At 47.0% G+C, this 144,179-nt stretch overlaps 1 protein-coding gene across 18 annotated transcripts; it reads right to left on the bottom strand.

The window, feature by feature from the left end:
* Positions 1-60,207: 60,207 nt before the first annotated feature.
* Positions 60,208-141,612, bottom strand: tle3a (TLE family member 3, transcriptional corepressor a). 18 transcript variants are annotated; one of them, XM_067971304.1, is made up of 21 exons: positions 140,584-141,612; positions 140,274-140,371; positions 139,858-139,921; positions 139,157-139,201; positions 113,760-113,822; positions 111,388-111,492; positions 98,329-98,358; positions 95,208-95,412; positions 91,763-91,779; positions 80,870-80,989; positions 78,912-78,962; positions 77,643-77,795; positions 73,235-73,367; positions 72,032-72,207; positions 71,843-71,919; positions 70,407-70,656; positions 69,296-69,543; positions 67,171-67,318; positions 64,974-65,124; positions 63,768-63,844; positions 60,208-62,710 (listed from the first exon to the last, which is right to left on the bottom strand). In XM_067971304.1, exons 1-21 carry the CDS (start codon positions 140,605-140,607, stop codon positions 62,603-62,605), a joined length of 2,343 nt encoding a protein of 780 aa, XP_067827405.1. In that variant the 5' UTR covers positions 140,608-141,612; the 3' UTR covers positions 60,208-62,602. The 18 variants fall into 18 exon arrangements, with proteins under 18 accessions (XP_067827405.1, XP_067827409.1, XP_067827407.1 ...); XM_067971308.1 differs by having other exon boundaries at positions 72,047-72,207; XM_067971306.1 differs by having other exon boundaries at positions 95,208-95,409.
* Positions 141,613-144,179: the final 2,567 nt, after the last annotated feature.

Genomic DNA, 144,179 nt, shown 5'->3' with positions numbered 1-144,179 from the left:
AGTGCGATGGAATACTCCCCACTTGCCTGGATGGGTGCAGTTCCAACAACACTCAAGAAGCTCGACACCATCCAGGACAAATGCAGCCCACTTGATTGGCACCCCATCCACCACCTTGAGCATTCACTCCCTCCACCACCAGCACACCGTGCTTGCAGTGTGTACCATCCACAGGATGCACTGCAGCAACTCGCCAAGGCTTCTTCAACAGCACCTCCCAAACCCGCGACCACTACCACCTAGAAGAACAAGGGCAGCAGGCGCATAGGAACACCACCACCTGCACGTTCCCCTCCAAGTCACACACCATCCCGACTTGGAAATATATCACCGTTCCTTCATCGTCGCTGGGTCAAAATCCTGGAACTCCCTTCCTAACAGCACTGTGGGAGCACTTTAACCACATGGATTGCAGCGGTTCAAGAAGGCGGCTCACCACCATCTTCTCAAGGACAATTAGGGATGGGCAATAAATGCTGGCCTCGCCAGTGGCGCCCACATCCCATTAACGAATAAAAAAAAACTTGCATTTATATAGCGCCTTTAACGTAGTAAAACATCCCAACGCGCTTTACAGTAGCGACTATCGGACAAAATTTGACACCAAGCCACATAAGGAGATATTAGGACAGGTGACCAAAAGCCTGGTCAACGAGGTAGATTTTAAGGAGTGTCTTAAAGGGGGAGAGAGAAGTCGAGAGGCGGAGAGGGTTAGGGAGGGAATTCCGGAGCTTAGGATCTAGGCAGCTGAAGGCTCGGCCGCCAAAAGTTGAGCGATTAAAATCAGGGATACCTAAGAGGCCAGAATTGGAGGAGCGCAGAGATCTCGGAGGTTGTAGGGCTGGAGGAGTTTACAGAGATAAGAAGGGGTGAGGCCATGGAGGGATAAAGGATAAGAATTTTAAAATCGAGGCATTGCCGGACCGGGAGCCAATGTAGATCAGCGAGCACAGGGGTGAGGGACGAACTGGATTTGGTGCGAGTTAGGATACAAGCAGAGTTTTAGATGAGCTCAAGTTTACATGGGTTGGGGGCAGGGGGCGGTGGGGGGGAGGTCTGGCAGGCACCGGCAAAATACTAGGTCTTGTTCACAGTCGGCAGTGCACCTCTATGCTGAGCTGTCAGATCGATGAACAGTTCCTTTAAATTCTAGCTTCAAACTAACATCAGAGACTTTGCATAGCCATTGGGCACACTGTGACCTGCATTCAAAAATTTGCATTAATTCATGATGAAATCTTGTGGACTGGCTGTTGTGTATGGGTTTGCATGTTTGGACAAAATTAAACAGGGATTATACGGAGTTATGGAGTGGAATTGGAGACATGCCCTGTATATACGTGGGCAATGAGACAGGGAGCAGTGAACGCACTGAAATCTCTTGGGATAGAATTGCATTTTAAGAGTAGCTCATAAGTCAAGACTTCAACACAGTTGGAATACTTGTGAAGACCTGCCTTTAAATGCCCCGTCACACCTCTTGGGCTGTACGTCACGGCTAGAGAATTACTTTTGAGGTGCTGTTACCGTTATATAGACAGATGTGAGGTGCAGATGCCGGTGATGGACTGGGGTTGACAATTGTAAACAATTTTACAACACCAAGTTATAGTCCAACAATTTTATTTTTAATCCCACAAGTTTTCGGAGGCTTCCCCCTTCCTCAGGTGGTGTGGAAGGGGGAAGCCTCCGAAAGCTTGTGGGACTAAAAATAAAATTGTTGGACTATAACTTGGTGTTGTAAAATTGTTTACAATAGACAGATGTGACAGCCATTTTGCATACAGCAAGGTCCCATAAACGGTAATCAGATGAATGTCCAGATAATCTATTCTTGGTGGTATTGGTTGAGGGACAAAAGTGTTGGTCAGGACATCAGGGAGACTCCCTGCTCTTTGTCAAGTTCACCCCTCACCCCCTGAGCTCGCTGACCTACATTGGCTCCCGGTCTGGCAACACCTTGATTTTAAAATTCTCGTTCTTGAGAGGCGAGAGGGTTCCCCACTGAGCCACAGGTGACACCTTGTAATATTTCCCCATTATCATACACAATTTGCCATGATAAATATGGCGTTGGAGGTGGAATCAGTCTGGTCGTCCTGTGTAACACATCATGAATTTATGAAAGTAACACGTGTGTGTACGCTGTCACAACACACAGCGAGTGGAACAACCGTCTCTCCCCCCACTACAGGTCACCTGGGAGCTTTCAACAGTCATACCTTCAGTTAAGGCGCACTTGAGTTAGGCACAGAGCAAGGCTTCGAAATCAAATGGGGGATAAGATTTGACAGAGATACATGTGTGGGGGCTCCTGTGTGGGAATGCAAATGAGCCAGACGTTTTTCTTTCCCGCAGGCAGCCTGTGGCTGACATTCTGTCCCAGAAACAAAATGGAAATGAGAAGGTCGGTGATGGGAATTACAAAGCCTCAGTGTGCCTCTTGCAAATTGATGGCAAATAGCATCTGCACTCATTTGGTTATTGGCTGAAGGTGACTGTTGAATGGCTCTGTACAGCACTCGATTGCTCCTGGCCAGTCCTACAGCAGGTGGCCGCTTGTTCTGATTTCTCTCATTCCCCTCCCTCTGCCCCTTCTACAGTTAGCCTTCAAGAACCAGTCCAGTAGGCCTGCTGGGCTCTGCTGGATACCCTCAAGACGGGGCTGCCTAGGATTCCCATTTCTGACTTGTTTAAGCAGTGGCTTAATAATTAATAATTGAGTCAAGAACATGGGGACATAATCTTAAAATTAGAGCTAGGCCATTTAGGAGTGAAATCAGGAAACACTTTTTCACACAAAGGGTAGTGGAAATCTGGAACTCTCTCCCATGCCCCGTCCCTATCTCTGTAACCTCCTCCAGCCCCTACAACCCTCCGAGATCTCTGCGCTCCTCCAATTCTGGCCTCTTGCGCATCCCCCCGATTTTCATCGCTCCACCATTGGCGGCCGTGCCTTCAGCTGCCCTGGCCCAAAGCTCTGGAATTCCCCCCCTAAACCTCTCCACCTCTCTACCTCTCTCTCCTCCTTTAAGTCGCTCCTTCAAACCTACCTCTTTGACCAAGCTTTTGGTCACCTGTCCTAATAATCTCTTTATGTGGCTCGGAGTCAAATTTTGTTTGATAATCGTTCCTGTGAAGCGCCTTGGGACGTTTTACTACGTTAAAGGCGCCATATAAATGCAAGTAGTTGTTGTTGCTGTGTTGCCGGGCAGGCTGCCTCGTTGCCCATGGGCCCAGTTGTTCGCGATAAGGCAGCTGTATCTCTCCCAACCCCCCTTCTCCGCGCTGCCCACCCCCCCACCCTTGACGAATTCAGGGGGTGGGGGGGTGTGGAAGCCCTCTGAACATCTGGAGCTGCCACGTGGCACCTGGGTTCTGCCCAAAGCTTTCCAGCCAATCGGAGGATTGACAGCGCCAGATGTGCCTGAGCAACTGCGAGCTGAGTGGAATTAATTATTCAAGACGGAGTGTTTGTTGTGTGTACAGCATTGATTAAAAGCTCAACAAGTTATTAAATATGCAGGAGCCAAGCAACTGCTGGAAGGGAGTGATTTGTAAAATTGTCCAGAGTTCAGCAAGATGGGAAACGCCATGAGGGAAGCTGTAATTGAAAAGCTCGCGTGCAGTCTGCAACATTATCTTAATTATTTAGTCGTTCTTTACTTAATTAACACTGCACGAAGACTCGAAATGGCAAAACAAAGAAAAAGGAGAGCAAAGTTGTGTCACAAGTGATCTACATGTTGAAAGGAACACACATGAGGCCAATTTGAACGAACATGATGACTATTGTAAAGGCATTCCGCTGCTTTCAATTAAGTAAAATTAGTCTTTAAGATACAACCTAGTGACGTGGCATTAAATCTTTAGTGCAGAAATGCTTCAGATGAGATGGAAGAGGAATTAAAAAAGAGGCAGATGGCGTCAAGCCGGCAAAGTGATAGCTCAGTGTTTGCTAAATTCAATTCTGGGAGATAGATTAACGCAGGTATCTGTTATCTTTGTGCTGTTTAGACAAAGTATTTTTGTTTTTGGCAGTGCTCGTTAAGGTGAAGGATGCCACTTTCTGCAGATTCAGGAAAATTTCCTTCCATTTGCCTTCAACGTACCCCGAAAACTCAACAAAATTAATCTTTGCTTTTCCGTTGAGAGACATGAGGGAAATGGGCAATGAGATGGCAGCGGGATTCCTACAGAGCAGGGCTACACGGAGATGTGGGGGTGGGGTGTGTGTGTGTGTGTGTGTGTGTGTGTGTCTTTTAACTGATTCAGCGCTCTCATTTTTGGTTCCTCTGATGACAGCACTGAATATGCTGTTTATGTTTCCACATACATGCGGCAACAACAACTTGCATTTATATAGCGCCTTTAACGTGGTGAAACGTCCCAAGGCGCCTCACAGGAGCCACGTAGGGAGATGAAGGGGCAGAACCTGTGCGGAGTGACGCAGGAATAATCGCTGCAGCTCCTGTGAAATAAATTTACCAACGTACTTGCTGCGAGCTCGACTTGCGAGATTTTTGAACTTTTAAAGAATCGTGCGCAATCGACCCCAAGGTGTCGCGTGGAACGGTCTGCGAGAGAAGAAGACACGCCCACAAAATCTGTCAGGAAGAGAAGTCCCGCCCACGAGCAGGCAAGCAGAGATCATTCATTTAAATTTTTTAATTTTAAAATTTTTTTTTTATAACTGACCAAAAACTATTAAAATAAGGAGTAATATGAGACTCCACATTTTTAAAATTTAATTTTTAGTTGTTTGGCAGTCATAAAGAGTTACCGTGCTTTTAAAACTTAGTTTAGACCTGGTATTTTTCAGCGTACCTTTTGGTGGCGTAATTAGTTACGTTCCAGATGGGCGGATGGGCAAGTTTATGATTTTTCAGTGATTTCTATGACTATAGGGTGCAAAGACCCTTTAATTCGCAGCTATCAATTCAACGGCGAACTGATAGGGACGAGTTCACGACTTCTGCATTTTACTGCGCGTGTGTAAATGCAGCAACTTTGCTCCTTCGATTCGCCATCAAAAGCAGAGAGTGCTGTTGAGCTCTCTTTCGGGAGCAATTTATGCCCCATTAGGACAGGCGGGGTCAAAGAGGTAGGTTTTAAAGGAGCGTCTTAAAGGAGGAGAGAGAGGCGGAGAGGTTTAGGGAGGGAATTCCAGAGCTTAGGGGCCCAGGCAGCTGAAGGCACGGCCGCCAATGGTGAGGCAAAGGAAATGGGGGGGATTTGAACACAAGGATAAGAATTTTAAAATCGAGGCTTTGCCAGACCTGGAGCCAATGTAGGTCAGCAAGCACAGGGATGATGGGTGAACCGGACTTGGTGCGAGTGAGGGTACGGAGGGTGGAAGGTGGGAGGCTGGCCAGGAGAGCATTGGAATAGTCAAGTCTGGAGGTAGCAAAGGCATGGATGAGGCAGGGGTGGAAGACGGGCGATGTCACAGAGGTGGAAGTAGGCGGTCTCTCTCTGCAAACTGGGATGAGTGGGCTCAAGTCCATTATCTCTTAGGACCCATACAGAAAGTAGATCATTCTTAAGGCTTCCCCATGCTGGTTTGTTCCTTAAAAGTCTCGCATCTCATGGTGGGCTAACAGTGGCATTTGATGATGAACCTGGCCTTGAATGATCTTAGATTGCCATGGGAGCGAGAGAGAGAGAGAGAGAGTGAGAGACAGAACTGATTGTTTCAGCATTCACTACAATGGCCCAGAATTTGCTGTAACAGGGCAACGAACGGTGCCTGCCGTTAGTTAGACTTGCCCGTACCTGCTTAATCTCGATGATACTTTGCCTGGCAAGTTGCTGAGAGTGCGAGCTGATAACGTCGCAGCGAGGGAAACAGGGCATCTGGGACCTGAGTGAACGGGGCAAGAAACTGGGTGTCTCCCTAACCAATCAGTTGAAGGATTGTGAAATTAGCAGTGCAAGGAGTGAGAAGGAAGTGTAAGATAGAGTGAGTGAATTCAATGTCAAATCAGGTACAGAAAGAGAAATAAAAAGAGGGAAAGAAAGATTGGATTAAGAGAGAGAGGAAAAAGAGACAGAAAGGAAATGTAAAAGATTTAATTAATTTTTTTTAAATCACCAACAACAATTAAAACCTGAAGGAATGAGACTCCACACTTGTAATAGTTAATTTCCAGCGCCAGAGAGGTTAACTGGCAGTAATTAACATTTATCATGTCATTTAAAGGTACTTAGACTGAAATGGACAAGAGTTAACTTTCTGTTGCGAGTTTAGTTCGTATCCATCAGGAAAGTACAGCAACTTCATGCCGTTCGATGCATTTCAATGATGAGGCAGACAGCGAGGTGTCGTTTTTACGAAGCTAAGGGGAGGAACGGCACATCTCGGACAGCAACTTCTGGATTTCCGGGTTTAACCGCCCAGCTACCCCTCGCCTGAAGCTACTGTAGCATTTACGCATAAATAATGCGAGTGCCATCAGCATCACCGTTATTTTGACAGCAAATTCTGGGCCGTTATAAAAAATAGTATTGGTGAGGGCAGAAACGGTTATAAAACGCTGCATCTCTTGGTTGGACCTCTTCAAAATGGGGTAAGCAGAGTTTTTAATCGGTATAATTAGCTATGTCAGCGATGATCGTTAATTTTTTATGTAGCTCTGCATTTACCAACCTCACAACTCTCCAGAGAACAGCTTCATTTTTCCCCAAATGCTGAAATGACACTGAACAAGCACTTAGCTAATCAATAGCAAAACCTCATGTGGGCCAGTTAGAGCCCAGAAGCTGTGATGGAGCCTTTGAATTCACCAAGGCCCCAGAGGTACAGTCCTGGTAAGTAAGAACAATCTTGAAATGTAAAAGACTGTTAAGTGGTGCACTTACATAGAACCTTATCACACGCCTCAGAGATATCACAAAGCGTTTCGCATATAATGAATTACTTTGAAATGCAGTGACTGTTTTGTAGTTGAACAAAGCAGCCATGTTGCATATGATAACATGCAACTAAAACAACAACAACTGGCATTTATATAGCGCCTCTAACATAGTAAAACGTCCCAAGGCGCCTCACAGGAACGATTATCAATTAAAATTTGTAAACAATTTTACAACACCAAGTTATAGTCCAGCAATTTTATTTTAAATTCACAAGCTTTCGGAGATTTTCTCCTTCCTCAGGCAAATGTTTCAGGATCTCCTTGAAGCCTACGCATTTATACATATTGAACAATACATGGTGTTTACAGACTGCCCCTGCAACTGCCCGTTGCCAAGGCAATCACCGTGTTCAGACAGAGAGGTGTCATCTGCAGAACCCCCGAATACAATTAAAATTTGACACCGAGCCACATCAGGAGATATTAAGACATGTGGCCAAAAACTTGGTGAAAAGAGTTAGATTTTAAGGAGGAGAGAGAGGTAGAGGAGAGGTTTAGGGAGGGAATTCCAGAGATTAGGGCCTAGGCAGCTGAAGGCACGGCCGCCGATGGTGGAGCGATTAAAATCGGGGATGCGCAAGAGGCCAGAATTGGAGAAGCTCAGAGATCTCGGAGGGTTGTGGGGCTGGAGGAGGTCACAGAGATAGGGAGGGGAGAGGCCACGGAGGGATTTGAAAACAAGGATGAGAAAACATAAATGAATGACCATATAATCTATTTTTTGATGATGTTATTTGAAGGAGGAACATTGTCCAGGACTCTCTGAATAATCCCATGGGATCACTAACTAACATCCATCTCAACAGGCAAACTGGGCTTTGACATACATCTCATCCAAAGGATCCCACCTCCAACCATACAGTGCTCACTCAGTGCTCAGATTATTTGGTCAAATCCTGAGTCAGGGTTTGAATAAGTCAGGAGTGTGTGGCCAACACTCAAGAAGCTCAACACCATCCAGGACAAAGCAGTTCGCTTGATCGCCAGCCCATTTACCACCTCAAACACCACCCGGCGCACAGTGGCTACAGTATGCACTATCGACAGGATGCACTGCAGCAACTCGCCAAGGCTTCTTCGACAGCACCTCCCAAACCCGTGACCTCCACCACCTAGAAGGACAAGGGCAGCAGGTGCATGGGAACACCATCCCCTCCAAGTCACACACACACACCACCCCAACTTGGACACGTATCACCGTTCCTTCATCGTCGCAGTTCCGTGGGCAGTTCCGTGGGCACTGGGCAATGATGGAGAGCTCCTTATCCCAAGGGTGCTGAGGTCAATTGTAGAGTTGAAATGGCTCTCCTGCTGAGATCAGTTAACTTAGCACAGACTAGGAATTGAACCTGGAGCCATCTGGGCCTGTATGGCTCTACTGCACACTCCCTTCACCAAATGGGTCCTGGTTGGGGGGGGGGTTGGAGAGGGAGCTCTGCTAGTTTTTTTTAATAGTAGCCATGATGTGGAGATGCCGGTGATGGTCTGGGGTTGACAAATGTAAGGAATCTTACAACACCAGGTTATAGTCCAACTGTTTTATTTGAAAATCACAAGCTTTCGGAGGCTTTCTCCTTCGTCAGGTGAGCGAGTGTGGGATTCCATGGAAGGTTATTGCATTTATAGTCAGAGAACAATACCTGGTGATTACAGATAATCTTTCCAACTGCCCGTTGTCAAGGCAATCAAAGTGTTCAGACAGAGAGGCGTTACCTACAGGACCACCGAATACACAAACGGCCAGAACAAAAAACAGACAGAGAGAGAGAGAGAGAAACATCCGAAAGGAAGAGAAAGACAGAGGATGACCCGTTGTGTTAAAAACAGATAACATTTTCTCGCTGGTGCGGCCAAGTTCCGCACCCATGAGGACGGCCTCAACCGGGACCTTGGGTTCATGTCACGCTACACGTAACCCCACCAGCGAATAAAAGTTATCTGTTTTTAACACAACGGTTCATTCTCTGTCTTTCTCTTCCTTTCGGATGTTTCTCTCTCTCTCTCTCTCTGTCTGTTTTTTGTTCTGGCCGTTTGTGTATTCGGTGGTCCTGTAGGTAACATCACTCTGTCTGAACACTTTAATTGTCTTGACAACGGGCAGTTGGAAAGATTATCTGTAATCACCAGGTATTGTTCTCTGACTATAAATGCGATATCCTTCCAGGGAATCCCACACTCACTCACCTGACGAAGGAGAAAGCCTCCGAAAGCTTGTGATTTTCAAATAAAACAGTTGGACTATAACCTGGTGTTGTAAGATTCCTTACAGTTTTTTTTAAGGATATTATTAAACTAGAAAGAGTGCAGAAAAGATTTACTAGGATGCTACCGGGACTTGATGGTTTGACTTACAGGGAGAGGTTAGACAGACTGGGACTTTATTCCCTGGAGAGTAGGAGGTTAAGGGGTGATCTTATAGAAGTCTATAAAATAATGAGGGGCATAGATAAGGTCGATAGTCAAAATCTTTTCCCAAAGGTAGGGGAGTCTATAACGAAGGGGCACAGATTTAAGGTGAGAGGGGAGAGATACAAAAGGATCCAGAGGGGCAATTTTTTCACTCAAAGGGTGGTGAGTGTCTGGAACGAGCTGCCAGAGGCAGTAGTAGAGGCGGGTACAATTTTGTCTTTTAAAAAGCATTTGGACAGTTACATGGGGAAGATGGGTATCGAGGGATATGGGCCAAGTGCAGGCAATTGGGACTAGCTTAGTGGTATAAACTGGGCGACATGGACATGTTGGGCCGAAGGGCCTGTTTCCATGTTGTAACTTCTATGATTCTATAAATATTGGTCAGGAAACTGGGGAGAACTCCCCTGCTCCACTGATCCTAAGTGTTTTAGTCAAATTGGGGAGATGCTCGACACTTGTCCTTATCAAGCATCCACAATAATGAATTGGATGAAGCCACAAGAACACTGCCCAATCATACTTCATAGGTGTCAGCCGTGGCTCAGTGGGTAGCAGTCGCACCTCTGAGTCAGGAGGTTATGGGTTAAAGGCCCCACTCCAGAAACTTGAGCGCTTAATCTCGGCTGACACTTCAGTGCGTTGTGCTGTCGGAGGTGCAACACACTGAAGATGTTAAACTGAGGCCCTGTCTGCCCTCTCAGGTGGATGTAGAAAATCCGGTGGCACTATTTCGAAGAAGAGCAGGGGAGTTCTCTCCGATTTCCTGACCAATATTTATCCTTCAACCAACATCACTAAAAAAAAACAGATTATCTGGCCATTATCACATTGGTGATTGTGGGATCTTGCTGTGCACAAATTGGCGGCTGCACTTCCTACACTGCAACAGTTCAAAATTGGCCGTAAAGCACTTTGGGATATCTTGAGGTTGTGAAAGGCGTAATATAAATGCAAGTTCTTTCTTTTTCTTTTTACGTAGAGGGCCTCGGTTTAACGTCTCATCCGAAAGACGGCATCTCCCTCAGTACTACACTGGAGTGTCAGCGTGGATTATGTGCTCAAATCTATTTGTGAAGCTTCTTCCTCAGCCCCACCTCATCTGAGACATTTCCATCCCTCTCCACACCTCCCCACCTCACCTCAATTTGCCCCCAGACTAAACAAAGATGTGTGGGACGCAGATCAGAACAGAATCACAGATCAATTACCTAGCTTTATCCTACCTCTCCCATCCTGTGGAGAAAGCAGTTTAAACAATCACTGCCTTTTTTGCAATCCTTCTGAGAGGGTCAAAGGTGCTGTCAGGCCACACCTAACTGGACCACATGAGATTTATCGAATTGCGAACCCACAAGAACTATCTCTTTTCTCTTTGTCAGTAACGGGAGCTAAAGTCGCAAAGTAAGCTGCTGGGGTTCCTCCGCAAATCCATCGGCTTTCGGAGAGGCTGAACAAAGGGCAGTCCACGCCGCACCCCGCAATGCCCCAGGGTCAGGTCTCGGCAGTGACTCTCACAGCCCACGGCGAGGCTGGAGGGCAACTACAGGCCTGATGTCGCGCCTAATGCATCAGATAATGGGATTTTCCACCTCGGTTCTGATTTTAACTCTCTCCCTGTCTCCGCAGCAGAGCTTATTTCAATACGTTTCTCACCCCTTTTTACAACACCCAAGTAAGTCATCAGGGTGTTGTAAAAAGGTCCAGCAGTGAGACTGAGGAAACTCCAAAAAAAGCCGCCACCCAGCAGCAGAAAAAACGTCAGGCTTGCTTTTAGTTCGATAATACCAGTTAAATGCCGCAGTTAAGAGAAGAAATTACAGAGAAAGATCCACATTTACATGGTTATTCCAACATTTTGTGGGTCAAACAATTTCTGCTAGAAATGGTTTCTGCAGAATAAAAATTTTATTTTCTTCACCTCAGCAGAGACACAGGAGAATCTTTCACTCTGACCATGAAATAACACTAAAACTACCAAATCAACATTGAAGCACCAATACTGCATGTTGGTTCGCACACCCAATCCTGCTGATTGATTCTCTCCCCCCTCACACTTCTCTCTTTGCGAGTCCACACACGCGCTGCTTGCCCTCGGATACTCCGCCCAAGCGGTCGTCCTTCACATTGGCAGTGAGTCTCGGCTGGCTATTCGACCACATGGTGCATCACAGTCCATCCCAATCCCGTCCCTGCCTGGCTTTCACACCCTCACACCGCACACTTCGATCGGGGAGGGGGGTGGGGGTTGAAGGAGAACGATCAGGAGCGGAAGCTGCTTTCTCCTGCCTAATTTAGGCGCGCCATGGCCGCTTGTAACTCAGCGTGGACCAGGGCTGGAACCTGGGACCGGTTTCCTAGGTCTGCGGGGGGCCTCAGCTACTCACCGGATAAACTCAATGGCTCACTGAGGGAGGACCTCACCTTAAATTACTAAAATTAGTATTGAAAAATAGTTTTTAAAAATAACCACCAGGAACCCGAGCTGTGCACACAGCCCACTCCACACCCCCCACCCCAGTCCTCCAACACCCCTTGCCCCAAGCCCCGATTCTCCCATCTGGCTTTTTATGAGAGTGTGATGGTTTAGGCCATTTGTAAGCAGACAGAGAACTGATTGACTTATTAAACATTTATGACTCTGCCCAGGAACAAGTCTGCAGTAATTCTATCTGTAAGGGATGAGACTGCATCTTCCTGAGCACTGAGAGCAAAGTGAAGCAATGAATAATTCACACCTCTTTAAAAAAAAAAGGCAACAAATACAAGGCGCTCGTGTTGCTCTACGCTCGTGCCTGGGGGAAACCTCTCAGAAAGTATCGCGCCTGTCTGCATTTCGGGCAAAAGCCTGGCCAGGGTTTAATTTTCACCTCGGCCTATCTCTTTCAGTTTGTCGCCGATTTTAGTGGGCACCCACTTAATCGTACAACACACCTGCACTGTCGGAGGTGCCGTCTTTCAGACGAGACGCTAAACCGTTGCCCCCGTCTGCCCTCTCGGGTGGACATGAAGGATCCCCCTCCCCCCCGGCACTATTTTGAAGAGTTAAGAAAAGAAATAGGAGCAGGAGTAGGCCAAACGGCCCCAAGGGCCTGCTCCGCCATTCAATAAGATCATGGCTGATCTTCGACCTCAACTCCACTTTCCTGCCCGATGCCCATATCCCTTGATACCCCTGACCAATATTTAACCCTCCACTAAAATAGCCTAACTGGTTATTTATCTCATTGCTGTGCACAAATTGGCTGCTGCATTTGCCTACGTTACAACAACGACTACACTGCAAAAGTATTTAATTGGCTGAGAAGCTCTTTGGGATGTAATTGGGACTCGAAGTGATCTATAGGAACGTAAGCTCTTTCTTATTAGAGCTGGTTTATCTCTCTACCGACCACAGAATGCAAAAAGGCATGTATATTCTGCAAGGGATACCAAGGCAGGTTGAAACGCTGAAACCATGGCGATAAGGCTTCAAAGTCAACTAAGTATCAGCCGTATTCCCATGGGAATTAATCCCTGCAGATTATACTCCATCAAATATGGTATCTACATTGTTGTTACTGGTCTGCAATACAGTTGGGCCTTGTTTCCCCCTCCTGTAAGATCAATAAAAAGCTGACTTAAGTTGGATTGGGCCTAATGACTGAACAACCGCCCAGTAATACTCTTAGCAAAGAGGCTGGAGCTTGCAGGATTTAAGAGGGAAACTTTTCATTTGGCCAAAAAAGCAGAGATGAGATTATGGAGCGAGCTCATTCCCTGCTCTAAATTTGGCCTTCAGTTTTCAGAAAGAAAATTGTTTTTTATTCTCACTCAACATGTGTTTCAAAGATTAAAGAGACTTTCGCTCACGAGGCTTAGAAAGTACATTATAAGAGGTAAGATGTAAAACACCGAGCAGAATGGTATTAAAGGATTTTTAATCCTTTTTATTGAATAATCAAGAATCTTAAAGGCTAGAGGATATTGAAGTGGGGGATTGTAATGCATTGTGGTATTTGATCATGTTGGATCATTTTAAATTATTTGGTTATAAAGGGCCCGATTTTAACTCTCCCCGCCTGGGGGAAACCGGGTGGGGGGGCAGTTAAAATTAGGCCAGTCACTTACCCCCTCCGATCCTGCTGCTTTCCCTCCATGTCTTTTGAACAGGCGAGCAGGACACCTGTCCCACGCTGGTGGAGACCTCTTTAAATATGCAGATCGCGGCCCATTCTGCTATTTTAGTCGGAAGCCTGAGGGGGAGGGCAGTGATGGGTTTATCCCCGCCCCCCAGGCCAATCTGCTGGGAGGGGGATCAGAAGAGGCCCAGGCAGATAAGTTTTAATATTTTAATTTAGGTGCTCCTCTGGGTCTTGCAAGGAAGCATTGGCCCTCAACTTACTCCAGACTCCCCCTTCCCTCACCACCCCCGCCCCCCGATTGCCCGCAGAACTCCCCCGCCACCCACCTACCTGACCGCCAGGTACCGTTCACCCAGGTCCCTGGCTGTCTGGACAGCTGAAGACACGGCCGTCAATGGTGGGGCGAAGGGAGCGGAGAGGAGAGTAAATCAGTTGTGATATAAACAGAAAATGCTGGAAACACTCGGCAGGTCGGGCAGCATCTGTGGAGAGAGAAGCAGAGTTAATGTTTCAGGTCTGCTCTTCTGTCCGACAGTAAATCAGTTTTTATTGTTGTTGTGATATTAGCGTAAAAAGGCTTAATACCATCTCATGACATTCCTCTATTCGCCATTTTAACCCTGTTTTGATTAAGTTCCCGTGAAGCGCCTCGGGACGTTTTTCCTACGTTAAACGCACTGTATAAACACATGTTGCTGTTGTAATTTGGAGGCAAATTAAATTCTCTCAACAAATATAGATGAAAGAAAAGAGTAAAAGGGACAGACTGATCGATAGAGCAGGTTAGATAGTCATATTGGTGACATTAGGGACAGGCACTTAACAGGATGGAATAACATTCCCCTCTCCACTATTTCAATGCAAGCATTAACCTGCTCATCTTAAATTGATTGATGTCTCTCACTGAAGTAACCCACAATGGAAGGTAATAGGAACACGTTAAGTGTTCCGCAATTAATATCGGCAGCAGTCATTTCTGGGTTAGTGAATTTTATTTCGGTTTTACTATGTTAAAATTGCACGCAGATTAGAATTCCTCTGAGGGGATTTTCGTGAGTTCCATAAAACCCGATTTGAAAAGCTCATTGCAAGGAAGAGTTAATGGCTTTTCCAGGCAGAAGACAAGGTCTTAATGTTTTTTTTATGTGGGACACATTGTCTGGTGTAAATTATACTGCACAAGTCTCTAAGAGGATTGGACAGATTAGACACGTTATGTAAATCACATGACCCAGTCAGTTCGGTTACAAACGCTGGGAGACAATTTTTAAAGCTTTAAGATTCTTTTCATGTTGTGTCACAGAAGTTTGGCTGGCAAACATTCTTCACTTGGTACAAGGCAGCATTCACAAGCAGTGCCCAGCAATTATCCTCAGACACAAACATTGCTCAGCAAGGCAAAGTTGAGAATGTTATAGCATTAAAAGCTAAAACATTGGTGGATGTAAATATCTCTCTGGTACTCAATACAGAAACGGGCTGTGACCACGGTTACCGACCCCACTGATCTTCATTTCATCAAAGACTGGTTGACCAAGTCAAGGTCAAAACGTACAAACAAACCTGGTACCTCAAGGAGGAGAATCACATCCTCGCGTCAATAATCACAGCTTTGAGACTTGACATAGGCTGACACTGCAGTCTGTTTACTGTAAGTGGGAATCATTCTATCAGCCACGGTAATATCTAAAATCAATAGGTCTAAACTCTGTATTTATATAGTGCCTTATCATGTCTCTCAGATAGGTCGTTCGGAGATGTCTCAAAGCACTTCACGCAATGAGTTATTTTGAAGTGCAGAGATTGTTTCTTATGTAGGCAAACGCAGGAGGTATTTGGTGTACAACAGCAGCTCGCATTTATACAACGCCTTTAATGTCGTAAAACGTCCCAAGGCGCTTCACAGGAGCGATTATCAAACAAAATTTGACACCGAGTCACATAAGGAGATATTAGGACAGGTGACCAAAAGCTTGGTCAAAGAGGTAGGTTTTAAGGAGTGACGTAAAGTAGGAGAGAGAGGTAGAGAGACGGAGAGGTTGAGGGAGGGAATTCTGGAGCTTGAGGTCTAGGCAGCTGAAGGCACGGCCGCCAATGGTGGAGTGAAGGAAATCTGGAATGCGCAAGAGGCAAGAATTGGAGGAGTGCAGCGATCTCAGAGGGTTGTGGGGCTGGAGGAGGTTACAGAGTTAGGGAGGGGCGAGGCCACGGAGGGATTTGAAAACAAGGATGAGAATTTTAAAATTGAGGCACTGCTGGACTGGGAGCCAGTGTAGGTCAGCGATGGGTGAATGGGACTTGGGGCGAGTTAGGACACAGGCAACAGAGTTTTGGATGACCTCAAGTTTATGGAGGGTGTAAGGTGGGAGTACAGTACAGTAAGATCCCACAACAGCAGCATGGCGAATGACGAGATAATCTGGTTAGTTGGGGATGAATATTGCCCATGGCAGCTGGGGAACTCCCCTTGCTCTGCTTTGAATCGTGCCATGGAATCTTTTGACATGTTCCTGGAAAGTGCGCGTGGGCGGGCACGGGCTGAGAACAGGAGCGGGCTCGGCTGCGATGCACTCCATGCCTGAATAGCCCGCTGACACTCACTGCCAAACCGCAATGATGAAGAGTGGCTGCTGGCAGAGTGGTAGCAGAGCCTGTGGAATGATTCTGCCGGCACGAGTCACAAGAAGAAAAATTGTAAAACAAGGTCCTTGCCAAGATATGACTGTTGTCTGAAGATCTTTGCTTGCAAGCAGAAAATTCTTGGGACTGGGGAAGTGGGGGAAGAAGCCAAGCAAAGCTCGGGCAATTGGATGGAGAATTAATCCAGATGACACTCTTCTGCCCTCGAGAGCAACAGAGGCAGTGGCTGGGGGCTTCCTGGTACAGATGACACCATAATAAAGTCGATGTTTCTGCTTAGACAGCAGATGGTTTGATTAACCGCCAAGGAGAGTGGCAGGAAATACACTTCTCTTCCAATTAAAAATAGACAGTTATTTCCTCTACCTCATTTTTAAAAGTTATGTTCTCTCCCCTCATCAGCTTTGGTTCTGCCCCTCCCTCCCACGCCATGTCCACTGCCTGACATCCCACTCCCAGTCGTATTGGCAATTGGTTTCCCCGTAATGTGTTACAGGGGCTCTTTAAGGAAAGAACTTGCATTTATATAGCGCCTTTCACGACCTCAGGACATCCCAAAGCGCTTTACAGCCAATGAAGTGCTTTTTGAAGTGTAGTCACTGTTGTAATGTAGGAAACGCGGCAGCCAATTTGCGCACAGCAAGATCCCACAAACAGCAATGTGATAATGATCGGACAATCTGTCCTTCGTGATGTTGGCTGAGGGATAAACATTGGCCAGGACGCCGGGAGAACTGTCGGAGAGTGCTGCACTGTCAGAGGTGCCGTCTTTCGGATGAGATGTTAAACCAAGACTCCGACTACGTTACAACAGCGACTACACTTCAAAAGTACTTCATTAGCTGTAAAGCACCGTGGAGGTGAAAGGCGCTATATAAATGCAAGTTCTTTCTTTCTTTATTAACCAGCGAGCACAGGTGGATTTCTGTTGCATTACAACATCTGTCTTTCGCTACGTGAGGCACAGGAGGAGATAAAGCAGCTCATACACATGGTGCTGTGGTATTAACTTCAAGGCAATCACCTTTTCCTTGTGTGCTTCAAGCCTCGTTGAATAATTGAGTGCGAGTGAATTATTTACCAACGACATCACGTTCTCAAGAGGTGCACATTCTCAATGCAAAGGGCACAGTGCCAGTCAGTTACCGTGTCTGCAGGATCTCACCAGGCAGGTGCCACGCTGCAGTTTGATTTGCACACTCTGCGATACTGTGTAAACTCAAATGTCTGGTTTTATTCAAATTCCTTATCAGTAAGGCTCCAGGACAAAGGAATCTTGTAATCATTGAGTTCTTTATCAAAGCGTAATACACATGCTTAGTGTCAGAATGAACTGAACACAAACTGATGTCGCCATTTGCAAATCACCCTGATGCAACATTGCTTCTGAGGGTCTACATATCAGACAGATGTTTTACTTATTTTGTATTCTCCTCTCTCATTCGATCTTCCCAGACCAGACCAGGCAACGTTGTCAAGTTGAGAAAAATTACTTCTTTTTCGCTCCCAATTTCCCCCCTTCCACAGTAACTTGCATTTATATAGCGCCTTTAACATAGTAAAATGTCCCAAGGCGCTTCACAGGAGCGATTATCAGACAAAATTTGACACCGAACCACATAAGGAGATATTAGGACAGGTGACCAAAAGCTTGGTCAAAGAGGTAGGTTTTAAGGAGCGTCTTAAAGGAGGAGAGAGAGAGGCGGAGAGGTTTAGAGAGGGAATTCTCGAGCTTGGGGCCTAGGCAGCTGAAGGCACGGCCGCCAATGGTGGAGCGATGAAAATCGGGGATGGACAAGAGGCCAGAATTGGAGGAACGCAAAGATCTCGGAGGGTGGTAGGGCTGGAGGAGGTTACAGAGATAGGGAGACTTCTCACTAGCATCCAGTAAAACCCTTTCCAGACAATGATATAAGATGCCCTATCTGATGGAAGGTCACCGACCTGACACATTAACTCTGTTTCTCTCTCCACAGATGCTGCCTGACCTGCTCAGTGTTTTCCAGCATTTTCTGTTTCTATTTCAGATTTCCAGCATCCGGAGTATTTTGCTTTTGGTAAAAGATGCCCTTGTTTACAAGTAGCCTGTTGCAGATTGATTATGAGTTGTATATTGGTATAACTTTCTATCCGTAGTTAAATATAATGTGTGTGTACTGACGGTCAGTGGTGTCAAACAGAGCTCCACTGGATGATTAAATGCACTGTGTGCTGTGGGATTTGGCCTTAACAGGGCAGAAGGTCCCAGGGTCGATTCAGTCGCTGTTCCTTATTACCTCAAACATGAAACTATCCAACATCAGCAGCCACACAGAGCTGCACTTTCGTAACTCCTTTATAAATATATTTAAAGAGAGTCCTTGTGGTGACATCCATTTGCAATTCATTTTTCCATAACATTTGCATTGAGACTACAATCCATAACGGTTCATCTGCTCACCAGGGGCTGAGTGACCAAGAGGAAAATCAGTAACCACAGAAAGAGGAGTCCTTACAACTGGCCCTGTGGGCTGTGCTATTTCCTGTAGGTGTGGGAGGACTGGAGGGAATGAAAAGATTGTTCAAATATGCAAAGTACTTCGAGCAAAAGTGGTCGGGCAGTTGTTTGACTAATCAAATAACTAAACCTCAATGGTCCAACGCTGTCTCTTACGTCCTTCCTATCTCCTGTCCTTTGTTGTCGAAAAGAATCCTGTGAGCTTCCTCAATGGCCCACAGGGTAAAACAACGGCATGGTGCAGTCCAGTACCACGGACTGTGTTGATCTCAGTCAAGCTGGCCTTGGGGGCATTAGGGATGGGAGGGGTGCTGGAATTAATCAGGAATCCTGGTTTTGTTCAGTATCTGGTCATTCTGGAAAGTGCCTGTGTGTGAACTCCAAGTGAAGACGGGATTTGGGCTTGCTCACTGTGGTGGAATAGCCTACCACTACTCATTGTCCAGGCTCCTGGGGTGAGGTAGGGACCAGACCTGGTCCCTCCCTGCGTGGCACAGCTCAATTCCACACAGGACAATGCCTCGGGTTGCCAACTCTGATTGGGCGTATTCCTGGAGGTTTCCTCACAAGACCTCCCGCCTCCAACCGCCCCGCCCAGTCGAACAGCCTTTTTTTCCCCATCTCCAAAAGTTTTATGACTAATAAACAAAAAGTGTTCAAAGATAATGAAAAAAAAAACATACCATTTTCTTATTGCCCCTATGGTTTTTTCTCCCTGGGTTTTTGCTCGCAGAGGCGTCCTGGAGATTAATCTTCAATTCCTGGAGACTCCAGGACAGTCCTGGAGTGTTGGCAACCCCCTATGCGGCGGGTGGTATCCCATGAAGTGAGTCTGTCTGCCTTTAGTTGTTTTGTACACTAGGCCGTGTAGTCTAATGCCGGGGCGGCCAGCTGCAGGTACTTGCAGGGTCGCACTGGGGAGACAAGAGAAGGGATGGGGAGAGGGGGAAGGGGGAGGCTCGAAGTTGTTACTCTGTGCTCGTAATTAGCTGAATAATTGAGACTGATGCCTCCCAACAGTCTTCTCACTATTCCTCCTTCCCCTTTAATTTTTATTGATGGGTTGGCATGGTGACTAATATTCCGGTGGCTACATTCAGGGGAAGCCTATCAATCAGCAGCTCTCCTTGGTGTCTGCGCTTAATGATACTTTGTAAGCCCAGCACAGGCCCTGAAAGACGCCTCGTCGACTAATCCTTATCAAAATGCAACCGCCACTGCAATTAAATGCTTAGTAATGAATTAGTGCAGCAAAAGCCCTTTTCAAAGATGACAGTTGAGATACTTTACTTTCCCAGAGCACATTCCCTTCACATCAAACTGGAGCCAACTCCCGTCTTAAATTTAGCCTCAAAAGCAGCTGTTATTTTTTTTGCCCTCCTTACCTCACCCCCCTCACCGACCCCCCACCCCCCCACCTCGAAACCATCGCACCCCACCCCCTCTGTCAGCCTTACGTTGCACAGACCAGGCTTGTATTCCCTCGAGAATTGAAGTTCGAGGGGCGATCTAATTGAGGTGCTTAAGATGATTAAAGGATTTGATAGGATGGATAGAGAGAAACTATTTCCTCTGGTGGGGGGGAGTCCAGAACAAGGGGGCAGAACCTTAAAATTAGAGCCAGGCCGTTCAGGGGTGATGTCAGGAAGCATTTCTTCACACAAAGGGGAGTGGAAATCTGGAACTCTCTCCCCCAGAAAGCTGAGATTGATAGATTTTTGTTGAGTAGGGGGAATTAAGGGGATACAGAACCAAGGCGGGTAGATGGAGTTAAGATACAGATAAGCCACAATCTAATTGAATGGTGGAACAGGCTTGGAGGGGCTGAGTGGCCTCCTCCTGTTCCTGCGTCCTTATTTTCTTCTCACTGGCTTTCAGGCCCCACCCTACGTCAACTCCGATACTCTGCCACTACTCTGTCCTACCCTGAGTCCCACTCGCCCATACACCCTCTCCTCACTGAACTCCGCTGACTCCCTGCCCCTCACTCCCTGCCCCTCACTCTGCTGTCCCTCACTCCCTGCCCCTCACTCCGCTGACCCTGACTCCCTGCCCCTCACTCCGCTGACCCTGACTCCCTGCCCCTCACTCCACTGACCCTCACTCCCTGCCCCTCACTCCACTGCCCCTCACTCCCTGCCCCTCACTCCACTGACCCTGACTCCCTGCCCCTCACTCCGCTGTCCCTCACTCTGCTGGGAGGAGAGGGGGAGAGGAGAGCAGGAGGGGGGAGGGGGCCGAGCACAGGCTGACTCCACATTAAAGGAAATCATTTCTTTTAAAAACACACCTTCCAGCGGTCCCTTTAAGAACCACGGACTAGGCCTCATGTGGAACAGGTAATCCCGAACGCAGCTTACCTGGCACCTGCCTTAGGGCAAACCAATTTGGGTCCTAAATATATGCGTTAGGCCCCTTTAGTCACATACTCGCAAAGGTTAAATTACGAGGAGCGATTACACAAACTAGGGTTGTATTCCCTGGAATTTAGAAGATTAAGGGGTGATTTGATCGAAATTCTCAAAATATTAAGGGGAACTGATAGAGTAGATGGAGAGAAACTATTTCCGCTGGTTGGGGAGTCTAGGACTAGTGGACATAGCCTAAAAATTAGAGCCAGGACTTTTAGGAGTGAAGTTAGGAAACATTTCTACACACAGAGGGTGGTAGTAGTTTGGAATTCTCTTCTGCAAACTGGAATTGATGCTAGCTCAATTGTTAATTTTAAATCTGAGATTTTTGTTAACCAAAAGTATTAAGGGATATGGGGCTAAGGCGGGCGTATGGAGTTATATCACAGATCAGCCATGATCTCATTGAATGGCGGAACAGGCTCGAGGGGCTGAATGGCCTCTCCCTGTTCCTATGTTCCTATATTCAAAGGGTCTAACGTCTGTTTTAGGCGGCTACCGGGGATGCCTCTACAGAGCCCGAACCAATATGGTGTCGGACGTGTTTCTGATGCAATTCAGGCGCAGGAGGTTGGCGCCCTAAATTGGACATCTGTGCACCCCCCCGTTTCCTGCCCAGAGAGTGAGGTCAAAGTCCACCGCCCACTGTCTTCAAATCTCGCCTCTGCCTTTACCTTAGAGAAGTGAATACCAGCAGTCCCTCCTGCCCCTTCTCATAGAATCATAGGCTTGTACAGCACAGAAGGAGGCCATTCGGCCCATCGTGCCTGTGCCCACTCTTTGAAAGAGCTGTCCAATTAGTCCCACTCCCCTGCTCTTTCCCCATAGTCCTGCCAATTTTTTTGGGGCTCCCTCTAAATTTTGCCTCAGCCTCCGGCACCTGCCTCCCACCCCTCGGCACAGGGTAGGTTTGGGAACTCACCTTGTGAAGAACGGTACCCAGATTTGACCGTTCTGCAGACCTCGCTTATGGAGGAATAGTGACCTGTTGATGGAGCCATTTCCCTTGGGCACAGGAAGCAAAATGGATACCAGAAGCCTCATTTGCATTTAATTTACATAAGTGCTTTAGAGCTATTGACAGAACCCACACTGACCATTTCAGTTTGTTTTGAGGTGGGGAAAGGGTATTTTTCACTGCCCCTCCTCTCTTCTCCTGAGGGCATTGACTCCTCCTGGGATGTAATTCCAGAGGTGCCCACTGCCTTCCAATGCCTCACTCAAGTGACTATTCTTCACGTGTAAGAGCCTGGACATTGGGAGTCAGCAGAGGGCAGGGAGAACCACAGACAAGACCTGATCCTACCCTTACCCGTGTCAGCCGTGGGTCAGTGGTAGCACTCTCAACTCTGAGTCAGAATGGTTGTGGGCTGAAGCCCCCACTCCAGAGACATGAGCACATTATCCAGGCAGACGCTCCGAGTGCAGTACCGAGGGAGTGCTGCACTGTCGGAGGTGCCGTCTTTCAGATGAAAAGTTAAACCGAGGCCCCGTCTGCCCTCTCAGGTGGACGTAAAAGATCCGGTGGCCACTATTCATTGAAGAGCAGGTGAGTTCTCCCCGGTGTCCTGGCCAATACTTATCCCTCAACTCATATCACTAAAAACAGTTTATCAGGTTATTATCACAATGCTGTTTGTGGGATCTTGCTGTGCGCAAATTGGCTGTTGCGTTTCCTACATTACAACAGTGACTGAGCTTCATTGGCTGTAAAGAAAGAGTTTGCATTTATTTAGCGCCTTTCACAACCTCAGGATTTCCCAATGCACTTTATTTACAGCCAATAAAGGGTTTTAGGCCGTCCTGATGTCGTGAAAGGCACTAAATAAATGCAAGTTCTTTAATTTTCTTTACCCGATGTCCACGCACTGCAGGGTAGACATCAGGAACGCGTATGCCAACTGCACTGCCCCTTTGCCTCCCGAGCTAAAACAGCACAGACCGGGGATCGAACCTGGTGTATTTGCTGCCTCTCTGGAACCGTAATTCCCAACTGGATCAACAGGGGGAGCGCGTGTGCGTAGTTTCCGTTTGGGGGCGAGATTTTTCTGCCCTTCAGATGCACAATATCCAGCCGGAAAGAGGGAAATTGGGCCCCACTTGTGTTTTGGATTTAAAGCAACAGAGCAGGTCGGTGAATTAAAGACTCACCTCAAACTAAAATAAGACGTATAATCAGTAATGCTCCTCCCTCTGTAACCTCCTCCAGCCCTACGACCCTCCGAGATCTCCGCGCTCCTCCAATTCTGGCCTCTTGCGCAGCCCCGATTTCCTTCGCTCCGCCATTGGCGGCCGTGCCTTCAGCTGCCTCGGCCCCAAGCTCTGGAATTCCCTCCCTAAATCCTCAACTGAGTTCAGTTCCCCTGGAACAGAATGCCCTGTGTGACGTCGCGACAATCATTCAAGGGTCCTGAGCGAACAGTCGTTAAAATCTGTACTCGCTGTGTCTGTAAGAACTTGGCCAGATCTGCGAACGATGGTGGGGAGAGTCAGTGCTCGAACCCCAGCCCCAGCTCCTCCCAGACTGACTTCCATTTGTGTATTATTTTTAAAAAACAAGATGTTATTTTATCTTCTAGAAGATTGGTTTCTTTTCCTCTCCTGAAGACGCGGAGTTGGCCGGGGGGGTGGTGGGGAGGGGAGAGTGGGCGGTGGTGAGGAGAGGGGAGGGGATTTTTCCGAGTTCGCACCAGGAGACCCACCCGTCACCCGCACGGGTTAGAGAGCCTCCCGCAAAATCGGCCTCGCTGCCTCCTTCCATGAGTGCCACCTGCTAGCTCAACCAAGCGGCCATTTTCTCACGCACGAGCCTATTCGACCACGGGAGGCATCACAGTGGTGCCCGATCTTGTCCACGCACCCTCCAAAATGGGGCCACTGGAGAGGGGTGAGTATCAGAAGCCCTGACTGATGTCTCCCTGCCATGCACCCAAGAACCTTTGAGACCGACCGTGGTACCCTGATTGAGATCGGCACTGAGGTGGGGTGGGGGGTGGCGGGGGTGAAGAACGGGACCCCTCGGACGAGATGCCAGAGGTCCCCTGGGGCCCCTAGATGGAGCTGCAGCGAGAGTCAGCGCTCTCGGGAGCACAGAGGAGGGGGACGTCGCGGGGGGGGGGAAGAGCTCTGCTGCGTTATCGCTGCCCATTATCAAAAGTTGGAGCACGCAAAGCACCGAGGTCAGAAACCCAATGAACCCTGACCCTGCTTCTCGGGATTTGCCGGGGGTTCCTGCCTCCAGATCCCAGGAGATGGCTGTGAACGTCAGAGCCTGTGAGGCGAAATGCTTTTGAAACGCTCTTCAAAACTTGCGTGATTTCTTTTTTTAAGCCCGATTGCCTTCACCCCACCATGGGCGGCCGGGCCATCAGCTGCCTGGGCCCTAAGCTCTGGAATTCTGGAATTCCCTCCCTTAACCTCTCCGCCTCTCTCTCGCCTCCTTTAAGATGCTCCTTAAAACCTACCTCTTTGACCAAGCTTTAGGTCACCTGTCCTAACATCTCCTTAAGTGGCTCGGTGTCAAATTTTGTTTGATTGCTCCTGTGAGGCGCCTTGGGATGTTCTACTACGTTAAAGGCGCTATATAAATGCAGGTCGCTGTTGTTGTTGTTGTTGTTGTTTGTTGTTGTTGTGGTTGTTGTTGTTGTTGGTTGTTGTAGTATGCCTTGAAGGAGGGACAATCGCTTTCCTGGGGTCAAACTGAGAATTCATAGAAATAGGACTAATTCTTACGTATGTCCGTACAGGCACTGTATCCGTGTGGACGGAGCAGGCTGACAGAGGCAAGCGGGGTCTCCTTTCCGTCCCCGGAGCTGATAGACAAAGGCTCACCTTACAAACCGGGCGCGCAGCCTCCCCCACCGCGAGTCAGCGTGTACCAGGATTCCCAGCACACGCTCCCAGCTGGCAAGTCTCCTCGTTGGGAGTGCGATTTCATAAAATGACCCATCCAGTGCAGGAGCTGGTTAACGGTTAACGAGGGGCGGCGGCGGCGGGTGGGAGGGCGAGGGGGGGGGTGGGGGGGTGACTAATTTTCACTTCTGTCGCGAGGCGCGAGATGGCGCGATAGCGAATCGGCCGCCCGCTTTGCACCTCTCACGATTCGCTCTTCTCCGCGGGGGGGGTCCGTGGAAAGGAAAACCGGGACAGGTGGGACATGGGCTGCGGATTCACTTTGTTAAAACGGCCCCCGACACATACCGCCTGCGTGTGGCCTGTTGACGTCCAACAAGTTTAAATACGCACAAAATTGGATTGGGCCCAGTGTTGCCAACCCTCCAGGATTGTCCTGGAGTCTCCAGGAATTGAAGATTAATCTCCAGGGGAGAGAAACCGTCGGGGTCTTAAACAAAATTTTCGTTTTCTTTCAACACTTAAATTAAATTGGTTATAAAAACATTGGAGATGGGGAAAAAGGGGCTGTTTGACTGACAGTCAAGAATCACCCAATCGGGTAACAAAGAATCTGTTCCCTTTTGGCCATGGGAAGGCAGCGGGCCTGGAGGGTAGATCAATGGCGGGAGCGTGGGGGGCAGGGCGGTTGGAGGCGGGAGGCCATGTGATGAAACCTCCAGGAATACGTCCAACCGGAGTTGGCAACCCCCTCTAATCTGACCCTAAGCAATAACCAGCAACCCTTGAAACCGTAGATCGCATTTCACTTTCAAAAGCAAGACTTGAAAGAACTCACATCTCCGGATCGCCTTTGACGACCTCAGGACGTCCCAACGCGCTTTACAGCCAATGAAGAACATTCTGAGGCGCAATCGCTGTTGTAATGTGGGAAAGGCGCTCGCAGTTTCTTGCAACATCTGCGGTCCTTTGACGGGAAGAACTAAAATAAAATCGTTGGACTATAACTTGGTGTTGTAAAATTGTTTACAATTGTTAACCCCAGTCCATCACCGGCATCTCCACATCATGGGAAGAACTAACTGTGAGGAAGTGTTTATTACAAAATAAAACAATTTTGGTTTGCTGAGAAAGAACAAGCCAATTCGAAATAAGACGATTCAGTCGTCGAGATTTTTTTTTTAGAAATGAGGGATTTAGGAGAAGCAATCCTTAAATTAATTCTGGCACCTTCCATCTTCGCTGCATGATAATTCCTTACAGCTTCCCTGAGCCTTGATACACTGCAGGTCTGATCTTGTGTTTGCTGAGGCTTTTGTGCTGCCTTGCTTATGAAAGCAAAATGTATGTAAGGTTTAGGGCCTATAATCCTCCTATGTAATCACTGCTCCCTGCAGACACAGCACAGCACAGTACAACCATTCTGCAAAGCTGACAGCATCAGATTAGGAACCAGAAGTCTCCCCTTCTTCATCAAAGGTTTCCTTATCTATCCATGACAGGGGAAACAACAAACAACCATACAGCCTCAAAGAGGCCTAGTGTTTATTTGGTCACCGCAGGAGGTGAGGGGGGAGGTGGGTCATTGGGGAAACTGCCTCAGACAAACAGGCACTGGAGCTGCAAGTTTCCTGAGGAATTAGGCAATATGTGGTCAGGAATTGTGAGAGCTTTGGCTGTAATGAACCAATGGCACTTCTGGTTTTTTTTTTGTCTTTCAATTGGTTTTGTGAGGTTTTTGAAAGGGCATCTGAGGATGAAACTTTTAAAAAAAATGTCACGAAGAAGGGAAGAGAAAAATCCCTCTTTTCAATCTGAAGGGATTATTCTAATTACTTTGATTACGATAGATCTGACAGATTTCTCTCTCTCTCTCTCTCTCTCTGTATTGCCATTAGTAATCTGTCCAAGGAACCCAAATCCTCACTGGGGATTCGAAGGACAGTTTAAGTAAACACTGAGGAACAAATGAGGCTCTGTGCTAGAGCTACACGACCTTAGGCCGTGGCCTTAATCAGGGGGAATCTACCACGGTTAGGCCGAGAAACGGGCCTTTTGTCCCAGGCTGAATGGGGGGGGGGGGGCTAAATATCCCTTCAAATCAGAATTTGCAGTCTTGTGAGCGCATAGGCCTGAATCCTTTTGACTTTTTTGAGATGCTAATGCAAGTGATTTTCCGTTCTTTATGTGAGCTTGGTGAGATGGCATGTCATGCTGGGCCTAGCTGAATTAAATGGAGAATTTCTTGGCATTATAGGTGCTTTCCTGCGCCCCTCCACCCTATTTATTAGGCCCTGTTATTTCATTTCCCCCCGCCCTGCACTCTCTCTGTTTTCTCTACCCACAGAGAGAGACAAAAAAAGTGCAGATGGTTTATTTTTTTTTTGACCCTTTATGTCTCTTGCTGCAAAAAGCTACATCAGTGCAGGAGCTCCAAAGCAATTCGCTCAAGGACTCTGTTTGTTTCTGTTGATGAGAGCTGTTAATTTTTGCACAGCAAGTCTCATTAGGCCTAAACCACCAATTAATTCCCTTTGTTCTTGTTAAACGGCTGATTCCTAAAACATTTCTTGCAGCAACAATGAGCTGCATTGTGCTGCCACTCATGTGCCCTCTGGCAATTGGCAAGAGTGTGCGTCGCAGGTAATGCGCGGGACGAGGGTTCCAAAGGGTTTGTTTTTTAAACAAAGGACTCGCTTAATTTTCCAGGCAAAATCCGAGCACGCAAAGCAGTTCATTAAATACGTACAACTTGCCAGGGGAACAAATAGTCAGCAGAGGATCAAGTGTTCTTGAGGCCCTCTAGCTAAGAATCACCCAGCTCATGGTACATATGAATAGAATCGAGAAGCACTTTGAAAACAAAAGGGAGCTAGAAACCAAAGCGGCAATTTTCCTAACTATTTAAGTGTGTTCAAATAACGCTTTTGTCTGCCTTCCATTATGTTTAAGTCTGAGGTGGTTCAAGTACTGAGTCCTGAATTTATGGGTGGTTTTATGTTTACAACGCAGGTCTATGGAGTTTCCCATGAGGCTGAATGATCTGGATTTCTTTCAGGTGGGGTTGGAAGGGAAGATTCTGCTCAGCCTTTCCCTTGGCATTGTCCTCCGTCGTCCTATTGAGCAACTCTCATGTGGAGTAATATTACGGTAGTATTACAGTGGACAGAAAGAAAAGTAAGAACTTGCATTTATATAGCGCCTTTCACGACCTCAAGGCGTCCCGAAGCGCTTTACAGCCAATGAAGTACTTATTCGAAGTGTAGTCACTCTTGTAATGTAGGAAACGCGGCAGCCAATTTGCGCACAGCAAGATCCCACAAACAGCAATGTGATAATGAGCAGATAATCTGTTTTAGTGATGTTGGTTGAAGGATAAATATTGACCAGAACACCAGGGAGAACTCCCCTGCTCTTCCACAAAATAGTGCAATGGGATCTTTTATGTCCACCTGAGAGGGCAGACGGGGGCTTGGTTTAACAGTGACTACACTTCACAAGTACTTCATTGGCTGTAAAACGCTTTGGGACGTCCTGAGGTTGTGAACGGCGTTATATAAATACAAGTTCTTTCTTTTATAAATGCAAGTTCTTTCTTTCATAACGTCTCATCCGAAAGACGGCACCTCCGACAGTGCAGCACTCCCTCAGTACTGCACTGGGAGTGTCAGCCTGGGTTTTGTGCTCAAGTCTCTGGAGTGTCGACGCACTGTCCCACAGGCTCCAACATCCACCCTCCCAGTAATTCACCCATAGTGAGTCTTGACAGGCTGTTCATACATGGAGGCCTCACTCTCCCACCTGACCCTGTCCTCGCCCAATTTCCAGCAGGCGTCACTGGATAGCAATGGGAGTGGGAAACCTTTTCTGATTTTTTTTTTGTTTCTCCTTCCCTGGGATCTGGCAGTCTTGATGTCACATGACAAGAAGTGCATCAGCAGTTATGACAAGGGTGCTTAAAAATATCTTGTCACCTGACACCAAGAGATAGTCACAAGGAAAGAGAAACACTTGGATTTACGTAATGCCCTGATCACACTGACCAGCAACCCCCTCGAAACATTTCACATACAATGAGTAACTTTGAAGTCCAGTGACTGTTCAGAAGATCATAAGATAGTTACAGAGGAGGGAAGCTATTTGGCCCATCTTAATTCATCCACCCAGAGATATCCCTAGAGAGGGTACAGGGGAGATTTACAAGGATGTTGCCAGGGCTGGAGAATTTTGGCTATGAGGAAAGATTGGGTAGGCTGGGGTTGTTCTCTTTGGAACAGAGGAGGCTGAGGGGTGATTTAATTGAGATGTACAAAATTATGAGGGGCCGAGATAGAGTGGACTAGAAAGACCTTTTTCCCTTAGTAGAGAGGTCAATAGCCAGGGGGCATAGATTTAAAGTGATCGGTAGAAGGATTAGAGGGGAGCGGAGGAAAAATGTTTTCACCCGGAGGGTGGTGGGGGTCTGGAACTCGCTGCCTGAGAGGGTGGTAGAGGCAGAAACCCTCAATTCATTAAAACATTACCTGGATGTGCACCTGAAGAGCCGTGACCTACAGGGCTACGGACCAAGTGCTGGAAAATGGTATTAGGCTGGGTGGCTCATTTTTGGCCAGCCTGGACATGATGGGCCGAATTACCTCCTTCTGTGCCGTAATTTTTTTACGATTCCATGATTGTGGCATCCAATTGTTTCTTAAATGAATTCCTGGGTTTTTTTTTTGCCTCCTCTGCTCTATCTGAAGGTTCATTCCCAACCTTGATCAGTCTTTGTGTGAAGAAGAATTTACGAAAATTACTTCTCACCAATTTGAACCTGTTTTCCCCTTGTCCTACTCGCGGGGTTTAATTTAAAGTAACATTGTTATATAAGCAGACATGGTGGCCATTTTGCACACAGCAAGATCCCACAAACGGCAACGAGCAACCGACAACAACGGCTTGTGTTTATATAGCGCCTTCACAGGAGCGTTAACAGACCGGGAGCCAATGTAGGTCAGCCAACGTTCCTCTCTACAAGCAAACAGGCAGACAGACTAATCCCAATACCAGTAAGTTAATGGCATGGGTTTTCTCTATCAGGAGCTCAGACTAGAGTCAGTAGCAGGCAAGAAGCTGATTGTCTTTTATAAAGAAGGTATCAGTAGTGTTCCTTCTTCCAGGCATCGCTGGCCAGAATGATGAGTTCGATAGGAGGGGACGTTAATTAGGTGTGAGCCAATTTTTCTCCCCCCCGCAAAGCTTTAATTATTACGTACCCACAGTAATAGTTAATCACCAATTTACAATGCAGCTAACCTAAGCTTAACTTTTTAATGAGGGTGTTGTTGAATATTTAATGAGCTGGCTGGTACCAGGGAGGGAAACTTATTTTACATCGAAAGCTTCACGTGATGTACGAGCACCGTGCATTGAGAGCCAGGGGCAGCAATATACCACTCAATCCAACTTTTAAGCGGCTTTAGCTGATCTCAGCTGGGGTGGAGGTACCGTTGGCATCAATAGCACCGAGCCAGCGAGAGGAATATCAGCCAAGGATTCTGTAAGGTGCCATCTTTCCAATTTTATTCCCCCTTCCTTTCCCCAAGGTGCTGCTGTTTGCTCCTATAGCAGTTCCATGGGTACTGGTCACCCCCTGGTAGCTCATCCATAAGTGTGGGCCAAGACAGTGTGAATGTTGACAGGCTATTCGACACTGGCAGCATCACATTTTACCCCTATTCTTTCTTACCCAACACCCACGTAGAAATTACAGCACGAGTAACCAGATGGTCATCAGGTGCAGGAACATTCACTGGTATACAACTCCCTGCAGAGGAGATTTACCTGAATGGCTCCAGGGATGAGAGACTTCAGTTATGTGGAGAGACTGGAGAAGCTGGGGTTGTTCTCCTTAGAACAGAGAAGGTTAAGCAGAGATTTAATAAAGGCGTTCAAAATTATGAGGGGCTTTGATAGAGTAGATAGGGAGAAACTGTTTCCACTGGCAGGAGGGTCGGTAACCAGTGGACACAGATTTAAGATAATTGACAAAAGAACCAGAGGGGAGATGAGGAGAATTTTTTTTTACGCAGCGAGTTGTTATGATCTGGAATGCACTGCTGAGAGGTGGTGGAAGCAGATTCAGTAGTAACTTTCAAAAGGAAATTGGATATCGACTTGAAAAGGAAAAATTTGCAGGCCTATGGGGAACGAGCAGAGGGAGTGGGACTAATTGGATAGCTCTTTCAAAGAGCCGGCACAGGCACGATGGGCCGAATGGCCTCCTTCTGTGCTGTATGATTCTATGATAGCCCAGAGGCACTGAGTCCAGTTACAGTGCCACCCCAGACGAGATCAACTAAAGCTTCTTCTATATTGGTTTTCGTGGTGTGCTATTGGCGCCAACTCCCATTGCAGCCAATAGCAACCTCAAAGTCAACTTTATTTTAAAATAGTGTTTTTTTTTCCTGGGGTTTCCTCAGCTGCCAGCCTAACAGTGCGACTACAGAGTTGGGGAGGGAGGGAGGGCATAGGGATAGCCCCCTCCCAAAACAAGATCCAAAAATCTTAAAGCCACTTTTACATTTATCCCCACCACTTGGATCACAGGAGAGCGACATCAACAACAACTTGGATTTATATAGTGCCTTCAACGTAGTAAAACGTCCCAAGGCGCTTCACAGGAGTGTAATCAGACAAAACTTGACACTGAGCCACATAAGGAAATATTAGGACAGGTGACCAAAATCTTGGTCAAAGAGGGAGGTTTAGAGGAGGAGAGAGAGGTAGAGAGGTGGACAAGTTTAGAGAGGAAATTCCAGAGCTTATGACCTAGGTAAGACCTGCGTACGGTTCTGGTGCCCTTATTTAAGGAAGGACATACTTGCATTGGAGGCAGTTCAGAGAAGGTTCACTAGGCTGATTCCGGGTATGGAAGGGTTGTCTTATGAGGAAAGATTGAACAGGTTGGGTCTATACTCATTGGAGTTTAGAAGAATGAGAGGAGATCTTATTGAAACATACAAGATTCTGAGGGGACTCGATAGGGTAGATGCTGAGAGGATGTTACCCCTCATGGGGGAATCTAAAACTAGGGGGCATAGTCTCAGAATAAGGGGTCGCCCGTTTAAGACGGAAATGAGGAGGAATTTCTTCTCCCAGAGGGTCGTGAATCTTTGGAATTCTTTACCCCAAAAAGCTGTGGAGGCTGAGTCATTGAATACATTCAAGGCTGAGTTAGACAAATTTTTGATCAGCGAGGGAGTCAAACGATATGGGGAAAAGGCGGGATAGTGGAGTTGAGGTAAAAATCAGATCAGCCATGATCTCATTAAATGGCGCAGCAGGCTCGAGGTGCCGAATGGCCTACTCCTGCTCCTATCTCTTATGGGCAGCTGAAGGCACAGCCACCAATGGTAGAGCGATGGAAATCAGGGATGCACAAGAGGCCAGAATTGGAGGAGTGCAGAGATCTCGGAGGGTTGGAGGAGATCACAGCAATAATCCTGGGCCCAAGTTCCCCACATTTACAGCGTCAAAAACCTTGCCCTGATCACAATGGCACAATCACTCAGTGTGCGTGCACAGGGTGCGATTCTACCTCTGGGATAAGCGAGGTGGGTTCCAGGAACAGAAAGAGCTCGGGCCTGTATGTCACCCGCCTGCCGTCTGAAACACAGCTGCGTTTAAGTGCCCAGGAGTCAAGAGTAGAATGGCAACAGATTGCTATTATTTTTCTTCGAGTGATTTGCAGCACCCTGGAGGAGAGCAAACACTACACCTCTCAGTAAATATGTCCATAAACAGCATGCAGACTTTTATTCCACTAAGTACCAATTCAGACCAGCAAAGCTTAATTAAAGACAATTAGAAACTTGTTGTCATAATAGCACTCCTCCATTAAAGTGCGGTATTTGCATATGTTGTATAATTAGTATGCAGTTATAGAGTCAAGGGGGGGGCAGAGGATAGATATTAACTAATGTCATATGTTTTATGGAGAAGAAACCTCCTAATCAGCTCACTGGGTACATGCACTACTGGGTGTGCCTGAGGAAGGGCCTCGGGTTTTGATCCCAGGCCTGTGCCGAGTTCGCTGTTTTCAGCCAGGAAAGTATTAGGCCTCTGGGCTAGGGCGGGCGGGCGGGCGGGCAGTGGGGGAGGGGGTGGAAAATCAGTCAGGGTTCCTGTTCCTGATTGCAATCGAGTGACTCCTGCTGGAAAATGTGCTGAGAGACGAGGACAGGGTCAGACTCGGCCGAGATGCTCCTACCACAGTCGAATAGTTTGCCGGCACTTACTGCCTAGGGCTCAGACATTGCCATTTGGGAGAGGTAATGGAAGGCCACCAGGGTGGAATTATACCCCAGTGCGAGTCAGCACCATCAGGAGGGGAGGGGGAGACGATTGAGGCGAGGGGAGGCGCGGAGGAGGGGGTTAAATGGGTCATGTCCCCAGGATAAGAGATGCTCTCGTTTTGAAAGCAGAAAGTTGACGGCATTTACTCGAAGCACATCAGGAAATCAGATTGGGGACAAGTGCTCATAAGCTTCTAAACCATTAGCTCCACACAAACACCATGCCTTAAACAGCTTTTTGCTGTATTTTGTAAAATGACAATAATGTTATCGAGTGGAACGCGATTAATAATATTGAGTCAATTCCACTTAAGCAGAATATTCTCCATCAAACAAAGGACCTCTTAACTAAATTGCTTGTGTCAGGAACCCACCTTGCTGTTGATACTAACTGATTCTAATAACTGTCTGTAGCAGCAAATAGCTCTTAAAGGGGAACCGTCTTAAAGGGAAACCGTCTTTATTTAAAAAACCTCTTTTGTTTGACAAATGCTGACATAAGGACACAGTTCACGATGACGTGCTTTAGGAACAGGCAAGGCCATTCGGCCCCTCGGGCCTGCTCCAACATTCAATCAGATCATGGCGGATCTGTACCTCAACTCCATTTTCCCGCCTTTGCTCCATCTCCCTTGATAACCTTACCCAATGAAAAAAATCTATCAACCTCTGTCTTGAAAGCTCCAATTTTCCTCCGCAGCCTTTCAGGGGAGAGAGTTCCAGGTTTCTTAATTGCTTTAAGGAAGTGTCAATGCACAGAACGTTATTGGGACAAACATAATGTTCTCCCTCGGTGCATTTAACACAGGGCCCCTTTTAAGCCTGGCGATGAGTTAGGCCAGAAACATTTCTCTCTCCACAGATGCCAGCTGAGTGTTTACAGCATTGTTTTTTGTTCCAGATTTGCGGCATCTGCAGTGTTTTTGTTTTTGCCCTTTTCGAGCCACTTGCTTTGAAAGACAAGCACTTCAGCAAACACTTGCTCACTGACCCACTCACCAATTGATTTTATTTTTTAAATCATGCTTCCCCCTGCCTGAAAAGCCACTTTAATGTTGCTCTTCAGCTGTCGTTTCCCAGAGCTGCAGCCGGCAGCTAGAGGAAGCTACAACTGATGGATTTTGTTTGTCTAGGGGTCGAAAAGAACTGGTTTTCTCTCTGCATCTCAGGGTCTGCTCTCAGTCCAATGCTCTGTCTCATAAAAGCACTGCAATAGTGACAGTGTGATCCATGCACGTGCCCTCGATGATATCTTGATGCCATGTCACTGCTGATATGTCCCGGTCCTGTGTATGTTTCCTGCGTCGCTACGTCACTAACCATCCTCTTGTTCAAATCCCTCCATCGCCTCGCCTCTCCCTATCTCTGTAACCTCCTCCAGCCCTACCACCCTCCGAGAGCTCAGCACTCCTCCAACTCTGGCCTCTTGCGCATCCCCGACTTCCTTCGCCCCGACATTGGCGGCCGTGCCTTCAGCTGCCTGGGCCCTAAGCTCTGGAATTCCCCCCCTAAACCTCTCCGCCCCTCTCCCCTCCTTTAAGACGCTCCTTAAAACCCACCTCTTTTGGCCAAGCTTTTGGTCACCTGTCCTAATGTCTCCTTATGTGGCTCAGTCTCAAATTGTGTTTGATAATCGCTCCTGTGAAGCGCCTTGAGACGTTTTACTACGTTAAAGGTGCTATATAAATGCAAGTTGTTGTTGTTGATGGGGTAATTACCTTGTGTGTGTGCGGTGGGCGATTCCTCACACTCCCTCAGTCGTGCACTGCCCCTCTAACAGGCGTTACGGTTTGAAAGTTAATTCAACAGAGGTACGATATCAGGATGCTCCCTCTAGACTGGCCCTAATCTTTCAACGGGGCTCCTTCACTCTGACCCTCCCACTTGGTGCATCATCTAAAATCGGGCCTCCGCTATGTTGAACTGAGATTTCTCCACCCCCTCCTCTCCTGAATGCACCGACTCTGGTTTGAGGTATGAAGCCAGCAGCTCCAGTACCTCAGCTAAGTAGCTGTGCTTCAAGCGTATGCCCGGACCATGATTGTCAGCAAGCTATTTGACCATGGGGGGAGATCACAGTCCAATCCTACTCTTACTCAATATCCACGCACCTTCCCACTTTCAAATGGAGAGCCATGGTGGACTTGAATCCTTTCTAGCCCAGGGGCGCTGATCCTTCTTGTAGAGCCTCTCCCCATCTCTCCCCAACTGGTTAGCCCTGATTGAGATTTGACCAACTCAGCATAGGCACAGGGGCCAAACCTGGGACCTTCATGTTCTGCATGGCTCAGTTACACACCAGGTAACGCAATTAGCAGCTGACCCATTGGAACATCACACAAGAGAGATTGTTATAGTTGGGACTGAGACGATTTGTGCACGCCCAGGTGAAGTATAAAAGCATAAAATAACCTGGCAGTGACACAGGGAATTTCATCCAATTGAGTTATTTTGGTGCTGAGAGGGTTCAAAAAAAAAGGTTTGGAAAAATATATAATATCATCAGCGACATAGTAATTAACCCGAGTTCCAACAGGAAGCTTTATCATCTCAACTGTGTGCGTGTTAACTCAGCTTCCTTGAATGGCCGGGCTGCGTTATTCCCACTAGGCCTTAATGCTGAGGGGTGGGAAGTGGATGGGGGAAGAGATTCAGCAGCCTTAAAGAGAAGAATCGTCAGTGAGAGAGAGGGGACAGGCAGCAAACCCCACACCCGTGGAACTGTAGACTTTCAGGAGAGGATGTGAGAGAATTCGAGTGGAATGAAGTGTTAAAAAGTGAAGGTAACTAGCATTGGTAACAAAACAGACCTGGGATTTATCTTGCAGCTGATAAACGGACCTTCCTGGTGTGTACGGCTCACTGGGGGATGTATTAACCAACTGAGCCATGTAGGGGGGTGTTCATACCAGTAATTTATAAGAAACCAATGTCTCCATGTGTTGGAGGAGCACGCTAGCCATGCTGGGAAACCATCTGATAGGAAACTACAACTAAATAGAGTACAAAAGCAAGGAAGTTATGCTAAACCTTTTATAAATCACTGGTTAGGTCTCAGCTGGAGTATTGTGTCCAATTCTGGGCATCACACTTTAGGAAGGATGTCAAGGCTTGGAGAGGATGCAGAGGAGATTTACCAGAATGGTACCAGGGCTGAGGGACTTCAGTTACGGGGATAGAAGAGAGAAACTAGGATTGTTCTCCTTACAGCAGAGAAGGCTAAGGGGAGTTTTAATCGAGGCGTTCAAAATCATCAAGGGTGTTGATGGAGTAAATAAGGAGGGACTGTTTCCACTGGCAGGAGGGTCGGTAACCAGAGGACACAGATTTAAGGTAATTGGCAAAAGAACCAGAGGGGAGATGAGGAGAATGTTTTTTACGCAGCGAGTTGTTATGATCTGGAATGCATTAACTGAAAAGGCGGAGGAAGCAGATTCAATGGTCACTTTCGACGGGAATTGAATAAATATTGGGAGAAAATTGCAGGACTATGGGGAAAGAGCAGGGGAGTGGGGCTAATTGGAAAGCTCTTTCAAAGAGCCAGCACAGGCACGATGGGCCAAATGGCCTCCTTCTGTGCCGTTTCATACTATGATTCAATGAAACTGGTGGAAATAACAGCGGGACAGGGCGGGCTTTTAGATTGCAGCCAGAGCTCTCTCCCGGTTGGTTACCACCACTGCCCATAACATCAACTCCATGCCCGCAGACAAACATTGTGTTCAACCAAAATGTATTTATCTGCAGTGCCAGATAACTATTTCAGCAATATCCCAAAATACTGCCGCGCGGATTTGGCAGGATGACATTTAGTGCTTCTAAAAGTCGATGTGGTTGTTTGAGTTTAAACTGCAATCAATGCGACAGCAGTAATTAAATGTACCATCTGAGGAGGTGTATCTCGAAGCAAGCCAGCCACAGCTGGCCAATAAATACATTGTGCAAGACTTTCCTGCCTTGTGTACTTAGTGTGGATTATTGCTCAGCACGCTTCATTGCCAGTGTGATTAAACTGCTATGTAAGCTCTCCGCAATGAGTTACTTGGAGTATTCCTTGGGTGTATAAAGCATTTGTCGGTTCAAAGAGGGACGCCATCTCGAAGCTAATCCGAGGTGAAAAATTAACCGAAGCCTCTTGATCATTCAGGGAAAATCGTGCACAAAGTTACTTGCTGCTGGTTGGTCTCAAAGTTAACTCTTTCCCTCACCTCCCTGTCTGAATCCACTCTTCAGATAAATTGGGGCTAAAAGGGTTAATTTATGAGGCTAGGTCGCACAGACTAGGCTTGTATTCCCTCGAGTATAGAAGATTAAGGGGTGATCTAATTGAGGTGTTTAAGATGATTAAAGGAGTTGATGGGATAGATAGAGAGAAACTATTTCCTCTGGTGGAGGGAGTCCAGAACAAGGGGGCGTGACCTTAAAATTAGAGCCAGGCCGTTCAGGGGTGATGTCAGGAAGCATTTCTTCACACAAAGGGGAGTGGAAATCTGGAACTCTCTCCCCCAAAAAGCTGTTGAGGCTGGGGGTCAATTGAAAATTTCAAAACTGAGATTAATAGATTTTTGTTAGGCGAGGGTATTAAGGGTTACAGAACCAAGGCAGGTAGATGGGGTTAAGATACAGCTCAGCCATGATCTAATTGAATGGCAAAACAGGTTTGAGGGGCTGAATGGCCTTCTCCTGTTGCTATGGTTGGACTCCATTTGCAGGGGCACCTCACCCTCTGGCACCTTAATCAAAGGTGGCCAAGTCTTCGTGTGTGACCAAGGTAGTGGGCGTCGGCATTCTATTTGACCATGGCGTGCATCACAGCCTAGCCTCACCCGACACCCACCCGCATACCATTTCCTCCTAGGGAGCAGGCGAGGGGAGGGTGGGGGTGTGGGGAGGGAGCGAGAGGAGAGAGCAAGGGGGGACAGGGGGGCAGGGGGGCATGGGGATCATGGAGAGTGGGGTGTGGGGGAGGAGACATTGGGAGAGGACGCTGGGAAGGAGAGGGGGCATGGGGAAAGGGGCATGGAGCATGGGGAGCGGGGCATTGGAAACCCCTTACCTTCTGGGCTCATGCATGATGGAAGGGCATTTGAGTGAGGTACCAGAGGTGCCCATAGAACCACTTGCTTCTGGGGATCAGCATCTTCGCAAGACAAGAGGAGAAAATGGTCAGGAAATCCACATACAAAAATAAAACTGTCCCCTGGCCTGTAGTTCTCTAAATTTCTTGTTTCGTTTCCATGCTTGAGAGAGACCATTCCTCCCTTTGTTGCTGTTTACTAATCTCCTTGTTCTTTCTCCCAGTTCACCTTCTGTGCCAGTTTTCTGATGCGGTCTCACCTTGCTTAACGCACACCGCCTTATTTACGTAACACCTGGAGAACAAGGAGAAGCCACTGGTTAAGTCTGCACATGATTGCCCGTTCTAACGGCCCTGTTAATAATACTTCTGGCACCGTCACATAAGCCGTGAAATGCAATTTATTTTCCCTGCGGCAATCCGGGAAGTTTTGGTAATAAAAGGAGAAAGGGCAAGCTGGAATTTCGAGCTCAACGGGAGAGGAAAACGCGGGCCGATTTAGTTCATGGCAGGTGGGATCAGAAAGGACTGACTTGGCTACAGCCCAATGAGGCCTGGTGAGTGACCACGGTCGCTCCTAGTTGTTACCTAGCAACAAGTTTATGCTCTGTTGAAAATATCAAACAGCTATTTTACACTTTAAAGTCTCTTTGTAATTTGGTCTCAAGTGAGGTCGCCAACTCTGGTTGGACGAATTCCTGGTGGTGTTGCCACATGACCTCCCACATGCTCCCGCCATTGGTCGCCCGACACGTCCATCCTCCTGATGCCCCGCCTTCCCACGGCCAATGAGAAAGAGAACAGACTCTTTGTTATCCGATTGGATGGTTCTTGACTGTCAGTCAAACAGCCTTTTTTTTCCCCATCTCCAATATTTTTATAACTAATAAACAAAAGCGTTCAAAGAAAATAAAAAGAGCACAAATTTTTATTGCCCCTATGATTTTTCTCCCCTGGTTTTTTGCTCACAGCAGTGTCCTGGAAATTAGTCTTTAATTCCAGGAGACTCCAAGCCAATCCTGGAGGGTTGGCAACCCTATTCTCAAAGCCAGTTATGGCCTGGGCTATTCCAATGCTCTCCTGGCCGGCCTCCCACCTTGCACCCTTCGTAAACTTGAGCTCATCCAAACCTCTGCTGACCGTATCCTAACTCGCACCAAGTCCCGTTCACCCATCATCCCTTTGCTCGCTGACCTACGAGTTACACTTGTTTTCAAATCCCACCATGGCCTCGCCCCTTTCCTTTCTCTCACCTCCTACAACCTTCCGAGATCTCTGCGCTCCTCCAACTCTGGCCTCTTGCACATCCCCGATTTTCATCGCTCCGCCATTGGGCGGCCGTGCCTTCAGCCGCCCAGGCCCTAAGCTGTGGAATTCCCTCCCTAAACCTCTCCGCCTCTCTACCTCTCCTCCTTTAAGTCGCTCCTTATAACCCACCTCTTTGACCAGGCTTTTGGTCACCTGTCCTAATTTGGCTCGGTGTCAAATTTTTGTCTGATTGTGCTCCTGTGAAGCGCCTTGGGAGGTTTCGCTACGTTGAAGGCACTATATAAACGGAGAAACTATTTGCTCTGGTGGGGGAATCAAGAATGAGGGGGACATAATCTTAAAATTACAGCTAAGCCATTTAGGAGGGAAATCAGGAAGCATTTTTTCATACAAAGGGCAGTAGAAATCTGGAACTCTCTCCCCCAAAATTCTGTGGATGCTGGGGGTCAATTGGAGCTTTTAAGACTGAGATCGATAGATTTTTGTTGGGTGAGGGTATCGAGGGATATGGAACCAAGGCGGGTCAATGGAGTTGAGGTACAGATCAGCCATGATCTAATTGAATGGCGGAGCAAGCTCGAGGGGCTGAATGGCCTCCTCCTGTTCCTAGGATTCCTGCTTTTGATTGTTATTCAGCGTCCCCCATTGGAACGTGCCCCTGGATGGATGTTGGGTGAGGACAGGTTTGGGCCCAAATCGATGAATAACTGCTGAACCTCTGTCTGTGGTCACGCAGGAAGAATGGACACTCGGTGAGGTATTGGACAGCAAACCCTTGTATATGGTTCAACATGAGGAGATGAGGGGAGAGCACTGGGGAAAGGGAAAGAAATACTATTCTAATTGATTTTAGTGCAGTGGGCTGCACTCACTCTCTCACTCACTCACACGCACACACACTCACACGCACACACACTCTCTCACTCACACGCACACACAATCATGCTGTCTCACTCACACACACTCTTTCACTCATGCACACACACTCACGCTCTCTCACACACGTACTCACACTCAAGCTGTCTCATTCACACGCACTTTTTCACTCACGCACACACCCTCATTCTCTCTCACTCACACACACCCTCAGCCTCTCTCACTCACACACACCCTCATTCTCTCTCAATCACTCACACACACCCTCAGCCTCTCTCACTCACACACACCCCCATTCTCTCTCAATCACTCACACACACCCTCATTCTCTCTCACTCACACACACCCTCATTCTCTCTCACTCACACACACCCTCAGCCTCTCTCACTCACACACACCCTCACTCTCTCTCACTCACACACACCCTCATTCTCACTCACACACATCCTCACACACACCCTCATTCTCTCTCACTCACACACACCCCCATTCTCACTCACACACATCCTCACACACACCCTCATTCTCTCTCACTCACACACACCCTCATTCTCTCTCACTCACACACACCCTCATTCTCACTCACACACATCCTCACACACACCCTCATTCTCTCTCACTCACACACACCCTCATTCTCTCTCAATCACACACACACACCCTCATTCTCTCTCAATCACACACACACACCCTCAGCCTCTCTCACTCACACACACCCTCATTCTCTCTCACTCACACACACCCCCATTCTGTCTCAATCACACACACACACCCTCAGCCTCTCTCACTCACACACACCCTCATTCTCTCTCACTCACACACACCCTCATTCTCTCTCACTCACACACACCCTCACTCTCTCTCACTCACACACACCCTCATTCTCTCTCACTCACACACACCCCCATTCTGTCTCACTCACACACACCCTCATTCTCTCTCACTCACACACACCCTCATTCTCACTCACACACATCCTCACACACACCCTCACTCTCTCTCACTCACACACACCCCCATTCTCACTCACACACACTCACTCTCTCTCACTCACACACACCCCCATTCTCACTCACACACATCCTCACACACACCCTCACTCTCTCTCACTCACACACACCCCCATTCTCACTCACACACACTCACTCTCTCTCACTCACACACACCCCCATTCTCACTCACACACATCCTCACACACACTCACTCTCTCTCACTCACACACACCCCCATTCTCACTCACACACCCTCACTCTCTCTCACTCACACACACCCTCATTCTCTCTCACTCACACACACCCCCATTCTCTCTCACTCACACACACCCTCATTCTCTCTCACTCACACGTACACAGAGCAAAACAAGACATAGACGGAGTGAAACTGGTCTTCACCAGTAGCACAAAATGGATTCATAGCGAATCAGCAATACATTTTACACACACACACTCACACACAGACACACACACAAAACAACACACACAAGGATTATGACAGAATTTTTTTGTAACTAATTTAGAATTAATAACCATTAAATCACACAAGCACTTGCATCAAATGCATGACAACTTTTCTCTAATTACATTAGTTGTGTCATATACGATCGTGTTATTAACATATATTAGCATAGATTTCAATATTTTATACATGCTTTAATTAGTACTAATCAGGAAGGGTACATGCTATGAAGTCTTTCAGCCTGTAATGGATGGCAAGACATGGGAAGAGCATTGCTTTATCGAAACTACAGTGGTGTTTGTTATGATGTGAGATACAGCTGAGCACAAAGCAGATGCTGGATAGTAACACTGCTCACCCGAGATAATCACAGCTCCAGTTAGTAATGTTAGATGTTTAATTTCATCTCTGGGTCTCTGCATTCCTCCATTTCCGGCCTCTTGCACATCCCCGATTTCCATCGCTCCACCATTAGTGGCCGTGCCTTCAGCTGGCTAGGCTCTAAGCTCTGGAATTCCCTCCCTAAACCTTTCTATCTCTCCTCTTTTAAGAAGCTCCGTAAAACTTACCTCTTTGACCAAACTTTTGGTCACCTGTCCTAATGTCTCCTTGTGTGGCTCGGTGTCAAATCTTTGTCTGATAATCGCTCCTGTGAAGCGCCTTGGGACATTTTACTAGGTTAAAAACACTATATAAATGCAAGTTGTTATTGTATGTCTGAAGATTCCTCGCATTTCCTCAGCTTATCAGTTTCAGACAGTTGGGCTCCAAAGGACTGAAAGTTTTCAAGCTGTTTACTAACCTTTAACTGTCAATGGGAATCAGGGGGAAAACTTTCCAGTGGTTGGAATCATACCTAGCACAAAGGAAGATGGTAGTGGTTGTTGGAGGCTAATTATCTCAGCCCCAGGACATTGCTGCAGGAGTTCCTCAGGGCAGTGCCCTAGGCCCAACCATCTTCAGCTGCTTCATCAATGACCTTCCCTCCATATAAGGTCAGAAATGGGGATGTTCACTGATGATTGTACAGTGTTCGGTTCCATTTACAAACCCTCAGATAATGAAGCAGTCTGTGCCCGCATGCAGCAAGACCTGGACAACATCCAGGCTTGGGCTGATAAGTGGCAAGTAACATTCATGCCAGACAAGTGCCAGGCAATGACCATCTCCAACAAGAGAGAGTCTAACCACCTCCCCTTGACTTTCAACGGCATTACCATCACCGAATCCCCCACCATCAACATCCTGGGGGTCACCATTGACCAGAAACTTGACTGGGCCAGCCACATAAATACTGTGGCTACAAGAGCAGGTCAGAGGCTGGATATTCTGCGGCAAGTGAATCATCTCCTGACTCCCCAAAGCCTTTCCACCATCTACAAGGCACAAGTCAGGAGTGTGATGGAATACTCTCCACTTGCCTGGATGAGTGCAGCTCGACACCATCCAGGACACAGCAGCCCGCTTGATTGGCACCCCATCCACCACCCTAAACAGTCACTCCCTTCACCATCGGCACACCGTGTCTCCAGTGTGTACCATCCACAGGATGCACTGCAGCAACTCGCCAAGGCTTCTTCAACAGCACCTCCCAAACCCACGACCTCTACCACCTAGAAGGACAAGGGCAGCAGGCACATGGGACACCACCACCTGCACGTTCCCCTCCAAGTCACACACCATCCCGACTTGGAAATATATTGCCCTTCCTTCATCGTCGCTGGGTCAAAATCCTGGAACTCCCTTCCTAACAGCACTGTGGGAGAACCTTCACCACACGGACTGCAGCGGTTCAAGAAGGCGGCTCACCACCACCTTCTCAAGGGCAATTAGGGATGGGCAATAAATGCTGGCCTCCCGCCCACATCCCATGAACGAATAAAAAAAAAACTAGCATTCTAATTAATTGACTTCAACTTTTCATGCTGGATGTTGATGTTAAACAGCTATTTACAATAAAGAACCTGTGGATGGGCTGGTCGATGAATGAAAGGAGTCACAGATTTGCTGAAGTACACAGGATTACTCATCATGTAGACAATGCAAAACTTTGTTGGCTGATAGATACTGCCTGAGACAGCTAATTAAACAAAATTATTTTCATTAGGCCTAACCTGTCAAGCTTACGTTCCGTTTAAGTCAACTCATTGGAAGTATATTAGACACCAATATAAAATCTAATAATAACACACTGTAACTGCAGAGAAACATTTTTTAAAGGAAGACATTAGCATTTTTATAGCACCTTATTACAATTCTTATCAAAACACATCACGCACAATGAATCACTTTTAAGTGCAGTTAGGTAAGGAAACATGACAACCATTTTGCGTGTTGTAAGATCCCACAAACAACAATGAGAGGAATGAGAGAAGGAACTTGTATTTATATCGTGCCTTTCACGACCTCAGGACGTTCCAAAGTGCTTTACAGCCAATGAAGTACTTTTTGAAGTGTGGTCACTGTTGTAATGTAGACACTTTGCGCACAGCAAGGTCCCACAGACAAATATGAGATAATGACCAGATAATCTGCTTTAGTGATGTTGGTTGAGGGATAAATAGGCAGAGCATGCTCAAAGATGTAGGAGGTCTGACCTCAAAGTATTCTTGATAGAGTTTAGGTAACAATCCTAGCAACAGCTTCCCCGCTGGCTCTATTGTTAACCACATGGCCTAGTTTGGAAGTGACCTACAAAGACCGGATAGATCTAGGTCCATTCCTCCATCTAAAGACTAGCCGGCGTATCAGTGGACACCTGATGCCCATGGGACTGGACGGCAGCTTGTGATAGAGCCTTCGGGAAAGGAGAGGTGGACAAAAGAGATAACATGGTAACATACTGCAAAAAACATCGTTCGCCATGTCTTGTGATGCAGTTCCTCCTCATTTTCAGATGGTCTGGTCCTTGCGTTGTCTCACCAACATCAAAGTGCATTCTCTAAAGAGCTGTACTCAGACATAAACCTCTCCACCTCTCTCTCTCCTCCTTTAAGACGCTCCTTAAAACCTACCTCTTTGACCAAGCTTTTGGTCACCTGTCCTAACATGTGGCTTGGTGTCAAATTTTGTCTGATTTACACTCCTGTGAAGCACCTTGGGGCATTTTACTACGTTAAAGGCGCTATATAAATGCAAGTTCTTTCTTTCTTTCATGCGTCCGATTATAGCGAGGGAGAGGACCTCAAAGAGTTGCTCTATCAGTTGACCTCTAATTAAAAGAATGCTCAAAATTGACCGCAGGCAAGTACTCAACCAGGTCTACACGCCCAGCCGCCTGTCTGGCCAGCTCAAATTAAGTGAAGGTTGGAAGTTAAATGGATGTGAGTGTTGACACATGTACACGATTAAAAAGTAACCTTTTTCATTTTACTTTTTTTTGGAAGAAGCTTTTATTTAAAATTTGGATAAACTGGATACATTTCACAAAGTAGATTATATACAAAAATACAGATGGGATACAATGGGAGGGCCAACAAGGAACCAATCAATAAGGAAGCAGTGGTCTCTTTGTCACCTTGTGAAATCGCTACGAGGCATTGGCGAGAGTTTGTTTTTTAAAGTATTAATCTCCTATTTTTTTTTTCTTCCGATTTTCCTCCTTCCCCTCTACCGTGGAAACTGACTCATTCTCAGGCTCAGCTCTGTGAGTAACTATTCCTCTCCGGACCATCGTCCATTCTTTGTGCGGGAGCCCAGACAGGTTAACGTGGAGAGGATTGCAGCCAAATCGGAAGCTGCCCTCGCCCGACCTTTTGTACATAAGATGCACTGGTCGCTGGACAGCACTCAGAAGAGGGAACGCTCTGGCTGATTTTACCCTTCTTTGCCCAAGGGGTATTGATGTTAATTGTAGTTAACTGACACTCACCAGCTAACTGAGAGCAAACTGCGAACCAAACATGGGACCTCGGGTACCAGCTTGGCTCGGTGGTAGCGCAGTTGTCTCTGAGTCAGAAGTTGGGCTATTGATTTAGACACTCCCCACCCTCCCCCCACCCCCACAGGGCGTACCTGAGCAGTGGCCTTAAAGGGACGGGCCAGTTAAACACATGTCTGTGCTCCAGCCACCAGGCTACCTACGAGCGATGCTGCAGCAGTTCAGCTAGCAGCAGAAATAAATAAAGCTTCCAATACTCTCTCTCCCCCTTCCTGAAGGTCATGCTGAGGTGTGATTTCAATGTGCTGGTTGCCCTTTGGTAAGTCACCCAAGAGGCCACATGTGAGCCTTGACCGTGAGAGTCTGCAAGCTATTTGAGCATGGAGGGCATCGCCCAATGCTCTATCCGTGTGGTGCTCACACTCACGGGCACTTTCCAGCACGTGTCTGGATAGTGATCAGCAAAGGAAACCTTGGATGATTTCCCCCCCACCAGGGGCATAAAAGATAATTGCAGCACACCTATTGCCATCTTAGCTAAGATCAGCGGACTCAGCACAGGACTCGAACCTGGGGCCTTCCAGTGTGTACTGCTTAGCGGTAAAGCCTTTAGCCACTTGGCCATCAGAAGTGGGAGATAGAGAGAGGGGAGGAGGGCCGACTTTTTTTTATTCGTTCGTGGGATATGGGCGTCGCTGGCGAGGCCGGCATTTATTGCCCATCCCTAATTGCCCTTGAGAAGGTGGTGGTGAGCCGCCTTCTTGAACCGCTGCAGTCCGTGTGGTGAAGGTTCTCCCACAATGCTCCAGGGAGTTCCAGGATTTTGACCCAGCGACGATGAAGGAACGGCGATATATTTCCACTTTTAGAACACAATGTACAACTGTACCATGCATCTGAGATTGATAGATTTTTGTTAACCAATGGTATTAAGGAATATGGGGTTAAGGTGGGTATATGGAGTTAGGTCACAGATCAAGCCATGATCTCACTGAATGGCGGAACAGGCTCGAGGGGCTAAATGGCCTACTCCTGTTCCAGTGTTCCTATGTGCATTATTACAGGACAGGACTCGAAGAGCTAACAGCTGCTAGTACTTTAAATGCGCCATTGCCTGCAGTTAATCTACCCTGAAGACTGCCATCTCAGTCATGACTGAAAGATTGCCAAACTGCTGAGTTTTAGTCACATGCTGGAATTAAGAAAAAACAAAACAAGGAAGGAGGTCCCATCTGATAGTTGGTAGGAGCAGCACCGATGGGCAGCCATGGAGTCATGTTAAGGTGCCAGTGTGAGTGAGGCTGTTGGCATTAGAATAACTGCTTCCTGTTGTACTGCAGTCGATCCAAACAGGCAACTTCTCGTTCATTATAACTTAATTATGGTAATTAAAACTGGTGGGACGCAGCAACAGAACAGATGAACAGGACCTGAGCCAACATAATTTACACACGATGTCTTCAGACGCTGATAACAGCAGCTGATGGTGTCTCATAACCTCCCACAGCCATCTGCTCCTTAAGGCCATGCTGCAATAACAGCACTGGGTGCCACAGTTACTGAGTGGCTGGTAGATAAAAGGGAAGCATTAAACCTTGTTCAGCTGCTGGTGATGAATTAGAAATGCTCAGTACCTTCCAAGGGAGCCTGTACCCTGCTACATGATGTGGGAGACTACAGGATAACCAGAAAATACCATTTAAAATACAGAGAGTAAATATTTAAATGTTCAAAGTGATTCTCACTTTAGGGTCTTATAATGTTAAGCAACCTTGTAAAAGAACTAGCTTTTATCTTACATTTTATTACGACTCTCAGAAACATCTCAAAGTGTTTGGCACACAATGAATTGCTTTGATGTCCATTGACTGTCGTTATGTCGGAAAACTGGACCAAGTCACATAAATGCCGTGGCGACTGGAGCAGGTCCGAGGCTGGGTATTCTGCAGCGAGTGACTCACCTCCTGACTCCCCAAAGCCTCTCCACCATCTACAAGGCACAAGTCAGAAGTGTGATGTAACTGTCTCCACTTACCTGGATGGGTGCAGCTCCATCAATACCATCCAGGACAAAGCAGACCACTTGATCGGCAGCCCATCCGCCACTTTAAAGATCCACTCCCTCCACCACCGGCGCACCGTGGCTGCAGTGTGTACCATCCACAGGATGCACTGCAGCAACTCGCCAAGGCTTCTTCAACAGCACCTCCCAAACCCGCGACCTCTACCACCTAGAAGGACAAGGGCAGCAGGTGCATGGGAACAATACCACCTCCAAGTTCCCCTTCAAGTCACCCACCATTCCAACTTATCCTGGACATATGCTCTCATTAAATGTGGCTTCAGCATGAGCAAAGACATTAACAACAACAACAACAACAACTTGCATTTATATAGCGCCTTTAATGTAGTAAAATGTCCCAAGGCGCTTCACAGGAGACAAAAAAATTGACAGTGAACAAAAGAAGGAGACGTTAGGACAGGTGATCAAAAGCTTGGTCAAAGAGGTAGATTTTAAGGAGCGTCTTAAAGGAGGAGAGAGAGGCGGAGAGGTTTAGGGAGGGAATTCCAGAGCTTAGGGCTGAGGCAGCTGAAGGCACGGCCGCCAATGGTGGAGTGATGAAAATCGGGGATGCTCAAGAGGCCAGAATTGGAGGAGCGCAGAAATCTCGGAGGGTTGTAGGGCTGGAAGAGGTTACAGAGATAGGGAGAGGGCGAGGCCATGGAGGGATTTGAAAACAAGGATGAGAAGTTTAAAATCGAGGTGTTGCCAGACCGGGAGCCAATGTAGGTCAGCGAGCACAGGGGGTGATGGGTGAACGGGACTTGGTGCGAGTTAGGATACAGGCAGCAGAGATTTGGACGAGCTCAAGATGATTGGGGCTTGCCGAATTTGTCCTGATGTGAAGTTATTTGTAGTTTCGATTATGGATGGCTGCACCTCTATTGTGTAAAAATATAGCAGTGTGGAGGAGCGCATGTGTACAATTTCTATGGAGGGACAGAGCGAACTAGAGCACCCTGACCAGTTGTTCCTCCCACTGCTCGTCTCTTAAAGGAACAGTGACACAATTAAACTAATGGTGACAAGGCACTCCCCCATGCTCAGTGGCTAAATGCAACACCCAGTGTGGTGTTGAAAAAAAGGCCTAGGGTTTTGTTTTCATTGCTCCCGTCTAAGGCTTTGCCCATGGGGAGCACTGATCAGAAAGATCAAACACAAGCTGCTCACGATTTCCTACCCTTTTGTTTTAATGGAGAGACCAGGCGGCTTTGGCTGGGCTCAGTTCATTGATCGAAGGTGGGTTGCAGATGGGGGCGGGGGGGAAGAGGGGGTGGGGGCAGGGGACAGGCCGCTACAATTGGCCTGAGTGTCTACCGGGTGCTTGAGTGACAGAAATCAGCCAAGCTTCTACTCCCTGATCACAATCCACTGACCCCTCCTGAGCATCAGTTTGCATCAGCCGGGGCTCAGTGGGTCACACTCTCGCCGCAGAAGGTCATGGGTTCAAGTCCCACTCCAGAGACTTGTGCACAAAAATCCAGGTTGACACTTCAGTGCAGTACTGAGGGAGTGCTGCACTGTCGGAGGTGCCGTCTTTCAGATGAGATGTTAAACCAAGGGCCTGTCCGCCCTCTCAGGTGGATGTTAAAGATCCCACAGCACGATTTGAAGGAGAGCAGGGCAGTTCTCCCTGGTGTCCTGGCCAATATTTATCCCTCAAAAAATAGTCATCCCTAAAACAAATGATCTAGTCATTATCTCACTGCTGTTTGTGGGATCTTGCTGTGCGCACATTGGCTGCTGCGTTTCCTACATTACAACAGTGACTACATGTCAAGAGTACTTCACTGACTGTGAAGTGCTTTGGGACAGGGTGAATGTGTGAAAGGTGCTATAGAAAGCCAAGTTTTTCTTTAGGATATCAGGTGGGGAGAGGACCAGGCCCAGGCATGATGCTTCCCAAGGTCAAATAACCTGTTAGAACTCTCTGTTCGGGCTCACACTTCACGACAGGGCACGCAGACATCGTGTAAGTGGGCTGTCAGTACCCATGGAAACATGAGTCTGAGGCCTCAGGAGGAAAAGCAAATTAAGTTGGTAATAACGTGATCACACATTTCAGATTAAGTAAAGAGCCAAAGAGGAGCTTTGTAACAATTTACAACTGTGGCTTTATTGGGATTTTGACTGTGCATCACATCCTCCTGACCAGTATACCAGGCGATGCAGAACACAGCGTATTCACTGAATAGAGAGTGATTGCTCCACCATGACTCTCAGAGGTCCCTCTGTCACAGAAAACCCAGCCGCTACTCCAAGCAACGCTCGACTCTCTGGTGAATGGGCTGACTTTTACCCGATTTCTCAAATCAAAAAAAAAGAAAACTTCGTAGAATTATCTGACAGATCAGCTGATTCAGCACAGGCCAGGGATCGGCCCTGGGGCCTGGCATTATAAACTCAACGCTCTAATGTTGCAGAACATCTACCAGCAGAAGCCTGTTGGTACTCTCAATCCCAAATGCTACCCGAATAGGGATGCCAGCCCTCCAGGATTGTCCCGGAGTCTCCGAGAATTGAAGATTAATCTCCTGGCCACTGCAACGAGCAAAAACCCAGGAGAAAAATCATAGGGTCATTAAAAAAAAAATGTTTCCTCGTGTCGCCTCTAGTTCTTTTGGCAATCATCTTAAATCTGTGTCCTCTGGTTACCGACCCTTCTGCCGTTGGAAACAGTTTCTCCTTATTTACTCTATCAAAACCGTTCATGATTTTGAACACCTCTATCAAATCTCCCCTTAACCTTCTCTGTTCTAAGGAGAACAACCCCAGCTTCTCAACATAACTGAAGTCCCTCATCGCTCGTACCATTCTAGTAAGGAATCTTACACCAGGTTATAGTCCAACAGTTTTATTTGAAAATCACAAGCTTTCGGAGGCTTTCACCTTTGTGACGAAGGAGAAAGCCTCCGACAGCTTGTGATTTTCAAATAAAACTGTTGGACTATAACCTGGTGTTGTAAGATTCCTTACATTTGTCCACCCCAGTCCATCACCGGCATCTCCACATCATCACCATTCTAGTAAATCTCCTCTGCCTTGACATCCTTCCTAAAGTGTGGTGCCCAGAATTGAACACAATACTCCAGCTGAGGCGTAACCGGTGTTTTATAAAGGTTTAGCATAACTTCTTTGCTTTTGCACTCTATGCCTCTATTAATAAAGCCCAGGATTCCTAATGCTTTTTTTTAGAAACAGCCTTCTCAGCTTGTCCTGCCACCTTGAAAGATTTGCGTACATATACCCCCAGCTTTGAGATAGTTTATGAAGTTGGGGAAAGATGACTCAAGGGAGCAGGTTTAAGGAGCGAATTCCCGTACTGTCCGGAGATGGCCGAGAGCTTGACCGCCAATGGGAGAGGAGCAAGAGGCTGACACACAGCTGTCCAATCTCAGAAAAGGGGTGGGATGTAGGATGGGGGCGGTGACGGAGGTAGAAGGGTGGATGGGTTTGTAGATGAGGATTTTGAATACAATATGTGGGAGGCTAGGTTACCAGAGGAGATTGGTCAGGACAGATGCAAGAGGAATGAGATTTAGTACAGCTTAGTTACTTAGTAAATGTAAAACTTTCACTCATAAATTATACAGAAGGAGAGATTTGAGTCACTTTATCACTGACATATAATCTAGTTGTAAGCTAATGAATTTTTCTGTCCCTGCAGTGCTTGTTGGATGAACTTCTGCCCAGGCTCCACTGGTCTAGTGGGCATTTTGGGAATGATTACCGCAGCCTGGTGCCAACAGATAACTGACCAAGATGTCATTTGGGGACTTGGCCAGATTGTGGACATAAAGGATAAACTGCAGTGAGCTTCATCTCCATCCCACCTTAGATCCACAACTCCAGCTCGCTTAGTGTGTGGCTCGAGTATTGAGTAAAACCCAGGCTGACACTCCCAGTGCCAGTACTGAGGGAGTGCTGCACTGTCAGAGGTGCTGTCTTTCGAATGAGACGTTAAACTGAGGCCCCATCAGCCCTCTCAGGTGGATGTAAAAGGTCTCACGGCAATATTTTGAAGAAGAGCAGCGGAATTCTCTCTGGTCAATATTTATCCCTCAACCAACATCACTAAGACAGATTATCTGGTCATTATCACACTGCTGTTTGTGGGATCTTGCTGTGTGTAAATTGGCTGCTACGTTTCCTATATTACAACAGTGACTACACCTCAAACGTACAATCATTGGCTGTAAAGTGCTTTGGGAAGTCCTGAGGTCATTAAACGTGCTATATAAATACAAGTTTTTTTTCTTTATGTGAGGTCGGTAATTAGGTTTTGATGTTTTCCGTACCTTTAGATTAACAAATCTGACCAATCTTCTTCCTCCCTCTTTACCTGTAGGCGTTGACTCATGTTGCAATTCCATTTCACCCAACAGGGCTTTCTTCAGACCTGAGCCTTGATAGCCTTTGTTGGCAGACTGCTCCATTGTGGGGCATCTTAGTTAAGCTCAGTCCTGCCCTCACCCCAAAAACAGGACAATGCAAACCATCTCAAGTGTTTCCTGCAGCTGGGATCAGTTAGCTCAGCAAAGAATGCCATCACAACAAAAATTAAAAAGGCTAATAGAATGTTGGCCTTTATCTCAAGAGAGCTGGATTACAAAGGGGTGAAAGTGATGTTCCAGCTGTACAGAGCTCTGGTTAGACCCCATCTGGAGAGACTGCATTCAGTTCTGGGCACCGCACCTCAGGAAGGATACATTGGCCTTGGAGGGGGTGCAGCGCAGATTCACCAGAATGATACGGGGCTAAAAGGGTTAAATTACGAGAACAGGTTGCATAGGCTAGGCTTGAGTATAGAAGATTAAGGGGTGATCTGATTGAGGTGTTTAAGATGATTAAAGGATTTGATAGGGTAGATAGAGAGAAACTATTTCCTCTGGTAGGGGCATAACCTTTAAATTAGAGCCAGGCCGTTCAGGGGTGATGTCAGGAATCACTTCTTCACACAAAGGGGAGTGGAAATCTGGAACTCTCTCCCCCAAATAGCTGTCGAGGCTGAGGGTCAATTGAAAATGTCAAAACTGAGATTCATAGCTTTTTGTTAAGCAAGGGTATTAAGGGTTACGGACAAAGGCAGGTAGATGGAGTTAAGATACAGACCAGCAATGATCTAATTGCATGGGGGAACGGGCTCGAGGGGCTGAATGGCCTCCTCCTGTTCCCATGTTCCTAAAGCTAAGACTTTCCTGGTCTGCATTTTTTTTTAAATTGAGAAAACAAACAAAGTCCAGGGAAAAGGATCAGGGAATCATCTAATCACTGCTTTGCCCACTCTGCCCTCATACAACTCCTTGTAGTTGGTTGCAAAATGACATTGGCAAGCATGTTGGCTGTTTGCCTGCCCTCTTGGGCATGGCCTCGTCTCCAAGTTTTCCCATTTGACATTTGTCATTGTGTTTTCTGTTGCTGCTGCCAATCTTTTCTTTAGCAACACAATCGTGGTTTGTTGAGTGTTTGCAGTGCTGCATTCAACCACATCGCAAGAACATGAATCAGACGAAGGTCACTTGGCTCATCCATCCAAAAAAAAACTCCACAATTCTCCCGTCACAAGCTCTGACCATTTCTTAAACTGTTCTATACTTTTTGCCCCCACTACCCTACGTGAAAGTCCATTCCAAACATTAATGTTCCAGCTTGGCTCAGTTGGTAGGGATCTTGCCTTTGAGTCATTAGGTTGTAAGTCAGGCATCATTCCAGCACTTATGTACATAACCTAGGCTAATGCATCAATGTGAAACTGAGGGACTGCTGCATTCTCAGAGGTTCCGTCCTTTGGATGAGATGTTGGACTGAGCGTTACGGCCTCGTGGTGTGCAAAATGACCGTTGCGTTTGCCTGGACGCGTCAAAAAATGTTTCACTGGTTGGTGAAGTGCTTTGGATTTCCTGAATAAGATGCTAAATAAACACAAATTTCTTGATCATTCACTTGTGCTAAATTTGCCTTCTACTAATTTGAACTTGTACTGCTCCACTCCACCAACCCCTCACCACCCCCCATCCCCAGTCCTGCTACAGTGGTTTAATTTTGCAAGATTAGGATTTCGGACTATGAGGTACTTTTATTGAATGTTCAAGACTTTCCACTTGGATATATATTTTTGTGAAGTGAGTGCACAGGTCGCATGGTGCATTCAGAAAGGGCAGGCTCATTCATTGCATTTCTCGGTCGGGTTTTGCGTGCAGTGGGGGGTGATGAGTGCTCAAGGGCTGAAACCATTTGTTGCCTTTTTTTTAAACTAAGAAAGCAAGCACTTGAAAGATTGAACAGGGTGGGGATCTTTTCTCTGGAAAAGAGAAGATTGAGAGGTGACCTGGTAGATGTCTAAGATTCTGCAAGAGTTTGATTGGGTCGACATGGAGATGTTTCCCTTTGCAGGGGAACCCAAAACTAGGGGTCCATAAATATAAGATAGTCACTAATAAATCTGTGATGTGGAGATGCCGGTGATGGACTGGGGTTGATAATTGTAAACAATTTTACAACACCAAGTTATAGTCCAGCAATTTTATTTGAAATTCACAAGCTTTCGGATGCTTCCTCCTTCCTCAGGTGAATGTTGTTCACCTGAGGAAGGAGGAAGCCTCCAAAAGCTTGTGAATTTCAAATAAAATTGCTGGACTATAACTTGGTGTTGTAAAATTGTTTACAACTAATAAATCCAATAGGGAATTCAGGAGGCACTTCTTTACCCAGAGAGTGGTTAGAATGTGGAACTTGCTACCAGAAGGAGTAGTTGAGGCAAATAGTATAGATACATTTAAGGGGAAGCTGGATAAACACATGAGGGAGAAAGGAATAGAAGGATATGCTGATAGGGATAGATGAAGGAGGGTCCTGTGAAGCATAAATACTGGCATGGACCTGTTGGGCTGAATGGCCTGTTTCTGTGCTATACATTCTATGTTTGCATTCATATACCGTTCACACCTTGAGGTCATCCCAAAGTGCTTCACAGCCAATAAATTACTTTTGACATGTAGTCACTGTTGTTACGTAGGCAAACATGGCAGCCAATTTACGTAGAGCAAGGTCCCACAAACAGCAATGAGATAAACGAACAGTTGGTTAATCTGTTTTAGTGGGTATTAGTTGAGGGATAAATGTTGGACAGAACATTGGGTGAATCAAAGAATGATTACAGCACAGAAGGAGGCCATTCGGCCCATCGAGCCCTTGCCAACTCTTTGTAAGAGCAATCCAGTTAGTCCCATTCTCCCGCTCTTTCCCCGTAGCCCTGCAAATTTTTTCCCTTCAAGTATTTAGCCAATTCCTTTTTCAAAGCCACCATTGAATCTGCTTTCACTACTCTTTCAAGCAGCGCATCCTGGATCATAACTACTCTCTTTTCTTATTTGTTCATGGGATGTAGGCATCGCTGGCAAGGCCGGCGTTTATTGCCCATCCCTAAAAACTTGCTGTATAAAAAATATTTTCCTCATGTCGCCTTTGGTTCTTTTGCCAATCACCTTAAATCTGTGTCCTCTGGCTCTCGACCCTTCCGCCAAAGGGAACAGTTACTCATTATTTAAACTCTTCATGATTTTGAACTCTTCTATCAAATCTCCTCTCAACCTTCTCTGCTCTAAAGGAGGACAACCCCAGCTTCTCCAGTCTGTTCACATAACTGATGCCCCTCAACCCAGGAACCATTCTAGTAAATCTTTTCTGCACCCTCCCAAAAGCCTTCACATCCTTCCTAACTCTTCTGTAAACAGTCATGGGATCTTGTACATCCATCTAGACAGGCAGATTGGGCCTTGGTTTAATGTCTCATCCGTACTACTTTACATTTACTCAGTAAATCTGAAAATACCATGTTGATTTCGTGAAGTCGAGTCTTGATCCAACAATACACAGGAGAAATAGGACTTAGCAGCCAACAATGTCCGTAGAGCATATGATAAAGGAAGCAAGAAGAAGTCCTCATTTTTCATTCAGGAACACCTAGTAGAGCAACAGAAAGGCCATCAATGGGGCGGGTATGGAATATGAGGCCGATGAAAAGTTGGCTTTCTTTCACTACTCTGTGATCAAAGAGCTGGCCAATCTGCTAAAGCTGTTTCGAAAAAAAAAAAAATAGCCACACAAGGAACAAGCTACAAATCAACCTCCTTCAGCCAAATCATCCCCATTGTGTACATACTCTGGTGCATGACAGGCAGGTTTTAAATGAAAACTGCTCAGATCCTACTGCAAGCAGTTACTGTTACAGCTGATTTCAATGGAAGCTGAGAGGCGTTTAGACCACATCCTCCAAGTGTAAAAAATTTCTATTTGAGCTTTATTTGAAAGAAAGAATTGCATTGCACAACCTCAGGCCATCCCAAAGTGCTTTACTGCCAATGAAGTACTTTTGAAGTGTGGTCTTTGTTGTAATGAAAGGAACGAGCAGCCAATTTGTGCACAGCAAGATCCCACAAACAGCAATGTGATAATGACCAGATAATCTGTTTTAGGTGTTGCTTAAGGGATAAATGTAGGCAAGGTAGGCTTTAAGGAGCATCTTAAAGGAGGAGAGGTTTAGGGAGGGAAGTCCAGAGCTTAGGGCCTAGGCAGCAGAAGGCACGGCCGCCAATGGTGGGGCGATGGAAATCGAGGATGCGCAAGAGGCCAGAATTGGAGGAGTGCAGAGATCTCGAAGGGTTGTAGGGCTGGAGGAGACTACAGAGATTTGGGGGGGGTGGTGGGGGGGAGGGTGCATCATGGAGGGTTATGAAAACAAGGATGAGAATTTTCCTGGTTGAACCGTGGTCTTTATGGTCTGTGATGCACACTGGGGGAAGCAGACACCAGACAACTCAAGAGCCACTTCTTCAACACCAAGCACAGCTCATATCTCAAGTATGAGGTGGGATTGGTTCTCAGCTTCCACGGTCAATGACACACGCGCACAAATGAGCGACATACTATGATGTGGGGGAATTACTGGTCTTCTGCGGCATCGAGCAGCAGCCAGGTCTCTCCAGTCTGCTGGCTACAAAAGGACCAGGAAGAAATGGGGAAAGGATCCACCCAATTCCTTGGGACAGAATGTGTTACAATAACAGCTGTCACCACTTGGCAAGAAAGTAGGCCATACAATGCCAGGCCTTCACACTACCTCACACAACACAGCAAATAAACCAAATATGTTTTTCATCAATTCTTCTGCAGTTCTCCATTAAATTTCCGTCATTGCATTACAGGGACTGCCAATGTTTTTCCTCTTCTGTTCTTTTTAACTCCTCAACTGGCCACCTGAGAGCATCTCATCTGTGCACCAAGTAGAATGAAACATCAGACACATTGCAGGGTGCTCTTATGGATTGAATGAAGAACAAGATTAGATTTACACAAGAATGGCAGTTCTTTATGTTCTCCCCAACCCCCACCTCTCAGTAAGGTGCTGACTACTTGCTGGGGAATAGTTCCATAGGCACTGGACACCATTCTGTACCCTACCCAAATGGCCAATCTTAGTGTTTCAGCCTGTGGGGGCAAGCTATTTGAATATGGCAACCCCAATTCTGTCCTCACTCAACACCCACACACTTCCCATTAGGAATCACTGGATAGTGAGCAGGTGGGGGGCGGTCACTCGACAATGAACTGGGTAGTAAGCAGGGGTCACTCGACAATGAGCTAGATAGTAAGCAGGGGTCACTCGACAATGAGCTAGATAGTGAGCAGCCGGTGGGGTGGGGTTACTGGATAATGCTTCACAGAGGCCAAAGAAGGAGATGTTCGGAGGGGTGACAATAGCTTGGTCAAAGAGGTGGGTTTTAAGGAAGGTTTTAAAGGGGAGAGGAAGGTGGAGAGGCGGATGGGTTACGGAGGGAAATACAGGGCGGGGGACTAGGTAGCTGAAAGGCATAGTCGAGTCTGGAGAAGACAAAGGCAGAGATGAGAGTTTCAGGAGCAGATGGGTTGAGGTAGGTGCAGAGGTGGGCGATGTTAGAGGTGTTACATACAGAGCGTACAGTGCAGAAACAGGCCATTCGGCTCCATAGGTCAATGCTCTACACGAGTCTCCCCCCATCCCCTTCATCTAACCCTTCTATTCGTTTCTCCCTCATGTGCTTATCTAGCTTCTCCTTAAATCTTCTCTTTAGAGAGGGCTTTATTACCCAATTCAACGCACACATGCAAAATAAACACCAACTGAAAACATCAAGAACCCAGTCATGGAATTTGCAGAGGCTTCCCTGCCTGTGGGACTTTAATAGTGGGTGTCAGGTGTAGGCCATTTGCAGATTGGCAGAGTATCTCGTGTAGAGATTTTAAAATATTTGTGTCTAAAGAGTTTCCTGAACACAAGCACACTGAGCTCTCCGGATTTCTTGTGCCCAGCATGCTCTGTCATGTCCAATACATCACTCGGAAAGCCCTCTAGGACATTACATATGTCCTCGCTTGGAAAATATTCCCAATGTGTCAGGATCCCTGCTGTTTTCAAGCTTATTATTTAAACACAGTATGTGCAGATTCCATGGCAGTTGAACATTGCATCAACTGCTGTTTTCCCTCCAAGTTTTTTGTTGAAGGAACAAGATGATCTGGGGCAGTTTTCAACACATTGAAATTAAAAATTAATAACGTAAAAAAAAAAAGTTTTAAAAAACTGAACAACGTTTTGAGAAAACATCAAACTGTTGCCTCCAATGGAGGCCCTCAGACCACACCATGACTTAGACAGGGAGCAGACCCCATTGAAAATAATTGAGGCTGCCTTTAAACCAGGTTGGCGGCCAATGCAGAGCAACCCAGTAAAACGCACTGCGCTTTAACATATGACCCTCTTAATCAACGGAAAAACGAGACATGGTCTATTGATGCAGGATGATGATTTAAATCTGGTCGGTCAGTAGTTATAACCTTCCCCCACTCAACATTCCGAAGTTTATACAGGGACTGATACGTATCAGAGTGAATTTCACATCTCTCATTCACTACTAAAACCTCTTTATATAAAGAACTTGCATTTATATAGTGCCTTTAACATAGTAAAATGTCCCAAGGTGCTTAACAGGAGCGATTATCAAACAAAATTTGACACCAAGCCACATAAGATGATGTTAGGACGGGGGGAGGGTCACAGAGATAGGTTTTAAGGAGCATCATAAAAGAGGGGAGAGAGGTTTAAGAGAGGGAATGCCAGAGCTTAGGGCCTAAGCAGCTGAAGGCACAGCCGCCAATGGCGAAACAAAGGGAATCGTACGTCAGAAGTGCCCAACCTGGAGCTCTCGTACCTCCTGCAACCTCTTTAGCACAGGCAACTCATGGTAGATTAGCTGTGACTCAGTGGGTAGCACCTCACGCCTTGGAGTCAGGTTGTGGGTTCAAGTCCCACTCCAGAGACTTGAGCACAAAATTCAGGCTGACACTCCCAGTGCAGTGCTGAGGGAGCGCTGCACTGTCAGAGGTGCCATCTTTCGGATGAGACGTTAAACCGAGGCCCCGTCTGCCCTCTTGGGCGAACGTAAAAGATCCCACAACACTATCTCGAAGAAGAGCAGGGGAGTTCGCCCCAGTGCCCTGGCCAATATTTACCCCTCAACCAACACCTAAAACAGATTATCTGGTCATTATCTCATTGCTCTTTGTGGGATCTTGCTGTGCGCAAATTGGCTGCCACGTTTCCTACAACAGCTCAAAAGTATTTAATTGGCTGTAAAGCGCTTTGGGATGTCCGTAGGTTATAAAAGGCTCTATATAAATGCAAGTCTTTCTTTTTTTTTCTTATTTGTTTGCATTTGTACTTGATCGGAGGCGTGGAAGGGGCTGTCTGTGGATAAACCCTAAATCAGAACATAGTAAACCACTCAAAATCGTAAATCACTGACTCTTTGCTTTTACAGTTTCTGCTGCCTGCAGTGCATTGCACAAGGTGACAGGAGTTGGTGTGCGTGCAACTTTAACACATCGAGGGGTTCGAGTGCCGTCAAACAGGAGAGAGAACCCAGAAGTGACGCACCTGGCTCGAAACACACTTTCACCAGGTTCACGGCCGTTACGATCTGATCTCGACTGGTATCGGATTTTATTTCACTGTCACAGGAAACTTGTATATAAAATGACTGTTTTACAGATGTGGAACACTTAATCCCTCGCTGCTCATTTCACATGGTTCAACTGTCTGGTGACCTGCTAAGACCCCCTTCACGAGCAAAATATATTTTTGCTTGGCTGGAGCCCGTTTCAAAAGATTTAACCTCGGCCTCAAGAAAACAACACAAGGTTTGCCTTCGTCGCCTTAAAGAGGGGGCAATGTATTCTGGGGCATGCAACAATAAACCAAAGCCAGCTAGACTGCCTTCGGGTCCCCTGTGGGAACCAAACCTCCCACTTTAAATTCTACAAAAGGTCTCTGGAAACTTCATAACATAGCTCTTTATACATATAAACTTTTTTTTTTAAAAAAAACTTTTATTGAATTATTAACAACTGTACATTATCTTCTGTGATCACAAAGTTATGTCGCTACACACTCCGGTGTCTGAGATCTCAAGACTTAAACACTTCACTGACCTGCCAAGTAGTTTCTCAATGACCCCCAGGTACCAGCGTTTACAGGTTATGTACATTTTTGCTCAGTTTTGTATTTATTTAAAAAAAGAAATAATTTTAACACAAGTATTAGAAAAGAGTTAAATCCAAAACAAGTCCTGCCAATTATATTTTTATGGGGGGGGGGGGGATTAAATTAACATGATGTAATCAACAATTTGACTTTATATCAAGAAAACCAAAGAAAAATAAATCACAGCATCGAGGTTAGCCCACAGAAACTGGGAATAGAATAAAACTAACTGGTCCTTGACTAATGTTACTGAGTAAGGGTCAGGTTTTATGGGGCGCAGATGGGGAAGGGGCTATTCGACTTTGGGGGTAACTTTGGAAATGCTCCAAAACATTTAATTTTCGTAGCAACTGTTGCTCTTGCACGACCATCTTTGACCCTGGCTTCAATGTTACACAGGTAGATGTGTGCAGTACTGGTGGTTGACTTCAAGGGAGACCACAAGAGACAAGGAGGTAGAATCGGAAGAGAAAACAAACAAAAACGATGGAAGAGAAAAAAAAGTGTAGAGTGAAGAAAAAAAAAAACCAAGTTCAACAGCAGGAAGAGAAAGATATTCTCTCTTCCATCTCACCCCAAGCCCAAGGGGGTGATGGACACACGCTGGTTTGGGTCGGTGTCGTGGGGCTTCAAAATTCTTCTCAAATCAAATCAGAGGCATGGCAATGTTACGAGCGAGAGGTCTAATCGTCAAAGAGGGCGGGCGGGCGGGCGCGTGGAAGGAGGTCCAGGAGCCTCCACCGGTGGAGGCTTCTGATGAAGGCCCCAGCTACTCAATATTGGCACCACACACACACACACACACACACACACACACACACACACACACACACACGAGCTCCTCCAGAGAAAACACCACCCCAGAACCAATCCTCATTGCTCTTTAGAACAGTAATTTCCAGGACAACCGAATGGATACAAAAAAAAACACACAGCCATGGTCTCCCAATTCAGGAAAGGGAAAACACACTCTCACACACACGTTACTTCGAGAGTCACTATTCTTAAGTACTTTACTCTTGCTGTTCAAATATTAAAAAGTAAAAATAAATCAAGACTTTCTTTTTGGAGGAATACTGCACCACTGGCCATCTGGGATTTAAACATATACAGAACCGACCAGACAAACGGAATCTAGACAGTGTGCACCCTACCGCCTGAAGCAAAGAAACTCATGGAGGGGGGGGGGCGGGGGAAGCAAAATAAATCTGTTGGCAGACTCTCTCCTTTTAAAAAAAAAACAGAAATCACTTCGGAAAAGTCCAGATTCTCGATCAGTAGTTCCGAAGAGTTTTTCCTTCTTATTTGTCTTCGGGAGGCAAAATGAAAACACTCAAATTCTGTTCTGCAGATTCCCTGAGCCATGTCTCCAACATTGCTTTACATTTATCCATTTTCTTCTCTCTTCTCCCTCCTCCCTTCCAGGGGGTAACTAGGAGGAGAAGATCGGGGCAGGGGACGCTCGACAAGACCTGAAGCAAAAGTCGACACACGAAGATTTGATGGAACCTGTACTCTTTATGATGGTCTCGCTTTCTCCTCCAATCGCCCGTTCCCTCTCAAACCAACAAATTCTCTTCCGAGTTCAGTGGCTGGCTTCTCAGCCACATTTTTTTTTCTTCTTTTCTCCGTGAAAAGATTCAATCCACACGCAAAGCTGGTGCTGTGGGCGCCTGACACGTTTGCACTCTGCTGCTGGAAAGGAACAGAAAGGGCTGGACATGCCCAGGGCTAGGCCAGGCAGAAGATTCTCCTACTTTCACCGAATATTTACAGTACACGTGTAACAAGTTCATAATCGACAAATGAAGCACGGTTTCATCCTGGAGTTCACCTTTCACACACAGCCCACTGGCAGGGGACTCCCTCTTCTGTACTCAACAGATTTACTGCCGTGGGTTAAAAGAAGAAGGAGAAAAAAGAAAGTCTAGTTGGGCCTTCAACTCTAGGCCTTGGACAAATCACGAACCTTAAAACATCTCAGATTCAAAGAGGCCAGCACAAGCCTTTCTCCAGAGCAGGAAAGAGACACTTCTTAATTTTTCAGACTTAAAATAAGTCCTGAAAATCCCAGACAGGCAGTCTTTTGCAAGCCGGGTCTTATTAGGTTGACTGCGATGCCCAATACGTTCCTTCTCATTTTAAAAGCTGTATTTCCATCCAGAGCAATTGATTTCCCTGAATCCCACAGTCTAAAGTGCCACTATAGTCCGTCCTCCCTCAATAGATGACCTCATAGACTGTTGCTTTCTTGTCACCGGAACCCGTGATAATATATTTGTCATCAGTTGAGATATCACAACTTAAAACGGACGATGATTCTTTTGACTGGGGGTGGGAAAGAAAAGAGTTTAGAAAAGGCCAAGAAATTAAACAATTTTCCATCAAGTTTACTTGGACAAAAGGTTTCCCCTCTCGTACCGTGTCAGTATCCCTTGTGCACAGCACCCCTGGTTGAGATAGGGAATTAGCCTCTGGGTGCGGGGGGAATAGGTAAGACTAAGTTCCCTGGGACAACACAATGAATGTTTTTTTGGCCAAACTAGTTGGCTATTCCTCCCCCCTGAATCTCTTTCTTCAATCGGGTCACAGTTTCAGGAGTGGGCATTCTTCATGCCTGAGCCCAGACGGAGAATATCGACGGGCTATTCAACTATAGCAGGCACCACTCTGTCCAATCGGGTCCTCACCCGACATCCATACCAAAAGGAGCAACACTTTCCAGCAGGAGTGCCTGGATTGTGACCAGGAGCAGGTGCCCAGCCCTCCAGGATTTTCCCTGGAGTCTCCAGGAATTGAAGATTAATCTTCAGGACACTGCTGCGAGCAAAAACCCAGGGGGAAAAAAATTATAGGGCATTAAAAGAAAATTGTGCTTTGTAAAAAAAAAAATTAATTGAACACTTTTGTTCCAAAAGTATTGGGAAAAAGGCAGTTTGACTGACATGTCAAGAATCATCCAATCGGGCAACGAAGAGTCTCTTCGCTTTCCTATTGGCCACGGGAAGGCGGGGCATCACGAGGATGGACGTGTCGGGCGACCAATGGCGGGAGCGTGGTGGTTGGGAGGGTCGGTGCGAGGCAGGAGGTCATGTGATGACACCTCCAGGAAAGTGTCCAACCAGAGTTGGCGACCCAAAGCAGGGGGTCTGACTGATTGCCCCAAAGGCCAATTGTAGAAATCCCAATTCCTCTTTCAGCTGAGATGAATTAATTCAGCACAGACCAGGGCGGGCGGGCGGGCGGGCGGGCGGGGTCTTTTTAAAAAGATGAAATAAAAAATTGGGAAGATTCGTTAGCTTGGTGAAGAGAGGAAGAAAAACAAGAAAATGAAGGAAATGACAAAAAGTTTTTCCACACACCAAGTGTAGATGCCATCTCTTACCTGGAATATACTGGCACCATATGGCGTTCTCCAGGCATTGAGCAGATTATCCTTACCAGTGCTGACAAACCACTTACCTAAAAGAAAAGAACAGGCCATTGTTTTTTTCAAAAAAGATAAATCATCAGTTTTTTTTAAAAACACAAATGACCAACATTCCACTTCTTTTAATTAAATCAGTTTATAATTATCAGGAAAGATTGAACAGGCCGGGGCTCTTTTCTCTAGAAAAAAAGAGAAGGCTGAGGGTGATCTGTCTTTAAAATTATCCAAGGGTTTGATAGGGCAGACGTAGAGGAGAAGACCAAAACTAAAGGGCCATAAATATAAGATAGTCGCTAATAAATCCAATAGGGAATTCAGGAGAAACTTCTTTACTCAGAGAGTGGTGAGAATGTGGAACTCGCTACCACAAGGAGTAATTGAGGCGAATAACATAGATGCATTTAAGGGGAAGCTGGATAAACACATGAGGGAGAAAGGAATAGAAGGATATGCTGCTCGGGCGAGATGAAGCTCGTGTGGAGCATAAACACTGGCATAGACCAGTTGGGCCAAATGGCCTGTTTGTGCTGTAAATTCTATGTAGTTTAATGCTCCCCCATTCTAAGTTCTCCTTAATGTTGATCAACACCTAACACAGCTCACCATGTCCCTCCGGCCCTCAGTCAAGGTGCAGCAGCGGGGCTTCAATGAGCATCAGAGCTGGTCAGTGCTGGATAGCAATTGGGGAAAAGGAGCCAAGTGGCAGGGAGTCGAGAACGTACAGCAGTTCCTCCTCCAGCCCCGCCCAATACCCAAAATGGCAGGGTGGTGGATTTGCACTCGGATTTAATAAAGTTATCTCTAGACTGCTGGGTCAACTGGTGGTTCTACCAAAGCACAAGTACACAGCACGGCTTCAAGCCAGGAGTGCAAGTGCGTCTGTCGCACCCTCCATAGCATGGATTGGTAAACGGCGACACGGACTGGTTGGGCTGAATGGAACTTCTATGTGTATCCTGAGCCATCCATCCCAAAGGGCATTTAGCACCTTTGCTTTTAAAAAAAAAGGTAAAGCTAGCTTGATACAGGATCTTCACTTCTCTTTGCTGCCGGCCCCCTGTTCTGGAGAGTATTGCCATTAAAATTGCAAGATACCATTTTGACACTGGGGTGGCAGAAAAGACCACCACAGTCTTGAAACAATCCCAAAGCTCGACTTACCACAGTATGCAAATTTAAGCGATAGGACACAGCTCTCGTGCAAGTGAAGCTGGTATTTGTCGGGCTTGGTGTGATGTAATACCTCTACATTGCTGCTCTCCATTCCCACTGCTAGCCACTCGCCAGTGGGACAATAACCCAGCGAGAAGATCTGTACGGGGGGGTGGGGAAAGGCAATAAGTTAGTGATGGTCAGTACCTCTCTCCGTCATTGAGAGCAGGCAAATGGAGAACACAGAAACACAGAAGGTTAAGTGGAGATCTAATAGAGGCTTCCAAAATTATATGAAGAACAAACTTGCATTTATATAGCGCCTTTTATGACCTCAGGATTTCCCAAAGCGCTTTAAGGCCAATGAAGCGTGGTTATTGATGTAATGTAGACAAACGCATTCTAAGAAAAAAGTTGAGGGGGTAACTAGCGATGGGTCATTTCAACTGGTTGGCAAATGGCTAACAAGGGGACATAGACTGAGGATTCTCAATAGAAGAGTAAAGGGAGGAAGGGAGGAGAAGACGACATTTTTCTTCCCCACACAGAGAACATTGTTCGAGGTGGTTAGAATGTGGAATTCACTACCACATGGAGCAGTTGAGGCGAACAACGTAGATGCATTTAAGGGGAAGCAAGATAAAAACATGAGGGAGAAAGGAATAGAAAGATAGGGTGAGATGATGAAGAGGGGGAGGGAGGAGGCTCGTGTGGAGCATAAACACCGGCATGGACCAGTTGGGCCGAATGGCCTGCTCCTGTGCTGTAATTTCATTGTAATTCTATGTAATGCGGAACAAGTGGTTAGTGAGACAGGGACTAATTATTTGTGAATTTTATGAATTTGCGCAGCAGATGGAAAAGTGTGTGGGGGAATCAAAAGTCTGAATTGTTGATCTGCACTCTGGCAGGTGAAGTTACCCCTTGAATCCTTTAAGATGGAATTGGATAAATATTTGAAAAGGGAGGAATATAAAATGATAAGGGTTGGAGTATAAGAGTAAGGAGGTCTTGCTGCAATTATAGTGAGGCCCACACCTGGAGTACTGTATACAGTTTTGGCCTCCTGACGTAAGGAAGGAAATACTTGCCTTAGAGGGGATGCAATAAAAGGTGCACTAGATTGATTCCTGGGTTGTCCTATGAGAAGCGATTCAGCAGAATAGGCCTACATTCTCTGGAGTTTAGAAGAACGAGGGGTGATCGCATTGAAACATATAAAATTCTTAGAGGCTGTTTACCCCTGGCTGGAGAGTCTAGAACTAGGGGACATAGTCTCAGGAAAAGGGGTCGGCCATTTAAGACCAAGATAAGGAAAAATTTCTTCACTCAGAGGGTCGTGAATCTTTGGAATTCTCTACCCAGTGGGCTGTGGATGGTCAGTCGCTGAGTATATACAAGACTGAGATCGATAGATTTTTAAACACTAAGGCAATCAAGGGATATGGCGGGAAAGTGGAGTTGAGGTCGAAGATCAGCCATAATCTTATGGAATGGTGGAGCAGACTCGAGGGACTGTATCCCTACTCCTGCTCCTATTTCTTATGTTTTTACGATAGAGCAGGGAAGTGGCACTAAAGTCGATGGCCCCCAGAATCAACACAAGCGCAGAGTGATTGGCCAAATGTCCTCTTTTGTTTGTAATTTTTCTGATTCCACAATAATCGAAGGATTAACAAATGCAAACTAGTGCGGTCACCAACATTTCAACAAACTGCACCAGAAATGTGCAAAACACCGACGGTATAATTACACCTTTTGTCCTTACAAATGTGGGTTGTGTTGGAGAAAGCACGTTGAGCTGTACGATGCCCAGGTAAAGTACTGGCAGAGGTAGTACTGGTAGTTACAGGTCTGCCGCTGGTGTTAACAGCGGTGGGAGCAATTATTGTGTGAGATGAATTAAGAGCATTGCCCAAGTACTATATTGGGACAAGACTGAAGCGTATTGCTTAAGTGACACTTCCCTCTATAGTCTGCCAGTATAATACTCCATGTAGTAGGCCTAGTGAGAACAATGCAAGTTAAGAAATAACCTGGCCGGACAGACATCAGCAAACTCAGAGAGGAATGGATGGCAGCAGTTTCTACAAATTACATTTCCATGTTCTCAAAGGATTCTTTCAACAGTTGACGTTACCAGAACAGACCCAGAGCCTGTCCCAAAGAAAGACCAAGTTGGCTCCATTTATGACCAGCCACCCACCTGTGAGGTAAAGTCATGTTGCTGGAGTTGGCGTCCTTCTCTCAGATCCCAGGATCTCACTGTGTTGTCCAGGCCACCCGTCCATAATTTTGTGCCATCGTGCGAGATATCTATACAACTTGCACCGTCTGTGTGCCCTTGAAATTGCCTAACAAAACCGCAAAATATTTCACTTTTTATCGTGAACCGTTACAACCAGCACTCCCCCCCACCGCCCGCGGCAGGACAATTATCTACATTTTTGAAACATGCTGCACTTATTTCTCTCTCACTGGATTCCCAGACCAAAGGGACAAGCAGGGGGTTGGATATTAAGGCTCCAATCATCACAGAGTAATCTGGATTGATGCACTCTCCGCTTAATGAATGTTAGAACAGGACAACTTTCTTCATGTCTCACTGGTCATCACATGGAGATGGGAACTCAGGGCATGAGGCACTCCTGGCACTCAATAGTGGGGGGGGGAAAAAAAAAAAAGATCCCCTCTTCACCGTTCCTTTCCTGTAGGTTTTGACCTCAGTGGGCAGAGGTGCCAGATGTGTGCCAATACCTTGCCCGTTGCCAGGTAGGGGTGCCAGACATAGGAATTGCTAAATGAGAAAAGGCCAAGGTCCATCTAGTTCACCTTCTACCATCCTGGTTCGTCGCAGGATACAGTGATAATGGAGTTATTGATTGCTATGATTAATCAACCTCTATCAATTAGACTCAGTCATGAGGTGAGGAAAACTCCCAGTGGTGCAGAGCTTTGGGAACCATACGTCCAAAATTACCTATTCCTCCCAAGCATGATGCACTTACATCTCAAATTGCTCATATATTGCATTCCAAAATATTACGTGCCAGTGGCCAGGTAGAGGTGCCAGATACCTACCTGTACCTTAGTCAAGTGGCCATCATTTATGTGCAAGTCGGGACGGTAAGTGCCAGCAGCCGAGACCAGTCCTGTCCCCACCTGATGTGATGCACGCTTCACTCAGAGGGTTGTTTTGGAATTCTCTACCCCAAAGGGCTGTGGATGCTCAGTCCATGAATATATTCAAGGCTGAGCGATTGATTTTTGGACACTAAGGGAATCAAGGGATATGGGGATTGGGCGGGAAAGTGGAGTTGAGATCGAAGATCAGCCATGATCTCATTGAATGACGGAGCACGCTCGAGGGGCCGAATGGACTACTCCTGCTCCTATTTCCTATGGTCTTATGTTCTAGTAGGAGGCACTGAATTGTGATCAGGATCATAAACCCTGGCTGATTTTCCACCCTCCCTCCCTCGCCAAGAGCACAGTGCTCAACAGTAACAACCACTGCCCCAACCAAGACCTGCTAATTCAGCCTGGGATCAAACCTGGTTCATTGAGTTTCTCCATTGAGAACATCAGCAGAGAGACTAGGAAGAAATCTAAAAAGGAGTAACCTCTGGGCAGTAAAGCCAGCAACAGAATCAGCTCCTGGGTTCCTTGTGTGATTTTACATGGAACTGCTGCAGATGTAGCTTGAAAATAGTTCAAGCTTTCCAGTTCCTTTGGCTGAATGCATCCATCAGGTCAACCAGAGCTGTGGGCTCCACATGCAGCAAGTGCTGAGCAAGGTGACCAGTAGGTTTCTCTCTCCACCTCAGCCATGCCCCACCCAGATGTTTGTCCGAGACCCAACGAGCTTGACCCATCATTGTGGGCAACCCTGTACAGGCTGCAACTCACATCACCTTTTCGATGATCAATGCAATTTGGTTGGTTCCAGTTGCCTTACATGGCTTGGTGCCACTTGGTTTAAACCAAGAGCTGCCGGATAAGACCAACGACGAGAGCTGCAGCACTCGGGAAACAAGTGATTATCTGTTTCTTTATTTCCATATTAGAAAGCCCGCCAAGTGTCAAGTGTTCCAAATTTGGATAAGCCACTTTAGTATTTCTGGTTTGCCTCTCAAATACTTTTAGCTGGTGATCAGCAAGCAATCTCTCAAATGGAAATTAGGGTCTTAGAACTCTGATGGAGGACAGTGTTCAACCACTGCCCAAACCACCACCTCAACAAAAAAGTTTCTCCTTTCCAAGGAGCTGGATGGAAGAACTGAACGACCATTTGGTGAACTAACCCATCTTTCCCATCTCAGCCGCCTCACCTTACGAGCGTTTGGTTGTGTAGATCCCAGACGGCGATGTTGCCGTCACTGCAGCAGGAGAAGCAGACTTTAGCATCGGGGCTGATGGCCAGTGCGTAGCAGGCCGGTGCAGAGGACGTGAGCTCAGCCTTGATCCTCGGCGTGGGTGAGGCGAGGTCCCATATCGTTAGCGTGCTCGCTTCCCCTCCTACGATCAACGTACGGCCATCGGGTAGAAGTTTACAGGAACGGATGTAATTATCCCGGTTCTGGGAGAGGGAGGGAGGGAGGGAATGGTAAAGAGAAGATAAGTCAAGTTAGACGAGATACCATAGAGAGCACCACTTCAATGAATGACCCACGGTGTCAGCCCTGGCTCAGTGGGTAGCACTCTCGCCCCTGAACTAGGAGGTCGTGGGTTCAAGCCCCATTCCAGAGACTTGAGCACAAAATCTCGGCTGACGGGAGTACTGAGGGAGTGCTGCACTGTCAGAGGTGCTGTCTTTCAGATGAGACGTCAAACCGAGGCCCGTCTGCCCTCTCAGGTGGACGTAAAAGATCCCATGGCACTATTTCGAAGAAGAGTAGGGAAGTTCTCTGTGTCCTGATCAATATTTATCCCTCAACTGCCGTCAATTGCTGTTTGTGGGATCTTGCTGTGCCCAAACTGGCTGCCATGTTTCCCTACATTACAACAGTGACTACACTTCAGAAGTGCTTCGGGACGTCGTGAAAGGTGCTATATAAATGCAAGTCTTTTTTCTTGGTAGTACATTCATATATTGTTCGCTCCGACGTAGAACTTCCTGACACCCATTCCAAAGTCTCCTTTCACATGTTGAACCAGACTCCCTCCATCACATGGTCATGGTTCACTTGGCAACAGTGTTCTGGATTCACCTCTCCTTTATCCGCCCACTACCGCGTAAACCTCTAAGAGACACCCTCCATCCCCCCTCCCTCCCTCCCTCCCTCCCGCGCTCCTCCCCTTTCTCAGTCGCCTCCTTTGAACGAACATTGACCCGTACGGCTCCTCGTAGTTAAACAAGAAAGACTTCCAGTCCGATCGTGACGCCACTTTTCAATTCTCCCCCAGCGCCCGAGGAACGATTCCTCTCCTCGCTCCACTTACCAGACAGTCTAACTGGGAGACGGGACTCTTGCTGCCGGGCTGGCTGATGTCCCAGATTTTGACGCAGCCCTTGCCACCGGTGTAGACGTGCCTCGTGGGGTTGCTGATGGTGACGGCACACACCACCTCGCCGTGGTTCAAGGTGTTTATTTGCCGGGCGTGCCGCGGAATGCCTGGACCAATGAGGGCGTCGGGGGGGAAGGGCACTGGCTGCATCTGTCCGTCCGCACTGACGTGGAAGGAATACGCTCTGGGAAAGGGGAAAAGAAAATAAATTAAATAAATCTTCAAAAAGATGAAACAAAGCTTTTTAAGGAGTCACGATCTTGAACGATTCACACACTAATCCTGGGACTTGTATTTACAATCGCGAGTATCTGAGAGGCCTGCTCTTGTCACAAGGAAAAAAAGTCATAGAATCTTACAGCACAGAAGGAGGCCATTCGGCCCATTGTGCCTGTGCTGGCTCTTTGAAAGAGCTATCCAATTAGTCCCACTGCCCCCTGCTCTTAGCCCTGTAAATTTTTCCCCTTCAAGTATTTATCCGATTCCCTTTTGAAAGTTACTACTCAATCTGCTTCCACCGCCCTTTCAGGCAGCGCATTCCAGATCAGAACAACTCGCTGCGGAAAAATATTTCTCCTCATCTCCCCTCTGGTTCTTTTGCCAATTATCTTAAATCTGTGTCCTCTGGTTACCGGCCCTCCTGCCAGTGGAAACAGTTTCTCCTTATTTACTCTCTCTGTGTAACCATTACCAAACGTCAACATGTGCACAGGAGTAGCAATGGAGAGGGTGATCCTGGCCAATTATTCCCACCCCCCCAGCCTGGGGTTACTGAGGACAATGGTCTCCTTTAATGCCCCAGCCGAGATTGGCAGACCAAGGATTCAATCAGAGGTCTTACCTGGTTTGTACGACTCGGTATCACATTTCCATACAGCAATCATAGTACGGTACCTTTATTAGACCTTAAATATCATCTATATCAAAGATCGACAGCAACATTTGCCTACAAAACAACAATGACCACTCTTCAAAAGTAATTGATTGGCTGGGAGCTGCTTTGGGCTGGTCACAGGACGTAAACAGGCGCTTTATAAATGCAAGTTGTTTCTTTCTCGGTTTGTGTGGCTACAGTGGTATCTGTTCACCCGGGAGTCGAGTCATTTGTATCTAGGAATAAGTTTTTGGGCACAAAATCTAGGCCGACACTCCCTGTACCATACGGAGGGAATGCTGCACTGTCGGAGGTGCCGCTTTTCAGGTGAGATGTTAAACCGAGGCCCCGTCTGCCCTCTCAGGTGAAATGTAAAAGATCCCATGGCAACATTTCGATGAAGAGCAGGGGAGTTCCCTTGTTTTAAGGGAAATGGGCTTGAGAGATAAGCATTTTTTAAAAAAAAAATAGATTTTGAAATTGCAAACAGACTTACGGCTTTCCTCCTGGTATCGAGGCGAGGCTGGCAGAGAGTCCAGGCGTTCGCATGTGAGGGTGGGGGTCAAAGCCAACCTATTCAGGAGAGAGGCAGAGCACTATTGAGTTTACATTCATCATGATATAATGCCATTAAATCTCTGTATGCGAATAATTGTGAGAAGGAAGAGTTAAATATATTACGTACACCTCCAAAGCTCACCATGGGAGAACGATAGGCAGCTGCTGCAGCGCTCATCTGCGGGGAGATGTTGTGAAGGCCGGGATAGGCCCCTGGGCTTGTCAGAGCACCGTTCATCTCGTGGTGGGACATCATAGCAAAAGGGGCGTAGGAGCCCGCTATCGAGATCGGGGTGCGAAGGGCTGCAAACCAAACAGAAAAAAGTGGGTTCAGTATCTCGAGGGTAGGTGTGTGAGGCGAGCGAGAAACACAGACTTGCATTTATACCGCGCATCTAGGTGTTGCCAACCCTCTCCAGGATTGTCCTGGAGTCTCCAGGAATGAAAGGTTAATCTCCAGGACACTTATTGCGAGCAAAAAAACCTGAGAAAAAAAATCATAGGGACGTTAAGACTTCCATTTATTCATTTATAAAAATATTAGAGATGGGGGGGGGGGGGGGGGTAAAAAAGGCTATTTGACCGGGCAGGGCAGTTGGAGGCAGAAGGTCAGGAGATGAAACCTCCAGGAATGCATCCAACCAGAGTTGGCAACCTTAAGCGCATCCCTCCAAAAACATGAAGCCCCCTCACACACACACACAAACCACCACCACCAACTTGCATTTATATAGCGCCTTTATTGCAGATTAACCATCACAAAAAGTGCTGCACAGGGACATAATCAAAAATAATGGATGCCTAGCCAAAGGAGGAGGTATTAGGAGGGGCGACTTGATCTGACCCAGAAATTTATCAAGTGAGCTGCCGAGGGAGCTCCTGGGAAAAGGTCAAATAATGTCACGTTTCGTTATTAAAAGTAATTTCTGGGTTGAAATAGTAGTTATTAACTTCAGGCAACTGTTGGGATTCTAAATGGAACAATATGAAATAGGCAAGCCCATGGCAAATCCAATTCCATTCTTAAACAAAAATGGCAGAATTTGCCAAAAATTCAATAGGCCCTTAAAGGCAGCGGAGCCATGGTTACCGTAAAGCTTGGAGTACATGTGCCCACTGTGTCCTTCAAGCCCACCCTGGACTCCCCCCATCCCAGGGTAGCGGAGTCTCATTCGAGGGACTCTACCCTCTAGTATCAACAGTAGAAAACCAAGGTTGCTGGTGGAGGGATATTTTGCAGTCTTCAATGAGGGACACAAGCCAAAGTGAGAGCCTAATATATTGTTATAATAAGCGTACCAAGAGCTAAAAGTGTAAAAGGCAGAGTTACCTAGCGAGTCCATACCCGGAGGTTTCCCTGGGATCGGCCGCAGCCCTGGCGTTGAACTGGTACCTGGAGTTGGGGCATCGTTACGTGGGGTTGGCGTATTTGACTTCAGCCCAGGGGTCGATGATTTGTCATTCTGAAGAATAAAAGGCAGGGGGGGAAATCTTCAATACAGGGAGAGAAGGAGCGAGCGCCAGAGAGGGAGGGCCAGAGAGGGAGCGAGCGAGCGCCAGAGAGGGAGGGCCAGAGAGGGAGCGAGCGAGCGCCAGAGAGGGAGGGCCAGAGAGGGAGCGAGCGAGCGCCAGAGAGGGAGGGCCAGAGAGGGAGCGAGCGAGCGCCAGAGAGGGAGGGCCAGAGAGGGAGCGAGCGAGCGCCAGAGAGGGAGGGCCAGAGAGGGAGCGAGCGAGCGCCAGAGAGGGAGGGCCAGAGAGGGAGCGAGCGAGCGCCAGAGAGGGAGGGCCAGAGAGGGAGCGAGCGAGCGCCAGAGAGGGAGGGCCAGAGAGGGAGCGAGCGAGCGCCAGAGAGGGAGGGCCAGAGAGGGAGCGAGCGAGCGCCAGAGAGGGAGGGCCAGAGAGGGAGCGAGCGAGCGCCAGAGAGGGAGGGCCAGAGAGGGAGCGAGCGAGCGCCAGAGAGGGAGGGCCAGAGAGGGAGCGAGCGAGCGCCAGAGAGGGAGGGCCAGAGAGGGAGCGAGCGAGCGCCAGAGAGGGAGGGCCAGAGAGGGAGCGAGCGAGCGCCAGAGAGGGAGGGCCAGAGAGGGAGCGAGCGAGCGCCAGAGAGGGAGGGCCAGAGAGGGAGCGAGCGAGCGCCAGAGAGGGAGGGCCAGAGAGGGAGCGAGCGAGCGCCAGAGAGGGAGGGCCAGAGAGGGAGCGAGCGAGCGCCAGAGAGGGAGGGCCAGAGAGGGAGCGAGCGAGCGCCAGAGAGGGAGGGCCAGAGAGGGAGCGAGCGAGCGCCAGAGAGGGAGGGCCAGAGAGGGAGCGAGCGAGCGCCAGAGAGGGAGGGCCAGAGAGGGAGCGAGCGAGCGCCAGAGAGGGAGGGCCAGAGAGGGAGCGAGCGAGCGCCAGAGAGGGAGGGCCAGAGAGGGAGCGAGCGAGCGCCAGAGAGGGAGGGCCAGAGAGGGAGCGAGCGAGCGCCAGAGAGGGAGGGCCAGAGAGGGAGCGAGCGAGCGCCAGAGAGGGAGGGCCAGAGAGGGAGCGAGCGAGCGCCAGAGAGGGAGGGCCAGAGAGGGAGCGAGCGAGCGCCAGAGAGGGAGGGCCAGAGAGGGAGCGAGCGAGCGCCAGAGAGGGAGGGCCAGAGAGGGAGCGAGCGAGCGCCAGAGAGGGAGGGCCAGAGAGGGAGCGAGCGAGCGCCAGAGAGGGAGGGCCAGAGAGGGAGCGAGCGAGCGCCAGAGAGGGAGGGCCAGAGAGGGAGCGAGCGAGCGCCAGAGAGGGAGGGCCAGAGAGGGAGCGAGCGAGCGCCAGAGAGGGAGGGCCAGAGAGGGAGCGAGCGAGCGCCAGAGAGGGAGGGCCAGAGAGGGAGCGAGCGAGCGCCAGAGAGGGAGGGCCAGAGAGGGAGCGAGCGAGCGCCAGAGAGGGAGGGCCAGAGAGGGAGCGAGCGAGCGCCAGAGAGGGAGGGCCAGAGAGGGAGCGAGCGAGCGCCAGAGAGGGAGGGCCAGAGAGGGAGCGAGCGAGCGCCAGAGAGGGAGGGCCAGAGAGGGAGCGAGCGAGCGCCAGAGAGGGAGGGCCAGAGAGGGAGCGAGCGAGCGCCAGAGAGGGAGGGCCAGAGAGGGAGCGAGCGAGCGCCAGAGAGGGAGGGCCAGAGAGGGAGCGAGCGAGCGCCAGAGAGGGAGGGCCAGAGAGGGAGCGAGCGAGCGCCAGAGAGGGAGGGCCAGAGAGGGAGCGAGCGAGCGCCAGAGAGGGAGGGCCAGAGAGGGAGCGAGCGAGCGCCAGAGAGGGAGGGCCAGAGAGGGAGCGAGCGAGCGCCAGAGAGGGAGGGCCAGAGAGGGAGCGAGCGAGCGCCAGAGAGGGAGGGCCAGAGAGGGAGCGAGCGAGCGCCAGAGAGGGAGGGCCAGAGAGGGAGCGAGCGAGCGCCAGAGAGGGAGGGCCAGAGAGGGAGCGAGCGAGCGCCAGAGAGGGAGGGCCAGAGAGGGAGCGAGCGAGCGCCAGAGAGGGAGGGCGAGAGGGAGCGAGCGAGCGCCAGAGAGGGAGGGCGAGAGGGAGCGAGCGAGCGCCAGAGAGGGAGGGCGAGAGGGAGCGAGCGAGCGCCAGAGAGGGAGGGCGAGAGGGAGCGAGCGCCAGAGAGGGAGAGCGAGAGGGAGCGAGCGCCAGAGAGGGAGGGAGAGAGGGAGCGAGCGCCAGAGAGGGAGGGAGAGAGGGAGCGAGCGCCAAAGAGGGAGGGAGAGAGGGAGCGAGCGCCAAAGAGGGAGGGAGAGAGGGAGTGAGCGAGCGAGCGAGAGCCAGAGAGGGAGGGAGAGAGGGAGTGAGCAAGAGCCAGAGAGGGAGGGAGTGAGCAAGCGAGAGCCAGAGCGGGAGGGAGAGGGAGGAGTGAGCAAGCAAGATCCAGAGAGGGAGGGAGAGAAGGAGCACCAGAGAAAGCGAGAGAACTTGTAAAAGAATTGTATTTATATCAATGCCTTTCAGGTCCTTAGGATGTCCCAAGCATTTCACAGCCACATAAATTACAGAGACACAGAAACTAATTTGATATGTAATTCATGGATGAGGGAGATACATTGATTTTCCCACTGCACTGTCAAGTGTTAGGATCGTGGATATTGTTTATATAAACCAGTTACTGCATCTGTTCCTAATGTTAGCGTGATTTCACTTCAAAATACTCAAAGGGGCTGTGATCACAGAATCAGTGTGTGTGTGTTGGGGGGAGAAAAAGAAAATCAGATGATGATTTCCTGTAATGAGTATTTGAAAGAATACAGCTCAGCGACTAATGTCCTTTTAAATTCTTTGTTAATTTTTTTTTTTAAAAACGTAACATCAGCCCCAGAGAAGCAGCCAATTACATAGAATTTACAGCATAGAAACAGGCCATTCGGCCCAACTGGTCCATGCTGGTGTTTATGCTCCACATGAGCCTCCTCTCACCCTATCAGCATATCCTTCTATTCCTTTCTCCCTCATGTATTAATCTAGTGTCCCCTTACATGTACCTTTGCTATTCATCTCAACTACTCCTTGTGAGTTCCACATTCTCACCGGTCTCTGGGTAAAAAGAAGTTTCATAGAACCATAGAATGATACAGCACAGGAGGCCATTCGCCCCATCGTGCCTGTGCTGGCTCTTTGAAGGAGCTATCCAATTAGTTCCACTCCCACTGCCCCTGCTCTTTCCCCGCAACCCAGCAAATTTTTCCTCAAGTTTCTCCTGAATTCCTTATTGGATACACTAGTGACGGTCTTATATTGATGGGAACTCATCGGTCGAGTTAACAGCAAACACTTTCAAGCTGAAGCTGCGAGTTCCAGCAGCTAAAGCTGTAGACTGCAGGAAGATACCAATGGACTGGTCAGGTGGGCAGAGAAGTGGCAAATGGAATTCAATCCAGAGAAGTGTGAGGTAATGCATTTGGGGAGGGCAAACAAGGCAAGGGAATACACAATACATGGGAGGATACTGAGAGGGTGTAGAGGAACAGAGGGGCATTGGAGTTCATGTCCACAGATCCCTGAAGGTAGCAGGACAGGTAGATAAGGTGGTTAAAAAGGCATGCGGGATACTTTCCTTTATTAGCCGAGGCACACAGTATAAGAGCAGAACTGTATGCTAGAACTATATAAAACATTGATTAGGCCACAGCTTGAGCACTGCATTCAGTTCTGGTCATCACATTACAGGAAGGATGTGACCCTAGAGAGGGTACACAGGAGATTTACGACGATGTTGTTAGGGATGGAGAATATTAGTGATGAGAAAAGATTGGATAGACTGGGGTTGTTTTCTTTGGAACAAAGGAGGCTGAGGGGAGATTTAATTGAGGTGTATAAAATCATGATGGGACTAGATAGAGTGGATAGGGAGGACCGATTTCCCTTAGCAGAGGGGTCAGTGACCAGGGGGCATAGATTTACAGTAATTGGTGGAAGGATTAGAGGGGAGCAGAGAAGAAATTTTTTCACCCAGAGGATGCTGGGGGTCTGGAACTCACTGCCTGAAAGGGTGGGAGAGGCAGAAACCCCCAACTCATTTAAAAAGTACTTGGACGTACACCTGAAGTGCCGTAAACTACAGGGCTACGGACCAAGTGCTGGAAAGTGGGATTAAGCTGGATAGCTCTTTTTCGGCCGGCACGGATACGATGGGCCGAATGGCCTCCCTCTGTGCTGTAACTTTCTACGATTCTGTGATTTAAGACCCTGACCGAGTCGTTAAGCTGGTTTGGGGGGGGGGGGCGGGGGGGAGGGGAAAAAGTTCTACTCACGTGACCCATTTCTTTCGTTTTCGAGGAGGGTGTGCTGCTCGATGAAGCGACTGAGGCTGGGCTGTTGGGCGCGTCCTTCTTTATCCCACGGGACTTGTCCAGGCCGTTCTCGCGGGGAGAGTGGGCGGGGCTGATGCGAGGTGTGGCGGGATCCTGGAATTATAAAAAAAAAAGTCACAACACCGAAGCGAGACGCAGGAAAAGGCGGCGATTCAAAAAAAAATACCAAACAAAAACACGTCCGGTCGTTCTCAGGCAATTTGATAAAAGTGTCTCCTTTTCACCGCAAGAGTTGCAAGCGAAAAATTCCTCGTTTCGTGGACAGTTCAACAGAATGCATTCCAAGCCCTCCCACATCATACATTGCACAGCAAGTTGAAAGGACAAACCTCCAAAAGGCCATGGAGGGAGGTCCGCCCCGTCCCGTGCTTTGCCTTCAGCACGTTCTCTCTCTCTCTCTCTCCCCTGAAGGCACCAGCTCTTGCTGCGGCAGTTTCCCTCCATTAACTCACCCGAGTCCCCCTTCGAGCAACACCAGCCCAGAGAAAAACGCGCATCGGCGATTACAGGGGGCCAATCACAGCCGAGTCAGGTCAGTGACCGGACGGAGCAGGGCCGTTGGCCGATTCGCCTACTCCTCCTCGCTTGGAGACACCGACAAGGCCGACTGCGGCCGTTTTGGACGAGGCCACCAGAGGCCAGGGGCCGAGCTGAAGACAGCACCGGGTGGTAAGTTTACCTGCCGAGTTATCCAGGGAATACGGTCGCCATTGGTTATATAATGGGGACAAAAGAATGTAGATGCGTGGGGGGAGGGGAACGGAGGAGGGTGAACAGCAGACAAAATATCAGAAAGCTCATTAGCAGTAACACATGGAATGTCCCCTGGTACTGATACCAAGAAAAGCAAAGAGTCAGAAAAACAAGTTAAAATCTCCCATTCTTTTTCCAATGGGATCAAACTTTGACAGTTGATTCCCTGCATTAGTAACCTGGAAATGTGAGCAATGTCATTCTTTTTGGGACTGGGAAGTGGAATGAGAGAGAGAGTGGGCGGGCGGGCAGAGGAAAAGACTCCTCCAAAGTCTAGACTAAAGAGGAAAGTTTCACTTTGACTCGCGTCTCCGCAAAAGGATCCTCAACGACTCAGATTTAAAATGGCAGCCTTCTCTGCCCCTCCCCCCCAAAAATATTAAACATGGAGTCCTCAGGGAGGCAGGAGCTCATTTTTCCAGGTTGAAAAAAAAATAGCAGGATGACATTTCTTACCTCGTTGGAAACATCCACAACCAAGTCATCACTCTTATCGCCATCACTGTCCTAGAGAGAGGAGAGAAGCAGAAATCAACACAAGTTCTTTTAAAGAAAGACTTATGTTCATATAGCAACTAACACCCCCTCCATACAGCAGCTTCAACAGAGCAAAATGCTTCCAGGTGGGTGGGGGTTAAATGGACGCCAGGCATGGATTAAGAGAGTTGAAGGCTGCATAAAAGACAGACTGATTTGGATCGTTAGCGCACCATTCCATTTTACATCAAAGAAACAAAGCATTTTACGGTGTAGATTTCTAATAGGTTTAAAGAAAGAACTTGCATTTATATAGCACCTTTCATGACCTTAGGACGTCCCAAAGCGTTTTATAGCCAATTAAGTACTTTTTTTTTTAAACATAGTCACTGTTGTAATGTAGGAAACGTGGCAGCCAATTTGCGCACAGCAAGATCCCACAAAATCAGTGCGATAATGAGCAGATAGTATGTTTTTAAGGTGCTGGTTGAAGGATAAATATTGGCCAGAACACCAGGAGGAGAACTCTCCTGCTCTTCTTCAAACGGTAGCCACGGGATCTTTTACATCCACCTGAACGCGCAGACGCGGCTTCGGTTTTTGACGTCTCAGCCGAAAGACGGCACCTCCGACAGTGCAGCGCTCCCTCAGTGCTGCACCGGAAGTGTCGGCCTAGATTTTGTGCTCAAGTCCCTGGAGTGGGACTTGAATCCCCAACCTTCTGACTCAGAGGTGAGAGTGCTGCCCACTGAGCCACGGCTGACACCTACGACGACACAGTTGAAGAGTTAGCCTTTGAGGAGGGTTTTAAACGGGCGGGGTTCAGAAATGCCAATGGGCAGCGTTCACACAGCCTGGCAGTGCTTTGGGAAACTGCTCTCTCTCTCGCTAACGCTGATGAGCATGGATAGAGCTCCTATCCTCGCAGCGTCAGTCCTACCCAAACTGTTCCTAACAGGAGGAGTCCTGGCCGCTGCAGACTGTTTGTGGGAATTCTGTCGAGAACAGCAATTCCTGCCTGCAGGCTGAAATCTCTTCGATTAGCAACAGCAGACTGCAGCGGTGCAGAGGGGCAAGGGAAGGAGGGTGACGGATGGCAATGAACGCGAGAAGGAAAGGCGGGGCGGGAGAGAGAAAAGAATCCCAGCTTTAACTGAGGGGGAAAGAAGAAAATAAAAAAGTGACAGCTCGAACCCCAATGGAGAAAAAGAGAAGGAGGACAGAAAAGTGCCAGGGATGAGGGACTTCAGTTACGTGGAGAGATCGGAGAAGCTGGGATTGTTCTCCTTAGAGCAGAGAAGGTTAAGGGGAGATTTAATAGAGGTGCTCAAAATCATGAAGGGTTTTGATAGAGTAAATAAGGAGAAATTGTTTCCAGTGGCAGGAGGGTCGGTAACCAGAGGACACAGATTTAAGGTGATTGGCAAAAGAACCAGAGAGGGGAGAGATCTGGAATTCACTGCCTGAAAGGTCGGTGGAGGCAGATAATAAGGGATTTGGATAAATACTTGAAGGGGAAAAATTTGCAGGGCTATGGGGAAAAGAGCCAGTCTCGCCACATAACTGATGTCCCTCATCCTGGTACCAGTCCAGTAATTCTCCTCTGCACCTTTTCCAAGGCCTTGACATCCTTCCTAAAGTGTGGTGCCCAGAATTGGACACAAAACTCCAGCTGAGGCGTAACCAGTAATTTATAAAAGGTTTAGTATAATTAGGGCCATTCTCAAGTCATCAGCTTTTTTGGGGTTGTGTCAACTTTTGGTAGTTTTCAAGTTCGACACCTAAGGTTGGGGAGAGCGATGTGTCTCAGGGCAGAGGGGTTTAAAAGAGAGTTCTAGAATGTTGAGTCAGTGGCTAGAAGCTCTCTAATGTCTTACTGCCTGTCTCACTAAATCCACGTCACAAATCTCCAAAAGCAGCCGCATAGCCAGACTTACATATCTGTTCATGGTGTCCTTCTCTTCCACCTTTCGCTTCTTTGCATCCAGGTAGTCGGAGGAACTCCTGCTGTTTCTTTCGCTGGGCCTCAGGCTGTCCGAGGGAGAGACTGAGTTATTCTGCAGAAAACAGAAGAGGAAGTTATTGAAAGAGCCAAGCAGAGCAACCCAATCACTGCACAATCCCAGGAGGGAGAACCAAGAGGACCTGGGATCATTAAACCTCTCAAGTCCAATGCAACATTGCAAATCAGACAACAGAGAGAGTCTAACCACCTCCCCTTGACATTCAACTGCATTACCATCGCCGAATCCCCCACCATCAACATCCTGGGGGTCACCATTGACCAGAAACCTAACTGGACCAGCCACATAAATACTGTGGCTACAAGAGCAGGTCAGAGGCTGGGTATTCTGCGGCGAGTGACTCACCTCCTGACTCCCCAAAGCCTTTCCACCATCTACAAGGCACAAGTCAGGAGTGTGATGGAATACTCTCCACTTGCCTGGATGAGTGCAGCTCCAACACCACAAGAAGCTCGACACTATTCAGGACAAAGCAGCCCGTTTGATTGGCACCCCATCCACCACCCTAAACATTCACTCCCTTCACCACCGGCGCACCGTGGCTGCAGTGTGCACCATCCACAAGATGCACTGCAGCAACTCGCCAAGGCTTCTTCGACAGCACCTCCCAAACCCACGACCTCTACCACCTAGAAAGATAAGGGCAGCAGGCACATGGGAACAACAACACCTGCACGTTCCCCTCCAAGTCACACACCATCCCGACTTGGAAATATATCGCCGTTCCCTCATCGTCGCTGGGTCAAAATCCTGGAACTCCCTTCCTAACAGCACTGTGGGAGAACCTTCACCACACTGACTGCAGCGGTTCAAGAAGGCGGCTCACCACCACCTTCTCAAGGGCAATTAGGGATGGGCAATAAATGCCGGCCTTGCTAGCGACATCCCATGAACGAATACATTTTTAAAAACTCAATCCGAGACCAAACACGGTGAGGGGAACGGTCACTATGCTTGTCTCAGGGTTGCCAACCCTCCAGGATTGGCCTGGAGTCTCCAGGAATTAAAGATTAATCTCCTGGGTTTTTGCTGGCAGCAGTGCTCTGCAGAAAAATTATAGGGGAATTTTAAAAAAAGTGTGTTTTTTAGTATCTTGTTTGAACACTTCTGTTCATTAATTATAAAAATATAGGAGATGGGGAAAAAAGACTTTGACTGACAGTCAAGAATCATCCAATTGGGTAAAAGTCTTTTCGCTTTCCAATCGACTGTGGGAGGGCGGGGCACCATGAGGATTGACGTGTTGGGCGACCAATGGCGGGAGTGTGGGGGCGGGGCATCTGGAGTCAGGTGGTCATGTGATGAAACCTCCAAGAATACATCCAACCAGAGTAAGCAACCCGAGTGTGTGGGGTATCTATAGGTTGGTCTTGCACACCTCAGCTGATAACTGAGCATCACTTGCAGAGGCCGGGGAGTCCCAGAGAGGAGGGACTTCGGCTCGAAAATGTACCCACTTAAAAGTTACTGCAGAAACAATGGGAAATAGGACTGTATAGGGGACAGTGATGGTGATCTTCTGCAACACAATTCATCAGCAAATGAACCTCGACCATAAGTCTAGATATTACTATTTACTACATCATTACTTTAGACTAACAGTGAAATCGCCCTCCATATCCATCAAACATTTCAAAACAGATAAAATGCCTGCTGGATAACAGGGATGCTCCAACCTTCAGTTTAATTCACAGAAAACCGGGCTCAAAACACAAGGAAAAGAAGAACAGACATTCCCAACAACAACTTGCATTTATATAGCACCTTTTATGTAGTAAAACATCCCAAAGCGTAAATCAAACAAAATTTGACACCGAGCCACATAAGGAGATATTAGGACAGGTGACCAAAAGCTTGGTCAAAGAGGTAGGTTTTGAGGAGCGTCTTAAAAGGAGGAGAGGTTTAGAGAGGGAATTCCAGAGCTTAGGGCCTAGGCAGCTGAAGGCACGACGGCCAATGGTGGAGCGATTAAAATCGGGGATGCGCAAGAGGCCAGAATTGGAGGAGCGCAGAGATCTCGGAGGGTTGTAGGGCTGGAGGAGGTTACAGTGATAGGGAGGGGCGAGGCCATGGAAGGATTTGAAAACAGGGATGGAGAATTTTAAAATCGACTGGGAGCCAATGTAGATCAGCAAGCACAGGGGTGACGGCTGAATGGGACTTGGTGCGAGTTAGGATACGGGCAGCAGAGTTTTGGATGATCAAGGAAAATAAAGAACGTACATTTCCCAAAAAAACCTCCTGGGTTTAGATTGCTGTATGAGACAGATTTACTGCTGCCTCCCTTTGACTCCCCCTTAACTGGGCCTGGAGTTGCTCAGGTAGACAAGACCAACCTGCAGGTCATCTGGGGCACAATTTTAGCAACTGTACAACAACACATGACATTCCTCACATGCAGCCACACAGGTCAACTGTAGACACGAAATGTGGACAATGAGTGCGGATGCACTTATTGTATTCACAGATGAAAGTCAGCATCACACCCAGCTCTTAACCTATTACCGTCTTTCGGATGAGACATTAAAAACTGAGGCCTCCCCCCCCCCGTCTGCCCTCTCGGGTGGACGTAAAAGATCTCACGGCCACTAATTCGAAGAAGAGCAGGGATGTTCTCCGTCATGCTCAACCAACATCACAAATAACAAATTAACTGGTCACTATCACATTGCTGTTTCTGGGATCATGTTTAACTAACTTGATTGCGTTTTTTGATGAGGTAACAGAGCGGGTTGATGAGGGTAATGCAGTCAATATTGTCTATATGGAATTTCAAAAAGCATTTGATAAGGTGCCACATTTTAGGCTTGTCAGCAAAATTGAAGGCCATGGAATAAAAGGGGCAGCAGCAGCATGGATACGAAATTGGCTGAGTGACAGGAAACAGTAACGGTGAGCGGCTGTTTTTCGGACTGGAGGAAATTATAGTGTTCCTAGGACCACTGCTTATTTTGTTATACATTAATAACTTGGACTTGGGTGTACAGGGCACAATTTCAAAATTTGCAGATGACACAAAACTCAGGAAGTGTAGTAAACAGCGAAGAGGATAGTGCTAGACTTCAAAAGGACATAGGCAGGCTGGTGGAATGGGCGGACACATGGCAGATGAAATTTAATGCAGAGAAATTAGAAGTGATACATTTTGGCAGGAAGAATGAGGAGAGGCAATATAAACTAAATGGTCCAATTTTAAAGAAGGTGCAGGAACAGAGACCCAAGTGTGCATAAATCTTTGAAAGTGGTAGGACAGGTTGAGAAAGTGGTTAAAAAACATAAGGGATCCTGGGCTTTATAAATAGAAGCATAGAGTACAAAAGCAAGGAGGTTATGATGAACCTTTATAAAACACTGGTTCGCCCACAACTGGAGAATTGTGTCCAATTCTGGGCATCGCACTTTAGGAAGGATGTGAAGGCCTTAGAGAGGGTGCAGAAAGATTTGCTAGAATGGTTCCAGGGATGAAGGACTTCAATTACATGGATAGACTGGAGAATCTGGGATTATTCTCCTTAGAGCAGAGAAGGTTGAGAGGAGATTTGATAGAAGTGTTCAAAATCATGAAAGGTTTGGATAAAGTAAATAAAGAGAAACTGTTCCCATTGGTGGAAGGGTCAAGAACCAGAGGATACAGATTTAAGGTGATTGGCAAAAGAACCAAAGGCGACACGAGGAAAAACATTTTAAGCAGCGAGTAGTTATGAAAGGGTGGTGGAAGCAGATTTAATTGTGGCTTTCAAAAAGGAATTGGATAAATACCTGCAGGGAAAAAATTTGCAGGGGCTACGGGGAAAGAGCAGGGGAATGGGACTAACTGGGTTGCTCTTACAAAGAGCCGGCACGGGCTCGATAGGCCGAATGGCCTCCTTCTGTGCTGTAACCATTCTATGATTCGATCTTGCTGTGCACAACTTGGCTGCCACGTTTCCTACATTCCAACCGTGACCACACTTCAAAAAGGACTTCATTGGCCGTAAAGCGCTTTGGGACATCCTGAGGTTATGAAAGACGCTGTATAAATAAATGCAAGTCTTTCCTCGTTAACTGGTGGATCGTGCGCCACTGCACACTCTGGGCAGGAACTCCCACATCGAGTAATCAGGAATTTCCACCCAGAGCGTGACACAGACATTCTCTCCTCGGGGAGGGTACCAGGAGCTACAGGGGAGGGAGAAAAGGCAGCCAGCATGAGCTGAGGATGAGGTGGGGAGGGAGCCAGCCAGGACACAGAGCAAAATAGGTTAGAAAAAAGAAGGGCATGAACTCGTGATCATTTTGGGAGATGGGGGGGGGTTTGGAAAGAGGAAAGCAGTTAGATTCTGGGCTAACTGGATTCAGCTTTTCATTTAAATTCGAGTTCACTACTTTTAAAAATATATATATATATATACATACACACCTCGATAAGACTTGTCAGAAGCCAAAGGCTAAAGACATGGTGTCGTGTATAACACCCTGTACAATATTCCCACATTGCTATGAATTAAAAATATGCAGGTTTTTTTTGTTGTTGAAAAAAGGCAAGTTAGCAAGGGATTAAAAGCTAGATTCAAACCGCCAACCACTTCCAAAAACAAGGACTCTCTCAAAGCAATTCAGCTCTTTACAGAAAGCTAGGCCAAGATGTGAAGACTGAACAGAAGCTTCATCATGAACTGTTCAATAAAAGTACAGAAGAGGAGGAGGAGGCGGAGGGGGCACCCAAATAAGCAAGATTTCAGTCTCTATTCAACTCCTTCCAGAAAACCGCTCATCTAAGCCGAACAAAGAGAAGGGATTGAGCCTGGAGTCTGTAACACAAGCTAACATTAGGCCCAACAACTCGCTAATCAGCCATGCTTTACATTAAACATCAACTCATTTATTTCCCCCCCAAAAAAATACTGCTGCAGGTACAGAATAAGGCGATTCAAGAGCGAGCCTCCTGTAAAGCCCTCTTGGCACGGGCTGCCTGGGTGAATCGCCGAAGGTAGAAAGGCATGAAAAGAATGTCACAGGCTGCTTTCTTAAAAAAAAATAGGCCTCGTCTGCAGTTCCCAAAGAGGCAGCTATTCGGTGGGGCCAAGTGGAAATAATAACAATGTTCTTTAAGAGGTTCTTTTCATTCTCCTTGTGAAGTGGGAGGTGGGAGGGGGGGAGGGGGGGGGGGGGGGAAGGAAAGAGAGGGCGAAGTAGTTCATATTTCTCCTCGGCATCAGGCAGCAGCATTGGGCAACACCGAGCTTTTCTTCCCAGCCAGTCAACCTGAAAAATGCTGCGGACACCACAGAATCGTGTCGAGCAGTTAGAGGAATCGATCCATTCAGCCCTTCATGGGCACACAGCCAACTAACTAAATATTATTGCTGCTCTGGGCACAGACATTATATATTAAAAAAAAAAAAATTTTTATGAATGAATCTCACTCTTGTGTCCGTGGCCTGTTCTGGCCACTTACAGTGGATTTTCCAATCAGTTAGTTGAATTCAGGGTTGTTTTTTTTAAAAAAAAATCTTTTCGCGACCACACATCCTTTACAAGGTTAAAGCGACAGGCAGCCTGGTCACCAAACCTGCTTCAGCTCTTTTATCTCTGGGCATTTGTCACTCTAAAAGGCTGCTCGTTTCTCTGCCCCTCCCTCCCTCCCCCCCTTCTACTGAGGGGGAGCTTTGTGCAAAGTGACACCAGGAAATCAACGTGAACTAGGGCCAGGCTGATTGGACCGTTAACCTCCCACACAGAAGGTTCTGTCCCAGCCCCCCTGACAGCACAAAAGCTTTTTTTTTTGCATTGAAGCAAGCTTGGTCAAAAAAGAAAAAAAAAAAATGCATATCCAAGAAACCTCTTTCCAGGAATCGGCCCAAAGCTTCAGATTCCCACATGTAAACAAAAAAAAAATAAATGCTGGAAAAAATATTCATGGTCCACTTATTAAAATAAAAATCTTCCCACACTGGCTGGGTAGCTCCACTCAGCAAGAATCAGCCCCCCTTCAGGTGGAGTTGGAGTGAATCGCTGATCTGACAACACGCTGGAAGCTCCTTTTGTAAGCTATTCAATGCTCTCCATGGGCAACACGCCGTTGCCAACAAGGGTGGACAAATGATTCGCGCTCCCAGACCTCTGCTAATGCCCGCTCCGTCACCAGCTGTTAAAGAGAGGCGCACAAAACAACCAACAGCACATCAGCTCAGCTCAGCTGGCGGCATTCAGGGCTTGGCTCCGGAGGTCGTGGCCCACACCAAGACCAGGTACATAATCTACAACAACTTGTATTTATACAGCATCCTCAACACAGTAAAACGTCCCAAGGTGCTTCACAGGAGCGTAAATCAGACACAAGTTTGACCCCCGAGCCGCATAAGGGGTCATTAGGACAGGTGACCAAAAGCTTGGTCAAAGGGCGTCTTAAAAGGAGGAGAGAGAGTCTATGTTACAGCCACAACAGAAATTCACTGAGATAGGTATTGGGAGGTCTCAATCTATATACTGCTTGTATTTATATAGGGACTGAATCAAAAGTCGTGGAAACCAGAGAATTGTGCCATGCTTCTTTCAGCTTATGATAAGATCCTACATGAACACAAGGAGTATAATATGGATCTCTCACTTTCCCTCACGCATACCCCCACCCGGAGAAAAAAGCACCATGAAGACACAGCCCTGCACACAACCCCTATCCCCCCTCGCATCATCAGGCCCATGAATCATCACACTTGGGGGGCCCCCCCAACACCCCCACATTTTAAACAAGTGGACCATTTATTAAAGCCCCAAGATTAGAAAATTAATCCCACTTTATTTCCCCTCACCTCAACCCCACATCTCCACTGAATAAGGAATTTGTCCTTCTGTCTTTAGAACACAAGAGTCAGGGTTTAATGGGCTAGATAATTTAGACACTACGAAAAATAAAAGTTGGTTTAGTCTAGTTTTCCCAAATCATTTGTTCCAAAAAAAATCAATTTTAATGCACAAAATCTTATTAGGACAGGTGAAGCAGAGAGCACTGAAGGGGAGGCTTGATGCGTACATGAGGGAGAAGGGAATAGGGGGATATGGGGGCGGGTGGGAGGAGGTAATTAAGAGTGGAAGGAGGCTCGTTGGAACATAAACACCAGCGTAGACCAGTTGGGCCGAATGGCCTGTTTCTGTGCTGTGGAATCAAGGATCTGCCACTGGAACTTTGTCAATTTGCTAGTTTGAGGTTTTCCTGCAGCAAACCTGCAACCACCCATTTCCCACATCAGTCGACAGCTCCCAAGATGCTGCAGTCCAACTCAATTGGGGCCAGCCATTCTCTCGTCCTTCTTTCCCGCTGGCTGAGCAGGTTCATCTCGAGAGTTGCTGATCTATACAGGTCAGGAAGATCTCAGGTTTGATGCCTGATCAGTGGGGAGTTAGTTGATTTCAGATGGGTGATGGTCGGGTTGTTACAGTTGGGTTGCAGAGGAGAGAAACTGCAAGGATACCCAAGCCTTGACTGCTATGTAGTGCCAATACTGGGCGAATTCACTGCAACATCTCCTGCCTGTCTTTACTTTCAAGAGTCACATTAAGTGATCACCCCCTGCGCTCACTGACCTACAAAGGGCTACCGGTCCAGGAACACCTCGATTTTAAAATGCTCATCCTAGTTTTCAAATCATTCCATGGCCTCACCCCCTCCCTTTCGCTGTAACCTCCTCCAGCCCGACAACCCTCCCCCCACCACCCCCGAGATCTCTGCGTTTCTCCAACTCTGGCCTCTTGCGCATCCTCGATTTCCTTCGCTCCACCATTGGCGGCCGTGCCTTCGGCTGCCTGGGCCCTAAGCTCTGGAATTCCCTCCCTGACCCTCTCGCCTCCTTTTAAGATGCTCCTTAAAACCTACCTCTTGGTCACCTGTCCTAATATCTCCTTATGTGGCTTGGTGTCAAATTTTGTTTGATAATCGCTCCTGTGAAGCGCCTTGGGACGTTTTACAATGTTAAAGGCGCTATATAAATGCAACTTGTTGTTGTGTGGCCGTATTGCCACGAGGAGAATTACAGGCGTAGAGTTTACACCACAGCAAGGAATCAATTTCAGGAGATGGGGAGGGGGGGAAAAAAAAGAGGAAATTGGCAAGAAAATGAATGATAGGAAAAAAAAGGGTTAAATGTCAGCCTGTCACGGCCATAACTCAGGCCAAATGTACGGTGTCAGCTGACTCCAGATAATAGAGGAATCTGATCAAGGATAAAATGGCTTCTTAATCACAGGGGGATTTTTAGTTCTTCAGACTTGACTGCACTTATTCATAGGATTCACTCACATGAAACACAAACTTGCAGCAGCAGTACAAACCATCAGAATGCTTTAAGCCCATCTAATAAACGGCTTACACAGCCAGTAAATGAACAGGCGAGCACAATTCACCATTTGTATTCCTGCGTCGATTCTCAGACAAGGAACGGGCAAATCTCATCCTAAGCAGAGTCAGTGGGGTGAAGGAGGCCTGTTGGTGTTAACTCTAATGAAATTAAGGCATTGCTAATCTCCCTGTGTAGTTTCATTTTAATAAGCTGTCCTCCCTGCAGAGAGATCACAGAGAGGTGGAGGGGGGAGGAATGAGACAGAGCGCGAGGGACACACACACACAGACAGACACAGAGAGAGAGAAAAAAAAAGAGAAAGAGAGAGAGAGAGAGAGAGAAAGAAAAGAGGAAAAAAGAGAGAAAGAGAGAGAGAAAAAAGAGAAAGAGAGAGAAAAAAGAGAAAGAGAGAAAGAGAGAGAAAAAAGAGAAAGAGAGAGAAAAAAGAGAAAGAGAGAAAGAGATATGCAATAAAGAGAGAAAACTGAGTCAAATGTCAGTTCATGATTTTTTTTCTCTATCACTCAAAGGGTTCCCTACAGATCTTATACATAGTAAAACCTTGTTTAGATCATGCATCAGTTGCCAAAATAGAGGGAAAAATGTTTTCATATAAAAGGAAATCTCTTCAGCCATGAAAATACATTTCAAGAAAATGAAGGCAGTTGCTGTTGACGAGGAGATACTTTCCCCGATAAGTCCCGCCACAGACACAGACAGTTCCCACTTCAGCACCAAACATCTCCCCAGGCAATGTCACTATGGCAGGACAAGTCGTCCAATTATCTGCAAAAGGCTCAGCAGGTCAGGCAGCGTCCGTGGAGAGAAGGAGGTGGGGCCAACGTATCAGGTCGATGACCTCTCCTCAGCTCCGACTCCGGGGAAAGGTCATCGACCCGATACGTTCACCTTGCCTCCTCCACTCCTGCCAGCACTTTTCCCATGTTTTTAAAGTTCAGATTTCCAGCATCAGCAGTATTTAACTTTTTTTTTTAAAAAGAAAGTTTCGCTCACAGAGATCACTCAGTCCTCGATGTACTTGGGTAAAGGGGCCTGCTCTCAAAATAGCGGGGCAAGCAGACCTGAGCAACAAGGAGAAACTCAAGCTCGGGGCCTCCCCCAAAAAAATATCTGTGACAGGACCAAGCATCCCAAACAGCAGGTTATTAAAGAGAGCAAGTCATTTATGTAAGGGAGCAGTCAGGACCCTGAAAGATTCCTGTCGATGTATAATCAGGCCACCTTACAGCAGCTGGAAAACCTCTTTTTTTTTTATAACGTGTAGAAAAGTGAAAACAAGAGACACCTAGTGTATTAAACACTTTCCAGCTCAATACCACCATAAATCATTATTTCACTCAATTCCACTTACAAAACTCATTAACAGTCAGCAGAACATCCACGAAAAGTCTTCAATTACATCCAAATTTTAACTTAACGTTTGAAACATTTAAAATCTATTAACCCAGACCAAACATGTGCGTCAATAGTTTAATCTTTCTGGAGGCTGAGCTGTAGTTACCCAAAGCCTAAACAGAGACAAACCTCATCATGTAAAAACAAATTCTCTCCAGTCACTGATCCATACAGACAGTCCTGGGTTCTAAACCAGTCTGTGCCGAGTTACCTTATTTCAGAAAGGGTATCAATAAGGGAGGCTATGATTAGACCCAACATCTCTTGCCTGAAGGATGGTGGGGTGGGGGGGGGGAATGCCAGTCAGGACTCCCTTTCTTGATTTCTATCCGACAACCTCCACTAGAGCACAATAAGCAAAGATAGGGTCCACTTCAGTCGCACTGCCCTTGTAGTCGAATAGCTTGCCAACGTACACACACGCGCGCACACACCATTAAGGCTTGCACTTGAATAATGGCCACTTGAGCAAGGCACCAGAGTAACTGGAATTTGTGGAACCATAACCCAGCAAACAGTCAACTTCTTCAGGAGAGAGAGAGAGAAAAAAGAAGAGAGAGAGAAAAGAGAAGAGAGAGAGAGAAAAAAGGAGAAGAGAGAGAGAAAAAAGGAGAGAGAAAAAGGAGAAGAGAGAGAAAAAGGAGAAGAGAGAGAGAAAGGAGAAGAGAGAGAGAACGAGAACAAGAGAGAAAGAGAAAGAGAGATAAAAACACAAACTGATATTACAAATTTAATGCAGCAAGAACTCTTCCCTCTCCAAAGGCCTTTACCAAAACTTAGTCTGAAGAGGAGCTCATAACGTTGACAGGAAGAGCAGTCAACAAGAGACACTTTGTTGGATCTTGGAGTTTGAGATAACAAAGTTCGATAAACTCTACAAAGTCCACTAAAGTTAAAAATAGAGACATGGATAAGAGTGGGTGGTGCCTCACTCTCCACAGTGCCATCAATTCAAGCTACAAACTCACAGCACAGATTTTATTGGCCTTTAATGATGGCTACATTACCCAGTACACTTTGTAAATTAGTGGGCGAGTGACAACTAAGGTGAGAGTGTGTGGGATTCAGTACTTACCACACTGGATTCTCTCTCTGGTGAAACACAATTGAGCAGCAAAGGAGTGGCGACATCAGCAGTCAGGTTGCCGTCAGAACAAATCAGGCGGTGGTGGAAGAAAAGGAACGAGGAGGGAAAACGAGCAGGGGTTAAAGTCAGAATTCACAAGAACACAGAGTGAAACGTTCATCACACAATCTAAACCAATTAATATAATGGGAGCCCTGATTAGAGGTTGCCAACTCTGGTTGGACGTATTCCTGGAGATTTCATCACATGACCTCCCACCTCTAACCGCCCCCACACTCCCGCCATTGGTCCATCCTCCAGGCGCCACCACCTTCCCACGGCCAATTGGAAAGGGAACAGACTCTCCGTTGCCCAATTGGATTAATCTTGACCGTCAGTGAAACAGCCTTTTTTTCCTCATCTCCCACATTTTTATAAATGAAAACATTCAAAGAAAATGAACAAAACAATTTTTTTTTTTAAATGCCCCGATGACTTTTCTCCTGGTTTTTTGCTCACAGCAGTCTCCTGGAGATTGATCTTCAAGTCCTGGAGACTCCAGGACAATCGGCAAACCTGGCCCCGATGGGGGGTTAACTCCATTTTAACCAAAATATACAGGATATTTAATCAAGGGATCTCAGAAAAAAACCCAGCAGTACCTGCATTTTGACATCAGGTTGTTCATCGGTCAGCTTAAAAGCTTCACATTGCCAGATGTGGCAAGCCCTCACTTTTATGCTTTATTGTACAGTTACTAACTCTCAGATCCCGATCTATTTCTCCTCTTCCATTTTACATCAAAGAAACAAAGCATTTTGTGCCTCAGATTTCCAAGAATAGGTTTAAAGAAAGAACTTGCATTTATATAGCGCCTTTCACAACCTCAGGACTTACAGCCAATGAAGTCCTTTTTGAAATGTAGTCACTGTTATAATGTAGGGAAATGCAGCAGCCAATTTGTGCACAGCAAGGACCCACATATAGCAATCAGATAAGTGACCAGGTAATCTGTTTTTAGTTGTGTTGTTTGAGGGATAAATATTGGCCAGGACACCAGGGAGAACTCCCCCCTGCTCTTCTTCGAAATAGTGGCCGTGGGATCTTTTACATCCACCCGAGGGGGCAGACGGGGCCTCGGTTTAATGTCTCACGTGAAAGACGGCACCTCCGACAGTGCAGCACTCCCTCAGCACTGCGTTGGGTGTGTCGGCCTGGATTACGTGCTTGAGTGTCTGGTGTGGGACATCTTGGGGGAGAAATTCAACTGCGGTCGGGGTGCAAAACAGGTAGTTGCGGATCGGCCGCCCGTTATATACCCCGCTATTGAATTCAGTGGAAAGGAAATTCATGCAGGATGTGTAATAAGCTGACGATCCACTACTGCCCGTCTCCCAGAGATGCAAAGTCGCACTGGATGTATGGTTCTGTGGGCAGTGAACATCCTCTCTGGTACCTTGCCCGAGTGGCTATTTCTGACACACACACATATGGCTAAGGTGAATGTCACCACCCTTGAATTTTGAAGCCAAGATAAGAATCTCATTAGGAACGCACAGAGCTGAAGACGACCATCCAGGTTCATCCGGCTAATCCTTGTGTCTAGGATATATCAAATCCCACTCCCCCGCCATCTTCCCCCCAACTCAGTCTTCATTTCTTCACCCTCATCCACTCCATCCCCCAAAAGATACACTTTACTATTGCTCTCAATGGCTGACTAGACTTGGGACTGAGCAGGTTCACCACTTGTTTTACAAATTTTTTTTTTTTTTTTAAAAGTCATTCAACTGTAGATTCAAAACACACCGTGCGCCTCCTAAATAGTCGATCTCTCATTCTGTATTTTAAAAAGCACAAGAAGCTTTTTAAAAAAAGTTTCATTAAAACACTTGTTGGCAGAAGAACCAGAGCGGAGATGAAGAGAAATTTAATTACGGAGCCAGTTGTTTTGATCTGGAATTCACTGCCTGAAAGGGCGGTGGAAGCAGATTCAATAATAACTTTCAAAAGGGAATTGGATAAATACTTGAAAAGGAAAAAAAGCTGCAGGGCTACGGGGAAAGAGCAGGGGAGTGGGACTAATTGGATAGCTTTCAAAGAGAGCAGGCAAATGCACGATGGGCCGAACGGCCTCCTTCTGTGCTATTATGATTCTATGAAAACCCATTCTAATTTGAATTTTGGGTCAGTTGGTGTGAGGTCATGCAAGGCATGTCCTGCATGTAACTAAACAAAATAGTCAAAGGGATCTTATATATTGTATCCCACAAACACTACCCTCCAATCAATGGCTTCTTTCCCCAACAACAAACCCTATTTTCGTCACGCTACCCCAGGGTATAGTTACTCTTCAAACGATCGTATGGGGCTCTGTACGCTTAGACATCATCATAAGGTTCCCCCACACACAGTAATCAATCAATCAACTCTCTCTCCAAAAAAACATCAAACCCCAGTTCAGGTTTGTGGCGATGAAGTTTGTTCGTCAGGGAACAAGACAAGAAGCTGGTCCAAAAGAGATTAAACGTCCCTTCATCAGGAGGCTATCTTCTAGCCCTCAAATACTGAAGCCACACTGGTTGAGATGAGCCAACCCAGCACATACCAGGGATCAAAGCTGCGACCTTTGTATGGCTCAGTTCTGCATGGGACAGCACGTTTACCAATCGTGAGAATCCAAGCCAAGTTTCTAAAAATGAAAATATGACTATACCATGCCATCTGTAATTAATATTAATATACACCCCTGGCTACAGTAGCTTAGCAGTTGTGTTACTAGACTAGTAATCCAGAGAATACGAGTTCATAACCCACCCTGGCAGTATGAGAATTTGAACTCAGTATAAAATATCTGGAAATAAAAAGCTGGTGTCAGTAAAAGTGACCATGAAGCTGTCGGATTATCGGAAAAACCCAACTGGTTCACTAACGTTCTTTAGGGGAGGAAATCTGCCGTCTTTACCCGGTCTGGGTCTATACGTGACTCTAGTCCCACACTAACGTGGTTGAGCCTTAACTGCCCTTGCACGTTACTCATCTGTATCAGCACCCTCTCGGGGCGACTAGGGGATAGGGCAATAAATGCCGGCGATGCCCACGTCCTGAGAATAAATCAAATATATAGTTGTCCGAACTTCTTTCTCATGAGAAAGTATTGAATATTTTGTTTCTCCAGGGTTTGCATTCCAAAGTTCTCCGTTTTCCAACACATTGGTAAATGTAAACAGCTGAGCGGCTTTTGAGGGCGGCAACCAGTCTCCATCACACACACACTGTGGGGGTTATTTTCCGAGGCTGAGCGCCCAGCATGGAGCCTCACTCGATGGGAGCACGGGTCAGAGACAGGCCTAAAACACCATTAGGACCAATTCTAGCAAGGCTTGAAAAGAACATACACCCTTTATATATCAAGACTACATCATCATCTCCCAAGGTCCAAGATCCTCCTCACCTCTGTGATCCAATTCGTGGTGGTTCTTCTCATCCTTCACCGACAGGTGGGCCTGGCTGCCCAGGACGCTGGAAAGTGCTAGAAGTCCAGAGGTGCTGCCGGTGACCGGGGGGATTCCTGGTGGCTGCAGACCTGAGGGGTGGGGTGGCATCTGGACAGGAGGAGCGTGGGTGTGGGAGAGGTGCTGGGCCTGGAGCTGCTGCTGCTGCAGAGAAACCAATGGCAACGTGTTGGAAGGAAATTGGGACAGGAGACACGGATGGAGCGGAGCAGCAAGAGTGAAGGGAGAAGCGAGAGAGAGAGACACACACAGACACAGAGAAACAGAGAAAAACCTCATGAGTAACGTTTTAAAGTAGGTCATTAAGTGCAAAAACAAACTTAAAAAAGGCATCCAGGTAGTGCCCGGCTAAAGAGAAGTGAGAAAATTCCGGCAACAAAAAGGTTAATTAAGCAGGTCGGAGATAAAAATCGATCGACAAAAATACCTTACAAACACACAACATTAAGAGTTGGTCGTCTTCCCTCTCCTCAATGAGCTGAACCATGCTGGGGTACAGTCCCATGGGTCTCAGCTGCCCTCAAGAGGCCATTCTTCAAAGTAGTGAGCCTAGACAGTGAGTGTTGGCCAGGTATTAGATGGTAACGGGGGTGGTGGTGGTTACAGCAGAGTCCAACGCGCATTGTCCAACAGGTATATAGTGATCAGGAGCAGGAACCCTGGCCCAACCCCTCCACCGCCCGGCCCCAGGGGCAGAGGTGCCAAAAGAGCAGTATCCTAACCGGTACCCCAACCAAGCTCCACTAACTCAGCGCAGACCAGAGGGTGTCATAGCACAGGCCGTGTGCGATTCGTTGGCGTCCTACGGTCACTGGAGAGATGCCAACACTGTACTCTCTCAACAGATTCATCATTCAAATTTTAAACAAAATACACACACACACACACACACACACACACAATGTCTCCGCAAAAAATCATCCAGAACAGACGCCACACACTTGAGCTTTAAAAATCCATAAAATGCAGACATCAACATGGCATCCACCGCAACACAGCTCCAGCCAACGCCCATGTCATCTTAGTTATAATATCTGTCGACTTGATTATGGGCAAGCTGTGCAGGTATCGTGCTATGTGATTTTGACTCCTTCCTTTCTAGACTTTTCCCACTTGCAACCTGTGGGCACGTTTCTTTTGGCAGGAACAGCCTCGAGATCCAGGTTTCCTCGAGTATTCCATTGGTCCTGCTCTTGGTAATAGGCACATCAAATGGTTAAAGACTTAGGACTAGGTTTTGATGCTCACTTGTATTTTGGTCTGTTGCTGTTTGTTTCTCTTTCCCACCCCCAATCCAAATATAAATGTTAGTTACAAACAGTGAGCACTGAGGACACTCGGAGATTATATGGTCCCGGGCGGGGTGGGGGGGTGTCTGCGTCATGAGGCACCGGGCATCACAGCTATATGGGACGGGCTAGATGGACCAGTGGCTTTTGTCCCGTCCGACATTGTCGAATGCTCGCATGTGCTATCGGGGGAATGTCCTGATCGGTAAAGTCCGAGGCAGCTGATCATCAGTAAAGGCACAGCCGTTAACCCAAAGTACCGTGAGCTCAGCCAGAGTACTGGTTTGGATGCTGCAACTGACTTGGGAGGGGGATGAGCTAGATTTGAGCTTCTGATCACTATCCAGAAACATCTGCGTCACGCCTGTGCGTGCACACCTGTCTATTAGGGGTCTCCAGGAATTAAAGACTAATCTCCAGGACACTGCTGCAAGCAAAAACCCAGGAGAGAAATCAGAGGGGCATTAAAAGAAAGTGTCCTTTTTATTTTCTTTGAACACTTTTGGTTATTAGTTCTAAAAAAAGTCAAGAATCATCCAATCAGGTAATGAAGCGTCTATTCGCTCTCTGATTGGCCGTGGGAAGGCGGGGTATCGCGAGGATGGACATGTCGGGCGACCAATGGCGGGAGCGTGGGCAGTTGGAGGTCAGGTGACGAGACACCTCCAGGAATACGTCCAATGGGCGCTGGGTATGGACCAGGAGCGGGAACCTAGGCTGGTGTGGTTTTTTTTTTACACTGCCCTCTGTAGCTCAGAGGAGATAACGAGGCCAATAAAAGCCGCCCTCCCTCCCTCCACCTCGGCCGAGATTAGCTACGCCAGTCTGTAGTGACCAGGAATCGGGCCTGGGAATTTCCTGGCTCGATACCAAGCCTGGCCATCGAAGGAGCTCTCCGCCAAGTTGAGCGCTGACCCTGGGGTTCAGGCCAGGAGGAGGCCCTTTATTAACTGGACAGGCAGCAGAGTGCGCTGGGCCAACATTCTCTGCTAACGCTGCAGCGATCTCTCGGAAGGAAACACGTTGCTAGCCCGAACCCTCAGCGACCTCCTTCAAGCCGACTCAAAAGCAGAGATGCAAAGAGATCCAGACTGAAGTGGCAGGACATTCGGAGATCTAAAAGCGTGGCATGTTACAGGAAGAAAACCGAGCATCAAACAGGGGCGGGGGGTGGGGGGGGAAAAGAGAAGTCGTTTGGGCGACAAAACACAGCACCCGAGCTGTTTCTTCACTTCCCACCTTAGTTGCTGTTGTTTGCGACTTCCCACTTCCTCAAAGCAACACGCACACCCCCTTCCAGCAAGGGGGTCGCTAGTAACCCAGGTTGATTGGCCCTTCCAGAACTTGAGTGCAACGGTCAGGTGCAGGGCCCCAGGGCGACAACAGCCAACTCCGCACAGATCAGGGGCATCAAACCTGGGATCTTCCTGCTCTTTTCTTTCCCCCCCACCTCCCCGCTTTGGCTCAGACTGAAACCCGGTGAGCCACCTTCCCGTGCTTTCCAGTAGGGCCGAAAGAATCTGGAGAGAGCGACTACCCTGAATTAAAATACTGGCAGAAGGTGGGATGGTGGGGAAGGCGTAGATGGTGGACGGACACTGTCTCTTTAAAAGCTCAGCCACACCGCCAAGTAGCGTTAAAGATACTGCGGCTTCGGAGGAAGCGGCCAGTCCGCCGCACATGCACATTTGGCGCACGGAAGCAGCAAGTCACACAAGTAGCATGCCTGCGACACACAAGGCAGAAAACACTTTAGGAGGGTGGGACTAACCATGAGAGGTGGGTAGATAGCGTGATGCTGCTGGGAAAATGAAAAAGAAAAAAGATTTCAGATGTTAAATTATTAAGACTTCACTCCCGCCGTTTGCATCCAATACCACCCCCACCCCGCTAATAAAACCCCCCACACACACACACAATGATCCCCTTAAAAGCAAGTTAACCCAAACACTTACACCCCAATCTCTTACCCCATCCCCTAAACAAGACAAATCAAGCTCTAAATATTCTATTTGATCTTTTCTCTAAAAGAGAGAGTCAACATCTTCACTCAATGTAACAACGTTGGTCGATCGATCGACACCCCAAAGTATTCCATTCCCATCGTCTCTCCGTCTCCCTCTCCCCAACCCTTTCACTCAGAGTCCGGTTCTCGGAGATCGCCTCCTGCAGGCACCGCTCGCCCTGCGTTCCCACCACGCAACAAAAAAAGCCTCAGCATTCCAGGCCACGTGCGGCTGGACGGTCAGCGCCCTGCCGAGGTCGGGCATGCGATGGTCAGCGTCCTGCGACATGGCGTTTTGGGCAGACTCAGCTGGCAAAGAAGCCCCAAAAGGAGCTCCCAGCACCTGCTACGTTTCGGCAGAAAGAAAGGATGACGCACTTTTTGCATTTATATAGCGCCTTTCAAGTCCTCAGGACGTCCCGGAGTGCTTTACAGCCAACGAAGTACTTCAGACGTATAGTCACTGTTGTAATGTGGGAAACACAGCAGCCAATTTGCGTACAGCAAGATCCCACAAACAATAATATGATAATGACCAGATAATCTGTTTTTAGTGACACTGGTTGAGGGATAAATATTGGCCAGGATACAGGGGAGAACTCCCCTGCTGTTCTTCAAAATAGTGGCTGTGGGATCTTTTACATCCACCTGAGGGGGCGGACAGGTTAACATCTCATCCGAAATACGGCACCTCCAACAATGCAGCTCTCCCTCAGTGTTGCACTGGGAGCGTCGGCCTGGAACCAGGAGAACGCAGCCCTCTGCTAACCATAAAGGACGAAAACCAGCAGACTTTCATAGCGGCCGTTGGCTACACACATGCCAAGGGTCAACAGCACCAGAATGACTTGTAAAATACAGACTCAACACCAGGGCACTTGTTCGAGACAACAATGCTCTCCCTGACCTCCAGTCCCTTGACCGAGTGACCATCCATCCAGAATTGTCCCTGGTCAACCAATGCGAGTGAGCTCAAGGGAGCCATCATGGCCCAACAAGGCCCTCAGCTGATGCACACACCTTCCAGTGTGGGACATCCCAGTTGCCAGTTGGCTGGTCTCACCTGGGTAGGCAATAGTCAGACCACAATTGACCTCACCATCTCCAGGATGGTAATTACATTTGGCAGGAAAGGCAAAAAGATCCCTGTCTCGAGCAAAGATCTAGGAACAGGAGCAGGCCATTTAGCCCCTCGAGCCTGTTTTGCCATTCAATTTGATCATGGCTGATCTGTATCTTAATACCATCTACCCGACTTGGTTCTGCAACCCTTAATACCCTTTCCTATTGGTCCCATATTTTCCTACCACACCAGATCTCCCCCCGCCCTTGACCTATTGGCTAATTTGTAAGAGTACTAACCCAGATTTGCAACACCGACAAGGAGGAGGGGTGAAGAGACAGGATGGGGCCTTGCAACATGAAAAGACCCAAAGCTTTCGAAAGATTGGATCACAATCACGAGTAATATCTAAAAATACCTCGTTGTGCAAAATGAATATATTTATATTATAGAGCAATCGCTTGTAAATCAGTTTTACATGATTCACAGTAAAAATGCACGTTTTCTGGTTAATTTTTGGTGTCCTAACTCCACAACCGCAACCTAGGAAGTACCAACCCTAAAGTCTAAATCAAACCACAGGATCAACGAGCACCTGATCCGACCGTCTCCTTTCCCCCTCTTCCCCTGCCCCTCCTCACCCCCTACCACTTGGGGGGAGGTGGTTGGTGGGAAAGAGAAGGAGGGAGAGGGCAGGAGAGAGAGAGAGAGAGGGAGAGGGCTGCACATTGTCAGCCGGCCAAACTCAACCGGGGTTAAATCCCATCGGCAGCCTGCGAAGAGAAATTCGACTCTGTTAAAGAGAGTCGATCTCAAGTCAAGGAGCTACAAAGCGGGCTGGTGCTCCTGTTTCTGATCACTGACCCCGCCCCCCCCCGTTGGAAGTGCGTACGTGTAGACAATCAAGCTCGGCTGTGATGCCCCCCAGGGTAGAGTTGCCTCCCTCCCCCCCTCCGGGCAGTCACTGTGCAAACTCGCACGTGAAAACATGGCCAATTAGGTGGGAGTGATAAAGAGGTCTGTCAGAAGCCAAGGAGCCCCAGCAAGAGGCAGCACCAAAAAAAATAAACAGAAAGGCTCAGGTGAGAAGCTTTTGGGCAATTATGGTTTAAATAACCAGCCTGTTACTCGGCTGAACTGTGACACAGATTTTCTAATCTAATAAAATGGTTCACTTGACTCAGATGATAACACATTAGTGAAGAGCACAGTCATGTGCTTGTTTATTTATAAGCAAGGCAGCAACAATCGACTTATTAAATTGCAGTGCGTAAGCCAGCATCTGACTTGGGAAGTTGTGTTGTTGTTGATTGCATGCCTTGGCCGGTTTATTTGACCACAAACAGCATCACCGTTGAGACTCAATCCTGCCCTTGTTTCGAGCGGGAGGGGAGGGGCGGGGGGTGCAGCAACTGGATAGTGCTCAGGAGCAGGAACCTGTGACACTTTTATTTTTGCACTGACTTACTGAGATCATAATCTGCTTTTGTAAAGAGATGGTATAGAGGGGGACGGACAGGGAAAGAGAGAGAAGGAGGAGGAGAAAGGGGCACAAAGGCAGGAAGTCTCACCGCAATGTTAAGTTGTGTTCCGCCTCCTGGCCTGTCTGGATGCAATGGAATCCAATAGGGCAAGGGTTTAAGCAAAAAAGAGCCCAAACCATCACCCCTACCATTAAACTTTAGAATCTTACAGCACAGGCGGCCGCCATTCGGCCCATCGTGCCTGTGCCAGCTCTGTGAAAGAGCTATCCAATTAGACCCACTCCCCTGCTTTCCCCATAGCCCTGCAAATATTTCTTTTCAAGTATTTATCCAATTCCCTTTTCAAAGTTATTATTGAGTCAGCTTCCACCGCCAGGCAGTGAATTCCCGGTCGGTCATAACTCGCTGCGTAAAAAAAAAATTCTCATCTCCCCGCTCTGGTTCTTTTGCCAATTATCTTAAACCTGTGTCCTCTCCGGCTAGCTGTCCAAGTGTCTCACTGGGAAAGTGAAGCATTTCAAATAAGAACATAAAGAAACATAAGAAATAGGAGCAGGAGTAGGCCAATCGGCCCTTCGAGCCTGCTCCGCCATTTAATAAGATCATGGCTGATCTGATCCTAACCTCAAATCTAAATTCATGACCAATTTCCTGCCCGCTCCCTGTAACCCCTAATTCCCTTTACTTCTAGGAAACTGTCTATTTCTGTTTTAAATTTATTTAATGATGTAGCTTCCACAGCTTCCTGGGGCAGCAAATTCCACAGACCCACCACCCTCTGAGTGAAGAAGTTTCTCCTCATCTCAGTTTTGAAAGAGCAGCCCCTTATTCTAAGATTATGCCCCCTAGTTCTAGTTTCACCCATCCTTGGGAACAAATGGTCCCAGTCCAGACACGCCATGAAGGTCACTTGCATGCTCTATGTCCAATCTGTGCTGAGTTATCTTAGCCCTTTTCCCCTGCACTCTGCCTGCCTGCCCCCCACCCCCAGTCCCAGGGAGCTAGCGAGGAGAAAGAGAGATACAGAGCAGGCAGCTTTCCTGCTCCTGATCAAGCGACACTGGAGGGCTCCCGTGCGGAGAACATCAGACGGGAGAACAGGGTAGGCCTCAGCTGACCTCGCCTTCCCATAGCCTGCCGACAGGGGAGGGCTAACCTGGGGAAGGCACCAGAAAGCAATGGGGCATTGCAACCCCAGAGTGAACTGGCCCCTGAGGGTGGGAACTGGGAGAGGTTATATTATAACAATCGCAATTCAAAACACAAGGTGTAAAAAAAAAACCTGTAAGCAGACGCCACATGGATTAAATTACTCAAAAGCACATGTTCGAAAATTCCGTGCAAGACGACAGACTCAGTACATCAGCAGGCTTCCCTCTCAGTTTGCTTAAACGTCAATACTTTAAATCTACTGTGGCTGCTGTATGTGCCAACTAGCCAGGGAACCCACACTACATCGAAGTCTGGAGCAGTCCTTTCCGCACAAGTGTTGCATTTGCTCATTACCCAACACAAATTACCAGCATCTGCCTTCACTTTCACTGAGGTTTGCCAGAGGATCTGGGCATTGAGAGTCTATGGTCTTTTACCACCCCCTTTAACTATATTTTATATCACACATACACAAAAATTTTATTTCCGAACAGCAAATGTGCTGACTTATTTTTAACCCCCAGGTGGTTTCCGGTCAGATGGGAAATATGGTCCAGGTTACCGTCTGTACTCGATAGCAGCTGTGTCATTGACGTACTACGGGAGGGGAGGGCCAGTCACAGACACAACCAGTCACCAGTTACACCGACAAGTCAAGAATCATCCAATCAGGTAACGGAGAGTTTGTCCGCTTTCCGATTGGCCGTGGGAAATGACGTATTGGGCGACCAATGGCGGGAGTGTGGTGGTAATTTACACAAGACGCAAGCAGTGATGTACTCAGGACTCGAGCATTTAATCTCGGCTGACCCCACTCCACTGCAGTACTGGGGGAGTGCTGCGCTGTCGGAGGTGCCGTCCTTGCAGAAATTCCTGCTCAGGTGGACGTAAAAGGTCACGTGACTTCATTTCCGTAAAAGAGCTGGGAGCCTTCCCGGTGTCCAGGAAAGCATTGATCCCTTGATCAACAACCCTAACACAGATTAACTGTGATGTGGAGATGCCGGGGCAGCTGGAGGTGGGAGGGCCATGTGACGATACCTTCAGGGATAAGTCCAACCAGAGTTGGCAACCCCAGGTCTGGGCCCAACTAAAACTACCTATAGGCTGTTTATTTGGGAAGAGTAAAAGAGAGTGGAAACAATGGATGGATGGAGAGAGAGAGAGAGAGAGAGAGAGAGAGAGAGAGAGAGAGAGAGAGAGAGAGAGAGAGAGAGAGAGAGAGAGAGAGAGAGAGAGAGATTTACATTTATATAGCACTTTTTCATGTCTCAAGATGTTTAAAGCACTTCATATCCAATGAATTTCTTTTGAGGTACAGTCACTTATATGGGTAAACACTGCAACCAATTTGTGCACAGCAAAATCCCACAAACAGCACTGAGACGAATGACCAGTTAATCTGTAAGGAGTCGTACAACACCAGGTTATAGTCCAACTATAACCTGGTGTTGTACGACTCCTTACATTTGTCCACCCCAGTCCATCACCGGCATCTCCACATCACAGTTAATCTGTGTTAGGGTTGTTGATCAAGGGATCAATGCTTTCCTGGACACTGGGAAAGCTCCCAGCTCTTTTACAGAAATGAAGTCATGTGACCTTTTACGTCCACCTGAGCAGGAGTTTCTGCAAGGACGGCACCTCCGACAGCGCAGCACTCCCCCAGTACCGCAGTGAAGTGGGGTCAGCCGAGATTAAATGCTCAAGTCCTGGGTACGTCACTGCTTGCGTCTTGTGTAAATTACCACCTCAAGTCCTGCGTGATGGCTCTATGGAATTATACAAGCTGTATCCAAATGAATTCATGAGACAATTCTAATGGGGAGGAACATGCAAAATTTAGATCCTGAAAAATATAAACTTTGAATATGGAGGCAAGCATGTAAGTGGACTCCTTTTACACTAGATACCTCAAACTTGAATACTATAGCCATGTTACTCTTTCCCCACTGTACACACTACTCCTTCTCCCTCTGCACCCCCCCCACAAAGACTTACTTACAATAGGCTCCCAAAAACTATGTCCAAAGCCACTAGTATTTTACACAAGAATTTAGAATGGTTACAGCACAGGAGGCCATTCAACCCATCGAGTCCGTGCCAGTTCTAAGACCAATCCAGTTAGTCCCATTCTCCCGCTCTTTCCCCGTAGCCCTGCAAATTTTTTCCCCTTCAAGAATTTATCCAATTTCTTTTTGAAAGCAACGAATGAATCTGCTTCCACCACCCTTTCAAGCAGCGCATTCCAGATCATAACCACTTGCTGTGTAAAAAAGTTTTTCATAATTTTGCCTTTGGGTCTTTTGCCAATCACCTTAAATTTGTGTCCTCCGGTTCTCAACCTTTCCACCAATGGGAACAGTTTCTCTTTATTTACTTTATCTAAACCATTAATGATTTTGAACACTTCTATCAAATCTCCTCTTAATCTGCTCCGCTCAAAAGGAGAATAACCCCAGATTCTCCAGTCTATCCAGGTAATTGAAGTCCCTCATCCCTGGAACCATTCTAGTAAATCTTTTCTGCACCCTCTCTAAGGCCTTCACATCCATCCCAAAGTGCAAAGTTGAACCAGTATTTTATAAACATAAGAAACAGGGGCAGGAGTAGGCCATCCAGCCCCTCGTGCCTGCTGCTCTATTCAACAAGATCATGGCTGATCTTCTACCTCAACGCCATTTTCCTGCACCATCCCTATATCCCTTGATGCCTTTAATATCTAGAAATCTATCGATCTCTGTTTTGAATGTACTCAATGACTGAGCCTCCACAGCCCTCTGGGATAGAGAATTCCAAAGATTCACCACCCTCTGAGTGAAGAAATTTCTCCTCATCTCAGTCCTAAATGGCCTGCCCTTTATTCTGAGACTGTGACCTCTGGTTCTAGATTCTCCAGCCAGGGGGAAACATCCTCATTGCATCTGCCCTGTCTAGCCCTGTAAGAATTTTGTACGTTTCAATGAGATCACACCTCATTCTTCTAAACTCCAGAGAATACAGGCCCAGTCGACTCAATCTCTCTTCATACAACAATCCCGCCATCCCAGGAATCAGTCTGGTGAACCTTCATTGCACTCCCTCTGTGGCAAGTATATCCTCTCTTAGGTAAGGAATCCAATACCCCAGGTGTGGTCTCACCAAGGCCCTATATAATTGCAGTAAGACATCTTTACTCCTGTACTCAAAACCTCTTGTAATAAAGGTTCAACATAACTTCCTTGCTTTTGTACTCTATGCCTCTATTTATAAAGCCCAGGATCCCGTATGCTTTTTTAACCACTTTCTCAATCTGTCCTACCACCTTCAAAGATTTGTGCACATAAACCCCCAGGTCTCTCTGTTCCTGCACCCCCTTTAGGATTGTACCATTTAATTTATATTGCCTCTCATTCTTCCTGCCAAAATGTATCACTTCGCACTTCTCCATGTTAAACTTCATCTGCCGTGTGTCCGCCCATTCCACCAGCCTGTCTATATCCTCTTGAAGTCTATCACTATCCTCCTCACCGTTTACTACACTTCCAAGTCATCTGCAAATTTTGAAATTGTGCCCTGTACACCCAAGTCCAAGTCATTAATATATATCAAGAAAAGCATTGGTCCCAGCACCGACCCCTGGGGAACACCACAGCACAGAAACAGGCCATTCGGCCCAACTGGTCCATGCCGGTGTTTATGCTCCACACGAGTGTCTTCCCACCCTACTTCATCTCACCCCATCAGTATATCCTTCTATCCCTTTCTCCCTCATGTACTTATTTACCTTCCCCCATGTTATTCGCCTCAACTACTCCCTGTGAAAGTAAGTTCCACATTCTCACCACTCTCTGGGTGAAGAAGTTTCTCCTGAATTCCTTATTGGATTTATTAGTGACTATCTTATATTTATGGCCTCTAGTTTTGGTCTCCCCCACAAATGGAAACAGCTTCTCTACGACCTTTTCATTATTTTAAAGACCTCGATTACCCCTCAGCCTTCTGCCCCTGGCCTGTTCAGTCTTTCCTGATAGGGTTTGTGTGGCCTAATGAGAGGTTATGACTGGCCACCATGACTGAGGCCTATTCAAAGGCCACAAGCCTTCCACCCCGAGACCGCCAGTGCTTCTGGTGCCCGGAACATTAGTCACGCCCAGGGCAGAATGACCACAAATGCTTCAGAACTTTTACGGCTAAACAGGGCTTCAGCCAGAAGAAAACAAATCAATGTGGGCAGCATCTGACACGAGAGCTTTTCTTTTAAGAAGTAAAAAATTAATTTCAGGAATTTTTTTAAAAAAAATACATAAAAAAGGTGGTTAAACATCCCCTAATCCCTCCAGGGACAAAACGAGTCCATTGTAGAACTCCCCACTGCCATGGCATGTTTCCTCATCAAACTGGCTTCAGCAAGAATGAAAGGCTTGCATTTATATAGCGCCTTTCACAACCCCAGGACGTCCCAAAGCATTTTACAGCCAATGAAGTACTTTTTGAAGTGTGGTCGCTGTTGTAATGTAGGAAACACAGCAACCAATTTGCGCACAGCAAGATCCCACAATCAGCAATGTGATAAATGACCAGAACATGTGTTTTTTTTTTAAAAGTGACGTTGGTTGAGGGATAATTATTGGACAGGACACTCCCCTGCTTTTCTTCAAAATAGTGCCATGGCATCTTTTACGTCCACCTGAGGGCAGACGGGGTTTAACGTCTCATCTGAAAGACAGCACCTCCAACAGTCCAGCACTCCCTCAGTACTGCACTGGAGTGCCAAGCTACATTTTGTGCTCAAGTCTCTGGAGTAGGGCTTGAACCCACAATCTTCCGACTCGAAGGTTGTGGCGGCAGTGCTACCCACTGAGCCACGGCCGACACAGACAAGACATAATGGTCAACATACAGTGTCGGTTACTGTCCTGCACTCTGCAATGGGGATGGAGACAGACTTGAGGTGGGATGGGCAACCCAGCTGCCATCTGCTCTGCCCGGATCCATGATGCCACCTTTGGGCAGTCAAAAGCCAGACTCCTCCAGAAACAAAAAAAAAAAAGTACATTTTCAGCTGGCAGAAGTGCGGCAATGGAGTATTAGCCAGTCAAGCTGCCTCTTATAAATCGCTGCACCTCAGGAAGATATATTGGCCTTGGAGGGGATGCAGCACAGATTCACTAGAATGATACCGGGGCTAAGAGTTAAATTATGAGGACAGGTTGCATAGACTAAGTTTGTATGGACGTTTAAGGGGTGATCTAATTGAGGCGTTTAAGATGATTAAAGGATTTGATAGGGTAGATAGAGAGAAACTATTTCCTCTGGTGGAGGGAGTCCAGAACAAGGGGGCATAACCTTAACATTAGAGCCAGGCCATTCAGGGGTGATGTCAGGAAGCACTTCTTCACACAAAAGGGAGTGGAAATCTGGAACTCTCTCCCCCAAAAGACTGTTGAGGCTGGGGGTCAACTGAAACTTTCAAAACTGAGATTGCTAGGCTTTTGTTAGGCAACGATATTAAGGATTACGGAACCAAGGCGGGTAAATGGAGTTAACATACAAATCAGCCGTGATCTAATTGAATGTCGGAATAGGCTCGTGGGGCTGAATGGCCTCCTCCTGTTCCTACGTGAACAATAAAACTCAGCAGCAGAGATTTGCAATCGGGTAGAGTCGGGCCATTATAGCTCTAGGCACAGCAGAAGAAAGCGAAGATTTATTTAAATAGGCCCCAACACACCCAAAAGGTAACAGCAACGAGAGAAAGAGAGAGAGAGAGAGGGGAAAAAAAAGCAGCCTAAGGCAACAATGGAGTTTGACCGGGATGTCAGTCAGGTCTACATGGATCAGTGAACTTCAGAATTGGTGAGGTGACCCGTGAAGGAAGAGTGGAAATGAATGCTTTGTTTGTTCTGCTGGAAAATTATTCCGAGAATTTCTCTGGTTGAAGATTAAATTTGAGGGAGCAAAAAAAAAGAAATAGACAAGAGTACAACGTGTCCAGACTGTTTATGTCTGCACTGCCGTTACTTATCAGCGATGAGGTTTTACTCTTTTGTAACATGTTCCAGGAACAAAAAACGCTAGCCTCCTTCACACAGTAGCATCTCCACGAGAAGGCAACATGGTGCTTTTCCTTGCATAACCGAAAGACAAAGTTACTGACCCACAGAGGCAAACAAGTCAGGGCTGTTCAAACATTGAGAGATTTAAAGAAAAAAAAAATTACATTCAAAAGTACGGCCTTAAAAAAAAAAATAGGCAAATACCCTCAACAAAATTTTATTTTTGTACATTTTCCACCATCACTGCCAAACATTTTGAAAGGATGGTTTACATTTCAGTCTCCTGATCACAATTAGGAACACAGCGAGCTAAAAAGCAGATTATTTCGAAGGCCAGGCTGCTCGCATATTTCATACCAGAAAAATATCAGAGGGAGGAGACAGCCGGAAAGTTAGAGATAAAAGACGAGCAGAAAAAAAAAAGTGGGGGAGGAATTCAAAAAAAGGCAACACAGTCTCAAAATTCACAATTGACATCTGTGGTGCAAAAATCGGACCCTTTCTCCTCCCCCTTTCCAAACACGATTGGCAGCCTATACTTTGAAAGTTCTCTCGACTACGGGGAGGGGAGAGACGAGGACTGAAGAGAAAACAGAAAACAGTCAGATGCAAGGCGCACAAACCATTTTAATCCTAATGATTAGGCCTCACTTTAAGACCAAATTCCCTCAAATCAATAGCTAAAAAAAAGTGTGAAAATTAAGGTAGACCTCCATCATTAGCTACGCGGCAGGACAAAGCACACCCTATAGGGCTGGCTAACTGGATTGGCTTACAATTAACGCTAGGATTTTAAAGAGAGAGACCACCAGAGGCCTTTTCTGGAGGGGGAGGGAGGGGGTGAGGGGGAAGGGCCATTTTAGGCACCCCCCCACTCGATGAATGAAGTCTCAGCTCTCTTTACAAGACAAAAAGCCTACGCCTGAATGACTCTGCTTTGCGAGAGTGCTGTCAAGCACAGAACCACAGCAGAGGTGCTCCTTGATTGCCCTTAATTCCAGCCTTGCGAAGGTTCATCAGACAAGCTGATTGAATGGCTTGCCTGCTTAATGACAGCCCAACAGTTGTATTCAGTCAGATTTGAGGAAGCAATTACCTCTAAAATGGGGGTCACAGGCCTAGCTCATTTGCCTTAATTGAATTCCAATATCTCCCTCCAGCTGCCATGACCCGCCCCCTGACCTCTCTACCACCGCTTAAAAAGGAGGCTAATCAAACCGTGACTACTTCATTCTTCAGCCTCCTACACATCTTGCCACTACAAAAAAAAACCTTTTAAAAGCATTAAGCGAGCTCCAGGAAGATCAGGGTGTATCGATTCCCTTATCTTCAGGGATCGGAAAAAAAAGAATCTTAAGTGAGCTGATCAATTTATAGGTTTGGGCGAAAAAGTACGTACATGTCACCAGGCCTTCTATGCAGCCTAAATATATTTGATGCAGGTTTGTCTCCTTTTCCCAGTTACTTCTTTGCACAAATCGCTAATGCTCAGTGGATAGTGTTAATTTATTTTTAACCCCCCCCCGCCACAAACCAGATCCTCTTGATGACAGACACAGCAGTCCTTTCACATCAAATACCTCCAATTGCAGCACTGTCACATAGCATCCAAACCAGTAATTAGACGTGCTAAACACTAATTCAACCCAATTAATTTCTATAGCGACTCTCATCAAAATACAACATTGTCAGAGCCAATTGTGCAGTCAGAGCTTGAAAGGAGGGCGAACAGTAACTATTACTGACTACGTCAGACTATCGAACTACCAATCAGGTTTTAAAGTGGCAGGCCCCTTTTTTTTTTTTGGTTTTGCATAATTTCAGTCTCCACCAATCGTAAGGGACTTCCGAACTCAACCGGCCTCCGTCAATGAACCCCAATACATGCCACTAAACTGGGGAACCAGCACCGTCCCTGGGGCTTAATTTCGTGTGTTAGCTGACCAAACAATATAGAGGGGGAAAAACGGCACCGATGCTCCCTTTCTGCAATACTCTGCCTTCAATCTCCTCAAATTATTACCAGCACCGTTACCAGCGCTTCATGGACCACTCCAGTTTGGATGGGGCAAAAAAAAGAGTGGTATTGGAAAGTATTTTTCCACAGTTCATAGGGATGCAAGATTAAAAATATCATCCACCCACCCACACCCTTTACTAATGACATGACTGAGGTCCCTTTGACATTTCAAGGTCAGCAGCAATCTTTTGATACAGGACAGCGCTTCAAAGTCCAGTTGCCTCTTGAAACGAGAGTCGCTCTCCATTCCTGACGGACTTATTGATTAATCTTTCAACGTCCTGCTTTAAGCAAGGACCCTCTATGGGAACCTTCCACAAAAAACACAGAACTCAAGGTCCGTGATTTTTTCGGTGGGGGGCGAAAGAAGAGAACCCCAATAATTTTCACGAACGTTTCCAAAAATCTGCATAGGATACAAGGATAAGAAGAATTGGAAAAAAATGCCCCCTTTGTACAATATACAGCCCTATGCAGCAAAGATCTCAAAAATTAACTACGTTTTGAGATGCAGTGATGGTGCGAGCATGTATTCACCAGACTCAAAGGCTAGTTCCAACTTTTTCCTCCGTGATTGGGTGGGGAGAGGGAGTGGGAGTGGGAGAGAAAGAGAGGGGGATAATAAACGTTCTTCCGCATTACCGGTGGGATATTGCAGCACGGCCAGAGGCAATGAGAATTGCACCAGTTGCAAGGAGAGGAACCTCGAACAATAGCTGTGATTTGAATCCACAGAGAGCCAGGGTCAGTGCGCTGTTCAGGAGTTAACAGGGCAGCTTAGCATTCATATTTAAAGTGCCTCAAGATGACCATAATAAGCTACTGCAAAAAAAAAAAAGTTTCAACACTTCCCCGTTCGAAAGGCAACTCAACCGAGAAGCTGTTCTTGAATGAGGACTACAACTGGCAATTTTACTTATGCCGATAAGCTTCACTGACGTTTATTGCTGGTGGAGAGGAATTTTTGTGGTCAATTGTTTTGATCACTAAAGCCCGCCATCCTTCCAAAAGGAGACTGCAAAGTTCACTCTTGAATAGCGTCAAGTAATAAGAAGAGGGTGTACACACTGTGAGAGGCAGATTGGGAACTCCACGTACCCCGATGATCGCATTCAGCTCCGTCATAGTCACCTGCTTGGCACGTTCGACAGCCTGTGCCACTTGTTGTTGGTGCTGCGAGAGGGGGGGAAAAAAAAATCAACACACTGTTCAGGAATTAACGTGCAGCTTGAGAATCAAAGTATTACAAGATAACTAGGATAAACCACCGTTAGAAAGGTTCAACACTTGGAAGGTAACTAAATTCCACGTGACGGGAAACTGCGTAGAGAAATGATTGCTAAACTTAAAGACACGAATTTACAGCACAGAAACAGGCCATTCGGCCCAACTGGTCCATGCTGGTGTTTACGCTCCACATGAGCCTCCTTCCCTTCCTACTTCATCTCACCCTATCAGCATATCCTTCTATTCCTTTCTCCCTCATGTGTTTATCTAGCTTCCCCTTAAATGCATCCATGTTATTCACCTCAACTACTCCTTGTGGTAGCAAGTTCCACATTCTCACCACTCTCTGGGTTAAGAAGTTTCTCCTGAATTTCCTATTGGATTTATTAGTGACTATCTTATATATACACATGACCCCTAGTTTTGGACTCCCCCGCAAGTGGAAACATCTCTACATCTACCCGTTCCAACCTCTTCATAATTTTAAAGACCTCCATTCAGGTCACCCCTCAGCCTTCTCTTTTCTAGAGAAAAGAGCCCCAGCCTGTTCAATCTTTCCTGATATTTATAACCTCTCAGTTCTGGTATCATTCTTGTAAATCTTTTTTTGCACCTTCGCCAATGCCTCGATATCCTTTTTGTAATATGGAGAACACAGGTGTGGTCTAACCAAGGTTCTATACAAGTTTAACGTAACTTCCCTGCTTTTCAATTCTATTCCTCCAGAAATGTACCTTAGCGTTTTGTTTGCATTTTTTTAATGGCCTTGTTAACTTGTGTCGCCACTTTCAGTGATTTGTGTATCTGTACCCCCAGACTCCTCTGCTCCTCTACCCCACTTAGACTCTTATTATCCAAGCAGTATGTGACCTCCTTATTCCTCCTACTAAAATACACCACCTCACACTTATCTATAGTGAAATTTATTTGCCATTTACACACCCTTTGTGCAAGTTTATTAACGTCTTCTGGTATTTTGTCGCGGACCCCCTCAGTATTAACTATACGTCCCAATTTGGTGTCGCTCGCATAATTTTGAAATTGTACTTCTGGCAAGTGCGTGCCCCGTGTAGGGGGCACGAGTGGCTTTGGCCAGTGGCACTGGGTCAAACGGGTCACCAGAAGCAGGACTGGATTCTCCTTCCTCCCCGCCTCACCTCCAGTGGGAGAAACAACTAGTCAACATTGGAATTGGGATAGGGCAATGGATGTGCCAAGGTGGCACTACCAATCGGCAGTGGAGGAGCCAGAGCAAGGAGTCACAGCTCCCCAATCACTGAGCTCGGCCAATGCCTCCATTTCGCACCCAGAAAAAATTAGTACTAGGCCATTTAAGAGTGAAAACAGAAATCGCTGTTTCACATAAAGGGTATTGGAAATCTGGAACTCGCTCTCCCAAATGTCTGGATGCTGGGGGGGGTCAACTGAAATTTTCAAGACCGAGATCGATAGGTTTCTGTTGGGCGAGGGTATCGAGGGATATGGAGCAAAGGCAGGTAAATGGAGTTGAGGTACAGATCAGCCATGATCTAACGGAAGGTTGAGACAGGCTCGAGGAGCTGAGTGACCCGCTTCTGTTCCTATGTTCACGCGTAAACCTCGACATAACAGTATCAGCAAGCTATTAACCATGGGGTGCATCACAACAAAGATGAAATCTGTCCACAGACAGTCACTCACATGTACTTTTCAGCAGAGGCCAATAGATAGCAGGAACTCTGGCCAATTTCTTCCTCCAGCACCCTTCTCCTCCTCCCCATGTCCCTACCGACACCCGAGCAGAGATAGCATTCTATTTCAACCAGTGGTCGAGCACTTACATGTGCCGTTTTGGATGGACAACTGAGCGGGAAGAGAAGACCCCCATGGAAGTCCAGCTAGACTACATCATGTAAGTGGGCTAATGGACCATTGGACATACAAGCTCCAGCTACTTGGACCTGGGCAACTATAACTTCTAATTCTTAATGGAGGGTGGATTAACAGACAGGATTTGGCCACCAATATCAAGATAACAGAGATAGGACGTATATACAATGCATTTTGCCGGTGGCGGGGGGCGGGGTAGAAGAGACAGAAAGGGGTTGAGACATTGCTTAGGGGAAAGGTACACTTACAGGAGGCAAATTGAACACAGAAGAATTTTTTTACGCTTTTATTCTTACACAGTGATAAAAATAGCAATAACGAGAAGATTGAGCAGCATCACTTACCTCTTGTGAAAGAAAAGGCATGATTTGTGCCAAGATTGTGTTTAGCCTTTTAGCAATCTCAGTCTGAGCACGAGGGAGGGGGGGAAAAAAAAAGAAAAAGTTGATTAGCTTTTGAGAAAAATCTCTTCGCACAGCGTTGAGAGAACATGAAACACACTGTTCCAGAAGGCCCTAAATACAAAGTAAATTGAGGTACTTTAAAGAGCAATACCCTTATTTCCCCAAGTATCTATTGTACAGATATGGAGAAAAGGCCAGGAATTAGGGCTAAAATATCCAGCTGCCCTGACCAACAAAAATAGCAGAGCAGGAGAGATAGATCCAATAGCCTACTCCTGTGAGTATTACCCATCAAGGAAGGTCATAAAAGCTCAGTTGGCCAGTACGCTTCCCAGTGTAGAACTGAACCATACAGGGAAGGTGGTCCCAGGTTCAACTCCCTCCCGACCCCTCCCCACCAATCTGTGCAGAGTTAGCTGATCTCAAACAGGGTGGTAAATACAATTGGTCCCAGGCCAAATGGCTGTTCCTCTCACACACGCAGCAGGTTATTTGATGGTTTGGGCACCACATCGAATCCTATCCTTGCCTAAAGCCCACAACTTTCAGTGGAGGTCACTGCTCAACCATCAGAAATTGCTTTGCCGTTTCATCGCCAAAACTACCCGAAAATGGGGAGGGGGGGGGGGGGGGGGGGAAAAATGAGGGGATTGTGTCCTTGACACAGGGCATGCGCGATAGGCCGTTGCCATGGGAACATGCTGGCTTAGTCATCAGCCGACAACTGTATCACAAGGTGAATTAGTTTCCTTCTTCTCCAACCCCTCATAAGTGACAAGGTTACGGACTCACCAATCCCCAATCACAAGCGAGAGGAGCCAACACTAGGGAGCCAAGTGTGCTTTTTCCAATTAGGAACCTTAAAATGGGATTGTATTTTACACAAAGCCCCCAGCACCTTAACTAGGCACTGGAGAGCATCCTGGGTATAGTCTAAGTGCTCTAAAAGTCAAAAGGATTTTTCTTCTGGTTCCATTTGATTAAACATGCAATTCTCCAAGCTGTCCAATTAAATGAGCAGATCGTCATATAACCAAGCACAATAACTTGGCTATGTTAAAAATTAATCTCCAAGGAGTCCCTGACTTGGAGATCACGGGCAGCAGGGGAGAAAGACTTCAGCAAGCTCAAAGCTCCTTGGCTTAGAAACCATCATTCTTGACAATGTGATGCTATTTGCCATTGCTGAACACATTCCTCATACAACACCATAAATTTCACAAGCACCTGTATTTAGACAGACAGTAATTGTGCTTTCCTCTGTACTTCAAAAGGCTCATTTTTGTACACCTCAGCTCATGGAGACAGCTATTAAAGTTTCATTAAAAGACACAACTGCCAAAAGGCGAACATTCCTTTCCCTCCTGACATGAGCCTGCATGTAATCTTTCATGTCAAACAGCTGTAAAAATGGCCTCTGATCCAACTTCAACATTCTGTGCCCACCAATGCAGGTTTGGGGGGAGGGAGGGAGGGGTGAGGACTCGTGCTCCATCTAATTGTGCACCATCGGAACACGCTGACAACATACAATTTCCCAAACGTGAAGGTTCATGTAAAACCAGCTCTATATAATGTAAGACATGTTGAAGGTGGCGGGGGAAAGGGGGGAGAGAGAGAAAAGAGAAAGAGAAAGAACGAGAGGAGAGATCCTGCACATATACTTCCAGGAGCTGTTACAGGCCGTGACAAGGAGAATCCACCCTTTTGTTCACTCAATAAAGCACAAAGGGCAGCTTTGTGCTATTTCAGCCCATAAATAAATTTAACATCTCGCTCCCTACAAGTTATCTTCACACTCCGAAGTGCTGACTCTTTAGGCAATGGCAGTCGGCTTCCACCAGGATGGGATGGAGCCAAAAATTGTTTTAAAATTGGCCCAACTTAAGTAGAAAACATCAAACAATTCTCAAAGAGCAGCTGACATAAATTTGCAATAATCATTTTGGGAAGTCCCCCCCCTTCACCCCTCTCACCACCACCACCACCACCACCCCCCTCCCATCACCACCTGCCAAACACTGTACTCCACACTAAGGGAAGCAGGATATCTACTGCAAACTTCCATCAGTGCCAGTCTCCAACCAGCTTTTAAGCTTCGCAAGAGTGGCTGGCAGCTTTCCAGAGCAGGGCGAGGAAACACAAGATCCAAGACACTTCAGTGAAAAGTGCATCTCATTACAATGTGGATTTGCACATGGGATCTCCGCGGTGTTGCGGAACGCAGGGACATTTCCCCCCTCCCCGTTGGTCTTTGCAGGTTTCTATTCAGGGTGATCTTTTTACATTTATTAAGAGTGAAGGTTGGGAACGGTGTGATGGCTCAAGGAGCAAATGCACCAGAGTGTGATATTCTACTATACAAAACAGGAGGCCCCCCACGCCCCCTGCCCAGGTTCAATCCCTGGTCTGTACGGAATAAGAGCTGAGCTAGTGTCAGCCATGGCTCAGTGGGTAACACTCTCGCCTCAGAGTCAGTAGGTTGTGGGTTCAAATCCCACTCTGGAGCCTTAAGCACAAAAATCTAGACCGACTCTCCCAGTGCAGTATTGAGGGAGTACTGCAGTTGGAGGTGCCGTATTTTGGCTGAGACATTAAACCGAGGCCCCGTCTGCCCCCTCTGGTGGGCATAAAAGATCCCATGCCACTATTTTGAAGATGAGCAGGGGAGTTCTCCCATCCCTCAACCAACACATAAAACAGATTAACTGGTCATTATCACATTGCTGTTTGTGGGATCTTGCTGTGCACAAATTGGTTGCCACGTTTCCTACATTACAACAGTGACTACACTTCAAATGTACTTCATTGGCTGTAAAGCGCGTTTGGACAGCCTGAGGTCGTGAAAGGCGCTAGATAAATGCAAGTCTTTCTTTTCTTTCTCAACAGGCAAGTCGATGTGGATTAATTCTCATCTGGGAGAAGACAACAGTCGCCTAAAACAGGGTTCCCGCTCTTTGCTGACCGTGTATACAATGGCCGTCAGATGAGGCCCAGAGCAGACTTTGTTGTAATCGGCCTGCAGGTGAACACACACTCCCTCACAAAGAATGCCCACTCTCATTGCAATTATGCATAGACTTGTGCTGGCATGAAATTGCCCCACCAACAGGAGGTGCCATCTTTAAGGGTGTAGGGGCAACCGAGAAAAATGCAGAATAAACACGTAGTTTAAAATCAACGCACATTTCTTCAAGAAACTATCAACTACGCAGATACAATTTTAGGGAAGTCCGAATTTGCGTCTATGTATGGTGCCTTAAACCAACTCTCAAATCATAAGAACATAAGAAATAGGAGCAGGAGTCGGCCATACGGCCCCTCGAGCCTGTTCCGCCATTCAATCAGATCATGGCTGATCTTCGACCTCAACTCCACTTTCCCGCCTGATCCCCATATCCCTCGACTCCCTCACAGTGCAAAAACTATCAATCTCAGTGTTGAATATACTCAATGTCACCCCAAAACACCTCTTGTACAAATGAATTATTTCCTGAAGTGCATCCCCCATCCCTTCACCCCACCATCGTGCTCTGCGTGCTCTGGAACTCGCTCCCTAAATACCTCCACCTCTCCACTTCCTCTCCCCCAAGGCCATCAGCAAAATCCAGCTGTTTGACCAGGCTTTGGGTCCAGGGTGCCTATTAGAAGCCCTAAATAAATGCAAGATACTGTTGCTGAATCTTAATACTTGCTACTCTCAATCAACAACTCTCGGTAATTTAAAGAACCCAATTATCAGAGACGCAGCGAGTTATGATGATCTGGAATGGGTGACAGGGTGGTGGAAGCAGACTCAATAGTAACTTTCAAAAGGGATGCATGAGATGCACAGGCCAGGAGCCAACACAATGATGATGTTCTACCTGAAAGGTTAACCTGCCTGTTCTTTCCCCTGATAGGTGACCGGGCTCGGTCGAGCGCGTCCAGTATTTTCTGTTTTTTGTTCCAGATTTCCAACATTTGCAGTTTTTTTTTGTTTGCTTTATATTTACATGCAGTATAAAAGCAACTTCAGGCCTTAGCTACAGTCCTATTGTCGAATTTCCTTATCGCACGATTTAACAGCCAAAACAGAATTTGTTTAAAAGGAGACGCCACAGAACTGAGAACACTGGCAGACATCGAGAGGTAGCTTGTGCAAATTTACACTTCAATGCTTTTGGACTCCAGCCCAGTCAGAGCAACAGAAAGAAACATGAGGAACATAGGAACAGGCGTAGGCCCCGCCTTGGTTCTGTAACCCTTAATCCCCTCACTCAACAAAAATCTATCTATCTCAGTTTTGAAATTTTCAATTCACCCCCCAGCCTCAACAGCTTTTTGGGGGAGAGAGTTCCAGGTTTCCACTCCCCTTTGTGTGAAGAAGTGCTTCCTGACATCACCCCTAAACAGACTAGCTCTAATTTTAAGGTTCTGCCCCCTAGTTCTGGACCACACCAGAGGAAAAATAGTTTCTCTCTATCTACCCTTTCAAATCCTTTAATCATCTTAAACACCTCAATTTAATCACCCCTCAATCTTCTAAACTCGAGGGAATACAAACTGAGTCGATGCAACCTGTCCTCAATGTAACCCTTTTAGTCCCGGTAAGATTCGGGTGAATCTGCATTGCACCATCTACGTCGCCCCTTTGAGTGGCTCGGGAGTTACGTTAGGTACTGTAGATATTTGTAAGTGCACCACGGAGACTCGGGGACAGGCTCCCTTTTCAGGTGCTTTAAACTCTTCCAAGAGGCTTCAAACAATGAACTGAGGCCTTCCTGTTTATCAATATGCAAATTGAGAGCCGTATAATTCCAGCCCTATTAAACATTTATAGCCTCAAAAGAAACTCCCAATTAAAAAACCCGACAGCTTCATTCTTCTCTCCGGAGAGGCAGCCTCTCCGTGAGGATTCTCTGGAACGATCAGCCCCTCTTTTCAGAGTGAGTGACATTTGACTATTTTAAACTGTTTGTCACCATAGCTACAGAAATTGCTCTTCCATTTCAGCAACTCTCTCCTCCCGTCCAGATTAATGCCACACGCAGAACCGTCCTTTATAGGACAGATTTCGGGGGAGGATATTTATGTTCCAAATTGAAAAAGGCACAAGAGAATAAGATGGTTCACCTACTGAGCAACTAAAAGTTAAAATATAAAAGCTGCCTCTTGTTTCCAAATAGTCAATTCAACCTCTCGCTTTGCCGACCTACTGTGTTTTTTGATGGTGTCAGCCATTGCTCAGTGGGTAGCACACTCGCTAGAAAATCATGGGGTCAAGTCCCGCTCCAGAGATTTGAGCCCATAATCCAGGCCGGCACTCCCAGTGCAGTACTGAGGGAGTGCTGCACTGTCGGAGGTGCCGTCTTTCGAATGAGACGTTAAACCGAGGCCCCGTCTGCCCTCTCGGGTAGATGTAAAAGATCCCATGGCAATATTTCGAAGAAGAGCAGGGGGAGTTCTCCCCCGGGGTCCTGGCCAATATTTATCCCTTAACCAACATCGCAAAAACCATTTATCTCATTGCAGTTTGTGGGATCGTGCTGTGCGCAAATTGGCTGCCTCGTTTGATTACAAGAGTGACTACACTTCAAAAGTAATTCTGTGAGTGGAAAGCGCTTTGGAACGTCCCGATGATGCTGTATAAATGCAATTTATTTCTTTATTGGAGCAAATTTTCCCACATCCCAAATAATTTGCTTCTCCCCTGCATCAGGGCTGCCCCAGGATGGAATTATTCCACACAGGTCCAGAATCATACCTCAAAACACACCACCAACAATTTAGATTTAGATAGCACCTTTCGCATCACAAAGTGCTTCATAAAAGGCGCAAGGAAATGCCAAAGGAGGAGAAATTAGGAGGGGTGTCCAAAGGTTTGGTCAGAAGTGGGTTTAGGGGAAGGAATTCCAGGGTATGACGCAGAGGCAGCATTGGGGCAAAGGACAGGGGGCGAATACACAAGAGGCCGGAGTCAGAGGACAGAGAATTCTATTGGGGGTTGCAGCAGACAAGTAATAAATGAGCTATACAAATGAGGCTCTCTTTCCTCTACATGGTTTCACTGGTCTGTTTTGTCACTTAGTTCAAAATCATAATCCTACCCCCCACCCCCACCATCCCCCAATACAAAAAACACTCAGCATTTTATCTCATGCCTTGAACGTCTAGGGAGAGATTACTAGCAGTGAGAGAATGGAGCCAGCAGCTGCGCTCGGTCGCTGGCCAAAGACATTTCCTGCTGGGTGGGGTAGGGTCGTATAGGACAGCAAGCAAAGTCCTCACCACTGACCCAGATGGGTGGCCGATCGCTCAGACCCTCCAGGAAAGGAAGAACAAACTTGCATTTATATAACGCCTTTCACGACCTCAGGACGTCCCAAATCGCTTTAGAGCTATTTAAGTACTTTTTTTGAAGTGCAGTCACTATTGTGGCAACACGGCAGCCAATTTGCGCACAGCAAGATCCCACAAACAGCAATGTGATAATGACCAGATAATCTGATTTGAGGGGTGAACATTGGCCAGGACAACAGGGAGAACTCCCCTGCTGTTCTTCAAAATAGTGCCATGGGGTCTTTTACATCCACCTGAGGGGGGGCCTCGGTTTAACGTCTCACCTGGAAGACGGCACCTCCGACAGTGCAGCACTCCCTCAGCACTGGGAGCGTCGGCCTAGATTACGTGCTCAAGGCACTGGGGTGGGGCTTGAACCCACGACCTTCCGACTCGGAGGCGAGTGCGCTGCCCACCGAGCCAGGGCTGACACGGCGACGCTGACCACGGCCAGCGAGAAAAATGGCTGCCAACGCCAGCGTCTTCACCTGCCCAAGAGAACGGCCAAGTAGCTCGCGGCACTAGTCAGCTCCTCCACAGACTGTGGCACCACTTACGTCTCCATTACAGCACAGCCAAAACCCGGACTGATGCGGACAGCGTCGCCCGCAGGCAAAAAAAAAATACAACGAGAGGGAATTCCCTGGCCTCTTTCACGTAAGCAATTGTCACAGAGGCTTCAAGCAGCCAAATTAACAATTATTAGCCAAACCTTAGACTTGCTTGTTTTTGTTTCGTGAACTGCCGAAAGCCTTAATGTCTAGCAGTCAACAGCCAATTCAGAGAAGTGTAGTTCCTTTTAATTGGCCCCTAGATGCCTTTAGCACTTTGCTATACGGAGTAGTGAATCACTAAAACCTCATTTACACTTCAAACTACCTCGAGATTGCATTACGTTTGACCCAGGAATTAAATGGTTGCCTTTTATCCCTGTCCCCTAACCCCCACCACCCCCCCCAATTCACTTCGTTCCACCTCCCCCCACCCCTTTATGGGGAAAAGCCAGAGTCTACTCACACCGCCAGATTAGTCAAACAAATATCTAAAAATGTAAAGAAACCCATTAATGCACAGACTGCAAATATTTATAAGTGGGAGGAAAAACATACATAAATGGGGGTGGAAGAGAGGAAGAATTCTCCCGTGCATGGCAGAATAAGTCTAGAGCACAGATATAAATACAACTTTATAGTCGTCAAATTCTGCATTAATTCATGCCCATCTGTTCAAGCCAACCTTGCTTAAGATCAATTGAAAATTTCAAAACCAAGATTGATACGTTTTTGTTAGGCAAGGGTATTAAGGGTTACAGAACCAAGGCGGGTAAATGGAGTTAAAATACCAAATCAGCCATGATCTAATTGAATAGCGGAACGGGATCGAGGGGCTGAATGGCCTACTCCTGTTCCTATGTTCTTCCCGTCACATGCCAGATTTAAGTGATAGCCTACCAACTACAAATACTTCAGCTAGATGCTAGTGAACCGCTAAAATTATCTTCTCCTCCCTCCTCCGCGCTCCCCCCACCCCCCCCCGCCAACTCATGAGACAAGCGGTGTCGATTCTAAAAACCACATCTGAACTGTTTGTCACCACCAAGGCCCATTAATCTCTGACAGAACCAAAGCCCAAAACAGCAGAGTGCAGAGTTTATGAAGCATTACACCTCCCAGTAACATTATCCATCCATCAAGGCCTTGATGGCAACCAAGCCCTCCCCGGAGCACCAACGGGCAATTTCCAGCCAAGAAAAATTCTCAATTCATCTCCTTTCACGTTACCATGGTTATGCGAGAACCAGTCCCTGAGATCATTATGGAAATTGCACCTCCCTTGACCACGACAGGCTGTGAAATCACCTGACGTGCACCGAGGCAGCTCATTAAATTGAATTTTCAAGCTGCCGATCAGACCTGCTCCACAAATTAAGAGCAGATAAAGCAAAGCAAGCAGGCAGCGACTAAGCAGGACAGTCAACAACGCACAAACTCTCAACCGAATCGCCTCGTTTCAAGAACTGCCCGTCAGCCCCACCCAGCTTTATCCCTCCCCCCCCCTCAGTCAAATTTTGGGACCCTCCCGTTTCTCCGATAGCCCTTTTGTTGATTTGTCCGATAGGATTCAATGCAATAAATCCCAGCATTTCGTGAGGCAGAGGAATTACGGCAGCGACAAGACCAAATGAAAAGCTGAAGACGGTAATGTTCTCAGCACTCAACAACAACTTGCATGTATATAGCGCCTTTAACATGGTAAAACGTCTAGAGGCACTTCCCGCGCTAACTAATATAGCCCGTAGTTCAGCCATACAAGCCACTCGGTGCCAGGTTCAACCCGCACCGAGTCAGCGATCTCAGCTGGCGCGATGATGGGAATCGTGCCATTGGATGCAGACCTAGATCAGGCTTAGCTGTGATACCTCCACGACGAACAGTCTGTCTCTACCATCGTAAATGGCCAACACACGAACGACTCCCAATGGGGCGAGGTGCCAGAGAGTAACCAGCACCGCTGGATCTGAACTTCAACAAGGAGTCAACTCCTCCAGGAAAATGAGAAAAACAAGGGAGAAAGAAAGCACCAGTCTGTCAAACAAGGACCTATTCTACAGGGAAAAGAGAGAGAGGGGAATGGGACTAACTAGATTGCTCTTACAAAGAGAGCCAGCATGGGCTCGATGGGCCAAATGGCTTCCTTCTGTGCTGGAACCATTCTTTGATTCTGGGTGACCCACCACAGAATGTAACTCTGCCCCATCCCATCACAAAAGGGACATCATGAATTAAAATTATAACACCAAAAAAAAGGCAAAATATTCAGTTATATGGAACGAAGAGATCAAAACAAACAGATATTGGGAGTCTTTCCACTATGTGAAATATCCCATGGACTGCCCCCCTCCCCCACTTTGACCTACATAAAGTTCCACTACAACAGACCAAGGGAAGGAAATACACAAAATACAACTCGTCGCCATGTCAAAATTTGTCACTTGTTAAATTGTATCGATTTAGAATTCGCTCGTCAAAAGGGACGTCTTTAATGGGGAGCCAGAGATTTCCCCCTCCACCATGTCCTTGGAGGCTCCTGCAGCCTCTCCTTGTGCCCCTCTCTTCTCCCCCAGTCCCCCTTCTGGTCTTGTTCAATTACAACCCATTAGGACGGTTTCTTGGCTTCTTGTAAACGGAGGAAGGGCCAGAGTACGTAGGAAATACCAAGGGCAGAACTCTAGATGGACTCGTACAGAGTGAGGTCCATGCTTAAAACATGCAGGGGGCCCATTATATTTCCACAGAGGAGTGCACCATCCAGTTGCCCAGATATAACTGTGCTTCTCAGCATCTGTATGTGTTCAGTGAAAACAATTCAACCATTAAAAAAAGGTTTGCCTCTTAGTAATCTACTGTGCAACGATCCTGACATCACTGAATTAAGATGCACTAAAACGCAGTGTTGCTAAGCCAATTTTACCTCGGGGATATTCATTTGGGGCCTTTCCCTCTGACATTTTCAGCAACTAAAACGTTCATTGTATTTATCCAAGAGTTCAGTCTTTTGAAGTAAAAAAAGGAGTGGAGCTGGAAATAAATTTGCAAAATTGCACTTCTATGTCCTGCTGGGACATATCCCAGACAATTAAATTTTGCCTGTCGGGATTCCATTAGACTGATGTCAGGAATGGACAAGAGGTCTGAATGGCTGCCTCTGTGCACCGCAATCAGCTGCCCTTCACTCCCATAGTCTTAATCAGAGTCTGTTTGATCAGAGTCACATTATAAAATGGTAGTGTAGTGGTTACGTTACTGGACTAGTAATCCAGAGGACTCGAGTTCAAATCCCACCGTGACACTTAGAGAATTTTAATTCAGTTAAAAATCTGTTTTTTTTTTTAAAAAAGCTGGTATCAGTTAAAAAGTGACAATGAGGCTGTCTGATTGTCGTAAAAACCCAAACTATTCACTGATATCCTTTACGGAAGGAAACCTGCCATCCTTACCCGGTCTGGACCTACATGTGACTCCAGCCCCACACCAACGTGGTTGACTCTCAATTCCCCTCTGACTTGCGAGGTCACCTCACTCAGTTGTATCAAATTGCTACAAAGCCAGAAAAAGGCACGCCATCTCCGTCTTAAGAGCAACTAGGGATGGGCAATAAATGCCAGCCTTGCCAACAACATTCACATCCAGAGAATGAATTTTTTAAAACCTGGAACATTTGGACGCCTGTTGTGTCATATTCACTCAAAGGTAAGCGAATAAGTCAATTCCTATACCCCAATTTGCTTTTGCACCAAGAATGGAATCTGTCTTGGGTAAATTACTGAAACTAAATATTTTCCTTGCTGTAAAATACCATAGTTAAATCTGCTTTCAATTCAGGTTTGAAGACACTGACGAGTCAAATACCTTCCACCAGCTCACAGAGGAATAGTTCCATAGATTCCCAGTACCTGCCCAAGAGGATTTTCTTCAAAGATAAGCCCAGAGTTCAGACTATTCAACTAGGGAAGGGGTGCCATCAGAGCTCACCAAAGCTGGACCTCGCCTAATGCCCACTTTCTGGGAGAGAGTCATTGAATAGCGATCAGGAGCAAGATTCCTAGGACGACGTTCCTCTCTCTCGCCCTAAAGAGCCTGAAGGCAATTGCATTACCTCTGTCAGCCCAACCGAGAGCAGTCAACCCAGAAGCCAGGCCAGGAACTGAACCAGGGACCATCTGGCCTGTATGGCCCAGATACAAGAACTACCGGGCAGATCCACAAACGCCTTCGTTCGCTCAATTTCACGAGCTGGAGTGCACGACACAAACACACACCCAAGAACCCCAAAAACTGGGTCAAATTGGGGCTCGGCAGTGTTGGTATTTATAGATACTGCGCGAGGGTGCATTCTGGGCAAACAAACCAACCAGCCAAAAAGATCCAAATAAAAATATTTAAAGAAACGTACAAATTAACTGGAGTCTCGACAGGCCCTTCTGGTGTGGGCTGAATGTAAATGGAGGAGAGGGTGGAGACTCATTGTGACAAGCGACCCAGCCCAAAGCCGTTCACTTGGCACTGCCTCATCAGTTTGCAAGTCTGGTTTAAACTCTGCCAGTACTGATTTTATCTTCTGTGAACAGTCATGTTATTCTGAGCTTCACATGCCCCTTTATAATTACCCGTGCAAAAAGAGGTGGCACTCCCAGTATTGCTACGACTGGCTTTCATGACTATGGTTGTTTGAACAAAATTCTAACAGCGGTTTAGTGGGCCATCAGATCAAGGCATGTGACGGAAAAATCCATCCAAACCGATCTTTCTTTGGTCTGGAGTGTATAATTAAAGAACACACAAGAACCCTCTCAACAGCTCAGTAGGTAAGAGCGCTGTCCAATGTGCAGCCATAAAGCAACACCATTGTGTTAAAGAAACACATAATTCGGCCCAACCAGTCCACGTCAGTGTTTTCCCTTCACACGAACAAATAGGCCAAATTAAATTTCCCCACTTCCCTTCAACCCCTTTTTCTTCATAAACCCACCTTGAATGTTATGGTAGTTTCTCCCTCAACCACTAAATGTTGAATTGAATTCCACACCCTCACAACTCTATGGAAAGAGCTTTCTCCTGCCCTCTGTTCTAAATCTCTTGCGTTTAATCTTGTATCCATGGCCCCTCGTTCTTGACCTCCCTCATCTACTGGAAACAATCTGCTTCTTGTAGACCTTAGATAGTATAATGGGGAGTTTGCAGCATCACCCTAAGTACAGCTTTGATCTTTATTTAAGATCCCCATTCTCACGTCTCCCCTCTCTGCACACGTCTACTGGCTCACCACTAATCATCAGCTGTAACATTCACAACGAGGCCCACACTAGTGCTGCCAACTCCCACTGTCTAGGACTCGCAAAGACCAGCAGCTGGGAAGATCCAGTAATAAAGGTTGGCACAACTACCAGACATAGGAACAGGAGGAGGCCGTTTAGCCCCTCGAGCCTGTTCCGCCATTCAATTAGATCATGGCTGATCTGTATCCCAACTCCATCTACCCACCTTGGTTCCATATCCTTTAATGCCCCTGGCTAGCAAAAATCAATCTCCGTTCTGAATTTTTCAACAGACCCCCAGCCTCAACAGCTTTTTTTGGGGGGGAAAAAGAGGAGTGTTCCAGATTTCCACTACCCTGTGTGTGAAGAAGTGCTTCCATGATATCACCCCTGAACGGCCTAGCTCTGATTTTAAAGGTTATGCCCCCCCCCACATTGTTCTGGACTCCCCCCACCAGAGAAAATAGTTTCTCTCTATCTACCCTATCAAATCAAATTAGCTTTCAGGAGGAGTTATTGTGTAAAAAGCTTAGCATTGGGAGAGTTGGCTTAGCATTGCAACTGGAGTCTGCAAACTCCCAACCACTTCCACTGTTGGGTGCGTCAAACTGCCCCCGGGGTGTGTGTCAATGGGAGCATTGACATTAGCTTTGGTCCAATGGTAATGATGTGGAGGGGGGAGGGAAGAGGGAGCGGAAATACAGGAAATAAAAATCACAACTTCCCACTCCGCAGCGATACGTCTATAAAGCTTATTTGAATCGGTTGCTTTTATTAATTGGGGGAGGGGGAAATATTCCCACCGGCCGCTTGGAGGAGAGAACAACTCCCAAGTAAATGCGGACAACAGGCAAGAGATAAGGGTGCAGATTAAAACGGCAAACAACTTCAAGGCTGCATTTTTTGAAAATGTTGTGGTGACATTGTTCTCAAAACAAGAGAAGCCACTGGGAATGATGGGCCAGAACTGCTTGGCAAGTAACGAGGTCCACACCTGGGGGGGGGCGAGGTCTGAAAAGTTGCAGCAGCCATTTTAGCCTCAGTAAGATTGCGTCAGTGTCACCGACTCCAGGCAAACCACAACAAACTTGCTGCAATTTGGTAAAGCTGGTTACCCAGGGAGACAGTGCCCCCAGGCTTCCTGAATCTGGTGAGTCACCTGGCTCAGCCACAGCGTAAAATTGGCTTCCGACGACGGGAGGAGCGCGGAAGAGACATCACAAACTACAAACAGGCTTTAGCCTCAACCCCACAGCAAGTAAACCCCTCGTCTTTTATAATAATATACCACAAGCATCTCTATAGCACCTTTCACAACTGGAGGACGTCCCAAAGCGTTTTGCAAGAAGTACTTTTTGAAGTGTAGTCACTGTTGTAATGTAGGAAACGCAGCAAAGTCCCACTAATGGCAATGTGATGATGATGATCAGATAATCGGTTTTCCCTCTCTTTCCCTCCCCCCCCCCCCCCCCCCAGTTGGTTGAGGGATAAATATTGGCCAGGACACCAAGGAGAACTCCCTTGCTCGTCTCCAAATAGTGCCGTGGAATCTTTTACGCTCACTTGAGAGGACAGGCGGAGGCGGAGGCCTCGGTTTAATGTCTCAGCCAAAAGACGGCACCTCTGACCGTGCAGCACTCCCTCAGCACTGCACTGGAGTGTCAGCCTGGATTTTGTGATCAGGTCTCTGGAGTGGGATTTGAACCCACGACTCTCTGACTCAAGAGGAGAGAGTGCGACCCACTGAGCCACAGGCGAGGTAAACACACCTGCACCATCCCTGTGTAACCTTCTCAGGGGTGCAGCATGTAGCAGACACTCTCTCCCCCACTAACCCAATCTATAAGCAATCCTGGAATAGAAGACTTAAGAAGCAGGGTTAACCCAGAGTGTAGGCTCTATGCTGGGAAACAGTGTTGACATTTTATTCATGGGAAAGATTTAAAATGGGTCGGGAATGTTGTCTTTGAAAGCAAATTTCTTCAGGGGAGGGTTGGGGGTAGTTGGAGAACTAAGTGCCCTCGATATCTTAATGGTTAAACACTCGGACCAGACAGGCCTGAAGCTCGATCCCCAGTCTATGCCGATTTAAACTTATCTCAGCACAAGTAGGGCTGCTACAATTGGCTGGAAGTCATGGTCCCCATTCATGCCCACTGTCTAGCAAATCGCCCACCTCCCGTCCTATCACAGCCCATCTGTCGCTGAGATCCTCGTCCATACCAGACTCAGAGATCCCAATGCTTTCCTGGCCGACCTCTCATCCGCCACCCTCCATAAACCGTAAACTCTGCTGCCCGTATCCTATCCAGCACCAAGTCCCGTTCACCCATCACACCAGTCCTTGCTGACCTACATTGACGCCCGGTCCCCCAGTGCCTTAAATCTAAAATTCTACATCTTCGTGGTTAAATCGCCTCACCTCTAGAGCCCGGCAACCCTATCCAGAAGCCTCCATTCCTGACTCTGGCCTCTTGTGCAAACCCTTCTCCCTTCACTGGGGCCCCACGCTCTGTGATTCCCTCCACCTCCCCTTTAAGGTCCTCCTTAAACCCCACTCCGACCAAGCTTTTAGTCACCCCACTTAATATCTCCTCCTTACGCCTCTATGAAGCCTATTGGGACTTTTTTTTTTTAAAACGTTAAAAGGTGCTACTTAAACACAAGTCGCAGTCGTCAATCCTGCTGGATGTGGAAGTACAGGGCTACAGATCAACCTGAACTCTGATCAACACTCAGACGCATCTGAAAAGTAGACACTTAGACAAAAAGGTACCAGAAAGCTTAGCTCCGAAAGAAAGTCATAGGAACAGGAGGAGGCCATTCAGCCCCTCAAGCCTGTTCCGCCATTCAATTAGATCATGGCTGATCTGTAACTCAACTCCATCCACCCATCTTCATTCAGTAACCCTTAATACCCTCGCCTAACAAAAATCTATCAATCGCAGTTTTGAAATTTTCAATTGACCCCCAGCCTCAACAGCTTTTTGGGGGGGGGGGGGGGGGGGGGGGGGGAGTTCCAGGTTTCCACTCCCCTTCCTGAAGTATGGGGGGAAAAAAAAAAAGCACACAAACAAAATGTTAACAACTTGCATTTATATAGCGCCTTTAATGTAGTAAAACGTCCCAAGGCGCTTCACAGGAGCGATTATCAAACAAAATTTGACACCGAGCCACATAAGGAGATGTTAGGACAGGTGACCAAAAGCTTGGTCAAAGAGGTAGGTTTTAAGGAGCGTCTTAAAAAGGAGGAGAGAGAGGCGGAGAGGTTTAGGGAGGGAATTCCAGGACTTACAGCCGTGAGAGCAACCAGTGCCCCGCAGGATGACCACCTAATCTCCCACAATCCAACTATTTCATACTTAACTAGAGACCGGTGGCTGAGAGTTGCAGTCACAAACTTGAAAACAGCAGCGATCAGAAATACACGTCAGTTTCGTTTGGGGTGGGGTGGGCGCGGAAGAGGAGAACGAGAGAGAGATAAAAAAATAGGAGAAACCAAAGGCTGACAAAGCCCTTACACTACATCGTCCATTAAGTGAATAAAAACAAGCCCCTGGAGCGCTTGTGATCACACCCCCTGCTCCACAATTATCAGCACTTTCAGCTGTCTAGCACCATTTCAAGTGCTCACTTCAGAACTCCCATCAAAAGGCATGTTGAAAGCTATTTGCTCGACACTATTAGCAGCCAAGGAGTGAGATACTGTAGACAGAAAGAGTGTGGGAGGGAGAGGGAGATGGAAAGAGAGAAATTAGTTGATCCCAGCCTCCCCCAGCGTACATGTACACTTGAGTAATTCTTGCGTGCATGTCGTTTTTAAGTGGTTAACATTTATGATACCACTGGGGGGGGGGGGTGGGGGGAAAGAGATGTCACAGCAGTGAACTCACCATTTGCCAGAAAGACCCCAAACGACTGTTTCGATTAATAGCCCATAATTGCATCTATTCAGCTCCTTTCATGCTGAAAAAATCTCAAAAGCACTTTACGCAATGAATTACTTTTTGAAGTACAACAGCAAACAATAACTTGCATTTATATAGCGCCTTTAACATCCCAAGGCACTTCAAAGGAGCGTTTTCAAACAAAATTTGACACCGAGCCACACGAGGCAATATTAGGACAGGTGACCAAAAGCTTGGTCAAAGAGGTAGGTTTTAAGGAGCACCTTAAAAAGGAGGAGAGAGAGGTGGAGAGGTTTAGGGAGGGAATTCTAGAGCTTAGGGCCTAGGCAGCTGAAGGCCTGGCCACCAATGGTGGAGCGATGAAAATCGAGGGTGCACAAGAGGCCAGAATTGGAGAAGCGCAGAGATCTCGGAGGGTTGTAGGGCTGGAGGAGACTATTCTGTATGCGAATGCGTATCCCCTCAGTGACCAATCTTCATTCACGGGCCCCTCTCTCCATGCACTGTCAGCTACAATAACTCCCGAGGCACATTAATAACCTTCATGAGGAGAGGCCCCCACCCCTCAACCAACACCACTGGAACAGATTATCTGGTCATTACCTCATTGCTGATTGTGGGATCTTGTTGTGCACAAATTGGCTGCTGCGTTTCCTACATTACAACAGTGACTGCACGTCAAAAGTAATTAATTCACGCTACAAGGGCTGTGCGACGCTGCTCTCGTACACAGTCTGTACCTCGCTGCCAAGAATAGAATTTTTAAAAAATTAAATAAAAGTTTCCTATTGGAAATCAAGAGCTGCTTCACACCTGATCAGCAATAGCCAAACACCCCCTCCCCTGCCCCCGTGTGAATGAGGAACCGTGGCCTCTGCCACCTCAGCAACAGACACAAGATCGTGCTGTAGAGAGAGTACTTGGGCCCTGTGAGATGCAGAGAGCCATGGGGCCAATGGAGGAGGCAGAATCTAAACCATCAATACGTGGAGATCCTCAGATTTAAAATCTTCAGACTTGAGCTGTGTTAAAAGCCCTACTTCAGACGAGTCATTAAGCCAAGGTCCCACCTGCCCGTTCCGGTGGGTGTTTAAAAGACCCCATGGCACTAAAGAGGAACAGGGAGTTTTCCTGGTGCTAACTGGAGGTTGGAACATTGGCCAGGACTTCACCAGAAACATCTCTGCCGTTTGAGAGACATTGCAGTGCTCAAAATGGCTGCTGTACTTGCCCACGTAACATCTGCAATATGAAGTAATTTATTGGCGTCGTACAAGAGCTGTGATCAGACGTTCTACAAATAGGAGGCCCCTCCCTATCTCTCTAACCTCCTCCAGCCCTACAACCCTCCGAGATCTCTGCGCTCCTCCAATTTCTGGCCTCTTGCACATCCCCGATTTTAATCGCACCACCATTGGCAGCAGTGCCTTCAGCTGCCTGGGCCCTAAGCTCGAATTCCCTCCCTAAACTTCTCCGCCTCTTTCTCCTCCTTTAAGTCACTCCTTAAAACCTACCTCTTTGACCAAGCTTCTGATCGCCTGTCCTAATATCACCTTATGGGGCTCGGTGTCAAATTTTATCTGATTACGCTCCTGTGAACCTTGGCCAGGTAATTCCCCTTGGGACATTTTACTACGTTAAAAGGCGCTATATAAATGCAAGTAGTTGCTGTAAGGCAGGACTGTATTGGAAATGGGGTACAAGATGCCACTATTTAAACTCATTACGGAATATGTTCAGGGAGTGGAAGCTATCCCCCGCGACCCTTACAATATCTACGCCCAATGGGAGACGTCACAAAGAATCTTAATTGCTGTACAGATCTGAAGCTGCTCTGAAAGAAAAGTTTGAAAAGAACAGAAAACATGCAGAAGGCAGGTGTTGGAACCAGTGCCCACCGTACACTGCCCCATGCCACTTCCAAGGCGACCCAGCGACCAGCCATGTAAGCAGCACTTCATTCAAGGTCCTTTGCCAAGAGTCTCACTCCCCCCTCACTACATTAGTTATCAGCTCTTCTTTTCTTCCAGTCCACAGGATTTAATGAAAAACAATGTGCTCGCCTGTATCTCGAATCCCATCTGAGCCTCGGAACTAAACAATTCCCCGGTGCAGAAGTGAGTGCGGCTGCACTGTGCATTCCTGGCAGAGGGAATCACAAACAGACAGGTCCAGAGGGCAGGACACCAGATGAATTATTCAAGCTCTTCAGTCTATCTCGGTGCGCGCCCAGCTGCTTTTATACTGGGATGGTTTTCAAATCCCTCCGTGGCCTCGCCCCCCTCCCTATCCCTTTAGCCTCCTCCAGCCCTACAACCCGCCGAGATCTCTGCGCTCCTCCAACTCTGGCCTCTTGCGCATCTCCGATTTTCATCGCTCCAACATTGGCGGCCGTGCCTTCAGCTGCCTCGGCCCCAAGCTCTGGAATTCCCTCCCTGAGCCTTTAAGATGCTCCTTAAAACCTACCTCTTTGACCAAGCTTTTGGTCACCTGTCCTAATATCGCCTTATGTGGTTCAGTGTCAAATTTTATCTGATTTACGCTCCTGTGAAGCGTCTTGGGACATTTTACTATGTTAAAGGCGCTATATAAATGCAAGTTGTTGTTTATTGGGGTGTTTGGGCAGTTGAGGGAACCCCAAACTAAACCTACTGGATTCACAAAGGTAGACCCCTCTGGGAGGACCTGATTTAATTTTTCTTTTGAAAAAAGGGTAATGTTGGTCTCTCCGAATCTGGCACATTTACTCTGAGATGCTGCAGGAAACTCCCACATGGGGAGCTATCAACCCTGGCACCCCTCCCCACCCAAACTCAACAGAAAAGAATTTTGTAACACACACAATACACCAGCAAGTCAACCCAAAAATGCTCATTTGGAATTACTAATTCTCCTTCCCTTCCTTAAATGTAATCTTTTCTCGTCTCAGTTTGCAATAATCTCGACTTGAGAGAGTGAGAAGGCAGAGGGCTCACGCCCCACTTGGGCACTAAACTTGGGCCGAGGGAGTGCCACCCTGCCAGAGGCGCCATTAAACCGAGGGCCACCCCACTGGCTCCGCCCAGACGAGAGGTCAGGCCAACATTCTGCCCTCAAGCACAACTAACAGATCGAGAGGGGGGGTGGGAAAAGAAAAGAGAGGGGGTCGAGGGGGATTTTAAATTGGGTCAAACATTTTACAGCCCATCCGATTTTACTCTCCATTGAAATCAGCCTTCGACCCGATCCCACCGGGCGAGCTAGGTTAGAATGACCCCCAATCACCTCACAAATGCTCGTGGGATCGTACTGTGTGCAAAATGGGAGCCCCATTTGCTCATCAACAGTAACTGCACTTCAAAGTAAGTCATTGTATGTGAAGCAATTGTAATTGTGTTTCAGACACACACGCTCAGATTGAAGGCACGTCTTTCATTACCCCCACCTCCCCAAAACTAGTTGCTGACTCACATCGGGTCACAGAGATACAACCCGATCCTGTTCTTTCCCCAACAGCCATGTAAGCCCACCATTCCAACAGGGTTCATTAGGCAGCCATCAGGTTTGCAGGGAGCCCTGTTTGGGCCCTTTGTCCCTCCTTGGCCCAGGGGCTTTGGCCCCCCCCCCCAATCGCTGTCCAGCCAAGACCTCGAAGCTTAAAAGGGATTCTTTACTGACGTGCAGTCAATGACGGGATTTCTTGTTTTGTCTGGGCACGCTCGTTGAAAAGAAATGCAACGGGCTCTGCTACACAACACCATCCACAGGCACTCCTCCTGTTACCATGGCGACAACTTGTTGGGAAAACAACATGTCACAAGGCCACTCCCGGGCGAGGAAAACCCAGCCATACAAAAGCTCATTCAGTTCTGTTATTCTGCACCCTAATACAAGACGCAGCACCAGAGAGAGGGCCACTTGCAAAAGTCAAAATACTGTACAACCATTATTGATGCTCAGGCCTCGAGAAAAAAAAAACCTTTCATCTCCCTAAAGAAAAAGCGCACACAGAACGACGAGAGATTCATTAAGGCTACATTATTGCTTTGCCTTCCTTCAGGAAGAAGGTCCTTATTGTAATGTTTAAACCAGACAAGTGTACACATTCTGTCCCTCAACTGCCTGCAGGACTTTAGTAAAAAGCTTCCATCAAAAGCAATTCTCCAAAGTATGAAGGGTGACCGTGGCACAGCAGATACTGAAGCCAACTGCCCGCCCGACTGGCTCAGCTCAGAGAGGGAATGGTCCACAGCCCCCGGCCCCCAGGGGAGCAATTACTTAAAACACTGCCAACTTTATTCTACAGGCAACTTGCATTCATATAGCGCCATCAACACAGTAAAACGCCCAATGTTTCACAGGAACGCAATCAGACAAAAATGTGATACCGAGGGGAGATATTAGGACAGGTCGAAAGCTTGGTTAGAGGTAGGTTTTAAGGAGGACCTTAAAAGGAGAGAGGTTTAGGGAGAGAATTCCAGAGCTTAGGGCCTAGGCGGCTGAAAGCACGGCTGCCAATGGTGGAGCGAATGAAATCGGGGATGCGCAAGAGGCCAGAATTGGAGGAGCGCAGAGAGCTCGGAGGGTTATAGGGCTGGAGGAGGGGCGAAACCACAGAGGGATTTGAAAACAAGGAAGAGAATTTGAAAATTCCACTAAGCCTTTCTTCTTGGCAGTTTCACATCAATAACATGCAGCCAGAGGCAGGCAGTGTTAGCAAAAGCTCGTTATAAGGCGAAGGAGGGAAAGCTCCTCGTCTGCCATGGCATCGAGGAGCCAAATTATCGCGGGTCTCCACAGCTGCAACGTGAAGCAGCGCAATCCAGGCAGTACAAAGAAGGTTCACTCGGTTAATCCCGGGGATGAGGGGGTGGACATATGAGGAGAGGTTGAGTAGATTGGGACTCTACTCATTGGAGTTCAGAAGAATGAGAGGCGATCTTATTGAAACATATAAGATTGTGAAGGGGCTTGATCGGGTGGATGCGGTAAGGATGTTCCCAAGGATGGGTGAAACTAGAACTAGGGGGCATAATCTTAGAATAAGGGGCTGCTCTTTCAAAACTGAGATGAGAAACTTCTTCACTCAGAGGGTAGTAGGTCTGTGGAATTTGCTGCCCCAGGAAGCTGTGGAAGCTACATCACTAAATAAATTTAAAACAGAAAAAGACAGTTTCCTAGAAGTAAAGGGAATTAGGGGCTACAGGGAGCGGGCAGGAAATTGGACATGAATTTAGATTTGAGGTGAGGGTCAGATCAGCCATGATCTTATTGAATGGCGGAGCAGGCTCGAGGGCCGATTGGCCTACTCCTGCTCCTATTTCTTATGTTCTTAACCACAGACCCTGGTCTTACTGTGCCCCATACCTCAAATAAACTTAAATGGGACAAAATAGTCCGCTTGATTGGCACCCCATCCACCACCTTAAACATTCACTCCCTCCACCACCGGCGCACAGTGGCTGCAGTGTGTACCATTTACAAGATGCACTGCAGCAACTCGCCAAGGCTTCTTCAACAGCACCTCCCAAACCTGCCACCTCCACCACTAGAAGGACCAAGGGCAGCAAGCACATGGGAACACCACCTGCACGTTCCCCTCCAAGTCACACACCATCCCGACTTGAACATATATCGGCCGCTCCTGCACGGTCGCTGGAACTCCCTACCTCACAGCACTGTGGGAGAACCTTCACCACACGGACTGCAGCGGTTCAAGGAAGGGGGCTCACCACCACCTTCTCAAGGGCAAATAGGGATGGGCAATAAATGCCGGCCTCGCCAGCGATGCCCACATCCCATGAATGAATTTTTAAAAAAATTACAGGTGGCACATGGTGAAACAAGGAGCAGAGTCTTTCTAGCCATGGAAAGGAAAACACTAGGTCATAACATCCAGCAAGGTGAATCTCATCAACTTATTCTCCAAGACAGTCATCTACCCCAAGACCCCAGCAAAAATCTGAATCTGGAAAGTATGATCAGCTTCACAATTTCCATTTTAATAGGAATAAGTTTAGAAAACGGCCGCCAGTGTTTCCAAGTCCCAGCGGTGGCCCAGCATTATCAACCTTACTCAAGTCAGAAGGCCGCAGTGTCAATCTCCACTCCAGACACCCCCAGTGCAGCACTGAGGGAGTGCTGCACTGTCAGATGTGCCGTCTTCCGGAGGGGACGTTAAAACCGAGGCCCTGTCTGCCCTCTCAGGTGGAGGTAAAAGATCCCACCGCCACTATTTCGAAGAAGAGCAGGGGAGTTCTCCCCAGTGTCCTGGGCCAACATCTAGTCCTCAACTAACATCACTATAAAAAAAAATTATCTGGTCATCAATCTCATTGCTGCTGGTCTCCATAACAATGAATTCGGAAGTAATTCCTTGGGTTAAGTGCTTTGGGACCTCCTGAGATGGTGAAATGCATTGTATAAAAAGCAAGTTCTTTCTTCCTTTTTTATTCAAACAGTCGTATTAAGGACAGGGTGACAACTAATCCAGAGAGAAGCTGAGCCCGATGTCACAGTTCAATGCACTCTCTGTGATGAGCAAGCTGATCTCAGCCAAGGAGTCCCACAACTGGCCTCAGCATCCCAGGGACGGGGCAGGGTCCCACCTCCCTATCGAGTGACCCGTGCTGGGCTCGGATCTGCTCCCCCTCCCCAAACTACGTCATACACCAGGGACCACCGTACTGGAGGAACCGCGATAAACTACAGCTGTGCACTGTGCAGAAATTAACAAGAACTTGCATTTATATAGCGCCTTTCACGACCTCGGGACGTCCCAAAACTCTTTACAGCCAATGAAGTACTATTTGAGGTGTAGTCACTGTTATAATGTAGGAAACGTGGCAGCCAATTTATGCACAGCAAGATCCCACAAACAGCAACGAGATAATGACCAGATAATCTGTTTTTTAGTGATGTTGTTTGGGGATAAATATTGATCAGGGCACCGGGGAGAACTCCCTGCTCTCTTTTGACTAGTGGCCATGGGATCTTTTACGTCCACCTAAGGAGGCGGACGGGGCCTCTGTTTAACGTCACATCCGAAAGACGGCACCTCCGACAGTGCAGCACTCCCTCAGCACTACTTGTCACACATGGTCTACACTCTAGCCAACAGATCTGTGGGTCAAACAAATGCCATCAGCACCCATGTGCAGCAGCTTGTTTAGTACAACACCCATTCCTTTAACCCTTCACTCACTACAACAAAAGCCCACAGTATTAGCAGTAAAACATCTGGAGCGATCCCAGTGACCTCATCCCACCAGGTGTGTTCTCTTCACTTCCGCTCCCCATCTAGATACGACCTCATCTGATCTGCTCATCACATTCCAAAACTGCCCTCGTATTTTTTTTTTCTTTTCCTGCCATTCAACATTACTGCCAAAGATAGAAAGGTTTTAGAGTAAAAACAAAACGGCTGGAGCTCTTTTCTCTAGAAGAGAGAAGGCTGAGGGGCGACCTAATAGAGCTCTTTAAAATTATGAAGGGGTTTGATAGGGTAGACGTAGAGAAGAGGTTTCCACTTCTGGGGGAGGGGGGGGGGGGCTAAACTAGGGATGATAAATATAAGATAATCACTAATAAATCTAATAGGGAATTCAGGAGAAATGTCTTTACCCAAAGAGTGGAACTTACTATCACATGGAGTGGTTGAGGCGAATAGCATGGATGCATTTAAGGGGAAACTAGCTAAACACAAGGAGAAAGGACTGGAAGGATATGCTGATAGGGTTAGATGAAGCAAGGTGGGAGGAGGCTCGTGTGGAGCATAAACACCAGCACAGACCAGTTGACCGAATGTTTCTGTGCTGTAAACTTGATGTAATTCCATGTAAAAGAAACGGCACGCAGAACTTTTGATGAACACAATGAAAACCCCACATCTCTCGTGAAGCACAGGAGCAGGCGGGGGAGAGACACCTGCAAGATTCTAAACATTGGACTTCAGAACTTAAAAGCACCTTTGGATGCACCACGCCATTAAGAACCAGCTTCCAGACATGCTGCGTAAGGATTACTGTCAGTTCACAAGAGGCTAATTTGAAGTTGTCCGTTTTAGGAACTGAACAGGTCACTGAATCTCCTCTGATCGGCCAGGGCAGCGTTACTGCAAGTCCTACTTTACGAACAACTTGCTCAGAGAGAGAGAGAGAGAGAGAGAGAGAGAGAGAGAGAGAGAGAGAGAGAGAGAGAGAGAGAGAGAATATAAATCTGCCATAATTTTACAAACTCCCGGGTGCAAGTCTCAGGATTAAAACCAAACCTGTGTAAACTTTGCCCCCATTCCCCAACACATGTCCTGCACATCGAAGCTCACATCCATAAAATCAGGGTAAACGTGACCCAACAAATATAAAAAGTCCACGTTTCAACAAATGCCTTCAAATTGCTGGAGGACTATCTGCTGGCCAAACACAGCACAGTTTAAACATTTCCCCATTTAAACAGGGCACAGCAACTTCCACTAAAACGTCAAACTGAGAGGCTAAGAAAATGAAACAGGGTTTGCCTTAGATTTCCACCCTCTATTTTTCTGCCAATAATCTTTTCTCTCCTCTTGCCCTCAAGGCATCAACTCATCACATGGAGTGTGATTCTACGAAAGCCCTTCAATAAAATTGTGGTTTCAAAAAAACACACACGCACACAATACATTTCCCTTCTTAAAGGGGAGGAAGGAAAGGCCAATTACATTCGTTTCAAAAAAAAACTGATTTATCCTTTTATTCAGGGAACATCCTCTCATTAATTTTAAATGCCTTTGACATTGAGGAGAGGGTCTGTGCCTTTTGTAGGGAAGAATGTTCAGGGGGACTGACTGATCTGTTGAAAAGCCTGCTTATGATGAGACAACAAAAGGAGCCCTGTCCCTTTAAGCTCCTGACATTAGATTACCCAAGTTTCACATTACTTCTAATTAGTAACACATAATGCTGCACAGAGATATTTGGGAACCTAACACTGACAGATGTTTGAATAGGAGCATTTCTGAAGGCACTTTTTAAAAAAAGCCTGGAGAGGTTCACTCGACAGAAGTAGCAGGTCGCAGCACCAACTGGTGGCAGGACTTGGAAATGTGTCTTCCACCTCTCAAAACACGTTTTAAATCCACAACCGTTCAAAACAAACGCAGAATTTCAATCCCCTTGCAAAAACAAAAATACATCCGAAGACCACAGACCCTCCATCTGCGGAAATTACTTGGATTTTGTTTTATGTGTAGCCAAAACACGTGTTAAAGCAGTTCCCCCATCCCTTTCAAACTTCCCCCCACAAGGATCAGAAATATTCCCCCACTGTACACTCACCTGTTTATGCATTTCAATGTTCAGCCCGTAAGACATCTCGTAATACTGGAACAATAAAAGCCAGAAATGAATTAATCTACATTCCGGGATTTTTAAAAAGTCTCCCTGTAAATCCATCCCACCTGTTATTTCCCATTTGGCTATTATTTTCTTCATGTCCCATTAATTTATTTGCACCTAATTTGTTTAAGACTCTGGCTTTCGTCTCTCACTGTTTACCCTTTACTTTAAATTCTTAATAAACAGGGCTGGACACGCGGAAGTGATAAATCGCCAGCTCACAGACCACACGTGGACAATCTGTTTACTCAAATACAGTATTTTTTTTATATTAATCCAAATATTGGTGCTCATCCACTGAAAAAGGTACTGAATTTCAGCAATGATTAACTATCGGTGTTTACCCCAGTACAAAAGAAATCAGCCTATTACTATTACGCACCAGATTGCAACTTAATGCATAGACAAACAAATACATTAACTTTTAATGACAACTCAGCGTACAGAATATTTTAGAGTGCCTAGAAATTATCAGGCCATAATATTTATTAACAGGATTGATAGCAACACAGTTGGTGTGTGTCATGTCCCATTTTTAATCGGCTCTTAATGATAACCGACAAACTTGCTGGAAAATATTAATATGGATTATTTAAAACATTACAAGAACACCATCGAGGGGGGGGAAAGCGCGCACTTACCATAACGTAGTGACGCTGCATCTCGGTTTTCTCGTTTGCAAGTTTATCACATTCCATCTTTAAACTGAGCGAAAGAGGGATGGAAAAAAAGTGTGAATTTCAGGGGGTTCGGGGAAGCGAGACTGTGTAAACACACTATGCAAACAATCAGCTCACATCACAAGGTCTGAATCTTTTAAAGCTTGTTTACATGGAATGTACTAAACTACACAAGGCAAATAAATAGCTGATTTCTTGATTGCTCAATGTGATCACTTTAAATACAGTCCTATTATCTAATGAAGTGTGAATACAGGAGGGGGGGGTGAGAGACGGGCGTTATGTGCGAGTTGTACAGGATCTGATTTCTCTCTCTCTCTCTCTGAGCAAACTCATCAGCCAGAATATGAACGCGGTACAGGACGCACTTTCCCCACCTGTGATACTGTGCTTGTAAAAACTGAAATTCCTCTTTGATTCGGTCGCATGATTCCGCCACAGTGAATTTGAACGGTTGAGCAGGTTGATGGGGAGCCTGCAAGTACAACGGGGGCGGGGGGGGGGGGGGGGGAAACAAACACTTACAGAATGATCTGACAAACACCAATCCAGTTATTTAATGCTAGCAATCGTAATTCAATGCATTGGTCGATGTAGTTTATTTAAAATGTTTTTAAAAACATAACAAACTCACGCTACTCAAAGTTAAAAGGGGTCGTTGTAGCTAAAAGAGTGAAACACACTTACCGGGTGCCTGCCTTGAGGAAACATCTCTCAAACAATGTATCCCCGGGTTAGGGATGTGGGGAAGGAAACACGCTCTGGAGATATAGACCAGTCCGACGTTGGATGGGGGGCAAATGCAACAAAAAAAAAACAGCTGTAAAGAAGTCCACCGCCACGCCGCTCAGGATCAGAACCACTCCCAGCGCCACAGAACAAAGCAATAAGACCTCTCCGGCTGAGGCGAGGTTGGAGAAGTCCCTTTGTGCTATAAAACAAGGGGGGCTGCAACACCACACTCTGGGTAAAAGCAGATCATCATACAGTCAGCGCCGCTTCGGTCTGTCCGACGACCCATAAATCAGAAGTAGCTTCTCTTCATTTGTAGATTTTTAAAAAATTTATTTCTTTTTTTTAAAAAAAAAGTAGCAAAAATCAGTCCTTTTTGTTTTTTTTTTAAAAAAAAATACGACGCAAACCGCACACACGAAATAAAACACGACCCGGGATTTTAAAAACAAAAATGGAGCGAGCGTCCACTTTGGAACGTGCGATTGGAATTTGGAACTTTGACCCGGGATTTTTAGAATCCGGAGACCGGAATGCGGAGCGTGGGATCCCGGCGGAGATTCGATAATCGAACGTTCAGTAGCAGAATCGACAGGCTCCGAGTTCCAAAGGAGCGGCGGCGGCGGCGGCGGCGGATCCCACACACGCACGCATTATAGGAGGGGGAAAGAGGAGAGAGTGGGTTCTCCCTCTCCCCGCGATCGGAATGGTGTAGCGAGGAGCAAAGCACCAAAAAAAAAACACACTAAAATTGCAATAATCTTCAAAATTAAAGTTCGCCGAGGCGATCTTGCAACTGACAAGGTTCCAACACGATTTTTATTGTTTCTTTTTTCCCCCTCCGCCAATTATTAAATATTGTTGCAACTCTTTTTGAATGTATCTTTTTTTTTCCCCCTCCTCCTGTAGCAAAGATCGAGGGGGCTCTGAGAATGCCACACACAATCCACACCACGCCGCTTCCCCCCCTTCTCTCTTGTCTATTTCTCTTTTTTTCCCCCCTCCTCCTCCTTTCACCCAAAAAAAACCACCTCCTCCCCCTTTGAACCTTTTTTTTTCTCCTCCTAAACTGCCGCGAGAGCGTGACCATATTTGGGTGGGAATTAACCAACGTTCCGCGGGGCCGCCCGGCCAATCAACGAGCTCCGGACCCCACGTGGGGGGGAGGGGGGGGTTGGGGGTGTGGGCGGGGCGGACCCGGTGGAAAAAGCAACCAATCAACACCCACCCACACGCAATTTTTTTGTGTGTGTGTGTGCGTGGTCTTCGGCGGCAGCCAATCGGCACAGGCTCCTGCCCCGGCTCGGCTCGCAATTGGCTGGCGGCGCTCGTCCCTGTCAATCAAACGGTGGGAGGGGGGCGGGTCCCCACCCTCCCCTGGACGAGCTGTCAATCAAACCCACGAGGGTCGGCCGCGGCTGCAGCGCGCTGACAAATGCCTTTGATTCTGCCTACTGCTTGCAAATAACGACTGGAATGCCGCTTAATTAGTTTTGAATGTCTTTTCCCGAACAGCTCAAACAATCTGTCAGTACCATGTGGTAAAAAGGATCTGTGCGAGAGAGAGAGAGAGAGAGAAAAAAGGGTAAAGGCAGAAAAATCTGAAGCCGCCACATTTTTTTTTGCATTAATAAAAACTGATGATAACATCACTTCAAATCGCATCAACTCTGGTGACAGTCGATACTTAGCAAATGTTAATCATAAGATGCCTTTTAAAAGGAGCGCAGCCAACTTGGACAGTCGCCTACATAAAGATGTCTACATGCCCAGGCTTCATTTTTTTTTTATATCCCCATGTTATTTAATTTTTATTTGTTTTTAAAAGTTGATATCCCAAAATTAGAAGCTATTAACTTAATATTTACAGATTCTTAGCTCCCAAAGCCCACCCCAAAAAATATATAGGTATCCCTGTTTAAATGATTTGTCCATAACGACAAACGCAGATGTCCAAACTTTTCTTAAAATTAAGGGCTGAAGGGTGCAATTTGCCGATTGTCATTATACCAAAAGCAAAAAGATAATATTTTAATAGCACTTGAGATAATATCATGTCGTTTGCAAACCCCCCCAGCAAAAAAACAAAAAAGTTTTTTTTATCGTGTTGCAATCGGTTCGCCAACTTTTGTCACGGTTTAATTTCCACTTCAGCCAACTCGATCACCACAAGTGCGTTCTTAACTAAAATTAAAAAAAATCTTATTTTGTTTGCATCTTGTTGTGATCTGTCCCGTCCTATAAATTATGACCTTAGTGTATAATCTCAAGCGCTTGACAATTATTTTTAAAGAGTTCAATGTCTGTTCGAGTCCTAATTGGATACGTTTCAACTGTTTATATTACATGAAGTGTCAGGGTCATTTGCTACTGAAAAGATTAGTTTTCATTGGCCGGTTAATTGAGAACGCTGGAAACATCCCACGTGGGACTGAAACTGACTGGCAAAGGTTTGGCTGAAATATGATGGTAGGGTAGAAACCCAGGACTGGAATCTCCAGATCTGGAGTCAGCACGCTATAAGAACAGAAAATACAGGCAGTAACAGCATCTGCAAAAAAAAAATAGACTGATTAACTGTTTTCAAATCCCTCCCTGGCCTCTCCTCTCCCCTATCTCCTCCAGCCCTGCAACCCTCTGAGATCTCTGCGCTCCTCCAATTCTGCCCCCCCCCACCATCGGCGGCCGTGCCTTCGGCTGCCTAGGCCCTAAGCTCTGGAATTCCCTCCCGAATTCCCTCTCCACCTCTCTCTCTCCTCCTTTAAGATGCTCCTTAAAACCTATCTCGTTGGCCAAGCTTTTGGTCACCTGTCCTAATATCTCCTTATGCGACTCATTGTCAAGTTTTGTTTGATAATCGCTCCTGTGAAGCACCTTGGGACGTTTTATCACATTAAAGGCGCCATATAAATGCAAGTTGTTGTTGTCAATGCCTCGGGTTAGATCTTTCCTCGTTCTAAAGAGATGTTCCACTCAAAACCTTAATCTATCTTTTCTCTATCCCACCAGCTGTGCATTGCTGACATTTCCTCACTTGATTTCAAATTTCTAGCATTCAACTTTTCAAAAAAAAATCTATTTGCACTCTAAATTCTTTCTTAAAATAAAATGTTTTCCCTCCCTTTCTCCATTCTCTGCTGAAAGAATCTCCAACGTCCCAGCATCAAGGTCACACATAGAAGTTACAACATGTAAACAGGCCATTCGGCCCAATGAGTCCTTGTGAGTGACTAGTTCTAAAAACCCATTTTCCTTCATCCACCTCTTCAATCCAATCTCGAATGTTGACGTGGTTTCTGCCTCAACCCCTAACCCTGGAAGTGAATTCCACACAGCCTCACAGCTCTCTGCAGCACGTCAGTCCTGAACCCACCATCACCATGCTGGTGTCTGTCCATCTCCCAGCCATTATCAGCTATTAGCACAGACCTGCTATCTCGAGTGTCAATGGGGCAAAGCTCTGTTGATTCTCTTAAGCTGCTTTTTGTTATTTGTTCTTGGGATGTGGGTGACGGTGACGAGGCAGGATTGATTTCCCATCACTAGTCGCT

The sequence above is a fragment of the Heptranchias perlo genome, chromosome 34 (genome assembly GCF_035084215.1).
Source record: "Heptranchias perlo isolate sHepPer1 chromosome 34, sHepPer1.hap1, whole genome shotgun sequence".
NCBI lineage: Eukaryota > Metazoa > Chordata > Chondrichthyes > Hexanchiformes > Hexanchidae > Heptranchias > Heptranchias perlo.
The sequence above is the reverse complement of the archived record's forward strand: the minus strand, read 5'-3'. Positions and strand labels throughout refer to the sequence as shown.

Bases quoted from the DNA above. Each gene is read 5' to 3' on its own strand.
- tle3a (XM_067971304.1), bottom strand. From the start codon at position 140,607: ATGTTTCCTCAAGGCAGGCACCCG. The intron at 111,493-113,759 runs GTAAGTGATGCT...CCCCTCTCGCAG, and splicing joins TGCCTTTTCTTTCACAAGAG to CACCAACAACAAGTGGCACA. The intron at 71,920-72,031 runs GTACGTAATATA...TCTCCTGAATAG, and splicing joins CCATGGTGAGCTTTGGAGGT to GTTGGCTTTGACCCCCACCC.